General features: G+C 38.6%; 5 protein-coding genes and 1 long non-coding RNA gene across 10 annotated transcripts; 2 read left to right on the top strand and 4 right to left on the bottom strand.

Annotated features, from left to right (window-relative positions):
- Positions 1–19403: 19403 nt before the first annotated feature.
- impg2b (interphotoreceptor matrix proteoglycan 2b) lies at positions 19404–52685 on the bottom strand. The gene is made up of 21 exons (XM_079425742.1): positions 52395–52685; positions 52095–52310; positions 49803–49969; positions 49653–49684; positions 49308–49340; positions 48760–48815; positions 44889–48241; positions 44587–44748; positions 44433–44491; positions 44300–44320; positions 42472–42725; positions 42025–42083; positions 40079–40346; positions 37716–40003; positions 28639–28858; positions 26970–27180; positions 26715–26903; positions 24631–24832; positions 22878–22957; positions 19937–19996; positions 19404–19814 (listed from the first exon to the last, which is right to left on the bottom strand). The coding sequence occupies exons 1-20, from the start codon at positions 52468–52470 to the stop codon at positions 19960–19962; spliced, it is 7983 nt and encodes a 2660-aa protein (XP_079281868.1). The 5' UTR covers positions 52471–52685; the 3' UTR covers positions 19404–19814; positions 19937–19959.
- A 7616-nt stretch (positions 52686–60301) lies between these two features.
- Positions 60302–97064, bottom strand: senp7b (SUMO specific peptidase 7b). Of its 5 annotated transcripts, none has more exons than XM_079424673.1 (22): positions 96894–97064; positions 95263–95367; positions 95049–95149; positions 93762–93986; positions 93566–93657; positions 90013–90194; positions 83404–83704; positions 80538–80635; positions 77252–77392; positions 76228–76261; positions 72507–72716; positions 70417–70649; positions 67223–67314; positions 65775–65891; positions 65574–65693; positions 64923–65015; positions 63374–63510; positions 62572–62642; positions 62380–62423; positions 62169–62237; positions 61926–62076; positions 60302–60765 (listed from the first exon to the last, which is right to left on the bottom strand). In XM_079424673.1, the coding sequence occupies exons 1-22, from the start codon at positions 96933–96935 to the stop codon at positions 60619–60621; spliced, it is 2805 nt and encodes a 934-aa protein (XP_079280799.1). In that variant the 5' UTR covers positions 96936–97064; the 3' UTR covers positions 60302–60618. The 5 variants fall into 5 exon arrangements, with proteins under 5 accessions (XP_079280799.1, XP_079280798.1, XP_079280800.1 ...); XM_079424672.1 differs by having other exon boundaries at positions 60350–60765; positions 67223–67317; XM_079424674.1 differs by having other exon boundaries at positions 60350–60765; positions 67223–67317; positions 96903–97064.
- A 560-nt stretch (positions 97065–97624) lies between these two features.
- On the top strand, positions 97625–101275 carry LOC306874541 (myelin-oligodendrocyte glycoprotein). The gene is made up of 4 exons (XM_079424669.1): positions 97625–97745; positions 98654–98694; positions 98783–99103; positions 100672–101275. Exons 1-4 carry the CDS (start codon positions 97717–97719, stop codon positions 100785–100787), a joined length of 507 nt encoding a protein of 168 aa, XP_079280795.1. The 5' UTR covers positions 97625–97716; the 3' UTR covers positions 100788–101275.
- A 1222-nt stretch (positions 101276–102497) lies between these two features.
- Positions 102498–104927, bottom strand: LOC306874836 (CD276 antigen homolog). Its single transcript, XM_079425114.1, has 5 exons — positions 104851–104927; positions 104394–104648; positions 103359–103414; positions 102935–103252; positions 102498–102809 (listed from the first exon to the last, which is right to left on the bottom strand). The coding sequence occupies exons 2-5, from the start codon at positions 104429–104431 to the stop codon at positions 102718–102720; spliced, it is 504 nt and encodes a 167-aa protein (XP_079281240.1). The 5' UTR covers positions 104432–104648; positions 104851–104927; the 3' UTR covers positions 102498–102717.
- Positions 104928–105265: 338 nt separating this feature from the next.
- On the top strand, positions 105266–107973 carry LOC306874837 (uncharacterized protein). Its single transcript, XM_079425115.1, has 6 exons — positions 105266–105410; positions 106724–106805; positions 106919–107245; positions 107323–107475; positions 107549–107643; positions 107780–107973. The coding sequence occupies exons 2-6, from the start codon at positions 106757–106759 to the stop codon at positions 107876–107878; spliced, it is 723 nt and encodes a 240-aa protein (XP_079281241.1). The 5' UTR covers positions 105266–105410; positions 106724–106756; the 3' UTR covers positions 107879–107973.
- A 19121-nt stretch (positions 107974–127094) lies between these two features.
- Positions 127095–129059, bottom strand: LOC306875417. The gene is made up of 3 exons (XR_013784741.1): positions 127996–129059; positions 127588–127914; positions 127095–127468 (listed from the first exon to the last, which is right to left on the bottom strand). It is a non-coding gene; the product is annotated as an uncharacterized lncRNA (long non-coding RNA).
- Positions 129060–144179: the final 15120 nt, after the last annotated feature.

Genomic DNA, 144179 nt, shown 5'->3' with positions numbered 1-144179 from the left:
TGCTGGTGTGTTTTGGATCATTGTCCTGCTGCATAACCCAAGTTCGCTTCAGCTTGAGGTCACAAACAGATGGCCGGACCTTCAGGATTTTTTGGTAGACAGCTGAATTCATGGTTCCATTTATCACAGCAAGTCTTCCACGTCCTGAGCAGCAAAACAGCCCCAGACCATCACACTACCACCACCATATTTTACTGTTGGTTCTTTTTCTGAAATGCTGTGTTACTTTTACGCCAGATGTAATGGGACACACACCTTCCAAACAGTTCAACTTTTGTCTCGTCAGTCCACAGAGTATTTTCCCAAAAGTCTTGGGGATCATCAAGATGATTTCTGGCAAAACTGAGACGAGCCTTTATGTTCTTTTTGCTCAGCAGCAGTTTTCGTCTTGGAACTCTGCCATGCAGGCCATTTTTGTCCAGTCTCTTTCTTATGGTGGAGTCATGAACACTGACCTTAACTGTGGCAAGTGAGGCCTGCAGTTCTTTAGATGTTGTTGTGGGGTCTTTTGTGACCTCTTGGATGAGTCGTCGCTGCACTCTTGGGGTAATTTTGGTCGGCCGGCCACTCCTGGGAAGGTTCACCACTGTTCCATGTTTTCGCCATTTGTGGATAATGGCTCTCACTGTTGTTCGCTGGAGTCACAAAGCTTTAGAAATGGCTCTATGACCTTTTCCAGACTGATAGATCTCAATTACTTTCTTTTTCATTTGTTCCTGAATTTCTTTGGATCTCAACATGATGTGCAGCTTTTGAGGATCTTTTGGTCTACTTCACTTTGTCAGGCAGGTCCTATTTAAGTGATTTCTTGATTGCGAACAGGTGTGGCAGTAATCAGGCCTGGGTGTGGCTAGAGAAACTGAACTCAAGTGTGATAAACCACAGTTCCCGATCAATCGGTCACTCCGAGTCACGTCGGTGACCGACGAATTGGGATCTCGCTTAGAGAGACCAATCCACTACGAGTGTATCTAAACAAGCCAATGCACATTGGCATGCGATTATTGCATCCATCTGCCGCTGATCACAGCATGAGTATAAGTAGGCAGCAGGTGCAGCGCATATTCAGCTTTTCGCTTTGGAGCCGAGTGATTCATCGTTCTGCTCCTGACAAAGCCTATCGACTACAGTGTCTGACAGTCAAGCACGTTCTCCGGAGGTCTCTCTGTGCTGGTCTCACGGCACTTCAGCAGCGGTGGTTCCTTTCCTGTCGAGTGGGTTGCACACATCGCATTGCACTACCTCTGATTGTGTTGCAAGCGGCCATCTCCCATGTGAGCTTCAGCACATTGAAAGAGCGATTTCTCTAAAAGAGCATTCACGGGTGGAACGTCTTTTTAAAGATGCCCTTCCATCCGTGCGTTTCTGGATGCGGTCGTTACCTGGTGCCGGGTGATGGTCACGATCGCTGCCTCTCGTGTCTGGCTGTTAATCACGCTGAGGCGGCTTTCGTGGACGAGTCATGCTCCCATTGCGGGAAAATGACCGTCGCGGAGTTGCGGACCAGACTCTGTGTCCTGCAAAGGGGCGGGGTGCCCGTGCCTCTGCCTAGATCTAGGGCTCCACCTGGCGGCAGTTATGGACGAGCCAGTCTTGATTCACACTCAAGTCTTGATTCACCCCCTCTCTCGCCAGTGAGCAGCTGTGGGCGGTTCGGGAGTGCGGTCAACCGTACTACTCACGCACCCTCTGCCAGAACGCAGGTTGGTGTTGCACACACGCTGACCCCGCTTCGGACCGGCAAGGAGACGCGCGAGCAGGGTCCCTGCGTTCCCCCTCGCTGCCCCACCGCGGGTACGTCGCTGGTTCCGCTTGTGTGCTTCCCAATCCGTCTCGTTGGCCCAAGTTCAGGGGCATCCACTTCACTTCAGTGAAGGCGGTAGATGCTCCGATCTTGCGTGCAGAGGTCGCAGTCCTCCTGGCGAAGGATGCGATAGAGCCGGTCCCTCCAGCCGATATGAGGACTGGGTTCTACAGCCCCTACTTCATTGTACCCAAGAAAGGCGGTGGGTTGAGACCAATTTTGGATCTGCGCGTCTTGAACCGGGCCCTTCACAGGCTTCCGATCAAGATGCTCACGCAGAAACGCATCTTCGGGTGCATCCGTCCCCGAGATTGCTTTGCAGCGATCGACCTGAAGGACGCATACTTCCATGTGTCAATCCTTCTGCGCCACAGGCCATTCCTGCAGTTTGCGTTCGAAGGATGAGCATATCAGTACAAGGTACTGCCCTTCGGGCTGTCCCTGTAGCCCTGTGTTTTCACGAAAGTGGCGGAAGCTGCCCTTGTTCCCATGAGAGAACAGGGCGTTCGCGTTCTCAACTACCTCGACGACTGGCTCAGTTTCAGGATCAGTTGTGTGAACACAGGGACTTGGTGCTCTCACACCTCAGCCAGTTGGGCCTTCGGGTCAACTGGGAAAAGAGCAAACTCTCCCCGACGCAGAGGATCTCTTTTCTCGGTATGGAGTTGGATTCGGTCAGACAGCACGCCTCACGCAGGAACGTGCTCAGTCAGTGTTGAACTGCTTGAATACGTTCAAAGAACAGGATGGCGGTCCCACTGAAACAATTTCAGAGGCTCCTGGGGCATTTGGCAGCTGTGGCGGCAGTCACGCCGCTGGGGCTGCTTCATATGAGACCGCTTCAACACTGGCTCCATGGCCGAGTCCCGAGGTGGTGTAGCAAATTAGCTCAAAGTGAGATGAACCTAATTTGTCATAACGGGTTGTTATCAATTATATATTCATCTTCAGGAATTAACTGTAGCATTAATAGTACAATAAAATGATTTGTTCGTCCGCAGTACGGACAGTTTCAATCGTCTATTGACTCTAAGGAAAATAATTTCTCTGGTCACGGAAAATAATTTCCTTATTAATACATCGCTCATTAGCATGTAACAAAACCGGAACGTTAAAGTGACCTCGTTTCTGTGAGCTGCAGACACAGACAACCAAGTGTGAATACATATGGATGTTTATTAAACTACACTACAGGGGAACATGTAACATTGAACTAAACACAAACATACACACATTAAACATAGATGCCAACGGAAGGAAGGCATGGAGAGAGAGAGAGAGAGGGAGAGAGCGCTCGCACGCGAGAGAGAGAGAGAGAGAGAGCGCTCACGCGCAAGAGAGCATAATGGCAGGATTTGCACATCAGCTAAACACAACCTGTTAGAACCATCAAAGAATTACATCACCTTAATCAAAAGTGGTCGAAGCCTAGAAGCGCATCTAAATAATTAACAAGCGGTTACTTGCACTGGTTTGTTGATGCTGAGTAAAGTGTCCTGCTGCATGTACAATGCGCAGATTCTTGATGAATTCCTTTAGGAGTTAAAGCTTCATAATTCCAGCCACGGGTTCATTGGTCCAAAGTTAAGTCACCAAAGTTACTGAACTCAAAACTGCCAGAAGCTCGGACTCCCCCTGAAAGGGGAGTCGCGAGGTTTCCACGGTGATGAGTGTCTAGGTAGGTAAAGAGTAAAGGTAAAGAGAAGAACTCACCTTTTGGGTGTGGGAGAAGTTTTATCTGTGATCAGCGGCAGCTGGATGCAATAATGGCATGCCAATGTGCATTGGCTTGTTTAGATACACTCGTGGTGGATTGGTCTCTCTAAGCGAGATCCGAATTGCCGGGGGGGGGGGGGGGGGGGGGGGGGGTGCTTTTTTCACACAGGGCCATGTGGGTTTGGATTTTGTTTTCCATTCATTTAAAAACTGCATGTTGTGCTTACTTGTGTTATCTTTGATTAATATTTACATTTGTTTGATGATCTGAAACATTAAAGTGTGACAAGCATGCAATAAAATAAAAAATCAGGAAGGGGGCCAACACTTTTTCACACCATTGTATATATATATATATATATATGTATATATTATATGCGCGCACACACACACACACACACACACACACATTTATTCACAGTACATATATTAATCATTAAGAATAGTATAATATTAAAAATAGATTATACAAAATAGATTTTATAAATTTATACAGCTACTTCTTTGCAGGATGAGATGAATGTGATTGTCAACATCCAAAACACACATGTATATCAATAAAGTTGTCGACTTGCACATTATAGTTTGAGTATTCTTCAAAAAAACAAACCAACTTGACATTTAAATGTGAGGAATTGAAAGAGATGTCACAAATTAAGAGCCACTGAATGAATCAATTTCTCCTTCCCCTCACAGTTGCTCTTGTTTTTCTTGTGTGTTGTTTTGGTCCATCCATTTACTGGCTTCCCCATCCCATAATTTCCCTCTGCCCCTATGGAGCTAAATCCCAGACTTCACGTTTAATCGGTTTCAAACACATTCACCTGCTTTGGCAGAGTGATGACCAGATTCAGTCCAGAGGTGTGTGCTTTCCCAAGCAGAGCTCTTATACACTCGCAAGCTGATGGTTGCAATTGGAGCCATTCGGTGGTATCATTATGTTACTGAATTTGGCAGCATTAGGCTCCCTCTGAGGGAGATGCTTAAATGCTAAATATTTCTCACAGTAAGAAAAGAGACCCGACATATTAAATGAGACGATGAGATTCAGCCATTCCAAAGCTGGACATCCTGGCATTTCGATTCTAAAAGCTTCCAGAAATAAATCTGGAAAAGTAATTACTGGTAGTTTTTATTAACAACTTCAACAAATGTATTCTTTTGCTTTTGCTCATACTTAAGAGTTGAGGATTTGAACAAGAAACCCTAAGTATTAAAATTTAACTCGTAACTCATCACGCACGTGGCTGCGAACATGAATGAAGCCAAAACATTTTTTTATATATCTTTCAAGGTTGTTTTTACTGTTTCTTTTTGCAAATATTGTGAATTATAAGTTATTTAGGGGAAATTTAGAAAAAAATTGGAGCACTTTTTGCCATTGATATGATTTGGAAAAAATGTTCTAATTATAAGGTTTCATTATTTTGAGGAGGGGAGTCGCGCCACATGACATTTTACAACCTAACAATGCCAAAATGTTTCTGCAGGATGGTTCCACCACATAACATTGTTCTAGGATTTTCTTTTTATTAAAATGTATTATTATATAATAATCATTTAATAATAATAATAATAAAATATTATGCCAAAATAATTTGTTTTTATTACATTTGATTTTATTTATTATTTTTATTCATTGTATTTTTTATCATTTATTTATTTATTGTAATTTATTTTAAAACCCGAAGAACTATATATACTGTTTGTGTGTGTGTGTGTGTGTGTGTGTGTTTGTTTTTGTATATGTATATATATATATATTTGTGACCCAGGACCGCAAAACCAGTCATAAGTGTAAATAAAACTGAATAAATAAGCTTTCCACTAATGTATGGTTTGTTAGGATAGGATAATATTTGACTGAGAGTGCGCAAAAAAAAAAAAAAATATTGAGAAATTTGCCTTGAAAGTTGTCCAAATTAAGTTCTTAGCAATGCATATTACTAATCAAAAATTAAGTTTTGATAATATTTACGGTAGGAAATTTACAAAATATCTTCATGGAACATGATCTACCCGTGCTACTTAAGACTGGTTTTGTGCTCCAAGGTCATATATATATATATATATATATATATATATATATATATACTGCATTTCAATTTAATGTATTTTTAATCAAATAAAAAAAGAAAAGTAAATCATGTCATGACGCACTTGCTTAATTTCAGGCAGTATAACATTTGCACATTTGGTGCTTATCAACTTGGTGCTTAACAACGTGTGCACATCCATCACAATTGATTCCTTCCAAATTGTCTCGACGCAAATCGTTCTGGGATCTAATGAGTACCAGGGTGGAAAAAGAGTTCCCGCTTGGACCCCGGCCGCCACCGTTACCGCAGACTGATCGCTGGTGTGACTTTGTGCGATTTGTCCGTTAAACAACTTCAAGGCCTCTCCGAAGATCTGCTCTCGCTTACTGTAGCTGCGCACACATTATTTTCTCATCAGCCCGGGCTCTGCTGTATGTATGTCAACATTCTACTGTGACTAAACCTATTTTCCGACAATAAAAAAACGGGTAAATCTGTGTCACTTATTTTCATTCAACAATGTTACAAATTATACAGACATTCGATCCTGATGTGTTGTTTTTTAAACTTCTCCGAGGAGGTTCTGCAGGCCTTTCGGAACAATCTGCACTGACAGGAAACGTCCCGACGGGTCTTCAAAACATCCTTCTTTTTGAGCGATGCATACAAACCCCTTCTCGGCTCACCCCGGTACTGTCTTGTGTGGCTGTAACACAAGAAATCCCACTGGGTGTTTTTCGGCTCAGCAATCGTGTAAGTTTTTCCTTGTTGACGAATGTATTCCATCATTTGCTCGCTTCTTGGTAAATTGGTTGTGACGTGGTGTTGGGTCAGGGGCCGATGCGAAGTTGACTGGCGTCAAAACAGCATCTTTCAGCAGGTTTGAGAGACAAAGAAAAATGTTTTTGCAGTCTTTCATCAACACTTCATCATTCACAGCACTCCAATTAAGCGCAACATGCCAACAGCAGGTTTACACGCTCACACAAACAGACCTACATGTGGCGGTGCCGAACAGACAAACACATATTTGCATGAGACCACAAACATGTCGGCACTGAGTGATGGATACGGACACACTGCTGTTCAGTCCCTCCTCAAATCAAAGAGCTTTATATCTCGCACGCACAATACTTGGGCCCGTCCAAGGCCTGAGGAGGGAAGTCTGTATATCATTTGCTTTCTGGATCAGTTCGGCCAATAAACTGGCTCGTAGCTTTGATTCTTCATGGGCACGTGAGAGGGGAACGAGAGAAATAGTCCAGCCACGTGCTGCTGTCTGGCTCTGCGTCTCACTCTCTGCTCCGGCACTGTAACTCTGCTTAATATCACACACTGAAAATATGTACATTTTTTCATGCGTTTCTTGTTTCTTTCTTTTTCTTCCTTTTTTGGCTAGACGTCTCGATGGACGCTCCCTCCATATGGTCATTTTGTCCATCTGTCTTCTAACCTGGCGACAGTATCTTTATAAATGTGTAAATATCAGAAATATTCTGTAATTAGACTGTTTATCTGACAAAAATATTTGACTGTTCATTATAGTAGGAAATTCGCATGACAGCATTAAATTGAAATAAATCGTGTTTCACTGATTCGAAAACAGTGACAAACAGCTGCATTAAAATGGTTTTTAATCATTAATCGGTTAATCGTTTGTTTCATTGGTGAATAGTTCTGTCTATGACCATATGAACAAACCGAATCACTAAAACAAATTGGACTTGCTAATGCTACATTTGAGATAGAAATTATAAAGTGATATAAAATACGCTGTATTTCTGTCTAATTCAGCTCTATCTATCTATCTATCTGTCTGTATATATTCCTCTCTGTTCCTTGCGTGCCAAATTACTAAGCAACTGTACTCAGCGGTAATTGCTTCCATACAATGAAAACACCTGGATGAAGTGAACGCTTCCCAAAACAGCCGAGTGGAGACTCTCAGTAACTGCTCTTAAACACGGATAAACAAACAATCAGGTACCCAGTCATTATCTTACGGGTAAACGTGGACTGAAGTTTTTGTGATTTTGTTGTACTTAAAGCGCGTTGAGTACCCAGCATGTGAAAATTAGTGCACAGCAACTAATTACTCTGTTTGGCTGGATGTGGCTGGATGTCACTCACACACTGAACTGTGTAAATACAGAGCCCTCTAGTGGCAGGAATGGTTTGCATATTACAAATGAATCTGATGGGAATTAACTTCAACTTCAATGAATAGATTTCAATAAGCCATGTACATAAAATATATGAATAATTAATCAAATATATTGCAAACGTATTGACAGTTAGGTAAGCACAATGTAATTGAAAGGTCTGTTCATTAAACACTTTTCCAACCGTTGTTTTATTTTCGTTTATATACTTTGCTTCAGTAAAAACACTTTTGTACAAATCCACCTTTAAAAACCCGGCTCTTTAAGAAAATTCCAGAAAGTTGTGGAAAAAGCTCCGCTCAACTTATGGTTTGCAGTGATGGCTAAATCAACTTAATGGATGGGTTGCAGTCTCAGCAGAGCACGAGAGCAGAGGAAAGCAGGATGGAGAGGATGCAAGAGAAATACATCATTCACCTGTGCATTAAAAATCATCTTTCAGCACCACATCCTGTCACCAATCCAAACAGGCTTTCCCAAACTTTCCAGAGACTCCCACCGAGCTCAATCCGTCACACATCCATCTCCACATACATGAAGAATGCTGAAGCGTGCCTGTCGGGGTTAATCAACGCATGGGATGCACACTGCAAACACATATGTCCATACTTGTGCAAGTGACTTTGGATCAATCACACATGCAGCCAGGTTTTGATTGCTGGCCCAAAAAGCAAGCCTTGCCTCAAGGATTTCACTATATCCTCAGCTGTACAAACTCAGCATTCACGACCTTAACTTCTGCGAGTCAAGATTCAGAGATGTGCACAATGCACATCAATCAACAAACGAGAAGCCAAAACATCTCCAAGTTTTACAAATAAACAGCTGAGGGAATGTGGTTACTAATCCTAGCGCTAAGGGTGTGATGAGTCAGCTTCGCCTTACACCCCACAACATTTTCACGCCATATAAATGAATGATTCACCCGTCCAGTTGCTGTGGTAAATATTCCCCTTTCCCACACACCGATTTGATGTCACTATCCACTTTTAGCGGTGCGTGATTTGAAACGCAGCCACTTCTCAGCCACTCCCGGCTTGTGTTGTGCATGCGTTTCCATGGCTCTGCTGTAATGGTTCACAGGGGGAGTCGGTTCTTGGATGGGGGCTAACTGTAAACGTGTAGTGGTTTTGGAGGTCCAGGCAACATTTCTTGCATTTCATCCACTGGAGGCAATTGTCGGCAGGGCCTGCACTGAGTGAGGGCTCAGATCAGCAGCATAAGGTCTGCCATTTTTCCAGAATCAAGCAACAGCTGAGTTACTCAAGGTTTTCATGACGGATGAGGACAGAGAGTTGGCTCCTAAGATATCCCAAGGAAGCTGCCTCACCATTTCCACATAACAGTGGCTCTCCTTTTGAGAAGCGGGAGATTCCCTCTTTCTCTTTTTCTCCATCTGTAAGGGCTGAGCTCAAGGAGACACACATCACAGGCATTGGACATCCAAAGGTTAGTCACTTGTTCCATGGTGGAGTTACCTTATACACCCAGTACTGGCACAGGGATTTGTCTTATTGATGCCATTTGTTGAGCGTATTCTGGACTACGTTTGAAAAGAGTTGGCAGAGCGAGGAAAGAAGAGAAGGTTAGACAGCACAAAAGAACAGAATTGGGAGATAAAAAGGTGTCTGAGGAAACCTTATCCACTCCTTGACCTTAACTTTCCAATTCATCTCAGGAACGGGAGTAATTGGAGCAACTGAGGGAAGTTCTGAAATTAGTTTTTCCAGTCACGGTCAAACCACTATTGCATAACCTTGGCTTGGTGAGATGACACTGTGAACCAGGTTGTGTTTAGGATGTGTCATCATGCATCACATTGCCCAAAATGTGAGTAATCAAGGGGACCTTCCTGACAGAGGAAATCCGTGTACTTTTGGGGGATTCCATTACCATTGTGCCCTTGAACAAGGCACCCATGTTGCTTCAGTCAAACTGCCCCCGCAATAAGTGTAGTCAAAGTTGCTTTAGATGCGGGTGTCAAACATTGCTCCTGGAGGGCCAATTTCTGTGCCAAATCAATTAAGTTCCAAATCTGTACAAACACCTGAGGGTAGATATTTGTTTGGCATCGGTGAGCCTCTTTGATGCGTCGTTGAGTAGTTCACACATAAAGATTGCAGAGCGCTGATCACCCGCTGATTTGCCCCTATCACAGCCTGACCTGCCAGCAAGCTTGTTAACATGCAAATCAGGCTTAAAATCCTGAAGTGTGAACTTGGCATAAATTGTATTGGAACAGGCTGCAAGTAAACTCAGTGACCCTCCAGGAGGAGTGTTCCTCTGTTTATGATATCTGGGAACATTGTAGGTTTAGGGCCCTATAATACACCCGGCTCAATGTGGCACCAGACACGATGCAAGTGTTTTTTGCTAGTTTCAGCCCAATGCAGTTATCATTTTGACGTCCTGTACCATGTTGTTTAAATAGCAAATGCATTTGCACATATTTGTGCACTCATGGGCGTGCTGGTCTGAAAACGAGGTGTGTTCAGGCGCATTGTTGGTACGTTGTTATTTGGAGGCAACTTAAATTGACTGGTCTAAAGTCAAAGGCGCAGTATTTTTTTTTTTGTTATTTAAAGAGTGTGTTAGTAATATGCGACTATAAGCGGGTCCATAATGCACGTACACTCTGCTTATTACACACAGGGCACAAACATGACAAATATTAAAAATGAAAGGATTACAGTGTAAATGATTATTATTGTGTAGGCTACATAAATATAAAAATGCCTACATGTCATAATGGATAGTCATTGCATGTATCAGAATTAGGCTACCTATTTGCTCGCACACAAGCAGCTCCATTTCCTCTCTGGAGGCGCGTTAAGTCTTTGCTCTTGCAAATTCCACCATGGTGCGAGCGCAACTGGCTTTTAAAGGGAATGGGAGATGAGACTCTGATTGGTTTATTGCAGGTTATGCCCAAAACACACCCATTACTTATTAAGAGAATAGGGACAGCCCTTTCAGACCATGCACCGTGCGCGCCGACCGTTTGTCCTGTTGTTAAACTAGCAAAAGTGGATTTAGACCATGCACTTAGATTATTAAAATAGGGCCCTTAAACTCAGGCAATCCAGGAACTATCGACATTATTTCATAGTACAAACGCACAAATTTTAGGTAGTTTTGCAGAGACAATTTACACAAAGTCTGGTTCACTTGGCAGCGAATTATGGCCAAAAATTGGCCACTACAGACAGTTCAAACATTGGCACCTAGCGTCTTCAGAAAATGGTTAAATTAATGTAAAAATGTCAAAAACAAAGCAGAATAGTATATGGGTTGTGGGTATCTAGTTTCTTGCTTGTAAGTGCCTTAGAAGAAGTCTTTAATACATATATTTGATTCCATTAACCTACAAACTTTGGCAAATCTTCCTCAAAAATGTTTGTAGAATTAACATGTAAGGGCTGACAGTCTGAATAGACCTGCAATTCCAATAGTCCTTTCCAATTTTGTGTTCAGTATGCATCAGACGTCAGTGAAAAGGTTGTAGATGGGTATGCTGTCTGGATCTGAGGGGACTATAGATTTTTTGGATTGGCTAAAAAGATTTGCCTAATTGCAAATTAGTAATTAGTAAACAGCCTAGCGGGAGGTGGTATAGTTAACAGTCAACCACTAGTAGCTTTAAAAAATACAATTTCCTAACCTGTGGAGAGTCTGTGGATATGCCACCTGAGGTTAAGACTGCTTCAGAATAGGACTTTGGATTTATCCCATTGGATAAAAGGATCAGCTAAATGACAAATTAGTTAATAGCCGCCTTCTTCAGCGTGACCAAGTATATATAAGGCAACTTGTCACTGAGTAAGCTTTTGGCAGATAGCGGTAAGAATTTAGCCAAATACGCAAATGTTATCTTGAGTGCCTGAACATAGTACTGAGGTTAATCTGAAAAAGAATCACAGTATCTAAAATAGCTTTTCATAGAAAATGAAAATAAGTGTACAAACAAATTACTTAACAAAAGCTAATTAAAACGTGTAACCTTCACTGCAAATAAAATTAGTTCTAATCCAACTTGTGAGGCAATTTGCGCACAGCTGAAGTTACTTGAATAAGTAATCTCTGGTGTGTACAAAGTTACAACCCGAATTACGGAAATGTTGGGACGTTTTTTTAAATTTGAATAAAATGAAAACAAAAAGAATTTCAAATCACATGGCCCAATATTTTAGTCACAATAGAACACAGATATCATAACAAATGTTTAAAGTGAGAAATTTTTTTATTTTATGCACAAAATTAGCTCATTTCAAATTTTAAGCTTGCTACAGGTCTCAAAATAGTTGGGACGGGGCATGTTTACCATGGTGTAGCATCTCTTCTTTTCAAAACAGTTTGAAGACGTCTGCTGAAGAGTTCGTGGTCGTCTTTGACGTATATTTCATTTAATGATGCACCAAATGTTCTCTATAGGTGAAAGATCTGGACTGCAGGCAGGCCAATTCAGCACCCGGACTCTTCTGCTATGAAGCCATGTTGTTGTAATAGCTGCAGTATGTGGTTTTGCATTGTCCTGCTGAAATTCACAAGGCCTTCCCTGAAATAGACGTCATCTGGAGGGTAGCATATGTTGCTCTAAAACCTTTATATAAAATGATTATTTAGATGCTAAAACCTTTCAACATTCATAGTGCCTTCCAAACCATGCAAGCTGCCTATACTCTATGTAATTATGCAACCCCATACCCTGAGAGATGCTGGCTTTTGAACTGAATGCTGATAACACGCTGGAAGGTCTCCCTCCTCTTTAGCCCGGAGGACACGGCATCAGTGATTTCCAACAAGAATGTCAAATTTGGACTCGTCTGACCATAGAACACTTTTCCACTTTGAAACTGTCCATTTTAAATGAGTCTTGGCCCACAGGACACAATGGCGCTTCTGGACCATGTTCACATATGGCTTTCTTTTTTGCATGATAGAGCTTTAGTTGACATCTGCAGATGGCACAGTGGATGTGTTTACCGACAGTGGTTTCTAGAAGTATGCGTGGGCCCATTTAGTAATGTCAATGACAGAATCATTCCAATGAGTGATGCAGTGTCGTCTGAGGGCCCAAAGACCACGGGCATCCAACAAAGGTCTTCGGCCTTGTCCCTTACGCGCAGAGATTTCCACAGTTTCTCTGACTCTTTTGATGATGTTATGCTCTGCAGATGATGATATTTGCAAAGCCTTTGCAATTTGACGTTGAGCAATGTTCTTAAAGTATTCCACAATATTTTATACGCACTCTTTCACAGATTGGAGAGCCTGTGCCCATCTTTACTTCTGAGAAACTCTGCATCTCTAAGACATCCCTTTTATAGCTAATCATGTTACAGACCTGATGTCAATTAACTTAATTAGTTGCTAGATGTTCTCCCAACTGAATCTTTTCTAAATTTATTGCTTTTTCAGCCCTTTGTTCCTCCCATGCAAACTTTTTTTTAGATTCGTTGCATGCATCGAATTTGAAATGAGCTCATTTAGTGTGGATAAAAGTGTAAAATTTCTCAGTTTAAACATTTATGTTCTCTGTGTTCTATTGAGAATAAAATATTGGCTCATGTGTTTTGAAAGTCTTTTAGTTTTTTTATTAAAAAATTTATTTTTGGATTATTAATTTATTGACAAATTATAAATTGAGCAAGTGAGGCAAGGCAAACGCACACCTTATGAGGTGCAAGTTGAAGGAAAAAATTAGACTCAATTAGAGGAGAACAACTGCACACTCACTTAAGCATATTTATTAACCAACGTTTCGGCTAGTAGCCTTTTTCAAAGTTACCAAGGTATTTCATAACTTGAAAAAGGCTACTAGCTGAAACGTTGGTTAATAAATATGCTTAAGTGAGTGTGCAGTTGTTCTCCTCTAATTCTAAATTAAACAATAAATCAAAACATTGTGCACTATTCTTTATTCGTAAAATAGAACTTGTGCCATGACCACCATGAAAATCATTGTGGAAATCGATAATATTAAAAATATACATAAATAGAACAATCTGTTGTGATATTGGACATTAACATTTAGATTATATAACTTTAATACACTTGTGTGTGTGGCAAGTGTTTTACAAAAGTAGAAAAATGAACAGCAGGATAGTCACTAAACACGAAATAAATTACTAAAAGAAACATTGCAAAGTTAAAATCAGATTTGTATAATGAAAATTCTTAGTCAATAAGCTGTTTTAGCAAAAAAGAAAAAGAAAAAAAAAAAAAGCCATGAGGGCCAAATGTTAAAGTTGCAAATATAAATATGGAACTACTTTTCTCTGTATTCATTAAAATAGTATAACTATTGCAAAACATTCTCTCTTCAGTCAGTCCATTTTAGGACACAAGAACTTATGTTCCCTATCAGTCGGTCACTCCGAGTCACGTCGGTGACCGACGAATTGGGATCTCGCTTAGAGAGACCAATCCCCTACGAGAGTATCTAAACAAGCCAATGGATATTGGCATGCGATTATTGCATCCAGCTGCCGCTAATCACAATGTGAGTATAAGTAGGCAGCGGGTGCAGCGCATATTCAGCTTTTAGCTTCGGAGCCGAGCGTTCTTCGTTCTGCTCCTGACCAACTCTGCATAGGTGTCTGCAAGTCAGTGTGTTGGTGTGACGGCGCGTCAGCGGCGGTGGTCTCCTTCTGTCGAGTGGGTTGCACACATCGGATTGCACTACCCTCTGATCGTGTTGCAAGCGGCCATCTCCCCTGTGCGCTTCAGCACACTAAAAGAGTACTTTTCTCTAAAAGAGCATTCACGGGTGGAACGTCTTTTTAAAGACGCGTCTTTTTCAAGATGCCTTTCCACCCGTGAGTTTCTGGATGCGGTCGTTACCTGGCGCCGGGTGATGGTCACGATCGTTGCCTCTCGTCTGGGCTTTGATCACGCTGAGGCAGCTTTCGTGGACGAGTCATGCTCTCACTGCGGGAGGATGACCGTCGCGGAGTTGCGGACCAGGCTCCGTTTCCTGCAAAGGGGCGGAATGCCCGTGCCCCTGCCTAGATCTAGGGCTCCTCCTGGCGGCAGCCGGGGGACCACTACCTCTGACAGTGGCCGGACTGGTCTGACGGTGACAGTGAGGAATTCCCCTCGGGGGGGGTCCTTCCTGCCACCGGCACTTCGCAGCCTGTGGAGCTGCCAAGGGAGCATGCTGGACCCTCTCATGGAGTACCAGCTGTATCCTTTGGTGCTCCCCGCGCTGGTTCTCAGGGCCCCACCCCGGTACCTTTCTTCCCGGAGGTGCATGATGAGCTCACTAGATCATGGAAGGCACCTTTTACTGCCCGAAACTGGTCTGGTGGTTCGTCCTCCCTCACCACCCTTGATGGTGGGGTAGCGCGGGGGTATACGGGCATCCCGCCGGTGGAGCGGTCAGTTGCGATGCAATTGTGTCCGACTACTGCTACCACTTGGCGTGGGGTTCCGTTGCTCCCCTCCCAGGCCTGTAGGCACTCGTCGGCCCTGACCGGCAGTGCGTATACGGCTTGTGGCGAAGCTGCTTCCGCCTTACACGCTATGGCGTTGTTGCAGGTTCATCAGGCTAAGGCACTGAGAGACCTGCACGAGGGTGGTCACGACCCAGAAGTTCTCAGAGAACTTCGTACCGCCACGGACCTCGCGCTACGGGCGATGTCCACTATGGTGGTCCAGGAGCGCCATCTCTGGCTGTGTCTAGCGGACATGAGGGATGCGGAAAAGAGACAGTTCTTGAACGCCCCTGTGTCCCAGGCCGGCCTTTTCGGCGACACAGTGGAGAACTTTGCCCAGCAGTTCTCCGCTGCACAGAGACAGACTGAGGCCATCAGGCACATCCTGCCCCGGCGTGCAGCTGCTGCCTCCACCCGGCCGCCGGTGGCAGCGCCTCAAACGCAGCAGCCTCCAGCTAAGCAGCGCCGTGGAGCCGGCCGCAGGGCAGCCGCCCCGCCCGTCCAGGCCCCCGCCAATCCTGGTGGCAAGCGTAAGAGCAAGCGGCCCTGAGACGGGCGACCCAGAGATGGGGGGGGATGCTCTTCGGGAGATGGTGAACGCACCACTCCCTCCCCCGGAAGAGGGCCGGGCGGAGAATCTTTTGTTTCTTTTTTCCCCGCCACTGACCTCTCGGTCAGTGGCACCCAAAAACTCGACAAAGGAGCAGTTTCCTCTATCTCTGGGTCCCCCGAGGGGACGGGGAGTTGTGGACGAGTCAGTCTTGATCCACACTACCCCACCTCTCTCGCCAGTGAGCAGCTGTGGGCGGTTCGGGAGTGCGGTCAACCGTACTACCCACGCACCCTCTGCCAAAACGCAGGTTGGTGTTCCACACACGCTGACCCTGCTTCAAAGAGACGCCCGAGCACGGTCCCTGCGTTTCTCCTCGCTGCCCCGCCGCGGGTACGTCAGTGGTTCCGCTGGTGCCAATGGACGGTTTCTGGGGGCCTGGTTAGGGCTTCCCAGTCTGTCTCGTTGGCTCCGCCAGACCATCAGACTCGGCTATGCGATTCAGTTCGCCCGGCGTCCTCCCAAGTTCAGGGGCGTCCACTTCACTTCAGTGGAAGCGTTAGATGCTCCTGTCTTGCGCGCAGAGATCGCAGTCCTACTGGCGAAGGATGCGATAGAGCCGGTCCCTCCAGCCGATATGAGGTCGGGGTTTTACAGCCCCTACTTCATTGTACCCAAGAAAGGCGGTGGGTTGAGACCGATCTTGGATCTGCGTCTCTTGAACCGGGCTCTTCACAAGCTTCCGTTCAAGATGCTCACGCAGAAACGCATCTTCGGGTGCGTCCGTCCCCGAGATTGGTTTGCAGCGATCGACCTGAAGGACGCGTACTTCCATGTGTCGATCCTTCCGCGCCACAGGCCATTCCTGCGGTTTGCGTTCGAAGGACGGGCATACCAGTACAAGGTCCTGCCCTTCGGGCTGTCCCTGTCGCCCCGTGTCTTCACGAAAGTTGCGGAGGCAGCTCTAGTTCCCATGAGAGAACAGGGCATTCGTATTCTCAACTACCTCGACGACTGGCTCATACTGGCTCAGTCTCAGGACCAGTTGTGCGAACACAGGGATTTGGTGCTCTCACACCTCAGCCAGTTGGGCCTTCGGGTCAACTGGGAAAAGAGCAAACTCTCCCCGGCGCAGAGGATCTCTTTTCTCGGCATGGAGTTGGATTCGGTCAGTCAGACATCAACCGACAAGGTGGTCTGCGCTCCCATCGCATGTCGCAACTCGCCCGCCACCTCCTCCTCTGGAGTCAGAAGCATCTGAGGTCGCTTCGTGCCATTCATATTCCGGGCTTGCTCAACCGGGCAGCCGACGAGCTGTCACGAGCTGCGCTCCCCGGAGAGTGGAGACTCCATCCCCAGACGGTCCAGCTGATTTGGAGACGTTTCGGACCCGCTCAGGTAGACCTGTTTGCGTCTCTAGAAACCTCTCATTGCCAGATGTTTTACTCCCTGACCGAGGGAACACTCGGCACGGATGCACTGGCACACAGCTAGCCGCGGGGCCTTCGCAAGTATGCGTTTCCCCCAGTGAGCCTTCTCGCACAAACAATGTGCAAGATCAGGGAGGACGAGGAGCAAGTCCTGCTCGTGGCGCCGTACTGGCCCACTCGGACTTGGTTCTCAGAACTAATGCTCCTCGTGACAGCCCCTCCTTGGCAGATTCTTCTGAGGAAGGATCTACTGACTCAGAGACGGGGCACCTTATGGCACCCGCGTCCAGACCTCTGGAAGCTACATGTCTGGTCCCTGGACGGGACGCGGAGGTTCTAGGTGACCTACCCCAAGGGGTAGTTGACACCATCACTTCGGCTAGAGCGCCGTCCACGAGACAGGCCTACGCCTTGAAATGGAACCTGTTCGTCGAGTGGTGTTCTTCTCACCGAGAAAACCCCCGAAAGTGCCCGATCAGAGTCGTGCTTTCCTTTTTGCAGCAGGGGTTGGAGCGAAGGCTGTCTCCCTCCACCCTTAAAGTCTATGTGGCTGCGATTGCTGCCAACCATGACCCCGTGGAAGGGAAGTCGGTGGGTAAGCATGACTTGGTCATCAGGTTCCTTAGGGGGGCAAGAAGGTTAAATCCTCCACGGCCCCCCTCTATACCCTCTTGGGACCTGTCTCTGGTGCTCAAAGCACTACAGCAGGCCCCATTTGAGCCTTTTCAGTCAGTTGAGCTGCAGTTTCTTTCAACGAAGACTCTGCTCCTGCTTGCATTGGCCTCCATCAAGAGGGTAGGGGACCTGCACGCATTTTCGGTCGACGATTCGTGCCTAGAGTTCGGGCCGGCTGACTCCCAGGTAATCCTGAGGCCCCGGCCTGGCTACGTGCCCAAGGTTCCCACTAATCCCTTCAGGGACCAGGTGGTGAGCCTGCAAGCGCTGCCCTCGGAGGAGGCAGACCCAGCCCTTGCTTTGCTTTGTCCCATCCGAGCGCTAAGATGCTACGTTGACAGGACACAAAACTTCAGGACCTCAGACCAGCTCTTTGTCTGTCACGGAGGTCGGCAGAAGGGGAAGGCCGTCTCCAAGCAGAGGATGGCCCACTGGCTAGTGGACGCCATCACCCTGGCTTATCAGGTACAGGGTGTGCCCTGCCCGTTCAAGTTGAGAGCTCACTCTACTAGAGCTGTTGCATCCTCCTGGGCGTTGGCTCGTGGCACCTCGCTGGCAGATATTTGTAGAGCTGCGGGCTGGGCGACCCCTAACACGTTCGCTAGGTTCTATAGCCTTCGTGTGGAACCGGTTTCCTCCTGTGTTCTCACCTCAAACGGGTAGAAGCACTGAGAGGTTCCGTTTTCGGGTCGGCTTGCTAAAACTGCTCCAGAGAGTCCGTACTGTAGACCCTGTCGAGTTCCTCCGTCCCCTCGGCAGTCAGATGTGGCGGAGCATCTGAAGCCAGGCCCTCACTCGCTGAATCCATGAGAACCGGTAGAGGGCTGGGTTCCATATGAAAGGCCTTTTGGACCCCATATGTGTATAGTCCACGGTATAGCCTGAGAGCCCGTGTTTCCCCGGCAGGTCTTCTGCCAATCTCCATGAGGTACAATTTCCTCTAATTCTCCATATGCGCCTAAGGTTGATCATATGCGTTATTGCTCCGAACCTCCTACGGGAAGGGCGAGCTTCCGTAGCGTCCGGTTCCAATTGGAATGGGTACGTTTTCCCAGTGTTATCCAGTCTTACTGAGTAGGTAGTGCCATGGCAGCAGTAGCTGGTCTTCTGCGGTAGCCCTGACCTGCGCCAAAAAATAGGGGCTCAGGAGGCTTCCACAGGACACAGGAAGGGGCAGTACCCGTGGCCTTTTGGTAGGGATCCCAGTTCGTCGGTCACCGACGTGACTCGGAGTGACCGACTGATAGGGAACGTCTCGGTTATGTATGTAACCCTCGTTCCCTGAAGAAGGGAACGGAGACGTCACGTCCCGTCGCCACGGCTGCTGTACCACCGCTGAGCGGCCGGGTGACCGGCTCGGCTCCTCAGCGAAAACCTGAATATGCGCTGCACCCGCTGCCTACTTATACTCACATTGTGATTAGCGGCAGCTGGATGCAATAATCGCATGCCAATATCCATTGGCTTGTTTAGATACTCTCGTAGGGGATTGGTCTCTCTAAGCGAGATCCCAATTCGTCGGTCACCGACGTGACGTCTCCGTTCCCTTCTTCAGGGAACGAGGGTTACATACGTAACCGAGACGTCCCATGTCGCAAATAAAAAGAAGAGTAACAATCAAAGTGAAGGCACTGACAAACGAAAAACCATTAGAAAGAAACACAGGTTTTCCATTAAAATAGAGAGGAACCAACATGAAGCCCAGACATATAGTTGTGTTATCTTGTGTGGTCAGATGATACAGATATGTGTCAATAATAAGTGTTTATGTATATGGCCTTGACAATGCAGCAATAAATCAGCCCATCAGTAAAAACAATAAACAATCACAAATACATTGTTTTTCTACATTAGACCACAATTTGTCAATCCATCATTGTAATGGTTGCACACTCATCCATAAACGATTAAAATCAAAAGTCCATTTACATCTTCACAAACTATCTCCAAGTCCACCGTGGCAAAAGAGGACCTCTTCTTGCATTCAAAAAAAGGCAAGTGTCTGTTGAGCAAAAGATGACCAGAATTTCATGTAGCATGTCTAGGTAATATATTGGTGCAGACTACATTTATTATATCACAAATGTTTTTATATAAGGCTGTGAAATTTTAAAAAAGAAGTACCTTGGGTTTAATGGTTTGCAACTCTAATGGGAAGAGCTCTCTCGTCTAGCGTCAAGTGCCCTATAATAAAGACATACAACATAACAAGTACACAGATGAACACAAATCAACAAAACTTCACTCATTACAATGACAGCCTTTCCTGCTTGAGGAAAGCGGTCTGTTTTAATGTGACACTGAATCAAATAAGGACGTCAGCTATTTCTGTCTTGACTGACGGCTTGAATTGAACTCTAAACTGAAACTTTTCTGCCAGGCTTGAGTCTAAGAACCAAAGAATGTTCTTGGTTTGTTTTCAGACATGTATTATGTGATCTATTTTACATTTATATGTGTATACTTGTGTTTCCATGTGTTAGTCTCGATCAAGCTCTGTTCCAAAACCTAGTAAGCTGCCTTGCTGTCTACGGCCTAAATAAAAGGCATACTAAGTAAATGGAACTTTCTAAGGGAAAATTTTCTTAAAGTCAGGTTAATATGTTGCTAGGCTAACAAAATTATACTAGCTTAGAAATAGACTAAAATAGTACTTTTTTATTTTATTGAACTATTTTTATTGATGCTTTCTGATAATAAATTTATCTTCCTTCATCTACCATCTTGGATGGATTTTTTTTTTGAGCTTGTTACTGCCATATAATTTGTCAAAAGGACCTCAGCAGATTTAGGTTGCTTACCAACTGGAGTAGCCCTCGCATCAGGAGGTTGCCTACAAAGTCTTAAAATGCCGCCTACGTATAGGCAGCTCACAAGGTTTTGGAACACATCCTGAATGTGTGTGGCCTGGCTTCAAACTCTAGTGAACGATCTGCCCCGTGCTCGCAGCTGGTATGAGAGTTAACCATTACTCAGCCCCAGTGTTCATTTTTCAGTCTGGTACTCTCCACCTGTCTGGAACTCTATACGGCACCTGGCACAGGTAGAACACCCACGAACGGGCCTGCTGTCTGGATTTGTCTTGCCATGCTATTGTAGTGCAGAACATTGAGCTCTTTTGAAGACGTATTAACTACCACTGCACAAAGAGTTCAATTCATATCCAGAAATGGACTGTCTCGAAAAGACATTCTTCATGATACAAAAGAAACAAATCTGTGCTCTTCAACGGCATGAAAATAGATTTTTCAATTTAGTATTAAATATTGCTTTTGGATGTAAGCAGTGGCACCAGTTTTAAGTGTTTAAAACTGCCTTAATACATTTTAACAGTCAGTGATCATTTTTGTCACTTTACAGCGCTTTGTGTCACATTTTGCCAGTGCTGCATTTTAAAATCTTGGCAATCTTTTTGACATGATGTGGCATCTATAAATATTCCTTTAATTACAGTTTCTGAGTTTAGTTTCAAAATGGAAACAAAACAAATGCCTGTAATTTTCAAGCAATCTTTTAGGTGTGTTTGATAAGGGATGGATGGATGGACGGATGGACTTGGATTTTCTAAGCCGATATGCCTAGGAACTACACTCTCGTTCCTGTGTAATAATCAAGGAAATTTGCTGCCGTACCATGGGTGCAACTGGCGCAGTGATATTACGCAGCACCTGAAAGTAGTCCCTGTCTTTATCATAACTAGTTACTTAGCTGGGGACTACTTTCTGGCACTGCATAATATCACTGCGCCTACTGCACCCATGGTACGGCAGCAAATTTATTTGATTATTACGCCAGAACGAGAGTGTAGTTCCTAGGCATATCGGCCTAGAAAATCACAACTTTTCATTTTCTGTCGGTCTTAGTACACAATGTAACTACAGAAGTGTCAAGCTTTAAATAGGAAAATTATCGAAACTCTTTGGTCATTTTTGAGCGAGATGCTAATGATCTAATCAGATTCAATGATCGATGCTAAGCTAAGCTAAAAGTGCTACCACCAGACCCGGAGATCGGCTGAATGGATTCAAAAACGGTAAAACTCAACTGTTTAACTCTAGGGGAGTTGTAAAATGAGTGTTCCTTTAATGTATTTGCACCAAAAAATTATAAGGATTTATGCTGATATCATCCTAAACCACACGCCAGGGGTGTTTCCAAACTTTTGGAGGGCAGTGTAGATAGATAGATAGATAAATAGACAGACAGACAGACAGATAGAAATAAAAAGTGCTTTCATCATACTTGTTTTTGGCCTCCTATAAGCCTCATAACTGAATAAACCAGGCTGAAGTATTACTGCAAGAGGTCTGGCATGCAGAAGCAAATGACCAATTTCTAAAATAAACAATGACACAATAAACGCATATAATATTAATCTTTGTTGCTATTTTTGCTTGCTTGCCAGTGGTTTCCCCTCCAGCACTGGCATGTGTGCCTAAGGTTGCCGACCCCTGTTCTATAGAATTTATCGATTTACGTTTATGTGCAGCTGAGGTCATGCTTTACAGAAGGACAAGGGAAGCAATGCATTTAGTGGTTTTGCAGTCTGTTATTTGGCTCAGGCCTCTTACTGGCTGCCACAGTGCATGTTAAAGAAAAGTCCTGGGTTCAAAATAAGACAAGCTCTGTCCGCAGCATCTGTGATATGCAGTCGATTATCCACATAAAGTAATTCTGACTCTTCTGTCGGTTTTTAATAACAAACAAAAATGGTGTTTATAGAACCGCACTTACAATGAGTCTATGGGGCAAAACATTCCAGAGGGACTTGGGGCTCATATTGTTGTTCAAATTGAAATCTTCCACACAGAAACGAGCTATTGAAAATGTCAATTGTTTATCCTGTGCAAATGTCTTGCCCTATAGACTTCATTGTACGTGTACAACTGAAAATGCATGTTTCGCTTATTTTTTACAACTGAAGGAAGAGCCAAAATTATTTTCCATGGTCATTGACAATTTTCACAGATCCTGTCCATTGAGTGTAGGTTATATGCAAACCAGAACATTCTGATGGTGTGTGTCAGGTCTATTATCATCAGTTTGTGTTAGTACAAACACTTACACTTGGTGTTGTCGAACAAAATCTGCAAACTGGCGGTCCTTGGCATACAGCTCGATAATTCGAATACGGTCCTGGATTTCCTGTCGTGAGAGCAGGAAGGTGAAAGAGGGAGAAGTAGACAGTTATATAACAAGAGAAAGTGACCTCTTTGCCCTAGCCCTCATTCTACTTCTAGACGTCTAGACCAACAGAATCACAGAACCCAGAATCTTCTGAAGGATTTCTTCAATTACAGACAGTTTTTTGTCAGATGAGTTTATTTTTATTTAAAGTAAAATATTTATTCAAACATTTAAAATACTATATTCATAAAATATAATAATTCATAAATAAAATATTGTTGCAATTTACATATTTTTACATAAATATTTTATATTAAATAAATACTATTATTAATTTACTTAGTAGGTAAATATTAGTTCCTCACCTATTAACGTCACACTACATGTTTAATGGATTGAAGAAATAAGTAAATAAAATACACTTCTGTTACATAAGAAATTCAATTTATCTTCCCATCAAGTATTGTTTTCCAAAGAGGACATGCTTGATAATTCTCCATTGTTCAGAGTTGCCAGAATATTCTCCATTGTGAGCATATATCACTCAAGCAGACTATGACAGTTTCATTGCTGCAGGGAACAGTGCTTTAGTTGAAGGACATGGAGTGTATTTAGGAAAGTTTTTTGAGGAATATTCTATGCAAACATGTGGCACAGTGAACGCTATTAAAATACTAAGTAATGCTGCAGACCACTTGCATAAACACACACAGCTCTACAGACAATGTGTACCATGGGCACCTGGTTATTTGTGTAATTATCAGCACACTCATTGCATTTCGTAACTATTTTACGATTTTTATTTTAATTATTATGTTCATTTTATTCATACTTTTTCATAAAATCTACTTATGCCTCATTTGATGGTAAGGTTTAGGGGTGAACATTCATGATTTATTTATTTTTTTTCTAAAAATCATACGTTTGCATATAAATAACACAAATTCATACTAAAGCGCCATTTTGTAAATTATGTTTTCTAATGAATTCTGTTTACAATCAGTTTAGTTTACTCCACTTTTATTGGCTTAGTTTTGGGAAAAAAAGAATCTATCATCTACTTACTCCCCATTTGATGGTTAGGTTTAGGGGTGGACATTTATGCTTGCCTTTTTATAAAAAAATATACATTTTCGCAAACAAATAACACAAAGTGTGAATTCATATGGAATTAAACCTAGTAAAATAGTTATGTTTTCTAATGAATTCAGTTTATAATCAGTTTAGTTTATTGCACTTTTATTGGCATAGTTTTACGCTTTTTTAACGTTAATCTCATTCATACATCTTTGTAAGATCTACTTTTGCCCCAGTTGACGATTAGGTCTAAGGGTGGACCCTGATTTTACTTTTTCAAAAAATTACATTGTAACATTGTATGAATTCATGCAAAATCATCACCTCAAAGTAGTCACAGTTTATTATCAATTCAATTCATAATCAATTTAATTTATGGCGCTTTTAGTAGCTTCGTTTTGACATAACATTTGCCGCATTGCATCGCATGATTTTCAAAAGTTAACTTTTTATATTACAAATATGTATTTTCAATAATTTGTCAACTGAACCATCAACAACCAGGTACAATATACCACATGAAGTTAGTTTACTTCCATCCCACAAAGCTTTCATGTCAAAATAAATATGGTGTATTTTTAGGTCTACTAAAGTGCACACAAACACATCATTACCTCTTTCGTAAGTTCACTGTTCTCATAAATATGTCGTATTTCCTCACTGCTGAAGTCCGTGGAGATCTCAGCGCTCCCAGTGCTAAACGCAGGGGCATCTGGGTAACGGCGGTAGTACTGATTATAACCTGTAGTTGCTTCACTTTCAAACATGGGATTGTACTTGGTTGCTCTTTCTATAGATGGCACGTTCTCTGAATATCTGTAGAAAATGTCCAGAAATAAAAGTCAGATTATGGACAGAAACATCAACACATCAGAAAAAATGAGCCTTGGTGCTTATTTGGGAAACACAGGTTCAAATAAAAGAATATCAAACCAAAAAATGGGTTGTATCTGGGATCAAACATGCCCTTGGCATGAGTTCGTAAAAGTAGCAGCTCATCCCTCCTATTTATATCTGCACAAGGGTCAGATAGTGGAGCCACGGAAAAAGTGAGTGGATTAGCCGAGTAAGAGCGGCTCAATGTTCTCCCATCCTGGCATTCATTCCTCTATAACCTGTTGATCAGGATCACTGATAGATCCCCTGCCGAGACGTTACGTCATCTTACGTCTGCCAGGATTTCCCTGTTTGCCCTGGTGCTAGTGAAGCAAACAGGTTTAAGTCTGCCGTGTTTATGTTTGCAGACCAGACAAAGTTTCGATGCAAAATAAATTAATTCTGTAAGTATTTTTGTATTTATTTAAATTTTGTTTATGCAGGCCCCGTGATCATTTTTAGTGCATGTATGAAGTCTGTGTGTATTTTTAGTGCATGTATGAAGTCTTTGTTTGGACATTGAACTAATTCAGTCACAGTCGTCTAATACATTCGTTCAAGTCCTCCTGGGACATTCGTACGTACGAGTTGACACATTGTAATTATGGTGTCAGGTGCGTTCAAATCACTTTTGTCAGAAGAAAAATGTAAATTTAACTTTTCTACAATAAAACTCAACGATTTTTTTAAACTCTACATCTACAAAATGATGACTAAAGAATGTGCATCATTGTGCTTTTGCTTTTTAGATGATGTAAACTGAATCATTATATACCATATATAATATGGTAATTATACAGTAATATTTTGCATATGTAACTTACATAGTTTTATTGTACATTGCAAAAAAATGTACAATAAATTAATATTCATTTTATTAATTTAAACAAATTTACCGTCAATACAGACACAGCATATCTATAGTCTTTGAGCTGCATTGATTGCATCCGACACGTTTTTTCACTGACACGCCCCCAACTCTGAAACTCGGGTCTTAAAGCAAATATTGTTTCCCACTCATAATAATGACTTTGTGGTGGTGTTCATGTGCGTTTAACCCGTAAATACGATCTATCCTACATGACTTGAATGCACCATAAGTGTCCAAGTACTTCTTGAGGACACTGTATGTTATCCAGAGCTGACGGATATAAAACAAATTGTCATCTGTGCTATCACTATGATCTATCAGATGATGTACTATGATGTGTATAATGTATCAAAAAGTTCAAAATAAAACGTAAGACAGGAACGACTTGTCCAAAAACAATAATTGATCCAACCTGCACATGCCTAAGAGCATTTGTTTCATAACGACCAAAGAGAACATATTGTGTGTTCCGGCTTATTCGTACAAGGTCATAAAAACAAAATACGCACATTTGGGCCGTAAAATGTTGCAGTGTGCTCCATATGTATGTTCCAGAATGCAGTGCTTTCAAACACAATCACAGCTGAGAGTATTTGGTTCCTTTTCAACCAGGTGAGGAAACCAAATGGCATTTAACAAGTTGGAATATGCAACATTATTTTTCTTTTGGGGCCTCCGAGGAAACTCAAATCACATTTCAGAGAACTTGTATTTACAGGATTCATTCAAAACACTTGACAGAATGCTTTAAAAATGTCATTTAGGCTTCACATGGTCATTCAAATTAATTGAACCGATATTAATAATCCACTTTGTAGTCCACTAAGGAGTTCTGCTTGTTCTGAAGTTTAAAGAACGACATAAGCTTCTTAATTTCTTCCAAAAATATGATCTTATGATTTCTTTGGAGCAGGAAGAGTGTGTTTTTTATGCTGTAAGCACAGTTTGTACCGTAAAGGGTCTTCTGAATCATCAGTGTCATACTGGTCTCGCAGTGTTCTGGCGAGGAAAAAGATCACGCCCGAAGCCACGAGGAGGAACCCAGCTACTGAAGCAATGGCGATGCCAACCACCAGTGGTTCTGACACATACTCCTCACAGTGTTCGCCTCGATACCACCAGTTTTCACCGACTCGACACCTAAAAATAAAGATGAGTGAATTTCATTTTTGACTGTTGCTTTTGGAGATTACGTATAATACACACCTGCAAATGGCGCCCTTGCCAGGTATGATGTCACATTTCCCGTCATTCTGGCAGAAGTCTTCCTGTATGTCGCAGATACTCTGACATGGAAGCCCATCCACGCTAAAATAGCCAGCGTTACAAACGCACTCTGCCTCGCTGGACCAGCGGTTGACTAAACACTGGGAGAACTCATTACACGCTTGGAACTTACATGGATCAGCCTGGTCACCTACCAGAAAGAAACATACCTATTATAAATATATATACTCTCACAGCAAACAGAAAATACAAATATAAAAGCTAACAATTTTGATAATAGTATATAAATATTTTAACAAAAGAAAAAAGAAAAATACAATCGTGTGTCAAGTTTTCAGAAACGTACCCTTCTGTTTTTATTATTTTTATTGTATTTATTTATTTGTACAAATATCATGAATTGTTACTTAATAGTGACATTCATTAACTGACATTTTACACCTTAAATGTTTTTCAGATATTAAAAAGCAGTGGAGTATGTCATTGTTATTTTCTTTCTTTCCCCAGATTTTCATTTTAAATGAGACATTTATTTTGTCATTATGATACCAGGAACAACTGTATCACTGTGACAGAGATTAGTATTCAAGTCACTGTTTATGTGAATTGAATTTTATATATTTTTGAAATAATAATCTAAACAAATATCCAAACAAAAACATCATGTCATTGATTTTTCTGATATAAAATTAAGATGGAATACAATGGCGTTATAAGTTTGGATGTTGGTTGATAAATGTGACTATTTTTGCATTTGCTGCAATTGCTATATAAGCATTATTACAATTCATTACAAATGTGGCGTCAAAACAAAGATAATTTTCTGATTGCAAAGGCATCAGCAGTTGGCCATTAGAGATGTGTGTTGACAAAGGAGCTCAGAGAGAATTTACAAAGGGACACAAACAAATATGACTCACTTGTCTGACGTGTTGAGCTCTGCACGTCTCACTTGAATAAATCACCTCTAATCTGTCTGTAGTACAGAATCAATCTCTTATCACTCATCCTAACAAGGCCTAATGTTTTCCAAAGCCAGACTGGAATAAGCCTAACCTTGTCCTCTAGCATAGAAGAAGCCTGCTCAATATTGCTTAAAATGCCAGAGATCTACCATTTTGGAGGTTTGCCAACAAAGTGCGCAAACCTTCTGATATTCTTTTCCCCAAATTATATCTAAGATATTTTCACTCATTTTAATGCCTGTTCAGTTACAATTTTTCAGTAGCCTTTTAGTACTGGTATCAACTGAATCATAGTCTGGCTCCTGTAACATATATGAGTCACAAAGCCTCCCTGGGTAGCACACTAAAAAATGCACTAAACAGCACAACAAAACAAGTGTTACTCCTCCATTTGGGCTTAAATATGACAAATGAAACATAAGTGGTGCACAAACTGTGAAAGTATATAACAAATAGTCCTAAATCCCAGTCCTGACTGGTGCTAGTAATTTTAGGATTTAAAACAACTTTGAATTGGCAGCAAATGCATAATATGGCAGGCATTCTGCCCTTCAAAGAATCAAATAATGTTTAGTGAATATTGTTGGCCATAGGCAGCACCAAAAATTCACTTGTGTCTTCATATTAGCTAACCCCAATTTGTTTTCTGTGTTTTATGTGTATATGTAAGTTCTTTGAGTTACCTGATTCAACATCCAATGAATACTTGTCTATCGCAAGATTCATGGTTTGGTAAGCAGTATTGCAGAAGTCCTCCAGGATGAGGTAAACTGCTGTTGTCACACCATGGGGAACTGGCTTGCCAAACTTCATCCTGCTGTTTACCACAATGCTGCCATTCCTGAAGTTCAAGATCTCTAAATTCTGGAAATTGCTGAGGTTGGACTGTAGATATGGTACAAGCTAGAAAAAAAGAATTAAAGCATATTCCAGTGAGCAGCAATACAGAACCAAACATACCTATTTACGTTAATAGAAGTCAAGAAGGTGACTGAAGATTGTTTGCACATGATGTCATTGCTGTGGCACGAAATGCAGCTGGAGGGCAGGAAGTGATTTTTCTCCATAGGAATCAGTAGCAGAAACTCAAGATGCCTATATGGATGCTCAAATCGGTCAAACCGAGAAAACACAAGGAGATTTTATCGTGTACTAAAGTGTGTTGTTCATAAGGGAGGAAACGTCAAGAAATTGACTGAAAAACACTTTAAAAAGTGGCTTGTAAACCTGTGCCTGCGGTCAGGAGGAGCTGATCGGATAATGCTTGTGTGTGCAAATGGTTAATATAAGATACAATAATATATTATATTAAGATATTAATATAGGTATAAATACATAATCTAGGGCTGCCAACTCTCAAGCATTCAGCGTGAGACAGTCAGAAGTCACTCAATGCTAAATGTCAACAGACACAATGTAAATAAGATATTATTTGCAGTTCAGAGAGCTTCGCTGATTATAACGGAACATTGTGAGATTGTAATAAATTGAGGTGAGTGACAGCTTTTTTGTGATTATACAGAAGCGCTTTTTACTTGCTTTCTATAAACAATTCAGAATTTGAATAAAAGTTTTGTTCCCTATCTGTCGGTCACTACGAGTTATGTCGTGACGACATTAGGGGATTTACTTGAGAGCCCCGACTGCCTCTGATAAGAGAAAACGCCAATGAAATTTGGCTAGTGGATTTTGCATACCTGAGCCACTCCCCGTGCATACGGGTATAAAAGGGCGACAGGTGCATCCACTCATCAGATTTTTGCTTCGGAGCCGAGTGGATGAGAAATCTTCAAAACAGATCAGATCTCCACAAAGCCGTCTGCCTCGAAGTTTGTTCCTGGGTGGCGTTACGGTGCAGACAGCGGTGTCCCTGCAGCAGCGATTCCCCTGGGCACTTCACCTGAAAGAGCAAATTTCTAAAACACTGGGCGGTTCGCGTCTTTTTAAAGATGCCGTTCCGTCCGTGTTCTCTTGGTTGCGGTCGCTTCCTGTCCTCGGATGACGGTCACGAGCGTTGTCTTCAGTGTCTGGGCATCCAGCACGCTGAAGATGCGTTTGTGGATGAGTCATGCGCCTGTTGTGGGCGTATGAACATGGCAACGCTGCGTTCTCGCCTTTCCTTTCTGAAAGGATTGGCACCCTCTGCCGCCACCCGTCCCGGTCTCTCTGGCTCGAGCAGAGGACCGCCGGCTGGCGCTCTGGGAGATCTGAGGGTGACGGTAAGAGCTTCTCCGCCGGGCACGTCCCCGCGGACCTCTTACTCCTCCCGCAGCGCTTGTTCCGTCCGGTTCCCGAGTGATTTCGCTGGTTCGCCTCACGGGGCCGCCAGCATTTCATTCGGTGCGCCGCCCGAGGATCAGATGTCGATCGCGGCATCGGGGGATGGGCTTTCGTCCTCTGAGGATGAACGATCGGCGGGGCTGCCCCCCTCGGGTGTTGTCGCCACTGCCGATCCGGACCCAGAGCTGACGGCCATGCTTGCCCGGGCAGCCGTGAGTATCGGGCTGGAGGTCAACAGACCGCCCAGTCCCGAGCCCTCGCGGCTGGATGATTGGTTCATCGGCGCAAAACGCGACCAGCGGCCGCACTTTGCCCCGGTGCCTTTCTTCCCGGAGGTGCATGAGGAGCTGACGAAGTCGTGGACGGCCCCTTTCTCGGCCAGAAGCCGCTCGTCTCCCTCCTCCGTCCTCACTACCCTCGATGGCGGGGCGGCCAGGGGGTACGTGGATATTCCCCAGGTGGAGAGAGCGGTTGCGGTGCACCTGTGCCCGCAAAACGCCGCCACCTGGAGGAATCGTCCGCGTCTCCCGTCCAAAGCCTGTAAGCTGACGGCCGCACTCGCCGCCAAGGCCTACAGCGCTGCGGGCCAGGCCGCCTCTGCCCTGCATGCCATGGCCATCCTGCAAGTTCACCAGGCCAAGGCACTAAAACAAATGCACGAGGGTAGTCCCGACCCGGGGTTGATGCAGGAGCTGCGCACGGCGACTGACTTCGCTCTCTGGGCGACGAAAGTCACGGCGCGGTCCCTCGGGAAGGCGATGTCCACGTTAGTGGTCCAAGAGCGCCATCTCTGGCTCAATCTGGCCGAGATGAAGGACGTCGACAAAGTACGCTTTCTCGACGCCTCCATCTCCCAGACGGGGCTATTTGGCGACACTGTCGAGGGTTTTGCCCAGCAATTCTCGGCAGTACAAAAGCAGACGGAGGCAATTCAGCACATCCTCCCTAAACGGCGGGATGCTCCAGCTGCCACCGCTGGCCCAAGGGCCAGGCCCCAGTCTGCTGGTCGCCGTGGGCGCCCTCCTGCGTCCTCCAGAGCTGCTCTGCCCCGTGCTGAGTCGTCACCTAGGCCGGTGCGTCGAGCCTCTCGCAGGAGTGCGGCGCCCCCTGCGCCTCAGCCGGCCGCCAAGTCCTCCAGGAAGACGACAAAGCGGCCCTGACGCGCACAACCCGGAGATGGAGGAATTTGCTCTTTCCCAGGAGACGACGAGGCTAGCGTCGCTCCTTCCCCCGGAGGAGGGCCGGGTGGAGAATCCTGTGTTTTCTTTTCTTTCTGTTCCGCCACTGGCTCAAGGGCCAGTGGTACCCACATTGTCAAAGAAAGAGCAATTTCCCTTCCCTCCGGGTTCCCAGGTCTGCGGGCTGACAGTGTGCGACGCAATGCCTCCTCACTCTCACCCGAGACCCATATTGCCAGTGGCCAAGAGAGTGCGGTCTGGGGACGCGATGCCTCCCCGCGCACCTCTAGCCAGTCCCCCCGGGGACTTAGGGAGTTTTGTGGGGATGAGTCAGAACGCACTGCCTTCTGTTCCATCCAACCTTACTCCCCCTCGCTGCACCACTGCGGGCACGTCGATTGGGCCTTTGGTGCCGCTTGCACGGTATCTGGGGGCGTGGCTTGCGCTACTCAGCCCGTCTCGCTGGCTCATTCGCACAGTTCGACTCGGCTATGCGATTCAGTTCGCCAGGCGGCCGCCCAGGTTCAGCGGCATCCTCGAGACTTCGGTGGCAGTCCGAGATGCACCTGTCCTGCGCGAGGAGATTGCTGTCCTTCTGGCAAAGGGTGCAATCGAGCCGGTCCCTCCAGCCGAGATGAGGCAGGGGTTTTACAGCCCCTACTTCATCGTGCCCAAGAAAGGCGGTGGCCTTCGGCCAATCCTGGACCTGCGAGTCTTGAATCGGGCCCTACACAAGCTCCCGTTCAAGATGTTGACGCAGATGAGTTCACTCCGTGGATTGGTTTGCAGCGATCGACCTGAAGGACGCTTACTCTCATGTCTCGATTCGCCCTCGACACAGGCCGTTCCTACGGTTTGCGTTCGAGGGGCGGGCATGGCAGTACAGGGTCCTCCCCTTCGGGCTCTCCCTGTCTCCCCGTGCCTTCACGAAGGTGGCGGAGGGCGCCCTTGCCCCGTTACGGGAAGTGGGCGTCAGGATCCTCAACTATCTCGATGATTGGCTCATCCTGGCCCGATCGCGAGAACAGTTGGGTGGTCACAGGGACCTGGTGCTCCGGCACCTCAGCCAGTTGGGGCTTCGGGTCAACTGGGAAAAGAGCAAGCTCTCCCCCGTGCAGAGAATCTCTTTTCTCGGTGTGGAGTTAGACTCTGTGAGTATGATGGCACGTCTCTCGGACGAGCGTGCCCAATCAGTGCTGAACTGCCTGAGTTCCTTCAGAGGCAGGACAGTGGTTCCGCTGAAACAGTTTCAGCAGCTCCTGGGGCATATGGCATCCGTAGCCGCAGTCACGCCGCTCGGGTTGCTTCATATGAGACCACTTCAGCACTGGTTACACTCACGGGTCCCGAGATGGGCATGGCGCCGCGGGACACGTCGTGTCACCATCACGCTATCGTGTCGCCGCTCTTTCAGCCCCTGGTCGGACCTTGCCTTCCTACGGGCCGGGGTGCCCCTAGGACAAGTGTCCCGGCATGTTGTTGTCACAACAGATGCCTCCAGCATGGGCTGGGGCGCTATATGCAACGGGCAGGCAGCCTCGGGGCTCTGGATGGGGCCTCGACTGCTTTGGCACTTCAACTGCCTAGAGCTGTTGGCAGTGCATCTGGCCTTAAAGCAGTTCCGGCCACTGCTCCTAGGCCAGCACGTGTTGGTCCGCACGGACAACACTGCGGCTGTTTCGTACATCAACCGGCAGGGAGGTCTACGATCACGCCGCATGTCACAGCTCGCCCGCCATCTCCTCCTCTGGAGTCAGTCACAGCTCAAATCGCTGCGCGCCGTCCACATTCCGGGGGAGCTCAATCGTGCAGCCGACGCGCTCTCACGACAGCTCACTTCCCCGGAGAATGGCGACTCCATCCCGAGACGATCCGGCTGATTTGGAGTCGATTCGGGGAAGCTCAGGTAGACCTGTTTGCTTCCCGCAAGTCCTCCCACTGCCAGCTGTATTTCTCCCTGACCGAGGCCCCCCTCGGCACGGACGCACTGGCACACAGCTGGCCTCGGGCTCTGCGCAAGTATGCGTTTCCCCCAGTGAGCCTGATCGCACAGACACTGTGCAAGGTCAGGGAGGACGAGGAGCAGGTCTTGTTGGTTGCGCCATATTGGCCCACCCGGACCTGATTTCCGGAACTCACCCTCCTCGCGACAGCCCCTCCCTGGCGCATCCCTCTGAGGAAGGACCTTCTTTCTCAGGGGCTCGGCACCATACGGCACCCGCGTCCGGCTCTGTGGAACCGCCATGTGCGGCTCCTGGATGGGACGCGGCAGACTTGAGTGGCCTGCCACAGGCTGAAGTGGAGTCTGTTCGCGGACTGGTGTTCTTCTCGGCGGGAGGACCCCCGAAGATGCACGATTGGAGTGGTGCTTTCTTTCCTGCAAGAGAGGTTGGAGCGCGGGCTGTCGCCCTCCACCTTGAAAGTGTACGTGGCTGCTATTGCGGCCCATCACGATGCAGTGGACGGCCGGTCCCTGGGGAAGCACGATCTCATCGTGAGGTTCCTGAGGGGTGCCAGAAGGTTAAATCCTCCTAGGCCACCCCTGATGCCCTCCCGGGATCTCTCTATTGTCCTGGCTGGACTTCAGAGAGGTCCCTTTGAGCCGCTGGACTCAGTCGAGCTGAAATTCCTGTCGGCCAAGACAGCGCTCCTGACCGCGCTCACTTCCATCAAGAGGGTCGGGGACCTTCAAGCATTTTCGGTAAGCGAAGAGTGCCTTGTGTTTGGGCCGGCCTACTCTCACGTTGTCCTGAGACCCCGGCCTGGATACGTGCCTAAGGTTCCCACCACGCCTTTCCGCGATCAGGTGGTGAACCTGCAAGCACTGCCCTCGGAGGAGGCAGACCCAGCCTTGGCGTTGCTGTGTCCCGTAAGAACGCTGCGCATATACGTGGACCGCACCCGGAGCTTCAGAAGCTCTGAGCAGCTCTTTGTCTGCCACGGAGGTCAGCAGAAAGGGAAGGCTGTCTCCAAGCAGAGGTTGGCCCACTGGATAGTGGATGCCATCGCCTTGGCGTACCAATCCCAAGGCGAGCCGTGCCCCCTCGGGGTGAGGGCTCACTCCACACGGAGTGTTGCCTCCTCCTATGCGCTGGCGCACGGCGCCTCTTTGGCAGACATCTGTAGAGCTGCGGGCTGGGCGACACCGAACACCTTCGCGAGATTTTACAGTCTCCGCGTTGAGCCAGTCTCTTCCCGTGTGTTGGGTAACAGGTAAGTGGCGGGAAGAGTTGGCCGGTGTCACGCTTGCTGCGCCATTCCCCCTTACCCGGGGATACGAGCGCCTATTCTCTCCTCCAGTTAGTTCCCCGAACGGCGAACCCTGGCGGAGTTCCTCCAGCACCCCCGGCAGTCAGGCTGGGCGGAGCAGTCTGACGCCAGGCCCAGTACCGGTGTTAGCTTGCCCGGGTCTCCGGTCAGCCCCTGTACTCGGCTAGGTGCCCGTGCGGCCTGATTCCCTTCGGGTGATCCCACATGTGTATTCATCCACGGTACGGTTTCCCTCATGGTAAACCCGTGTCTTCCCTTTGACAGAGCTCTGTCAGGCCCTGCTGGCAGCCTTCCTCCCTTCTCCTAGGTAGGATCTGCCCCAGGGTCCAGGCGTATGTAGCACTGCCCCAGGCTTGGGCCAGTCCATACCAGTGTCTCCACACGTTACCTCCCTTCGGGCAGGGTGTGGCCTCCGTAGCGCCCTTCTCCGGAAGGCTCGCTTCCCCGTCGTTACTGCCGGGCTGTAACAACAAACAGGAAAGACTTGAAGCAATCTTTCATAGAAGGTCGAAATCCCTTCCGATTTCTGGGAAAAGGAACAGCGGCTTGGCTATCTCCAGCAGCAATGTACTCAGTGGTCCCTGCGGGCACCAAGGTTAGCGAATTTGCGCTGGGGCGACGGGAAGGTTGCGACCTTCGCATCGCATTTGTCTGTCACGCGCTAGCTTGTCAACATCTGCATGCCACAAGGTCGTGACGGGGTTCAGGTTGTGGCGCTTTCCATAGACCCCTAATGTCGTCACGACATAACTCGTAGTGACCGACAGATAGGGAACGTCTCAGTTACGTACGTAACCCTCGTTCCCTGATGGAGGGAACGGAGACGTTATGTCCCCATGCCACAATCTTGAACCATCGCTGGTTGCCAGGGACACGTTCTCGGCTCCTCAGCGGAAAACCTGATGAGTGGATGCACCTGTCGCCCTTTTATACCCGTATGCACGGGGAGTGGCTCAGGTATGCAAAATCCACTAGCCAAATTTCATTGGCGTTTTCTCTTATCAGAGGCAGTCGGGGCTCTCAAGTAAATCCCCTAATGTCGTCACGACATAACGTCTCCGTTCCCTCCATCAGGGAACGAGGGTTACGTACGTAACCGAGACGTTTTGTGTGCTGCTAACAGGATCCACGTACACAAACCCTCTATGCAGCTATGTGTCAGGAGTGACTGAAAAAGGAAGGAAAGTCCGTACTGGTTTAGGCGCTATAACAAGGGGGAAGTTGTGGCCTAATGGTTAGAGAGTCGGACTTGTAATCCAAAGGTTGCGGGTTCGAGTCTCCGGCCTGCAGGAATTGTAGGTGGGGGGAGTGAATGTCCAGTGCTCTCTCCACCCTCAATACCATGACTGAGGTGCCCTTGAGCATGGCACCGAACCCCCAACTGCTCCCCGGCTGCTTCATAAAATGGCTGCCCACTGCTCCGGGTGTATGTTCACGGTGTGTGTGTGTTCACTGCTGTGTGTGTGCACGTTGGATGGGTTAAATGCAGAGCACGAATTCCGAGTATGGGTCACCATACTTGGCTGAATGTCACTTCACTTCACAAGAGAAAGTAAACAGAAAAACACGACATATGTTACGTGATCATCTAAAGAGGAGCGATTTTTAAAATAAATTGAAATACTTGCCTGCAGTGTATATGCTAAGCAACTGCAAAGCTATTTTTTAAAGTGAATCTCGTATTTATATGATGGATGTGGGATATACGGTATGCCTCTCTTGAAACTTTGCTGCACGTACAGGGTTTGTGGCCGTGGGTCCTGTTAGCAGCACGAAAACAACTTTTATTTAAAATCTGATTTGATTACAGCTTAGAAAGCGAACAAATAGTGCTTCCATGTAATCACTAAAAAGCTGTCACTCACCGCAATCTCACGGTTCCTTTATAATCAACGAAGATCTCTGAACCGCAAATAATATCTTATTTACATCGTGTCTACGTATGGCTTTTAGCATTGAGTGAATTCTGACTGTGTCACATTTATTTATATCTGTAGTAATATCTTAATATATATTATATTATAATGTATATAAACCATTTGCACACTCAAGCATTTTCCAACTCGTCTCCTCCTGACCACAGACACAGACAGGTTTTCAAGGCACTTTTTACAGCATTTTTCAGTCAGTTTCTTGAATTTTCCTCCCTTATGAACAACACACTTTAGTACACGATAAAAGCTCCTTATGTTTTCTCGGTTTGACCGATTTGAGCATCCATAAATAACGCAAAACACAGGCATCTCAAGTTTCTGCTACTGATTCCTATGGAGAAATAAATACTTCCTGCCCTCCAGCTGCATTTTGCGCGTCATCAGAACCATGTGATTGCAAACAACCTATTCCACCAATTATCTCATTAATTAGTGTTCATAGGGACAGCTATGCTAATGGAATTAACGGATAGTATACAAAGCCCCTAACAAACTCAAACATCAACAAATCTAAACTGACGTCCTGTGTGTGACCTTAGAATGAGCTTTACGGAATTGTTAAAATTCCCAAAAAAAAAAAAAATGTCAGGTAACACTTCATTTTGATAGTCCACTTTAGACATTCAACTAACAGTAAGTAACTTTGCAACTACATGTCAACTAGCAGTCATTCAAGTATTAGTAGATTGTCTGCTTGATATTTTCTAACACTTTACTTTGATGGGCCCACAACATACAACATACTGACTATAAGAATCTTTGCAAGTATGTCACCTTATTCGACTAACCCTAAACCTAACCTAACAGTCTACTCTGAGAGTTAGTAGATATGTAGTTGCACATTAATGAGAATTAGTTGACATGTAGTTAAGTTACTTATAGTTAGTAGAATGTCTAAAGTGGACTATCAAAATAAAGTGTAACCAAATGTCATCATTGGAGACTTCCTCGGAACACAAAAAGATTGAAGTGCAATTATCTCTAACATCCCTTTGGGTTCCTTAATGTCATTACTGCCTAAGGACATGTTAAAAAAAAGCTGTGATTAATAACTCATAGCCTTCTTACTGATGTTTGAAATTGAGATTGAAATCTTACCAGCTCCAGAAACTGCTGCTCAAGAGCCTTGTATTCAGTAGAGCTCTTGTTGAACAGATCTTCAGAAAACATCATGTTGGTGACCCTGAGGCTGAAAAACACTATTAACGCCCTTCCAGGACTGGCTGGCAAGGCAATACTTGCCAAGTCAGTCCCACGAGCAAATCCACTACCGTCGTCTTCATCATGGCTTGGGCCATCAAATGGGAATATGTCAAATGAAACCTTAAATTCTGTTATGTTGGGGTTTACCGGAGCAGGAACTTTCATGGTAGCAGCATCAGAGTTCACTGGTTTGGCAGGTAGAATGGGGCCTGTGATGTCAGATCTTGACCCTACTGTGTGCTCCTGTACTGAATCATCTGAAGTTATTTGTTTGGTAGGTGTTAATGTTGGCTGATAAAAGGATGGTACAGTGGTGGAACTGAGGGTCTCCAAATGTTCTGAAACATCTGGAATGACAGACATTGTGGACTGAAATATTTTAGTTGAGTCTCCATCTTCAGTATTCTCTGATAAAACAGGCTCCTTTGCAACAGTTGCATTATAAGTGTGCATTACATCTGTTGAGGTCTCTGGAGTCGTCTCTTGAAGAACTGAATGAGTAGATGGTTGGGTAGGTAGAGGTTCTGTGGTTGATTCTGACAAAGGTTCAGCCTCATCTATTGATGAATGTGATATCCGAGTGAACGGAGAGTCCTTTTCAGGACTCAGGGAATGATCTACAGTTGGCTCTTCAGTAGCTATTGTTGTTGGAGATGTTGTTGCGACCAAGATTTCATCCTCAACTAAATCCTCCTCTGAGAGTTTAGTTGCTGGGCTTTCTGTAGGCATAAGCTTGATGCCTTCCATCTCCTCATCTAGAACCTTGACTAATGTTGGCTGATAAAAGGATGGTACAGTGGTGAAACTGAGGGTCTCCAAATGTTCTGAAACATCTGGAATGACAGACATTGTGGACTGAAATATTTTAGTTGAGTCTCCATCTTCAGTATTCTCTGATAAAACAGGCTCCTTTGCAACAGTTGCATTATAAGTGTGCATTACATCTGTTGAGGTCTCTGGAGTCGTCTCTTGAAGAACTGAATGAGTAGATGGTTGGGTAGGTAGAGGTTCTGTGGTTGATTCTGACAAAGGTTCAGCCTCATCTATTGATGAAGGTGATATCCGAGTGAACGGAGAGTCCTTTTCAGGACTCAGGGAATGATCTACAGTTGGCTCTTCAGTAGCAATTGTTGTTGGAGATGTTGTTGCGACCAAGATTTCATCCTCAACTAAATCCTCCTCTGAGAGTTTAGTTGCTGGGCTTTCTGTAGGCATAAGCTTGATGCCTTCCATCTCCTCATCTATAACCTTGACTTCTTCATCTGAACCTTCTACCTCTGGCCATAAGAATGCAGGTAACTCTGTGACACTTTTGGTTACAGGATGCTCAACGGCTTCTGAATAAGTAGTAGGACCTTCCACAGAAACCATGTCAATTTCTAGGATTACAGGTATTTGCGTGGTTGAGGGCATTTCATTTGATTTCGTTGTGGAGGTCAGTGTTTCCTGAATCTGCTTGTTTTCTGTTGAAGTAGTATGTTCATCCATAGCTACTGCTATGCTTGGTGTGATCACAGTGGGTGTAACGGGTTGTTCTGAATAGTCCCTATCAGCAGGTGAAATGACTGTATCAGGACTTTGTGATGCATCCACATCTTGGATTTCTGCTGAAGTGTACACATGTAGCAAGGGTCGACTGGTCACACGTGTAACCATAGTGGTAGATTCATCTGGAAAATAGTCATCATATTGTTCAGGGGCTACTTGGGTCTGCATAGAAAGCTCGACAGTCAAAGTCTCCATTGTCCAAAAAACTGGAGCTTGGTCAGTTGTTGTGTAGTGAGGATTAGTACGAATGTCCTGTGTCACAAGAACCCTGTCCAAGAATGGGTCATCGGGTGTCAGATATTGGTGGGGAGGCTCAAGCTGTTCCTGTATAGATTCCTGATCTTCCTGAGATTGGTGTATCTCATCTTCCTTCAAGACTTCTTCTGGTGTTCCTGACTCCCAAGGCCAAATGTCAGGACCTAGATGATCCCCAGAGAAACCTGAGCCTGAACCCAGGTCTATCAAGTCACTCTGAGTAGTCAACTCAACATCAGGAGTTTCCACAGGAGAAACTGAGTTATCTTCCAAATTGAGAGGTGATTCTGAAGGTAAGGCAACTTCAGTTCTCATGCCTGTGGTAGGACTGACTGTAGTTGCAGTCTGTAAGAATCCCTCCTCTTCAAGAATACCATCATCTGAAAAAAGAACACAACATTTTAGAACCATATTACCGCCTTTAGGTGGGAAATAATTAATGAGGTAGGACTCACTCTCTGTAGCAGGAGCAGGTGCACTGCTTGAGGTCTCAAATTTAGAGGTAAGCTCAAAGTCAAAGTTCTTCAAAGATACATCTGTGGGAGACAGAGTTGGACTTTCCTCAAAGATGATTACATCATTTGTGTCCTTTTTCCGATCATCCATCCAGGGATCTATTGTCTGAATGTGGTCAAGGAAGTCATTATTTGTAATGAAGATGTCATTGTTGGATAATTCCTGCCTTGGAACAGCTGGTGGCTTCTCAGAGGCAAGAACATTATCCTAGGATTTAATGATTGAACAGTCATGGTTAGTTACTATCGACTTAGTTACTATCGAGAAATAATGCAAATATATTTGAGGTAGGTCTACATAAAGGTTGCTGACAAAAAGATGAGCCAAAAGACCCTATAACTTTTCATACTGAGGCCTAATGTCCACTGAATGTCCTAATGTTTCAGCTGTTAAAATTAAGTCCATCATTTAACCATCAAAAAATAGAAAAAAAGTGGACAGAGTGGGAAAAAAGTACACTTATGGTGTTAGTGGAAGAAATTTTCCTCAAACTTCTCAGTGAATTAAATTGGAAATACATATTTTTTTCCAGAGAAATGTCCGTGGAAAAATTGCATAGACATACTAAAAAAAGCACACATGCACATGATCTTCACACCATCCTGAGGATCTGGTCCTAGTTGGGTTATTGGCTAATGAATATTTGACCAGAAGACAGTCTTTAACTGTTCAATACACCAGAATTTAACATTTAGCATTCATGCAGATTTGGAACATGTCATGTTGTATATATAACAACTGGTTGTGTATACATTCATGAGCTATTCACACCATTTTATTTTTATGCAAGTAATGAGTGAGGTGCTACTGGAACTAGATCACCATCAGTTGCACACATTGGCCTCATTCATGAAACACGAGCAGCACAAATTTCTGTGTAAATCATTCCTAAAACCATTCTTACACAAACTGTTACTTTTAATTCAGTGTGACAATTTACATAAGAATGGTTTCATGAATAATTTACACAGAAATTTGTTATGCTCGTATTTCTTGAATCAGGTCCACTGACCATTTAATGCAGAACAAATGGCTAGACTGACTTTCCTATAGAACTAGTTTTATGCACCCTACTAGTTAGGTTTAAAATTAGCATAAAAAGCTAGCTGATCATACAAACAAATATCCATCTTGAACAGGACAGATCAGATAAAGCATAAACTTCTAATTAACTTTAAGTAACTAACATGTGTCTTTGGAGGCAAGCATACTATTACCTGAAAGAGAGAACACATTTCCAGATACAGACATGTACATAGCGCACCAGCCAAAACAAGACATTAAATCTACTTAATAAGGGTATTGAAAGATGTGCCAGTTTTGTCAAGTGTAAGAGGAAAAACCGCGAGTAAATTCTAAGATTATTGCCATGTTTGGTATCCAATGTGTCTTTCTAATTAAACTACAGACTATGAAGAAAGCTGCTCGGCCTCTGCAATAAATATATGTCATACTGAGAATAAAAACAGATTCTCTTCAATATTTCATAGTGCCTGAGCTAAACAATTTTAATAAAATAGCATGCTTACTTGTGTCTAGAGAATACTTGAGCTGGAAAATGGACTTGAATAGTTTTACAGACCTGCTGTATTATCCCATAGCTGTGCTATAATCTGTTTTAATGACATGCCATGAAAACCCATTTTATGTGCAAGGTAATCTTTCTTATCATGTAACAACAAAAATCTACATGTGATTGCCATTAGTGTGACTCATTTTTCATTTAACAGCTTTGGAAGGATTTACATTCACACTTGAGAGTAATTGCTCTGCAATGAGGTGAAAAAACCCTGAATCTTAAACTGCAGCTCTGGATAGGGATTCTGGACTGGACAGTCGTGGTTACCCGTTTACTGGGTGGTCCTGCCAATGACCATTGACTCACCATCATGTCACTGGAGTCAAGCGGTCTGCTGGTTGGTTTGGAAGACTCCAGTGTCTCCACTGTGAAGCCAAAACAGAGACAAATCATTTAAAATTATATTTAAAATTGCTCAAGCACAGTTCATACCCATACTGACGTCTCTTCAAGAGATTGGCTCTGAGGGCTGCAAGATTAGTCTGCCAAAACCAGAGATAAGAACCATGAAGGCTCTTGCTTCTGTTAAAATTGCTTACAGCCAAGCAGTGTAAGAGGATATGCCACCATTGTCAACATATGGCATTTCGGGTTCATTCAGCTACAGTTTGCAATTTACCACTGTGACAGAACACAAACTTGTACCTGAATGTTTATAAGAAACATCAGTAAGAAGCACTCAACTCAACACCCTGATGTCTTGGGTTCCCTATAATGGATCCACAATGTGTCTCTACTTAGAGAATGTCTTACCATTTTCCAGCTGCAAAGAATCAGGGTCCACTTCCAGAGTGGTGTTTAAGATGAAATTCTTCTTGTGGAGGGCTTCGGTGATGTAGTTTCGGAAGTCAGTGATGGTGTAGACCACAGTAGGTAGCTCATCAGGATCTGTGAAGGAGTTCTCAACCATGTTGGAATGTAGGTTTATGTAATCCATGGTCTCATTACTTATTCCTGCACCATCACCCTCAAGAACCACAGCGTAGTGTACCACTACAGCCAGGCCTCTGTCGAATCCAAAGAAAACAGTGACTGTTTGAGGTAAAAACAAAAAAAACAAAACAAAACAAAAACAAAACATACTATGCTTCGTCAAAGGCCTCATTGGCTGTAAACTGGCATCAAGACTGGAGCTGTTATATATTAAATAACTCGCCTACAGTACAGCAGGATGTTTCCATGTTGGAGCCTGCTATCTGTTTTTGTCAGATTGTCATATTCTACATCTTTGTTTACATAATTCCTATGCCCAGTGGTACATTAAAGTGAAATAATTTCAGAGAAAAACAGCTTACACCATTGGTCTCAAACTCAATTCTTGGAGGGCCACAGCTCTGCACAGTTTTGCTCCAACCCTAATCAAACACACGTGATCCAGCTAATCAAGGTCTTCAGGATCACTAGAAACTTCAAAGAAGGTGTGAGTTGGAGCTGGTTGGAGCTAAACTCTGCAGAGCTGCGGCCCTCCAGGAATTGAGTTTGAGACCACTGGCTTACACTAAATGGCCTAAGGTGGCTTGGTGGTTTTATATGGATTAAGATCTAGTTGTTCTACTACCACCACCAAGCTGGTCTCCTTGCCTGGTTAAGCTGGTTTAACTCATCAGCCACCTGGTGCCCCAGTCTAACCAGCTGAAAAGTGATGGTTAACTCTCTAAAACTATTGAAACAGACCAGTTTAACCAACATGGACAGGCTAAGAGACACTGATAGCAACCAAATATGTCACAGAATATTCTGCAGCCAGCTGTTGGTTACTAGGGGAAATAAAAAGAAAGCTGACCTAGATTTTTTTCCCACATATTTTTCTACGAGGATTAGAAAACCTAGTGCGTTTATGACCAGATCAATTTTCTCTCCTATGACAGATAACCTCCACGAGGATTTAATTTCTTTGGTACACCAGAAATGCTAATTAGTTTTAAATGGCTTTAAGTGAGAACATCTATATTCTCAGGTGTTTTAAGAGGCCTCATAAAGCTCACAATATGCAGTTATCTATTGTGTGGGTTATCTGAGGCCTCGCTGATAAACCACAGGAAACACTGCCATGCTACATTGAATTGAGAGCAGAGAAAATTAAGCATTCAATCCCATCATGCTTGGCAACTGGGCATGCATTTAGCACAGTGACTTATCACATTTAAGGTGGCGATTGGCCAGACAAAGTAGCCCACTGATACACACACATAAGAAGTCACACCTAAATGACCATCCTTTCAGTCAATTGATTTTGCAAGGCTAATGAGGCAGCAAGCACATGACCTTACCAAGAAAACAGTGTGAAAGTGATTTTAGAGCAACGCTCTATAAAACACTACATATGCTGGGTGGAAAATTCAGGCACATGAATTTCTCATTAGATGTTTTGGAGGAGATATGGGTCACGCAGCTGTGTGATATGGCAGGGTGGGGAGATGGATTTATCAGGCTTGGGAGAAACATTGCAGAAATATTAGTAGCAATAGCCCAAATTACATTAATATCTGTTTTCTTCATTTTGAGGTGAGATTAACTGTGATTTATAAAAGCAATTTATTTAGATTCCGCTTTTGAACTAAATAAGAGTTAGAATACTTACCCTTCAATGTCCTTCTGTGGCCTGGGATATTTTATTAAGAAAAAAGAATGATAGTCAGAAATCAACATGTATTCTTTTTTGCTATTATTTTTATCTGTATGCATAATCATATAAATTGCCATAAAAATCATACCTGAACTCAAGGACAAATATTTTCTTGAAACCTGGGAGCCTTTTAAAAACTTCTTCAATCTTCCAAAAAAAAAAGTACAATATATATATATTTACACATCACTTGTCACTTGTCACCAAATACATAAATGTATAGATGTATAGATGCTGCTTACCTTATCGATGAACAGTTCGGATAGATGTTGATAGTAGTAACTTGATGGATCTCTCAGAGCATCATCATAACTTTCACCTCTTATCTTAATACTTAGCTCCACAATATGGTCACCGACCGGACGTACTGGTCGAACCATAATGTCATCAATTTCATTTCCAATCTATATATGTATACATGAAAAAAAAATAATTAAGAGGAACTCACAATTACTGAGATAAAATATACAGTATACACAAGTGTACTTTTAAATTGAACTAAAATGTCTTAAATAATTGTCTATTATAAATTGAATGTGCTCACCATGCTGTTTTCATCTAAAATATCATTAGAAATGTTCTGTGGCAAGTTTTGTAATGTGGTAGAAAAAGTCTTTTGAATAGTAGTTGTCAAGTCATTTAGTACAACCGTCATATTCTCGACTTTCAAGATAGGAGTTGGGACATCGTCTTCTGTAGGTACCGGTTGGACCACACGTATGTCAGGTGTTTTAGGTACTGTCTCAGGCACCTCTGAAAGTTCAGATACTGGCAAAGGTGTCTGAGATATGACCTCGGGTGTCTTTGAGATAGATCCACTTGTCTCCACTTCAGGTGCTATACTTTTGGGTGGTTGACGTATGACATGAGTTGTTTCTGTCATGACATCAGCTTCTGTAATGGCCTTAGGTGTCTCCATTGCAACTCCAGGTGTCTCAGATAGGGAGTCTCCTCTGGTCTTATGCATATCTGTGAATTCATGTGTGATTTTTTTTGATGGCTCTGTAACTGCACGTATGTCCTCACTTAAGGTAGTTGTCAGTATATCTTTTCCCAACTTCGTAATAGTAAGATCTGGCATTGTGCCTTCAAAAACTTTGAAAAGTGTTTCCTCACCACCTTCATTCTTTTTAGTTGTGTCTTCTACCTTATCTTCCATGCCTTCAGTTACAAACTCCACAATGTCAGTTTCAGGGGTACCAATGTCAAAAGAAGTATCAGGTGTGGCCTTGGATGTGATTCCAGTTGTGGTCTGACTTGTGGTCTTAGTAGAAATTTCTGTTCTCTTAGTAGAAGTTTCTGTAGTACTTTTCTCAGATGATTCTTCTAAGATGACAGCTTCCGTTACATCACCCAATTCAGCAGTAGCTTCACTTGTTCCTCCAACAAAATCTTCAAGCATGTTTTCAAGAAGATCATCTGTGGTAATGTCAAATTCAACCTCAGCAACTTCTGTTGGCTCTGTTGTCATCTCACCAGGTTTTGCAATGGCAGTTATGTCCTTATCAACATGCTTGTCTTTCTCAGTAAACACAGTAGCTTCTGTAGTTTCTGGTGTCAATCTAGGTGTCTCACCAGCTGTCATCTCAACAACTTCTGGGGTCTCAGTTATAATGTCCTCTTCCTTACCTAAATGATCCTCTTCAGCATCAGATGAGTCATCTACATGCTCATCTGTTTCCTTTGACAATTCATGAGTACTGTCTGTCATGGTAGCTGGTAGTTCTTCATCTGTTGTCATCTGTGGTGTAGGTTTAGTGTAGGGTGCCTCTTCCTCCTCATCTTTGTCAAATAATGTAACAATTGCAATGTCTTCAGGTCCACCTTCTGATGATACTACCTCAGGTGATATATTTACAGGTGTAGTAGGTGACAGAATTTCTGGCACTATGGTCACATGTGTGGATTTAACAACACCCTCATCTGTCAGAGCTTTTGGCAACACTTCGGTGGGGGGATTAGGCGAAACCTCTTTCAGTTCTGTAGGAGTTGTCTCCTCTGGTTTCTCTGGTAAGACACTCTGACCAGGAGGTATTTCTGTACGAGAGTCTACAGCAAGTCTATCAGTAGTCATCATTGTAGCTTCTGAAACATTTACATGCTGAATGGTAACAAGTGCTGATTTAACAGGAGTTTCAGTAACACCCCATCCATCTTCAGCCTCAGTTTCAGAAATAAAATTTTCAATGGATTCTCTAGTGACTACCACAGGGGTATTAGTACTTGTTCCTGGCAAGTCCCCAAGGGTTGTGGGAAGATCTGTCTCATACTTTCTCGAGGTGGAACCTACTGGAGTTCTATCAGTGGGCACTGGCGTAGCCTCTGACACAACATCAGCTTCTACATATTGAATTGTAGCATCAGCTGATTTAAGAGGACCTTCAGTAACACCCTTCCCGATATACAGTTTAGTTATAGAAATAATCTCTTCAATAGATTCACTGGTGATTTCTTTAGGATCATTGGTAGTTATCCCTACTGAGTCCTCAAAACTTGTGGGAATGCCATAATCATATTTTCCTGAAGTAGAATCTTCTGGATTTCTAGCACTTGTCATCAATGTTTCACTTGTGAGTTCAGTAGGTGAACTAGTGATTATCCCCAGAGAGTCTTCAAAGGATGTGGGAAGAATGTACTCATAGTTTTCTAAAGTAGTATCTTCTGGATTTCTATCAGTGGTCATTAATGTAGACTCTGAGACAATGTCAAACTCTTCATGTAGAATGGTAACATCTTCTGTCTTAACAGAACCTTCAGTAGCATCCAATTTCACTGTAGCCTTCACAGTGCCCTCATTTGTGAGTTCAGTAGGTGAACTAGTGATTATCTCTAGTGAGTCCTCAAAGGATGTGGGAATAACATACTCATATTTTCCTGAAGTAGAATCTTCTAGAGTACTATCAGTGGTCATTAATGTAGACTCAAAGACAATGTCAGCCTTTTCATTTGGAATGGTAACATATAATGTCTTAAAAGGACCCTCAGTAACATCCAGTTTCACAGTGGCCTCATTTGTGAGTACAGTATGTGAACTAGTGATTATCACTATTGAGTCCTCAAAGGATGTGGGAATAACATACTCATATTTTCCTGAAGTGGAATCTTCTGGAGTTCTATCAGTGGTCATTAATGTAGACTCGGAGACAATGTCCACCTCTTCATGTTGAATGGTAACACCTGCTGTCTTAACCAGACCCTGAGTAGCATCCTCTCCCATCTTTGGTTCCGATTCTGAATGAAGCTTTTCTGTGATTTGACTGATGATTACCGTAGGAGTATTAGTGCTTATCCTTGGTGAGTCCTCCAAGGTTGTGGGAATATCATGCTCGTGTTTTTTTGAAGTATAATCTTCTGGAATTCTATCAGTGGTCGATAATGTAGACTTTGAGACAACGTCAGTTTCATGTTGAATGGTAACACCTGGACCATCAGTAACATCTTGCCCTAACTCTGTTTCTAAATAAAGCTCTTCAGTAAAATCAGTGGTGACTATTGTAGGAGAAGTGCTTATTCCTAGCAAGTCCTCAAAAGTTGTGGAAATCTCATAATCATAGGCTCTTGAAGTAAACTTCTCTGGAGTTCTATCAGACTCTGAGACCTTTTCAATCTCTTCATGTTGAACGGTATTATTTAATGTTTTGACAGGACTCTCAGTAGCATCCAGTTCAACCTCCAGTTCAGTTTCTGAAATAGGTTTCCCGGTGGCCACACTTGTGTTTTCTATAGGTGAACCGTTGCTTCTCTCCGTTGAGGCCTCAAAAGCTGTGTCAGGCTCTGGAGAGATTCCAAGTGTCATCTGAAGCTCTGCAGCCATAGTGGTAATTAACATTTGGTCTGCAGTGGTCTGTGGTGTGATGTCATGTGAATCTGTTACTGCCTCAGGAACCAGAACACTGACTGGGTGAGAAAAAAAAGAAAGAAAGAAATTAAGTGAGGAAGTGACAGAAATAAAAGAAAATAAGATGTAATAAGATGAAGTTACATCCATTAATTGCATGCTCGTATTTGTCTTCAGTACAACAGGGCCAAACATGTAGCCTATCTTTGAGGCTAAGTCCATGCACAAATAATTACTTACATATTACTAAATGGAAGAACTGTCTAAGGATCTTGACACCTCTACTGCATTACAAGCTAATGTGTACCTAAAAAGGATTAAAGTCTATGCTGAGAGCAGTGCATATCCTGTGCCAGAGAGCACTAGGTCTCCATTAATATGACTGCAGGGTCTCATACAGACATTAACAATAAAGATTAATTAGAGCATAACTTAAGTCAACTGACTGCAAAATACAGTAAATAGATATAAGGCTTTCCAGACTTATTTTGAAGTATTTATAAACACAGGGAATAGGAACACAGATCCATTGTTTAAGTGGGATATTTTTTTAAGCAATGTAGTAAACTAGACTGACCTTCTTGGGTTGTGGCCACGCTTGCTTGTGTTGGCGCAGTAGTCGTTGTCTGATGTCTGCGAAAAAGAAGACAATTAAAAATGCTTTTGAAGGCCAGGAACATATCCAAAATCTCCAAAATCTAAACTTCTTATTGGCATCCAAGTTTAGTTTCTCCCATTCAGGATATGAATTAAACCATAAGTAGAGCTATGTCTCTAAAGCTAGTGGAAAGTGAACTAGCTTTAGCAGGGACTAAAGGTATGACTGAAATTTTTGCAGTCTGAAGCCAGGGGTCTGTATCCAGCTTTTACTGTTAATGGGTGGTTTCGTCTGCAAAGCATCAGTGTGTGCTCTGAATTAGCTGCCTTAGCTGCCTTAGCTGCCTTGCTAAGGAACTGCTGTTTCAGATTATTCATTTAGTGTTAGTGTTATGTTACATATATTATAATCTGAGCTCCACACTGGACATTTGCAGATTTATTTATATTTAGGCTGCTGAGCAATACTACTGTGTGCAAATTATGTTCTTTTATGCCCATGAGTAACCTGGGATCTTGAAGTCCTACCTGCATTCAGGTTGCCATGGACTGGTGGGCGCACTATCATAAGACAAATATAGGAATTATTTGATTACACTGTTATTTTAGAAACAGCAGAATGTGATGCGGGTTATTGTTTTTGTCTATATAGCACATTATTATGTGAAATATGGATAAATGTGCTGTGTCGACCAAGTTTGGTGACAACTTGTGTGAGATGCAACACAGTGTAAAACTTTAAAGTTTAAAAGTATTTCCCTTCGCAATATTATTATATTCATGTACCATTATATTAACATAGTACTCCAAGGTGCTTCAAAGAATACCATTATGATGGTATTATGATGGTAGATGCTTATAAGCAGTTCTCACCTCGTTGATGTCATTGAAGCCGCTCCTACCCTCTGCAAAATACCGTAAAAAGTTTACTGTTTTTAATTTGTATGAATTTTCAGTATCTTCAATAAAGTGCTGATTTGAGAGTTATTTGTTCTGTATCATGACATAAGCAAGGATACTTACACTTGAAATCAGAGCAAGGTGCTCAGCTGACTGGCTAAAGCTCCGGCCAATGTCAAACACGCTAACGCTACTATTTTGACATTTCCTCATCCAGATCTGGTACTCTTCTTTCTCAGGTAAGCGATCCCAGAAGACTTTGAAAGCCTCCCAAACTGTTTCCTGGCATACTGAGGCACACAAACAAATGCAGAAGATCTACAGATGCCCATAAGCATGCCAACCCATACAATGTAAACACACACAAGTTCTCAAATATAGGGAAAAAAAACAGGAACAGAAAAACAGCTAAAACATTGAGGAAAAGTTACCTATTTCATACTGAATATATTCTGACAAAGTATTAGTTTTTGTTTATTAGTGCATCACTGCATTAGCTTTAGCATCATGCTAACCTCAAACTTAGAGCACTTTGTCATTTGAACTATGCACTTTGTAGAGTTGCTGTCTATGAGTGCACTTCAGATCAGTCACTTAAGAGGTTCCGTTTAATTTATGATGATGCTGCCAGTAAAGACATCAGACAGTAATGCAGCTCTCTAGGTTTTGGAAAATAACTAGTGAACTATAAACAGCGTAGAAGACGAAATCTGCCAAAACACCAGCTATGAACTCTGCTGTAGTGGAAATTGACATCACTTTAAATGGATATCCCTTTCATTTAGAAGACAGAAATACAGAAATAACTGAATTATTTCTTTATTTCTAAATTGAATAAAGAAAAAGTAATAACTAACATAATGGAAACATATCTTATCCTTATCCCACGTCAATTGTTCCAGACAAACATAGTTTCTATTATTTCTCAATTTGTGAACCAAAATTACAATTTTGGTACGTGTCACATACTTTCTCAACGTACCCTGCAAGTGGAAAATTAAATGCACAGATGGGGGATGTTAACCCTTGCTAAACATGTGTATGACGACTACCAGAACACAAGTGTGTAGGAGGGCAAAGGTCACAAGTTTTCCTGGCAGAGCGAAGGATCTGATCACCGTCTACACTGATTGAGTAGCAGTGAGGAGTGAGGAGCAATGAGGGAGAAACAGGGAATCCTGGCCTTTCCTACTGGGACAATACATATTCACAGCATTTGACTTCAAATGCTTTATCAAACATCTCAGTAACAGCCACATCTTCATTATCAGCCTTAAAGGGACAGATTACCCAAAAATAAAAATTACGTCATTATTTACTCAACCTCATGTTGTTTGGATCCCATACGATTTCTATTTTTCCATGAAACTCAAGAGAAGTTATTGAGTTGAATGTCTAGGCTACTGTTTTGCATACAACCAACGTGAAAACATTTCACAAAGCATCATAATAGTAGTTCAAATGATTTGCACACCTATATACACTCTTAAAAAATAAAGGTTCTTTACCTGCATTTATGGTTCCATGAAGAACTTTTAACAATCCATTGAACCTTTCCATTGCGCAAAAAGTTCTTTAGATTTTTGAAATATTCACTAAAGTTTTTTTTTTTTTTGAGGAATATTTCTTCTATGGCATTACTGCAAAAACCCCTTTTTGGAACTTTATTTTAAAGAGTGTACAGTAATATTTTGCTTTCATTTTTGGATGAATTAATTTCTTTGGCATATGAAGTGGGGGAGCACTAAATACTTAAATCAGTGTATTTGTAAAATTGTATTTGTATTCAATTATAAAAATGCGCCGTCTTTATAAAATGTCGTCTCTGACTTTTGGACCCTGCTGTTAATGTAATAAAGCACCAGAGTACCCTATAATAAGTTTCTGTGGCTAAATGTAATCAACTTTCCACTGACACACTGCGAGAATAACCTTTATGTAAAGCAGAAACACTTGGTTCTCGAGTTTTCGTAATTAGATTCAATAGGGTCATCTGGGTCCTATTAATGCAACAGCGAGAAACATTATTCTCAGCGGTGGTCTCCAATAGAGTTTAATACTATCATTGCATCTAACTTCACAGGCTAACATGTGAACTTTAGAAAGAGCATGATGTGAAAAAGTGTGTTGAGTGCGTCTGCATATTTGTGCATGATTATAAGTAAGACTGAGACCGTGTGTTGCTGAAGTTTCGAAACTGTGGTTCAAATATGGGGTTACTTGGACGTTAATGGAATTGGTCAGGTTGGCTTAGTTTATTATTATTGATGAAAAGCTAATTTTTCTCAAATAATGATCTCAAAGAGCATCCATTTACACTGTAGAAGTCATCTGCGACGTACTGCACCTTACAATTACCATTCTTGGCGACTATCCCAGATTCTCTCAGAAACAACCGAAATGTCTGGTTCTTACCTCGCAGGTGAAAGTAGTTGAGATGATTCTGTATTGCCTGTTGCACCGTCTCATGTGAGCAAAGTTTAACTCCACTGGGAAACAGAAGGTCTCTTTTCCGTCTTGAAAGCGCCTCACCGGACCAGGTTTTATCTTTTAATGGCACCAACGAATGATTCAAAACTTCATTGGTGTCCAAAAAAGTTGTAAATCCATTTGGTAAATGAGCCTCAGAATCTGATGAAGAACAAAGAACACATGGTCACAAGACTGCATGCATCACAAAACTCCTCATGGCCTTCATGTAGAGTAGATACATACCTGCATCTATGGAAAAATGTCCGGTCAACAACAATACCAAAACCCAGCAAATGCATTTAAAAGATAGATCAGGCATAATGATTCCTTATTCCGGCACACTTTAAAGAAAAAGTCATAAATTTTTAGTTTACTGATGGATGTAATTTGGGCATCCCTCCTTACAGTCCCAAAAACTTGTACATAGTTGAATTAATTAGTCTGCATTGTCACTAGATACTTTCCTTGTCATGGAGGGATGCGATCGCGTAGCTTTGAGCTGACGTCTCCACATGCAGCTTAGCAGATGGCTCTTTGGAAGATTTTTCTTGCCCGCTAATCCCATTAGTTAATTCTTCTGAGGAAGCTTGTCGAGAAGTCAGTGATACTCCTTTATTGCCCACCTGTGGGATTCGTCTGGATTGCCGAGATGTCCAATTTCAGTCCTGCAATTTGTGGTCTGATCCGTTGAGGAGTTCAATTATGAGTGGCTTCCTTGCTGCCATTGTCTGCAATGGGATTTCAAGTTGCAATGATATCATTGCATGATTAATTGCACAATCTACCATGAAAAATCTCTTGCTAAGTGTTTAACTACATGTGACATCCTGTAGGGTTAGCCCTTTGTCTACAAGTTTGCCACGTGCTGTGACAATACAGCTTACCGGAACTTCATCTTTATTGGGTTTTGGGTGTGTTCCATCATGGCAGGGATCGCACGAACAGATGGCACAAGCTTGGGCCAAACAATTCCAGGTTTTGTAAGGTATCAATGGTTCGGTGGAGGATATTAAAACCACAGCTGTTCATTCAACACATATTGAGTTGAATTAACTCTAATTGAATACTCTAATGCATTTTTACAGTGTTGCACGTTATAACCAATCACACACGATTCCGTTGACTTTAAGAATGCAATGCCAATCAGAGGCGTTCAGTGAGTCATAGCTGAAACATCGCTGTTGTTCAGTGCGTATGCTCACTGAACTCCGTTCACTTGCGCATTTTCTCATCATAAATAACAAAGTGTAGATGTGTATGCGATGTATGAGAGATAGCTTCACTGATTATAACGGGAGTGTTTTTTTAAATGCGCAAACTCGCGCTAGAAGTCAGTGATGATGTTCTTTGATAATGTAAATGTTCTTTAGCTGCTGTTTGAATAACTGAGGAACTGTAAGCATTATAATTATTAATATATATTTTTTTAAATTGAATTATCACGTTAAATACAAATTCATGAATAAAAGATTCACTTGTCTAAAAAGATACGTGTAGTCAATTACCCTGAAGTTGGTTCACTCTTCGACTATAAAAATAAGTAATTAATTCAATAAATTAGTAAAATATTATCAGTGATTTCACAGTCTGATGGTAGGACAATACGACTATGGAGCATATCACCCAAAAACTATTGTAAAGATAATTTCTGAATGCTGGCTTGTCTGAAAGGTTATGAAGATGGGCAGTTTGCAGTTTAGCATATTTATATAGTATAACATAGTTGGTAAGGTGTTGCTCAACAGCTCTGTATGTTCTGCAAAGATGTTCCACGTTGCTAGGGTGTTCTGAGAGACAGATAGGCAAACAAGATTTCTCTTTGGAAGTGTGAATGTTAAGAGCGCCAGATGGTTCAGATACTGAGCTGACGGACTCTGGTGTAAATCCGTTGAGTTTGATGGTAAAGGGTGTTTGACGGGAAGCAGGCGGTGGGTGTGACAGATCAAATGCTGTGTGACATCTGCAGCTTTGTGTTCTCTCTCTTTTTTATTACTTCTTCCACCTTTCATTCCTTCACTCGGCCTATTAACAATGCCCAAAATGCATTCCTAAATTCTTCACCAATATGAAGACTTTTCCAAGCTTTTCTTAGCTTAAGTTTTAGCAATTTTGACTTAATATTTTTTTTTAATTTCAGCTGTACTCTTTTACTGAAAACACTTTTTGATAGTTTTAGTGATACGATAAAATGGGTAAAACAATATTATATGATGAATTTTTAAATGCATGATAAAAAAAAAAAAAAAAAAAACTGTTTCTATAATGGTTTCATGATTTTTAACAAAGATTTTCAAATGATGATGATGATTAAGCTGAACAGTAATTCTGGTAATAAACATCATGACAATAGTCACGGGTCCACTTATCACAACTCCTCACTTCAGCAGGAAGTTGTGTAAGCGTTTAGGTAACTTTGGCTTCGCCTATGTATCGGTTGGTGTCCTGAATTAAAATAGCTTAGAGAAAGACAAAGGAAGGGTTGGAGCAGGTCATCATGGCAGCACTCCAACACCTTGACCAATCAGACAGACCTATTTATAAAACAAACCTTGTGCTTTCTTTGTCTGCAACACTATGTCGAGTACAAAGGACAAAGTTAGCGCCAGACAGTGACGGTGACACTTCAAGAAGGTTTAATGGTTAGACATTAGTTATTGGATAAAATGATAAGTCGTTGGACGCTCGCCCGGCAGAGATCTAGGCGACTATCCAGACAGTAAGATAAGCATTTAATCTTCAGTCACTTCCATTCACATTACTGTAGTTAGTTGATATGATTTAGCAGAAAGCCACTTAAAGTTCATATGCACTTCTTAAAGAAATAGTTCACCCACAATATGTTGAACGGAGATGTTTTGCAGAATGTTCTGGCAGCTCTATTTCACACAATGAAAGTGAACGGGGATGAGCTTGAAAAATAACCCAAAAAACAAACAAACAAACAACAAGAACTACATGAAAATGGCATTATTCTGTGGAACAAAAAGGAGGTGCTTATGTATTTAATAATCATGTATATTAAATATATTGCATTCTAGTATTATGTAAATAAATACATAATGTGATGTTAGTAAAATAATAACACAAATAGAAATTATTACTAACAAATTATTATTATTATTACAAAAACAATAATGAGATTCCAGACACTATATCATTTTGATGACATATTACTAAAAACTAATAAATAGATGAATTAATTAATAATTATTATTTTTACGACGACTACTACTACTAAAACAAGGACTGATTGCTAAAACTATTTTTAACTATTTCCTATTTTATTTTTTCCTATTTTAATTATTTGAATATTATTATTAATAATAATACTAATCTGAACGCTGAAGCTATTTAAAAATAATTCTGCTGCTGCTGATAATAATAATAATAATGATCATTTTTATGATGCTGATAATACTAATGATCATAATAATCAAATTTATTAATACATTATTATAATTATCATTATTAGTAGTAATCATCCTCATATACTTTTCAATTATGTCCTGTTTTTAATTACTATTAATAATAATAATACTAATACCAAAACAAGTATCTAATTGCTGAACCTATTCAAAAATATTTTTGATGATGATGATGATGATGATAATGATAATAATAATAATAATACCAACACAAGAATCTGATTGCTGAAGCTCTTTTAAAATATTTGTGATAATAATAATAAATTACAAATATATTTTTTTTGTTAATTTGTTTTGTTTATATAGTTTCGTCAATCAGTTCCTTGCTTCAGCTCCCAGGACAGAACCAGAAACCAGTAGCCTTGTTGTGAGAGTAGATTATGGGATATAAAGCAGGGTTGAGGGGGGTGTTTCAGAGGCTAATTCAGATCTAATCACTGAGTCTAGTCCAGATGAACTAATCTAGGGCCGTATAGTGTAAAGTTGGAGCAGTGGGCCTGACATCGGCTCAATCAGGCCCATTGTCAGACGTGATTAGAGGAAAACCCAACACTGATCCTAAATCCCACCGCAGCACCCCAGTCAGGCCAACTCTAATATGGGAGGCTCAGTACTTCTATTAATAAACACAAATCATATACTGGATACAGCGGGTGTCCAAAAGTCTTCCATTTTACGTTTCTAATTTAATTTTTATTTTTTGAAATTGAGAAATTTCATCATCAGCAAACCAATTTCAATGAAAAGTGCATTAAAAAAATTAAATATTCGCTCTATGATTAAAAAAATTAAATATAAAAAAAACTAAACTAAACTAAAATAACAATGGAAAAACAGGAAACAATGGAAAGGTCTAGTGAATTTTAAGGGACATTTTAAGATGAGCAAAAAAAATAAAATAATAAAAAATATAAAAGATATGGCAAATGGCCATTCTTATACAGCTACAGCAATAATCTCTTAATTTTTCTTGAGGAATCCTTCACTATCCTCAGGAATAATCTTCCAGCCAACAACACTTGAATTAGTGAGAGAAAGAGTGGACACAACCAGCAGTGGCTGCTTTAAATCCCATTCCCATCCAAACAACACCCATCTGCCACGGGGCGACACATGCCTGCTCTCCTCCAAATCCCAGTCCGTTCATGAACAACTCTACTCCTCAATGAACAACCAGCTTCATATATCGCAATGATATTTTTTAGTAAAAATTACTCTATGATAAATATATGAAATACATGATAAAATTTCACCTTAAAATCAACATGAAAAAACATGATATTCTAAAAAGACATATTTTGAAGAAAATATTGACAATTAGGCACATTTTCGGGCCAAATATGCTTATATATATGCTATATGTATTTATATGAAACGTAAGAGTAAAAATTATTTTGTTTTGTTTTCAGAGGGGCTTTAGTCCTCTGTAAGATCCACAAATTGCACAGTTAGAAAAACATTTCCATTTACCACTAAATACTTAATTCTTCACTGTCATGCATCCAATTAATACACGTCTAGATGTATAATTATTTTCCTTGGAAGAAAAATGCGCATGAAAAACCAATCAGCACTGGCCATCAAACCTTTTTGTCCGACAAAACGCTTAAAGTAGCCCAGCGGGGGCTGATAATGCCTGTACAGTCAAAGTGAACTTTAATTTTCTTAAAAAACACTTTCATTTCTTTTCATCCCTCTCCATTTTTTAAGTTTTCCATTAATGAAAAGCATTTTAAATATATGCCAGGTACTGGTTAAATAAAGTTTATGATGTTTATTATTATTTTAGCAGGCAGTGAGGGGTCCAGCTGAGCTCCGGCCAACTCATACAAACACAAGTGAAAGCGTGTTGATGCTTTGTTTCAGTTTCACCACAAACGCTTGTGTTTTCGTGTGCCTCTGGAAAAAGGGCTGCTTTTATGTTCTTTTTTTTCTTTAATGGAGCAAATAAGTGCATTATGGGGATTCCAGTACTGCTTGAACTTTCAGAAACACAATGCTTGTTTGTAGTGATGGCACTGGTGCTTCCAGCTGTGGCTGTCAGTGATATATTTACATGAATAATATTCAGTCACTCACTCCCAATAAGATCATTAAAATGTGCTGTTAAAAACGTAATTGGTTCATATATTTTGTTTTATATAGGAAATCAAAATAATTTACTACCATTGTGTGAATAAAATGTAATCATGTAATCTGTAAAAAAGTAACTAAAGTAACTGTAATCTGAACATTCTAAAAAATTATAATTACAAGTACTTCATTTTTGGAATTTGATTATGTAATCTAGATCACATCTAATCATTTACTACCCAGAAGCTTGTTTCCACCACAGGACAAAAAAAAAAAAAAAGGTCATTACGATCTCACAATTTGGAATTTACCCCCCATAGTTGTGAGATAAAAATATATATATATCTGAATTGTGAAATAATAGTGCAAGAGACATTCAATTCCCAATTCCAAGAAGAAAATTCCGACTTCTGCAATTGTGTGAAAAAAGTCTGAATTGTGAGAAAAAAAAACAACTCGCAATTGTGAGAAAAGGCAGATTTGTGAGATATAAACTCAGTATTTAAGATATAGAAATTCTCAATTCTGAGAAGAAATGTCCGAATTATGAGATAAAAACTGAAAATTGCAAAATAAAGTCTGAACTGTGCAATAAAAACTTTTTCAGATATAAACGCAATATTACTCAAAGTCTGAGCTCGCAATTGTGTGATAAAAAGCCTGAATTGTGAGATAAAAACTCGCAAATGTGAGAGAAACTGCAGATTTGTGAGATATAAACTCAGTAAAGTGACATACAAATTCCCAATTTTATAAAAAGCCTGAATTGTCATAAAAACTTGCAACTGCGAGAAAAAAAAACAGTCACAGAGTTGTGAGATATAAACTCAGTATTTCAATATACAGGTCCTTCTCAAAAAATTAGCATATTGTGATAAAGTTCATTATTTTCTGTAATGTACTGATAAACATTAGACTTTCATATATTTTAGATTCATTACAACTGAAGTAGTTCAAGCCTTTTATTGTTTTAATATTGATGATTTTGGCATACAGCTCATGAAAACCCAAAATTCCTATCTCAAAAAATTTGCATATTTCATCCGACCAATAAAAGAAAAGTGTTTTTAATACAAAAAAAGTCAACCTTCAAATAATTATGTTCAGTTATGCACTCAATACTTGGTCGGGAATCCTTTTGCAGAAATGACTGCTTCAATGCGGCGTGGCATGGAGGCAATCAGCCTGTGGCACTGCTGAGGTGTTATGGAGGCCCAGGATGCTTCGATAGCGGCCTTAAGCTCATCCAGAGTGTTGGGTCTTGCGTCTCTCAACTTTCTCTTCACAATATCCCACAGATTCTCTATGGGGTTCAGGTCAGGAGAGTTGGCAGGCCAATTGAGCACAGTAATACCATGGTCAGTAAACCATTTACCAGTGGTTTTGGCACTGTGAGCAGGTGCCAGGTCGTGCTGAAAAATGAAATCTTCATCTCCATAAAGCTTTTCAGCAGATGGAAGCATGAAGTGCTCCAAAATCTCCTGATAGCTAGCTGCATTGACCCTGCCCTTGATAAAACACAGTGGACCAACACCAGCATCACTGACTGTGGGTACTTGACACTGGACTTCAGGCATTTTGGCATTTCCCTCTCCCCAGTCTTCCTCCAGACTCTGGCACCTTGATTTCCGAATGACATGCAAAATTTGCTTTCATCCGAAAAAAGTACTTTGGACCACTGAGCAACAGTCCAGTGCTGCTTCTCTGTAGCCCAGGTCAGGCGCTTCTGCCGCTGTTTCTGGTTCAAAAGTGGCTTGACCTGGGGAATGCGGCACCTGTAGCCCATTTCCTGCACACGCCTGTACACGGTGGCTCTGGATGTTTCTACTCCAGACTCAGTCCACTGCTTCCGCAGGTCCCCCAAGGTCTGGAATCGGTCCTTCTCCACAATCTTCCTCAGGGTCCGGTCACCTCTTCTCGTTGTGCTGCGTTTTCTGCCACACTTTTTCCTTCCCACAGACTTCCCACTGAGGTGCCTTGATACAGCACTCTGGGAACAGCCTATTCGTTCAGAAATTTCTTTCTGTGTCTTACCCTCTTGCTTGAGGGTGTCAATGATGGCCTTCTGGACAGCAGTCAGGTCGGCAGTCTTACCCATGATTGCGGTTTTGAGTAATGAACCAGGCTGGGAGTTTTTAAAAGCCTCAGGAATCTTTTGCAGGTGTTTAGAGTTAATTAGTTGATTCAGATGATTAGGTTAATAGCTCGTTTAGAGAACCTTTTCATGATATGCTAATTTTTTGAGATAGGAATTTTGGGTTTTCATGAGCTGTATGCCAAAATCATCAATATTAAAACAATAAAAGGCTTGAACTACTTCAGTTGTGTTGTAATGAATCTAAAATATATGAAAGTCTAATGTTTATCAGTACATTACAGAAAATAATGAACTTTATCACAATATGCTAATTTTTTGAGAAGGACCTGTACATAAATGCCCAATTGTAAAAGAAATGTCTGAATTATGAGATAAAAACTCGCAATTTACGAGATAAAAAGTATGATTTGCGAGATAAAAACTTGCAATTGTGAGGAAAAAAAGGTTATATAAATTCAGAAAAGTGAGATATACAAATTTCCAATTCTATAAAAAGTCTGAATTGAGATAAAGCCTTAAACACAGCGCAAACCTTAATTATGAGATAAAAACTTGCAATTGCGAAACAAAAAGCCTGAATATCAAAATTCCAAGTCAATTTAAAATATTCAGCTTTTTTTTATTATTTAAATAACCTACATGTTTGTGTGGAAATTAATAAAACGGATGAAAATTGAAGTCACATTTAAAAGCCATTTTAATACAAATAAATACAAAGTTAAATTATAAATATATCCTTTATCTGTTAATCAGTAGAAAAAAAACAAAGCAAAAAAATTAAACAGGACAAGCAAACAAACAAAACAAAAGGCTAGTTTAGTTTAGTGACAGGACATTATTAGTTTAGTGACAGGACATATTCCGGCTGTTTTTATTTGGCGCTCTGCTCAGCCCCGCCCCCCTGTCTCCGGTACAGCAGCAGCACCAGCTCCCGTAGCTCCTCCCTCTTCCTGCGCACCTGATTCCTTGGAAACCAATGCTCCAATCGCAGCGGAAGATCAAAGTGCACCACTGGATTCTGAGAAGAAAAACCACAAAGAAGTGCTGAGTGGAAGTTTAACGAATCAAGGACAAATCTACAACTACTGTTTAGACTGCAGACACCAACACTAATAACCTCAACTGTTTCTCAAATTCTTTAATCTTCAAATTAGCTACAATTTGTAATGTCTACTTGATACTTTCTCATTTAACACAAAAATAGCTTTAACTAGCTTTGTTGTTGGTATTTTCAGTCAAATTGATTTTGCGATTAATTAGATTAAAAATCTTAATCGACTGACGGCTCTAATATATAAAACCTATTTAATGAATATGCTATCAAATATATTAAACATAATTGTAATATATATTTCATAAAATACACACATAAGGAGAGAGAGAGATTAAACAAAATATATTTGTTTAAATTAATTTGCATATATACATTAAAGAAATAAATGAATATAATGAAAATTATTTACATTTTTAAATAATATATTTTAATATATAGGATTGGTTTTCTCTGGCCTGTTATCAAAAATATTTTCTTTTTTTGGTTACTTTTTCGTTAATATTGTATAAAATATTATATTATTATATATACTATTGTTAATATATTCCAACATTCTATATATTCGTATAATTATATATATATATATATATATATATATATATATATATATATATATATATATATATATATATATATATATGTATGTGTGTGTGTGTGTGTGTGTGTGTGTGTAAAATATTTAATTCAATATAATGTATTTTACATATACACAAACATATATTTGAATATTTATTTACTATATTTAAAAAAATACAAATAAAATAAATAGAAAATAATTACAATTATATTTTTTTGTTTGTCCCAAAACCTCCATACCAGCTGACTTCAGTATGTAGCTGATCATTTCTATTTGAGTATGTGCTTTAATAAAAAAAACAGGATTCAACTCAAGGCTGCAAAACAAACAGCTGTAACTTGAGTTCCTGAGATCCCAATCTATTGCTGAAATTACTGAAAATCCCACTGAACGGCAGACCGCGAAATGTCAGGTCACTTGGATGACTAACGTTTCTGAAATTTACCATTGAGGAAACCAAAAAGCTCTGACCTGGAACAAAATGTACCATAGTACAAGAGATACCAGGACAAAGCCAGACTTCTGCTCTAAAGCCAGTCTGTAGTACCTGGAGGAAGCTCTCGACATACTGCAGCAGGTACAGGCCACAGTCACTGCTATTGTCCTGCAGTGGGACCTTGCACAGACTCCCATTTATGTTTTCAGTGGTAAAAGCCCGAGTGCTTCCTTTCCGAACCTCCCATTCCACCTGCAGATACCTGCGGCATGCCAAGAATGTCCTCTTAGAGTTCAGTATGATCGAACACAATAAAGCATCAATCCAAATAACAGGATCACGTGAATGACTCACTCGCGCAACAGCATGTAGATCCGCTGGTGGCTCGACAGCTTTAGAGAGTCCATGACCAGAATACAGGGCCTGAGGGTCAACCAGGGAAAGAGACAGATAACTGGATCAGAAACCAATCTCACATATACAGAGCCGTGAAAAAGTATGACATTCTCTATGGAGGTTGCACATTTGTAATACTGATGAAGATGAAGAGATTGAATATTGGTACCTCCTGCAGATGGTCTCTCTTGTGCAGCTGTGTACTGTGCAATCCTAAAAACACACAAGAGCCATCAGACTCCTTCATGACATATTACTGTACATAAAAACTCAAAACATGCATAGAAGTTTAAAATGAACACTAACGATACCTGATAATAATCACTGACATTAGTATTTAAACTGTGTTTAGGGAGATTACCGGTAGGTTGTGGGGTCTCGGCTCACTGGGTTTCAATCTGTTTCCTTTTGATTGCTGTGAACTGTCTAGAACTACAGAAAAGAAACATTCTCAAATAACCTTTTTTTTTCTGTTCTTTGGAGAGACAACTATTAGATATGTTTAAAAAATTATTATCTAACAAAATAAACTTGGCAAAAAAAATAATATAATAATTTCCAATAATAATTAATCAGAAAAAAATGGTGTGTAATTTTTATAGACTTCCATGTAAGAGGAATGTGTTTCTATGTGTTTCTAACACATTCTCCATATTTTACATGGAACCCCTGAATGATTTCATGATTTCCCTTAAAATTGTGACCTAAACATATATAAAAAAAAAAAGAAGTGTAAAATGTGTGTATACACACGTACACACACACACACACATACATGTATTAATCAATTATTAAAAATAAAAACACTTTATAAATAAAATAAATATTTGTGTATTTATATGCAGTGTTATTTTAGAATCACTGATATACTATTATAGTTTTTGTAAATATATTTTATTTTCCGTTTACACTTTAATTTTAAAGTTTTAGTAATCTTTACCCCATTTATTGTTTCAATATCTCTAATATTTAGCTTTTATTATTACGTATTAGTTTTCGTTATTTTAGTATTTCAAATTAAACTAAACAAAAATCAGAAATTTCACTTTGACAACTAGCTGAAATGTTTATATATACTTAACTATAGTTAATGTTTGTTTCATTTCAAGTAACAAAATGTTTTTAGTTCACTATAATAACTGTGTTGATGTGTGTGGTACTACCTCTTTGACAATCCCCTGCAGAGCTCGCTTTAGCTGTCTGACTCTTATCCTGGAACACAGGGCCTTTGTTTCTCCACGGTACACACTCAGGCCTTTCCAGACCAGGAAAACAGATCACCACAAGGTACCAGTGAGCCCTGGACCGAGAGCAAACAGAGCGGGAAACAAAGCAGGAGAGGAAGTGGAAGTCAGTGATCTGTGATAAAGCCTTGTATCCATTGCAGAAAACACCCTGTAGCAGGATGATACTGCTAAATAATAACTTTCTGAACATAATATTTATGCTTTTTCTCCGAAAAGGCTAAAGAGTGATATTTATTTCGATCTAATTTATTACAAAGATTAAATAAGGATGTTTTTTTTCAGACTCTTCCACAAACCTTTCTGAGTGATGATGCAAAATACCCAAATGAATTCATTAGAATGTAACTGATTCATGGAAACTTACCAACTTAACTAAAGACTGCGGATCTAATTTAATAATACACTTGCACTGGCCAAATAAAAGTGCATTAATACAAATGTTGTTTAAAATCATAATCACCAGCAACACCATTGTAAAAATACTTTATCACCAAGTCCTAGCACAAGACCTGCTAATCCCTGAACTGGGACGATGGACATTCCCAAGTTTGTGACTCATCTGTGCTATGTCATACTGTGCGAGAGTGTGCATGTCCAAGTACAGTGTGTGTCCTGCGTGGCAATTTGCTTTTATGGGAACATGAAGTACCACACCGGAATTGCCTGTTCTCTCGCAGTTTGGCAATACAGACTTGTTGCTGTGATTTATCTTCTTGTTCATGAAGCTCAAGTCCACATGCTGTGTTGTCCTCAGATATCAACCATCTACACAGGCCTTCAAAATGCATCCTGGCTATTTAACAAAAGAACATCCTGTTTGAGATGTTGTAACAATTTGCGAGGCTTTGCGAAGCCCTCTGACGTTGAAAGTGCACATTTGGTCTCATTTTCATTGTTGAAAGCTTGATCTGTTCCAAAGACAGAATGGTGATGCTCCTGAAATACTGATTAAATAAACAAACTAGAATTCAAAAGATTTTCTGAAAGAAATTAATACTTTGATTCAGCAAGGATGCATTAAATTGATCAATGTTACAAACTATTTGTTCCATATAAATGCGGTTTAATGCTTTGAATTTATAAAGGAATCCTAAATGTCTCAACAAAACTATTAAGCAGAATAACAAATCAGCATATTAGAATGATTTCTGAAGATCATGTGACATTGAAGACTGAAGTACTGATGCTGAAAATTCACAGAAATAAATTACATTTTAATTATATATTCAGATAGAAAACAGTTATTTTAAATTGTAATATTATATCACAATATTACTGTTTTTACTGTATTTTTAATTCAATAAATGCAGCCTTGGTGAGACAAAAAAAAAAACGTACTACGTGTTTACTACTACTAATGTACTAATTAAAAGTCAATAAGAATTAAAACATAATATTTTGTCCAATCTTTAGTGTCTATCTGAATTATGCATGAGTGTGTTTTAAATTTAAATTCCCCACTTACTCGTGATTTACGGGTATAAAAAGGTAGTCTTTGCTAAAGATGTCCACGTGACGGGTCCATGTTCTCACTCTATGATGACGTCTGTACGGGGCTCTGTGGAAAAACACCACACAGTCATTTACATCAGCAAGAAACATCCAAATGAGCAAAACACTTCCTTAAAAGTTACATTAAAGGAATAGTTCACCCAAAAATGAAAATTACTCATAATTTACAATATGCCTTCGTCATCCACTCCACTCTCTCGTGAACACGCTTATGACAGTTAACGTAAGCTAGAAATTGCAGTTTATAAAGTAATAAATATGGATATTTTTCTTAAATGCATCATTTCACTTCAGGAGGCCTTTATTAACCCCCCAGAGCTGTGTGAGGCACTTTTTATGATCGATGGATGCATATTTTTGGGCTTTTTATAATGAACCCCCATTCACTGCCATTATAAAGCTCGTAAGAGCCAGGATATGTTTTAATTTAACTCTGATTGTATTTGTCTGAAAGAAGAAAGTGATATAAATCTAGGATAGCTTGAGGGCGAGTAAATTATGGCGAATCTTTCAGTTTTGGGTGAACTATCACTTTAACTTGCATTTTTGGGTGTACTGTCTCTTTAAATACTGTATAAACACACTATAAAAGGTGATTTCTTACGTGCTGCCAGTGTCTTCAGGGCAGCTAGTGTTTTTCCGAGTTAGTTGCTTGTAGAAGAAGCTGCTGAAGATGTGAGATCTTTCGGCCACATCTTTGTCGGCTCTTTCCAACAGAAGGTACCTGAAGGGAGTATTTAACATTAAGGAAAATATCAGATCTAATTTTGCAAACTGAAACCCTCATAAGTACCGTCAGACTCACTTGAGGTAGAAGTCGATGATGACATCATTGAGAAACTCGCCATCCTTGAGGCACTCCAGGTCCTCGGTTGTCACGGTAATGCCTCCCTTGGAGGGGGGAGGTGGGTACTGGATCAGCCTAGTGGAAAAAGTTCAAACAAGCTCCTCATAGAAAATGTAACTTCAGCTTCCAAAAATACAATCCTCTGTGCTAATCATGACATATCAATATTGACTTACGAATTAAATCTAAATTCCACTGCCTGTATGGAAATTTTAACAACTTGATGGAAAGTTAGTGGTATGGAAACCTCTTAGAAAGGCCAGGCAACGTCAGTGTTTGGGTTCCAACTACTGAGCTTATGGCTTAATCATTGCCTTCAAAGATGAAATTCAAGGTGAAGTGTGTCACTTCTGCACCTCCAGTGGCACCAAACTGAATTGCAAAAATAATGGCAAGTATAGAAACAAGTTTCCTGTCTTCTATTGTGCAAAAGACAATGTATATATGTATAAAAATTGTCTTTGAAACACAAATAAGTTATTTAAACTGTTTTATGTTATTTGACTGATTTAAAATCCTTACATTTATTATATAAGGGACATCAAGTGGTCCACAAACATGTCAGAAAAATAATATTATTCAAGGCCCAGAAAGATGGTAAGGACATTGATAAAATAGTCCATGTGACATCAGTGGTTCAACAGTAATGTTATGAAGCTATAAGAAAAATAACGACTATTCAACAATTTCTTCTCTTCCATGTCAGTCTTCGACGCGCATTCTTGCGAGTACACAACACGTGTGTTATTTATTTATTTTTCACACAAAAAGTATTCTCGTAGCTTCATAAAATTACGGTTGAACCACTGATGTTACATGGACTATTTTAATGATGTCCTTACTATCTTTCTGGGCCTTGGACGTATCAGTTGTGTTGCTGTCTATTGAGGGTCAGAAAGTGCTCAGATTTCATCAAAAATATCTTAATTTGTGTTCTGAAGATGAACGAAGGTCTTATGGGTTTGGAATGACATGAGGGTGCGTAATTAATGACAATTTTCATTTTTGGGTGAACTAAACCTTGAACAGGTCATGCTGAAGTCATTTACTCACTAGTATTTAAGCTTCAAAAATTCATAAAAGTGGTGTTATTTTGTTATTTAAGATTATCATGATGAACACAACATGTAAGAATCATAAACTTTTGTTAGTCACACAAATTATTTTCTGCAATAATACAAAAGCCAATGGAAAAATCCAATTGGGTTTTTTGTTGAAGGAACCAGTGTGATGTGAACTACTAGGTTGGCCTACAAAAATAAGTCATCATTGCAGCGCTCTATATCACATTTTATAATTTTTAAACATTTTCAATTAACTTGTATGCATGAAAATATATAGCTCCCTTCATATTTTAGGTGTCGTCATATTTGGGGTCTCTTGGCATGAAACATCAAATTCAGTACCTGCGTGGTGAGCTCTGTTGTCGGCTATGGCTCCGGAGGGGTCTTCTGACTGTTGGCTCTCTTAGCCAGCTGCTGGTCCCACTTGTGTTCTCCTGCTGGGGAAATGTGAACCAGGTCATATCGGAATCGAAACAGCTGGAGATACTCCAACTGCCTGTGGTTGGAGTATTTGAACCTACTGACCTTCTCATTGGCTGGGAGCAGGTCAACAGGTTTGGATACCCGGATGGTTTCCATTCAAGCATGCAAATTACATTTGATTTTGTTCAAAAGAGGACTGTAAATACAGGTTGGGAAAATGTAGAGAGCAAACATGATGGACTCAAAATGGCAGTAGACTTGAGGGCGATATGGGTTCAGAAGAAGGAAAATGAAAAGTGAGAAGAGGGACGCCATGTGCTGCCTGTTTAGGGCGACTAACCGGGCTCCATCTCTGTTGAGCGCTGAGCCAGCTCGTAAAACGCAAGAAAAGAAAGAAAGGAGAACGCGTCTGAGGTGGCCTATTTCCATTGCTGCCAGCTGGCACCACTGAAGCCGAAAAAGAAAGAAACGTGTCACGCCCCAAGAGTCCTGTCGCCCACACGCAGATGTTGCCCCAAGAAAGACCCACGTACGTACTAAAGTTGTAGGACCCCCCAAAAGCAGCAACTATGAGTCCCCACCCACGTCATAAAGCCTCTGGAGAGAGTGACACAACGGCCACTTCCACAGAACCTGAGAGAGCAGGAACCGCTCGGCTACTATCCGTAAAGGTAGCCAAGTTTCCTTCTCTGTCCCATATCTACACACCAGCACAGCCTCCATGGACCATGGCTAACCTCACTCCTGCTCTTATATTGGGCCGTATAATTCCACTGGTGCCTCTATCATGCCTGCACTCAAATTTCTGCCAATATCTGGCCAACCCATTGATCACTGTAAGAGGAAGCAATGGAGAGGGGTAAATGAATGGCTGGAAGTATAAAAGGACAAATGAATGTCCAGATAGACAAAGGAATGACGGATGGACAGATGAATGGACAGAAAGATAAAGGAATGAAGGAAAGATGGATGTGGATGGATGATAGACAGACAAAAGAATAAAGGATGGATGGATGGATGGATGGATGGATGGATGGATGGATGGATGGATGGATGGATGGATGGATGGATGGATGGATGGATGGATGGATGGATGGATGGATGGATGGATGGATGGATGGATGGATGGATGGATGGATGGATGGATGGATGGATGGATGGATGGACTGACAAAAGAATAAAGGATTGATGATGGATGGACGGACGGACGGACGGATAAAGGAATGATGGATGGTAATGGGTGGATGGACAAATGAATAGAAAGATAACAAAATTAAGGATGGATGGAATAATTGATGGATGGATGCACAATGGAATGAACAATGTATGGATGAATTACTGAACGAATGATTTAATGGACAAAATGGATTAAAGATTTAAGAAACTAAAAAAAAAAAAGATAAGGATGAAAGAATGTGATGGATGTAATGAAAAAAGGAACAGATGGGTGGACTGATATATAAACAAAAATGGATAGACAAATTGGATGGAAGGATGAATTAAAGAATGAATGGACAGACAAAGGAATTAAGGATGGATGAATGACGGATAGATGGACAAATGAATGAATGATGTATGGATGGATGACTGAATCAATGGACAAAAAATGGATTAAAAATGAAAAAGTAAAAAAAAATAGATCCAAGGGTGAAAGAAACTGAAGGATGGACAGAAAATAAAATTAAAAGATGGATGGCATGATGGATAAACAAAACAATGGATGAATGATAAGAGAAATTGAAGGGATAATGAATGAAAGGATGACAATAATGAGGGATGTACTGAAGGACAGATAAATGGACAGACAAAGGAATGGATGGAAGGACTGACATATGGACAAAAGAATAGGTGGATGGATGGACAAAATAATGAATGGATGGACAGACAGAGATGGAAAGATGGAATGATGGACAAAGGAAAAGGTAGATGGACAATGAAATCAATGTACAGATGGAAAAGGAAACTGGATGGATGGATGGACAAAGGAATGATCAATGTATGGATGAATGACTGAATGGATCAATGGACAAAAGAATGCATTAAAGATTAAAGAAACTAAAAAAAATAGATGGAGGTTAAAAAAACTGAAGGATGGACATAAAAGGAGTTAGTGGATGGACTGATGGATAAAACAGATTGATAGATGAATTAATTAATGAAAGAATAATAGAATGGATGGACAAAATGGATGAATGATAAGAGAAACTGAAGAATAGATGAAAGAACGAAAGGAACAAAGGATGTACTGAAGGACAGATGAATGGACAGACAAAGAATGGATGGAAGGACAAACAGATTAGGTGGACAAAAGAATGAATGGATGGACAGACAAATACATGGAATAAAATAAATTGATGGAAATGGATGGAAAGATGGAAGGACGGACAAAGGAACAGGTAGATGGGCAATGGACAGAGAGATAAAGAATTGATGGATGGAATGAATGAATGAATGAATTAATGAATTCCTGGATGGATGGACAAACGAACAGATGATGGAGAAAAGAATGAAAGAAGATGAAAGAAACAATGTTGTGTTCACACCAAATGCAAAGCAAATATGCACATCACTCAGTGAATTTCACCGTCATTCTCCAGGAACTGCGCTTGCATGACAGCCGCCTCCAGCGAGATCATGTGAATTTTCAACTTGAAATGTGAAAATTGAAAGTTTAAAATTTGTCAACTTGCGCGGAAGACGCGATTGAGGCGAATATAGCGTGTTGGGGGCAAACGCGACGTGCAGTTTGCGTCGTCCAGCTTTGCATTGACGCATGTAATTTACTCAGGTGAATAATTAAATTTGTGTTTGGTGTGAACACACCATAAGAAAAGATGAAAGAACCTGAAGGATGGATGGACAGTAAAATAAACAGATGGAAGGACAGGAAGAGAGACAAAAAATGGATGGATGGATGGACAGACAAAAGGATGGAAAGATGAATGGATGCAAAAAGGAATAGATGAATGGACAAACAACAAACTCAAATGAATGGATGGCTGGACAAAGGACAGGCAATTAAATCAACAAGTAGATGGAATAGATTAGAGAGATGGATGACCAACAAAGGGATGCATGAATGAACAGATGGATAGAGAGGCAGATAAACTGACCTTTAACGTGTCCTGTCCAGCGTCCTTCACGTTTTGTCCCAGTAGGGCCAGGAGATGTTCGCCCCGTGCGTGGCAATGAAGACGATTCAGTCCGTCCGACCAGGACAGAGAGTTACTCAAATCGCTCTGACCGTGTCGCAGGCCAATCACGTCCATGAGAGACGCCAACAGAGCTGCCTGAAGATCCTCCAACTGGCCAGTCAACACCAGCAGTACGAACGGACAGGCCTGTCCTGGAAACAGAATAGAAAAATAGAAACCACATTTTTCATTTCTTTTTATTAATTTAGTTCGTTTTATTTGTTTATCTGCAGTATTTATCTTGGCTCTGATGCTTGAAGATCCATCCAGAACTTCTCAAAATTAATAAAAAAGAATATTTAAAAAAAATAGCTTTCCTCCTTGCTAGAATGTTAAGCACATGAGCATCAGACTGAATGAATTAATCTTTTAATGGCGGCCGCTTCAATCACACACACCTGTTTGCGGTTCACACACACTGCAGGGAAAGCCATAATACTCGATGGTTGACGGCTCATCACATGAGCTCCAACTGCTGCGGTAACCGCATGGTGCCATTAAGACTGGTTCACCCTGCCAGCAGCATTCTCATTACAAAGATCAAGTGTGTGTGTGTGTGTGTGTGTGTGTGTATGTATATATATATATATATATATGTGTGTGTGTGTGTACTAAGCAGAGCTTGATAAAGTTGTCTGTACCCACTGAATGTGAGGTGATAATCACAGCCAAAGAACAAATACGGTTAAATGTTTACTATAAAGTTATGAGAAGCAGGATTCAATATTATTTATTGACATTGTTATTGATAATAAGCCACAATAAACTTTTTTTTCTACAGAGTATTACAACACTAATCAAGCTGTTTACAGTAAGGTTGTATCATTTGCGGGGGGGGATGCATTTTTTTCTTATAAATATTGTGATTTTGATTTGCAATTTCAAAAATTTTGAATAATAAAATAATATTTGATTACTATTGTTATTATTAATAAATCAAATTAAATAAATTAAATAAAAATATTAAACAATCATGTGTTTCTTGTTTTATTTTAAAATATTAATATTTACATTTTTAAAAATAAAATAATATAACATAAAATGATTATTATTAGTAATATTATTGCACTTTTAAATAATAATAATAATAATAATAATAATAATAATACATTTATTATTATTACTAACAATAATATTAATTTGGGGAAAATCTCATATTTTTTTGATAAAATTGCAATTCAAAATGCATTGCAATGTTAATAATAATAATAATTTTTATTGTTACTTTTACAATAAAGAAAAAAAATGCAATTTTGGAATATTTCACAATAATAAAAAAAAAGGATTTAATAAAAAAAAAATAAAATAAAATAAAGTTTCCAAGTATTGTCGCAACTTAGCACATTCATATAAAATATATATTATTTTTATATTTTGAAATATTCAACTGATGTGTGTTAATAGGTGTGTGCGCGTTTTTTGTGACAAATGAGGACATAGATTTGTATAATGACACAGGTATGACACAGGTATTACAAGGTGAAGGTGACTTTTCAGGACATTGACCCACTTTTCAAAACGCTTATAAATCATACAGAGTGAGGTTTTTTTTGGGAAAGTAGAAATGCACAGTCTCCTGTGAGGGCTAAGTTTAGGTGTAGGGCAATAGCACATACAGTTTGTACAGTATAAAAACCATTACGCCTATGGGATGTCCCCACTTTTCACAAAAACAAACGTGTGTGTGTGTGTGTTTAAAATTATTTTTTTTAAATGTTCAAAAATTACAGATATTTTATTTGTTTGTATTTACTGTCTAGATATGCTTCATCCAGTCTGAATTTAGAGCATGTTCTGCTTTATAATTTATAACAGTGCCTTGTGCTCTACAAAAGTGCAATAACTACAGCTAGATTTTTGTTGGTCTGTATTATGGTCTGTATTAATTGTCGTTTGTGAAATGTGTTTCATTACACAAGATGACAAAAATAACTTTGATTTCCATCCAGAAAAGCATAACTTTCAGCTCAAATGGATCCCTACCCAGAATGCTCCAGTGCAGGCCTCACCTGAAGTGTGTACGGAGTGCAGCACAGACAGCTCTTTCTGGAACAGCCTGGCTTGAGCATCTGACACCATGAGGAAGAGGAGAGAAGGTGCGGGCTCCTCCGTGCTCGATAACAAACTGCCGTCACGGGCCAGTCCGCCGTCCCATACACCGTACAAGAGCAGCTCAGAGCAAGACACACTAACAGCTACCTCACCCTCCCCATCAGCACCTACAAATACAAGAAACAAGCAGGATTATTCGACTTTGGTCACAGATATTATATATAAATATAGCATGATGAAGCTTTGGCGAAGTATAAACTTAATGTGCTTCTTTCCAAAGTGTTGTTCAAACAAACAAACCAAACTGACATCCCTAGTAAAAACAAAACTGATGAGTACATGATTCAATGATTTGCTCAAAACAGGCAAAAAAAAATTTCAAAACTACTGGCATAGCCAAAGAGTCGCTGGTGAACAGACTCAAAAAGATTTAAATTACTGAGATGAATCAACATCAACAACGTTACTTGTCTAGTGACAAACAGAGAATGACATTTTCATTTTAGACAGCATTGTGTTGGACAAATCTGTCAACTCGTCAATATTTGTGGTCTGTTTTCTTGTTGATTTGAAATATGTAGCTAAAAGTTGACATAAAATCAAAACCGGCCAATATACTTAAAAATGCTGTCATCGTCATGTGACTTGGACATTCACAACTCCTCTCCTAAGGCTTCCTAGCATAGTAAAGTGTCCATCAGTTGCACACTTCGAAATTATCAGAAACAGTAGGTCATTCGAGAACTTTTCGTCTACGATATTATGAATACTACACATTTGGATATTCTACACTTTTCACATATTGTTTTTCACTTACTATATAAGCAGAAATTTTCAGATGCAGGGTTACGTTAAATTTAATGATGGCTATATTATCATTAAATTTAACCAATGGACAAATTGTAATTAGAATCGCAAGCTGCAGTTTTGTCATCTGCTGCTTCAAATTCTTTAAAGCCAATGATTGACAGCCAATGTTTTTATTTTTATTTATCAGAAAAAAAAGGGAAATGGGGAAAAAAAACAACAACAACAAAAAAACAAGTTCTGAAAGCAATTCCGATGATATCTTTCCTGTCTCGTTATCATTATAGTTGTGGTATGGACTTCCTTATTCTTACTGAATTAGACCAATTTAAAAAACTTTATCTTTATAGTTATACTATAGTTATTGTCCTAGGTCTTTAGAATGTGCATGCTATTGGTTAATGCTAACCAATATCCAAGTAACTACTGGATTTAAACTGAAAAGCCAGTTTTAAACTAGCCATGGCACATTCTGAACTCCTCAAAGGCTTGATAAAACACTATCTTTGGCTCTTGAAACAGAATGGTCTCATTCAAATGATTAACAACTAGCACTGGTACATTTAGTGCCCATTTGTCACAATGTAATGTCCCACCAAATAATTTTTGTTCCTCAGAAATATGCCACATTCTGCAAGTAAAATGGGCTCCAAACAACAACTGACGTTGAATTTTCTTTTAGGCACACACTAGCATATGTACGTCAATGGTAACAGCCACTAGAAAATTCCAACCGCATTTTTTGTCTTGCCAAATATCCTCTTTCCCTCAGAAAAAAAATGTCACATTATTCATATAAAATGGGTTTCAAACAGCAACTGACATTAGCTTGATTAACTTTTAGGTGCGCACTAGCATAAGTATGTCAATGCTAATAGCTAACAGCCACAAGAAAAGTCCAACCCCATTTTTTTCTTCTCAAACGTCCTCTTTCCCACATAAAAATGTCACATTATTCATATAAAATTGGTTTCAAACAGCAACTGACGTTAGCTTGACTAACTTTTAGGTACGCACTAGCCTAAGTATGTCAATGCTAGTAGCTAACAGCCACAAACTTATCAAAGGCTTGATAAAATGCTCTCTTTGGCTCTTGAAACAGGATGGTCTCATTCAAATTATTACTAACATGAACTAGCATTAGTACATTCTGATATTTAGTGCCCATTTGTCATGATATAGCCTAATGTCCAGCCAAAACATTTTTTCTCGTCAAATATCCTCTTTCCCTCAGGAAAAAAAGCCACATTATTCATATAAAATGGGTTTCAAACAACAACAACTGATGTTGACTTGTCCTTTAGGCATACACAAGCATGTACATCAATGCTAATAGCTAACAGCCACTAGAAAAGTCCAACCACATTTTTTTCTTGCCAAATATCCTCTTTCTCTCAGAAAAAAAGCCACATTATTCATATAAAATGGGTTTCAAACAGCAACTGACATTAGCTTGACTAACTTTTAGGTGCACACTTGCGTGCGTACGTACGTCAATGCTAGAAGCTAACTGTGTCACAAACTTGGTAAAATGCTCTCTGTGGCTCGTGAAACAGGATATGCTCCTGTTAAATGAATACAATGTGAACTAGCATTGGTACGTTCTGATATTCAACCCTCATTTGTCACGATCCCATCACACAATGTCCCACCACATTTTTCTTCTTGACAAATATCGTCTTTCCCTCAGAAATTCAAAGGGATTTCAAACAGAAACTGACACTGATTAACTTTTAGGCACAAACTAGCATTTACGTCAACACTAGAAGCTAACTGCCACAAATTCATCACAAAGGCTTGATAAAATGATCTCTTTGGCTTCCGAAACAGGATGGCCTTGTTAAAATGATTTGTTTTAATGTCTCTCGAGTGGGTAGCTTACGCACAAAGACCCTAGGAAGCTAAGAATAGAGACGCACTTGTCTGAAACCCTCATAAGCATCTTATAATCACACAGGTGCTCTATTGAATGCATTCAGTAATACGGGGATGACTGAAGTCACACAAACAAGTTCTCTGCTCTTCCTCTGTCTCACACACATAAATAGAGTCTTAATCTGAGCCGTCTTAGCGGTGAAACTAAGAGCGAGGAGGGAGAGACAGAGGGTCACAGACAGTTGAGGAGAGACAAAACAGGGTGAAGGGTCAAAGAACTCTGCTGGACGCCCATCCAGTGAGCCGATCGGTGTAATTACACTTCTTCACCACAGCACAACATTGATGTTTTTATACATAAACCTTGTATTAGCAAACAGATTTGCTCACTGGGTGTCCGGATTTTATATTAGTATCACAATAAATTACTCTACTTGTTGCTAATGCACATACAATATAACACAAAACACCTGTTTAAACGAGTCTAGTTTTTCACTGCTCTTCCCAGCATGATCACCAGACTAAATAAATGAATACTTTAATGGTCTCACACACACACACACACACGCACTAGAGCTAATTCCTGTACGATACTATATAAATTTCATACATACAATTATTTTCATGTAAATATATACACACAATTATTTTAGATTTCCATTTGCATTATTTGGACTATTTTCTTTATTTTTTCATTTATTACATTTATTGGTTAACATTAACTTTTTAAAATAATGTGTGCATATAATTACATGTAAATATGTTTTAAAATAATTATTAAATAAAATTAACTATGAAACTAGTTCTTATTGTTGAGTCCTGATATAACAGAACAACTCAGATGATGATTAAAAAAAAAAAAAAAAAAAAAAAAAAAAAGACGTATGGTCCACTTTAATTGTTAGGTGTCTTTCTAGGTTCTTTCTCTCTCATTTCTTAATCCCCAATATTTATTGTCTTAAAAAAAAGAAAAAAACAGATGCTAGTTGTAAATACCTTTCAGTGGTACAGAGATGCCTTCATCTGTGATCTATAAAAGAAAGAGAGAAGGAAAACGTTGCATTAAGACAAAAGCCAAACATGGACAGGATAACAAAGGGTTGGTGGTCTCTTAAACTGCTGACAACAAAGTCTGTCCACCACCAGATATTTAACAGATTGAAGATATAAATGAGTCTTTCTGCCACAGATGGAAAAGCAGAAAAGAAAGTCTCACATAAAAACATTGGTCAATGAACCCAAACCAGAACAGAGGACGTTCCGATAAAGACAACAAACGCTTGACACTTCCTCTCTGTTCCAAAAATCAGCGTTCTTGCTGCCTACATTGGCAGTTTTTTCAAAGGCAGCATACTTATAAGAGAACAGTATATATACATATACTGTATATACATGTTACACACGTGTCCCCCCCAGCTACGCTCATTTAACACATCCTAAACAAGCGGCCCCCTCCAGAAGAGCAGAACTCTTGCTTAATGGTTCGTAAAAAGAGAACAGAAAAGCCTGTGTTATGTGCTTTTGAAGCATTGCTGGACAAACAGTGATAAGCTGCGGTGTACTCCGTGTCAGGTCCAGTTTAGGTTACAGCCGTTGTTGTTGTTCTAATAAACACGGCTTTCAGCTGCTCCGCAGTTTTTCAGCTTTAACTTTCGGAATTTTCTGGCAAACAAACTTTCGTTGGTCTCTTAATCACATCTGCAGCCCGTTGTCGGCTAGCTGTTGCTTTGTAGCAGGAACAGCCAATTAAAATACTGGAATAACAGATGTCCTTCATTATACAAACAACAACAAAAATCAAACTGCGTGATTGGCTGAATGAAAGAGCTGGAAGCATGTGTTGGAAACTCATCCGGCCAGATCTAGAAGATGGAACCGAGAGGCCTAATTCAATGTCATCAGATAAGAGAATTAAGATCTTCAGACTGATGTAAAATCTAGTGGGTTTGAGGCCACTGCTGAACCACTTTTATAATTGAATACAACTATAAATCATATTTGCAGCATAAGTTTCTCTCACCACAATGGTCCCGTTGGCCTGCACCTCGATTGTGTCGTAATGGAGTCTCCTGAAGTCCAGTTCTATGATGGAAGGCACTTCTACTGTGGTCACTGATCTTTCACCTCCTGTGTTTGTCTTTGGGCTCTTTTGGTTCCCTGACTAAAGCGCGAAGAGAGAGAATGGAAAAAAAAAGGGGGGGGGGGGGGCAACATTATTAATTTATATATTAGTGCTGTCAATCGATAAAAAAGTAACTTATTAAATCGCAAATTTTTTTCTGAAATTAATCGTGATTAATCCCACCTAACATCAACGTTGTTAAATATACTTTTTAATACTTTTATATTCAATCTTCGAATTAATGTAGAAACAACATAAGACAGTATATTTTTAATATATGTTTAAGAACATCTTTGTTTATGACTGAAGGCCAATCTTGAAAGAATGAATTAGCATTTTAATTTAGACCAACGCGAAAAGACCAACAAGTGGGCGGGCAATATGCTAAAGTTTCATGTTGACATGAAACGCCTTGGGATTCGTTTTAAAAACGACTCGTTTCAATGATTCATGATTCTTTTGAGAGACAATAACTTTATACACGGTGCACTTTCAGATTTAAAACTTCGCAGGATGTTTTCATTCACTTAGAGCTGTGTTGCACACTGCATGAAAGGTCATTTAAAAAAATCCATAATAGGGGCGCTTTAAGTGAACTTAAAACAATCTTCATATAAACCCATTATAATAAATGTCATATTTACCTGTGCCCTTCAGCAAGTAGTAAATACACAGACACTGAATCAAGTTATCAAATACTACATTTTAAATTAAATATAGATGAATCCTTAAAGCTACAAAAGTTAGCGATTTCCTCTTTTTTACTTTTGTTCTTTGATGAACAGACATCACAGCAGCTGATAATTAGGTTATTTGGCTGATATTACTTTAAGAGCTGCCGCTGCTGAACATGACGTGGATCTGACACACATGCTAGTAGTTTCACTTGCGCTTTAATATGAAACGATACAGGCTACAGTACACCGCTGTATTTGTGCATGCAATTGAAGAGCATGTGCTACGAGCACATTATAACGGCTGCACTGTAAAAAAAATAAAAAAAAATAAAACAAGGAAAAGTTGAGCCAACTTAAAATTTTAAGGCAACCAGCTTCAGCAGATTTTTGAGTTCTCAACTTGTTATTTTAAGTTTATAAAACAAAAAGTTGAGAATCTCCTACAAAAATAAGTTGAGAGCTGAAGCTGGTTGCCTTAAAATTTTAAGGGCAGGATTCGTTTTTTCCGACATGGCCTGACAACATCGCATCTGACTGCTGTTCACTGTTGTTCTACTGAAGCTATTCATCTCTTGTACCGTTTCCGCGCTCGTTTGACTTGCGCCTGGTGCTGAAGTGGAGTGCGCATCTCAAAAGTTTCCCATTTGATGTGGTCGTAAAGACGTTCTGAATCGAAATGAGTGCAATTCAGTTGTGAGAGGCTTCTAGCTTTGGTATTCTGAAGTAGAAACGTCTTTGAGAGAAGCGTAATGAAAACCAATAAAATCCGCTTTTTATAAACATGTTTCTCATTTCATTTGCATGCCAGGCTGAAGGTGAACACACCAACTGATATTGAGAAACACCTGAGTCACTTTGCTATTATCATCCTCAAACATCCCTTTCCCATCCCACGCTTCTTTCAAAGACGTTTCTACTTCAGAATAAAGCGCAAATCCAAAATGCTGCATACCAATGCTAGAAGCATCCATATTGAATTTGTTCTACCGTCACAAAAAACTGCATGAAGATTAGTTGAAATGAATCAACATTTGTTCAGCATAGTTCTTCGGCAAAGTTTCAAAGCTTCAAACAGTCAATTCTCGAGGACACAAAAGCTTTATCCAAATGGTGTGGGCTCAATTTAATAATGATAGGGATATCTGAAGATCAGTCGAAGATGGAACAGTTCTCCATTCCACATTGATTAGGAGAAAAAGTATTTATACACTATCTTTCAAAAATTTGGGGTCAATAAGAAGTTAATTAGTTTATTCTGCAAGGATGCATTAAATGAATAAACGGTGACAGTAAAGACATTTAGAATGTTAAAAAAATTTCTGTTTCAAATAAATGCTGTTCTTTTGAACTTTCTATTTGAATCTTAAAAGTATCATGGTCCCCACCAAAAATTAAGATTTATAATAATAATTAAGCATTTCTAATAATAATAAAAGTTTCTTGAACAGTAAATCAGCATATTAGAATTTCTGAAGGATCATGTGACATGGAAACTGGAGTAATGATGCTTTGCATCACAGGAATAAATTACATTTCAAAATATTTTAAAATATAAAGCAGTTATTTTAAATTGTTTAAATCTGTTGAGTTAATTTAGTTTCAGTTCATTTTTGCATTCAAATTCAATCTGTATTTCTCAATCCAGATTCCACTTCATCCACTGGTGAAAGTTTATTATTTTATTTAGGCATGCACAGTATACAACAGGTATTGGAAGGCTTCTTTTTATTTTTTACCTGTAAATTCGGATTTAGTCTCTTTTTATGCTCACACTCAATTTAAATCTAGATTCCATTATTATGCAATATTAATGTGTTAAGGCATAAGAATGTAAAAACATCTGCATGTAAATGCCACACTTTTATTTTAATAATTAAAAAATAAAGACACAAAAACATACAATACTTATTTTATCCAGGGACTATGAATAATAATAATAATAAATAGCCTTTGGCTAATTCTGGTATGTTTACATAAATGTTTTATTAATCTCTCTTAACTAAAACAAACAAATAATAATAATAATAATACAAATCATATCTTGGGCTGTTAAATGATTAAAATATTATAATAATCATGGTTTATGTTATATTTTTTTACATTCTTAATGTTAATGGATTCAGTTCCTTTAAAAAAAAAAATGTGTCAAATTATTGAGAACAAAGTATATATTCTACATTAACATCAAAGTGCACGAAAAGTAAAAATATGATAATTAAAAAAAATATAAATAAATAAATACTTTGTGGACTTCATTTCACACATTTCTGCCACTGGCCAAATTTAATAATAAATAAATGTCACCATATGTGATTTTAGTTTAGCATCCCATCTGAGTTTTATTCAGTGACTTCTGTGAGCGTATAACCACAAACAGCATTAAACATTTATCATTCGTAATTTGCGTTGGATAAAAGCGAGTGCTAAATGAAATAAATGTAAATGTTTATGACATGCAGTCAGTAGGGGCATATATTCTAAATCTACACCCATTCGTTATCCGTTACCTGAGCGTCCCTGATCCCCTCAGAGATCCGCTGCTCTTGCAAACTCCCAGACACGTCATTCATCTCATCAGCTCCTTCATCATCGCTGGACAGCACGACTGAAGGAGAGAGACAGATGTGTATTAACCAATCAGAAATGCCTTTGTGCAAAAGGTCAGATGTGTTTGCTTCCATGGATGTTCTTTGGGGCAAAAACCATCAGGTTGTGCATTATAATATAACTTGCGACGCATTTTTTTATATTAAATTAGGAACAAATGAAGAATAGAAGCCTTTTCACCAGTGGTTTTAAACTTCTGGACCACACCACACGTGTCTAAACATTCTGCAGGAAAAACAAACTTGAGGGCTCCTAGATAAACTTCTGATGCTATATTTTCCAATGAGGTAAATGCGAGTCTTGACAGATGTTTGCTTCAGTAAACAGTTTGTGTGTGTATTTGAAAAGTTCACATAATTAACACCATCGAGGGTCAGATGGTCATTCCGATATTGTGTTCTTACAGTTCAATATTATGTTTCTAATAAAGCTATCAACCGATTTTTCTTGCATTTGGTGACTGATGAGTGTTCATTTCTGACCGCGTATTTATCTTTTTCCCTTCTTCTCTGCAGCAGAGGCTTCTCTTTGGCTGGGTCCCATAATGGGCTTTGAGAGAGAAACAGGGACATGGGTAATCCTCTCTCTCTTTTTTTCAGATTGGACAGATTTGCACACTAAGCATACGTTTGTTCGAATCAATCTGTTAAAATCTTCTTTTTTAGATTGTCACTAAAGCAAAAAATCATAACAAAAGGGAACTGAAGCTTTTAAAGACTGAAAAAAATTGAAAAACACCATAAGGTCATTATTTTTGAGTCAGTCGATGAATCATTGATCTGATTCACAAAACCAGCCTGAATGAACTCACTGACCTAATGATCCAGACTGGGACAGAAGATAATCAGTGATGAACAAAGACTACTATCATATGACTACTGAAGACGAGAATGTGCGTAATCAATTTTTGGGTGACCAATGACCAACTATTCCTTTAACGGTAACCATAATGGGAGATAAGGTGTTTAGGATGAACTAGTCCCAGCTGATCATGAGGAGGAGGATGGTACATCTACGTTCCTCTCTAGCAGACAAAAGTGTAATGGGCTTTACCCAGACCTTGAGGTCAGGATTGCAGTAATCTAGATTGTGAGAGTGAATGCTGCTATTCTGCACACCACACACTTAAAGACATTAATCTTTATGAGGACATCCTTCATCCAATGACAGCTCAGAACAAACGCCGCCTCTATAACAATAGGACCGTCATGTAGTCACGGAAAAGGCTGCTTTTTGTTAGATGAGTTCATTTGGTTTGATTCTCTTTTTACGTTCACACTCCGTTTGCATTTCTCAATCCAGATTCCACTTCGTCCACTAGTGAAAGTTTACTATTTTATTTAGGGATGCACAACATATCTGTACCATAAGAGTTATTGTAAAAGGTTTCTTTTTTTTTAACCTGTTAGGTTAATTAGGTTTCACTCTCTTTGTGCGTTCACATTCAGTTTACACTGCTAAATCCAGATTCTAATTTGTCCATTGGTTGAAGTTTACTGTTTAATTTAGTGATGCACAATTTCTCTGCATTACATAAGTTATGAGAAAAGTTTTTTTTTTTTATCTGTTGAGTTAATTTAGTTTCAGTTCCTTTATGCATTCAAATTCAATCTGTATTTCTCAATCCAGATTCCACTTCATCCACTGGTGAATTTAGGCATGCACAGTATTTAACAGTTATTGGAAAAGGCTTCGTTTTATTTTTTTACCTGTTAATTTGGATTCAGTCTCTTTTTATGCTTACACTCAATTTAAATCTAGATTCCACTTTGTCCACTGGTGGAAGTAACTATTTTATTTAGGGATCAGTACGATATCAGTTATCTGAAAAAGGTTTCCTTTTTTAAACCTGCATGGTTAATTCCGTTTTAAGCTCTTTTTAAATTCATATTCAATCTGCATCTAGATTGAGATTCTCTAGATTCTTTGTTCATTGATGAAGGTTTACTATTTCTTTTAGGGATGCACAATGTATCTGTACCATAGCAGTTATCAGAAGAAAAAAAGAATCGAAAACAATCCAGACGTTTTTTTCTCCATTTAGCAGTATTCATGATTGAACATGTATTTGTAAATGCTCATCTTCCCTATTTGTACATTTTAATTACCTTAATTACCTAATCTTTTTGTATTCGAACTATTTGTTTTCTTTTTATTTATTATACAATTAAAAACAGCAAAAAAGGCCTCGAATACTAGTCTGCTAACTGAGACTTGTTAAAGCACTTGCATATCATTGCTCTTTTGTTGATTTTGATTGCTTCCATTGTCCTCATTTGTAAGTCGCTTTGGATAAAAGCGTCTGCTAAATCACTAAATGTAAATGCAATGAATATCCATTTTTCATAATGTACATTTATGTTTGTTATAATGCTGCGATGCATAAATTCACTTTTAGAATTTTAAATATTTTATTTTTATCAGCCAAAACAACAACAAATATAATTATCAACTTATTGTATTGTAATATCGACGCATCTTTACTTATTTATTTTTAAAAAAACTACAAAATAGGTTGGAGTTATCTTGACCTTCTGACCATTCAGTGTTTTTAAGAAATACGTCTTCCATTAAAGACAAAGGCAGCACGTTCACTTTTTTCCAAGGATTTATGGGGTAAGCTGGCATACACGGCATGCGAAAGCTGTTAAATGCACTACCCACCTCCCTGAAGGGTAAGAAAGTTTAAATATGGCAAGTTTGCACTTAAACCAATGTTTGAAAATTGATGGAAAGAATAATATGAAAAAAGACAGTCACACGAACTTGGCTCTGTGGAACTAGGCTTGGATCTCTTGTAGGTCTTGCAGAAAACCTGGGGCTTCCTCCTCAATCTGTTGCTGTAAAACGACCCAAAAGGCTCTTTGCTCTTAGCTTCTGGAAGGGAAGTCAGCGGGTCTTTTCTAACAGGCACAGAAGTGGCAGCTCTTTCTCCAGAGGTCCTCAGATACCTAGCTGGAGCCTCCTGAAGTGAGCGGCCTGAGCAGAGGCTGGGTTCATGATTGGACGGTTTGGAAACAGATTCTTTATTCAACACAGTTCCATTCTTGTTTTTGCTTACTGTGCTCTGGAGTCAGAAGGGACAAGAACAAAGAGGTTACAGTTAACCCTAGCTGAGTGAGACAACAGCCTGTCCAAAACTGGCAAAGGTTCAGCTCTTTAATATTAATTAGGTAACAATACCGAAAATTTAGCTACAAAGCAACCTTAGCATGAAGTACTTAATATTCATGACCTAACACTTCGACATATTTGAAATATTACATTTTCTAACTAATTACCAACATCAGTTTGACTAAATTAATAGGAAGTACTCATATTATGGTGACTATGGATGCTCTAGGCAGAATAGCAACACTTTACCATATTACGATTTGTAATATAACCACTAGTGTACCGATGACAATATGATCTAATTAATATTTATCAGTCCTACTACGGTGAAGCCAAGACTACAAGTTGTCTATGGTGAATCTTTGCTTCATCAATATTAATTAGGTGGCATGACTGGTTGGTCAGCGTGACTTCATTTATATTTATGAGCCTAGACATCATTCAAGGTGGTATGATCCAACATAACCATAAATACATAATAGTTATGACCTACACATTTGCCATGTAGGAAGGAATTTAACTTCACTACCGCTGTACCAACATCAGTGTGGCAAAATTAATGAGTATGAATCCTGGTGAAACATCTGCTTGAGAATATGAATTAGAATCAGAATCAGAATCAGAATGAGCTTTATTGGCCAAGTATGTTTACACATACACGGACTTTGTTGTAGTGACAGAAGCTCCACAGTGCAACAGAAAGACAGCAACAGGACAGGACACAGATAATAAAAGAATATATACAAATCCAAATAGGCAATGTACGAAGCAGCAAAAACACAACATATATAGACAACTATGTATGTACAGGTCAAGTATGTGCAAATTAGAAATGAGAAAATAAAATAAGTGAGTGTGGTGAATGGATAATGTATTATAGTTGTGTTCCACGTTTATGGTTGAGTTTTCATGAGATGGATTGCCTGAGGGAAGAAACTGTTCCTGTGTCTGGTCGTTCTGGTGCTCAGAGCTCTGTAGCGTCAACCAGACGGTAACAGTTCAAAGAGGGAGTGTGCTGGATGTGAGGGGTCCAGAGTAGTGATTGACCGATATTGATTTTTTATAACCGATAGCGATAGCAATTATTTGCATGTTTATGTGTCCGATAACCGATATGCAGAACCGATATTCATTTACTGTTATAAAGTAAATAAATGACTGCGTGAAGTAAGTCCATACTTCACTTTGTTTTTTCCTCCTTTCAGTCATCTTAACAAAAACATTTTCATTCTCATTCTTCCCACTGATCTCACTTTTGCGACTAACTTTCTGGTCGCACGAGCACATAATTTGGTTGCAGTTTGTTTTTTTGTTTTTGCTACAACATTTGATTAATCAATGCATGCTGATGAACTTTTATCATAGTTTATAGTTATATGGTAACGAAAGTGTTCAACATTCAACTTGTTCTTTTTCATCAGTATTATTTGTGATTTAAATTTTGTGAACAGGAATTCCTTTTATCGTGCGCTTTCACTTTCAAATTTGCGATCTTGGTGTCACATTTTACAAGAAAATGTAATTGTCTGTTTTGCTTATACCTATACACCCTTCACTTTTTAAGACTAAAACAAAAGATGGATTCATGGTTATTCTTAATTAAAAAGCACAACAACAATAAAACAGTACGTTGACAATGACAGACTAGCTTACATAACATTTATTAACAAAAATGAATAAGACGAGGCATGGCATAGGACACATCACATGCTTTACTATATACCGAGTATATTACAGAATGTTTAGCAAACTCTGAGGAATCAAATAAAAATATATATTTTTTTAAATTAAGGAAAGCCTCCACAGCGTAACATGAGGTAAACAGCAAAGATAACAAGCTTCTCAAAACGAAAACAAAAAGAAAAGTAAAACTAAACTGGCTGTAGCTGACAGGACTTGCATGTTTTTTCTACAAGAACACCAGCATGTTCACCTTCTCTGGTTTAAGAAGCGGTCTTTTACTTTAGTTTGAAAACAAAATCCTCCGTTGCGCTCCTTCCTTCGTGCTCGTGCTGACGCGCCGAGTATAAACCAGGCTCTACCCACGAAGAGCTCGCGCTGAAAGCACCTCTCTTCACGTGATCAGTGAAATCTGACTCCTGCTATAATGTGCTGCGGCTGGCAGCGCGCGCTGTATGAAGCAGAGGCTTTGGAGCAGCGCAGACCAGGCACTCGTACAAATGTGACCACGTCAAATTTTAACTCGCAAAAAATTACCATTTTGGTCGCAGTCTAGAGCCCTGTCATGGTAAATTTAATCTTCCTATTACAACAATAAAAAACATTTTATTTATAAAAAGCTTTAGCAGCAACACTAATATTAGCAGTAAGCAAAATAAACGTAGAATGTCTAATGTTTTCAAATGGAGAAAATAAAGGACAGGAGTCATATCAACTTCATTTTTAACTACAGTTTTAGTAGGTTTATAAGCTGTTTAATAGGCTAAAGAGTGAAGAATAATTCACTGGATAATGTTAATTCACGGAATAATATTCTCTGGAATATTGGACCATAACAAGCATTGTATTTTATTGCATTTCTCAACTGGCATGCTCTATTTGTTGTGGTACTAAATTATGCTGCTGACAGCACGGTTTATCTATGCATTTACACAGAACTATAGGCTACTCAAACTGTGATCGATTGCAGAGAATTTCCATAGAGTTGTATTAATTTAGATGTTTATAAACAGAATAATGGTTATATATAGTGAGTGTTAATACAATTTAGGGTGCTTCAAAAAACGTGAATCTCGTTAAAAGTTACATGCATGTATTATACATGTATTATTTAATTAATGCAAAGTTACGTCTTTATTGGGAGAGGACTTGACGGATTATCTACGTGACTCCGACTTCACGAGACTAATAGACCACAGAGAGAGAATTCAATTCAGCACTTTTATTTCCAACATGCGCTAATTCATGGCTGTGTTATTTCAGGCAAAGTTATATCTTTATAGGGACAGGGATCTTATTTATCACATTTCTTATGCTTTAAGTTGCATAAACTACATATCAGGCATTTATGTAATACATCTAATTTGTGCATTAATGACTGTAATATTAAATAGTTTACTAACTACAGCAAATCAAGTACCTGCACGCCGTTGTTGTTGTCTCGTCTCCCCTCAGATGCGCTGCAATTGCGATCCTGCGCGCAATTCTCAAAACGGTGAATCCGATATTACAAAACCGATATCCGATTATGGAAAAAATGCTTAAATATCGGGAACAATATCGGTAAATTGATATATCGGTCAATCTCTAGTCCAGAGTGATACAGTTCTTGGAGAGTAGGGAGGGTTGAACGAATGATTCGCTCAGCAGTCCGGACTACCCTCCATAGTCTTCTGAGGTCAGATTTGGTAGCTGAGCTGAACCAGACAGTTATTGAAGTGCAGAGGATGGATTCAATGATGGCGGAGTAGAACTGTTTCAGCAGCTCCTGTGGCAGATTGAACTTCCTCAGCTGGCGAAGAAAGTACAACCACTGCTGGGCCTTTCTGACAATGGAGTCTATGTGAATATCCCACTTCAGGTCCTGGGAGATGGTGATGCCCAGGAATCTGAATGACTCCACTGCAGTCATAGTGCTGTTCATGATGGTGAGTGGGGGGAGAGCAGGGGGGTTTCTCCTGAAGTCCACTATCATCTCCACAGTTTTGAGCGTGTTAAGCTCCAGGTTGTTAAGACTGCACCAGACAGCCAGCTCCTTAACCTCCTGTCTGTAAGCAGACTCGTCACCATCCTGAATGAGGCCGATCAGTGTGGTGTCGTCTGCAAACTTCAGGAGCTTGACAGAGGGGTCTTTAGAGGTGCAGTCGTTGGTGTAGAGGGAGAAGAGCAGTGGGGAGAGAACACAGCCTTGAGGAGCTCCAGTGTTGATGGTACAAGTGCCGGATGTGAATTTACCAAGCTTTACTAGCTGCTGTCTGTCTGTCAGGAAGCTGTTGATCCACTGACAGACAGAGCTGGGGACGGAGAGCAGCTCCTGTGGCAGATTGAACTTCCTCAGCTGGCGAAGAAAGTACAACCTCTGCTGGGCCTTTCTGACAATGGAGTCTATGTGAATATCCCACTTCAGGTCCTGGGAGATGGTGATGCCCAGGAATCTGAATGACTCCACTGCAGTCATAGTGCTGTTCATGATGGTGAGTGGGGGGAGAGCAGGGGGGTTTCTCCTGAAGTCCACTATCATCTCCACAGTTTTGAGCGTGTTAAGCTCCAGGTTGTTAAGACTGCACCAGACAGCCAGCTCCTTAACCTCCTGTCTGTAAGCAGACTCGTCACCATCCTGAATGAGGCCGATCAGTGTGGTGTCGTCTGCAAACTTCAGGAGCTTGACAGAGGGGTCTTTAGAGGTGCAGTCGTTGGTGTAGAGGGAGAAGAGCAGTGGGGAGAGAACACAGCCTTGAGGAGCTCCAGTGTTGATGGTACGAGTGCCGGATGTGAATTTACCAAGCTTTACTAGCTGCTGTCTGTCTGTCAGGAAGCTGTTGATCCACTGACAGACAGAGGTGGGGACGGAGAGCTGGGTTAGTTTATTCTGAAGGGTTTCCGTGATGATGGTGTTAAAAGTGGAGCTGAAGTCCACAAACAGGATCCTCACATAAGTCCCTGGTCTGTCCAGATACTGCAGGATGAAGTGCAGTCCCATGTTGACTGCATCATCATTGACTGCACAGACCTGTTTGCTCTGTAGGCAAACTGCAGGGGGTCCAGTAGGGACCAGTGATGTCCTTCAGATAAGCCAAAATCAGTCTTTCAAATGATTTCATGGCTACAGACGTTAGAGCCACAGGTCTGTAGTCATTAAGTCCAGTAATTTTGGGTTTGTTTGGGACGGGGATGATGGTGGAGCGTTTGAAGCATGAGGGGACATCACACAGGTCCAGTGATCTGTTGAAGATCTGTGTGAAGATGGGGGCCAGCTGATCAGCACAGATTTTTAGGCAGGCTGGTGACACACCGTCTGGGCCTGGTGCTTTCCTTCTTTTGTTCTTCCTGAAAACCTGGCACACATCTTCTTCGCTGATTTGAATTGTAGGTGTGGGGGAGAGGAGGGTTGCTGGAGGTGTTAATGGTTGTGTGGAGAGGTGTTCAAGACGGGTGTGGGGTGTTTTCTCAAAACGACAATAAAACTCGTTCAAGTCGTCTGCCAGGTGTTGATTCTCCACAGTGCTGGGGGATGGTGACTTGTAACTGGTGGAGAATCACTGGAAGATAATTTTTTTCCTTAGCTTGTCAGAATAATTCCTCTTTGCCACTCTGATCTCCTTTTCCAGTGTGTATTTGGCCTGTTTATACAAGACTTTATCCCCCTTTCTGTAAGCATCTTCTTTGGCCTGACGGAGCTGTCTGAGTTTTGCAGTGAACCATGGTTTGTCATTAGAGGGACACTCCAGAGTGGTAATAAAGCAAATTCAGACTTAATAAGCATTTATGATCCAACACTTTGCCATAGTAAGATTTGTAATATCACCACTAGTGTACCAATGATGTTGTGCCCTAATGAATATTTACAATACCTACTATGAGAAAGGTTTGCCTCATGCATATTAATTAGGTAACATGACCAGTTGGCAAGTGTGACCTTATTTATATTGATGAGCCAAGACATTATTTGAGTCACTCTAGGTTTCATAAAAACTTGCTTTGGCATTATGATCAGATAAATGTTTATGAGCCCTACTATGAAGGCTCAGATCATGAATATTACTGAACATGACTGGATGCTTGTAAAAGGTTATGAGCCAACATCAGATTAACCTAATTTATATTTATGAGCCAAGACTTTGGAACAGCATTGCTATGAACAAATTATTATTTATCAGTCCTACTATGGTGAAGGTTTGATTAATGAATAATTAGATAACACAACTGCATTGTTTGCAAAGGTTATGAAGCAACATAAGTGTGATCATTTCTATTTATGACATTGTCGATACAAGGCGATATGACATAATAAGAAAGCCCTAATTAATATTCATGAGCTAAGACTTCGCCATATTTCGACATTGTGCCAAGCTTTGACATAAACATAAATTAGGTCAAAGTGACATTGCATCATATCGTTCCTTGATACAAGCCCTACTATGGTGAATTCATGAACTTAGACTTTCCAAATAACATTGCCAGAATGTAATTAATATTCATGAGCTAGAGCATTACAGTAGAAAGATTCATAATTTTGAAAAACTGAGTGGGCACTACAGATTCTTGAATGTCTTTTAATGACAGACCTGAACACCATCTCACCTTAGAGATGTCACCAACAGAACCTGTGGACTTTAATTTGCGGTCTTCCTGCAAAACGTGTGCCGTGTCCTCTGAAGTGGACGACCTCTGTGTCTCTTTCACCTGAGAGTGGCCTTGTGTCCCTTCAGTTTCTTCTTCCTCATGGAAAAGCCCACATGCCTCCAGTTTCCCCGGATCCAGGCCTAACAAGATGGAATGATGGAGAACTTGGTGAAATAAAATAAAAAAAGAGAAGAAAACTGCAGGATTTTACGAGCAGTACATAACCTTCTCCTAACAACTGTTTTTCTCTTTATGCAGTCCCCAGTACATATAAAACAGCCTTATTGACCAAATATCATTCCTCCACCTTGGTGGAGGTCACATCAGCCATGAAACGCGGCTAAATCGCCCAATTCCCCAGAGACGTGGAACTAGACAGCGTATAAGAGAGAAAGCCAGCGAGAAGGAGAGCAGCAGGACCATTTTAACAGATCCATAAAGTTAAGCATTTGTTTATTTATCAGCGATCTGAAGCCAGGAAAACTCTGATGCCGTCCAATATTATGTAGAGCAGGGAGTGAAGGAGGGTCAAAGGAAAGGAGACAGCTGTGAGATGTTAAACATACTGCCTGAAGCACAATGGAGGGAAAGAGTAGAGAGACGAAGCTGATCATTAAGGTACTTAGAGATGCAAAGACTTAGTAAAGCCCAAAAATGGGGCATTTTCCCTCATTAGCTTCTTGATAGTCTACAGCAGGTATCTCAGCCAAAGTTTACAGTTTGCTCTAACTGCTTATTTTGTTTAATGATCCAACTCATTAGGGAAAAAGCAAGTCACTTTCTGAATTATGCCGGAATAGTCATGCTATACTGGGTTTGCGTTTTTGGCAAGAATCAGTATGAAGTCAATTTTATTTAAAATTTATGGTTGATTTTAGTCTATAGTTTTATGTTTTCTGAAGAAAATGTGAGTGGTGTGTGCATATGCAATATTCAGCACCACAGTTCTAACTTGGTTGCCAAGTAAAAAAAATACAAATTGTAACAGAATATTTTTAAAAATGAATAAATTATATATGAGGTGCCAAACAAGAAATAATTATACAAAAAAATGTCAATATATAAATGTGAACTGTGAATATGTAGAAGAAAATCTGAATATACATATGTAAATATTAATTTATAAATGTAAATTGTGAACATACAGTCCCCTCCATAAGTATTGGAACAGTAAAGACAAAATTGCTCTGTCGGATGTGGAGTCAAGACATTTGCAATATGACTAAAAGATGAATATGAGACAAAACAAAACTACAGAATGTCACATTTTATTATTAGCTGTTTCAACACATACATGTTTTACCAGATAAGAATATCAGCACTTTTAGAGTTTCATCCCTCTATCTGATGTGAGCATAAGTACTGGACCATTTGCCTCATAGGTCTTTCTAAGTGATCAGCTGTGTCCTGATGCATTAATTCTTCAGATATTAAAAACAGGGAATGTGTCGTATCAGTTATATCCATTACTTATGTATTCTGAATCTTGCATTCGATGATGACACACACAAACCAGGATGAAGATGAGGGAGCTGACTTTGAGAGAAAAGCAAGCAATTTGGATGCTAAAAGAAAAGAGGAAGTCAATTAGAGCTGTAGCAAAAACAAAGGGCATGGAGAAATCAAGAGTTTGGAAACCAACAACGACCTGATCGGCTGAGAAAACAACAGTAGTTGATGACAGACAAATCATAAAAGCTGTGAAAATTAACCCTAAAAGACGTGTCTGTAAAATCACCAACAACGTCCAGAAGGCTGGGGTGATGCTCTGACAATCTACTGTCCTCAGGAGACTTTGACACAGAATTACAGATGCTACACAGCAAGATACAAACCTCTGACCAGCACCAAAAATAGAAAGGCAAGATTAGAGTTTGCAAAAAAGCACAAAGGTGAGCCAGAAGAGTTTTGGAACTGAGTTTATGGACCGATGAGACAAAGATGAACCTTTATCTAAGTGATGGGAAAGCAAAAATGTGGAGAAAAAAAGGGAACTGCAAATGATCCCAAGCATACAGCCTCATCTGTAAAGCATGGTGGAGGTGGTGTCATGGCATGGGCATGCATGGCTGCCTCTGGAACAGGCCCTCTTAACTTTACTGATGACTTAATGTATGATGACAGTAGCAGAATGAATTTGGAAGGGTACAAAACCATCTTGCCTACCAATATTCAAGAAAATGCCACCAGATTCATTGGGAAGTGCTTCATATTGCATCAGGACAATGACCCAAAACACCCTGCCAGTTCAGTCAAGGAATTTATAAGGGCACAGAAATGGAAAGTCTTAGATTGCCCAAGTCAATCTCCAGATTTAAATCGGATTGAACATGAATTTCACCAGCTGAAGAGGAGAGTAAAGGCAGAAACTTCCCAAAACAAGCAACAATTGGAATTGGCTGCATTAAAGGCTGGGAAAAGCATTTCAAAGGATGAGACCAAGAGTCTGGTGATGTCTATGGGTCACAGACTCACTGCTGTGATTGTGCGCAAGGGATCTGCAACTAAATAATAGCTTTTAATCTTTTATATCTGCCTTATGTTCAACTGTCCACATGAAACATGTATTTGTTGAAACGGCTAATAATAAAATGTGACATTCTGTAGTTTTGTCTCATATTCATCTTTTAATCATATTTATAAATGTCTGGACTCCACAGTACTTATAACATATATGTACTTATAACAATACTTATGGAGGGGACTGTATAACTATGTCTGAATATATATAAGTAAATCTAAATATTTAGTTACATATCTGAATATATAGAAGTAAATCTGAATATATAGATATATATCTGAATATATAATTTACATTTATATATTCAAACTTTACAAATATATTTTTGGATTTGATTCTATTTATTCAGACTTGTAACTATATAGTCAGATTTACTTCTATACATTCACAATTTACATTTATACATTCAGATTTTATATAATTATTTCCTGTTTGGCATCACACACACACAAGAGAAGAGTGAAAATGAATTAACCTGACAGGTGTTAACTAAAACTATTAAAAACCTTTACGCTAACGGAAATAAATGTTAACAAACAAAATAAAACTAAATATTAAAATAAAAGTTTTGGTTATACTGTCAGTAAACACTTCCGAAGCTACATTTCTACCTTTTAGTTTAAGTTCTAAAATTACTAAAACTGAAAATAAATAAATAAATAAATAAATAATAATTACTATAAAAAGTAAATAAATATTTTAAAAATATTAACTGAAATAAAATTTTAAATAAAAGATTCTGAAACGTTTCTGAAGCTACATTTCTAACTTTAAATTACTAAAATCACTAAAACTAATAAATAAATAAATCTTAAAAAAAAAACTGAAACTAATAAAACTGATAAAACACAATTACTAAACTAAAATTTAAATGGAATTGGATATATATATATATATATATATATAAAATAAGGCTAGTTAAATATGATTACGTTTCTTTATAAAATACTACATTAATGACACTTATATATAAATAAGACAGGGATATACCTCGACGAATCTTGAACGAAGAGCTTTCAGACGCCCCCGTATGGTTCTCATCATGGCAGAGAAGAGTATCTGATGCTCTTTTGGGTCTCCATCTGAAACAAATAAACATATATGTTATAAAACCCACTAGATCATACTGAAATCTCCCGCTCTGAACCACGTGCACTAACCGCCATACCATGGTTCAGCTTCTCACCTGTTATTTCCTGTGAAGTCTCTCCCTGTGGTTAGAGTTTGACACTGGGCTCTGAAACCGGGCGTCTCGGACACCTTATTGGGTGTCCCATTCACCTGAACAGGGCTGATTTTTATGGGTTGTTTGTTCATTTTAAAACTGAATACTCCACGTGTGGCGCGGCCTGGTGTGCGTGAGTCCAGTGAAAGATCCCGTCGGTCACCGCTGAGAGACGGCCTGACGAGTCTGCAATAGAAAATGTGCTGTTATGCAATTGTTAATGATGGTTTACTCTCTAAATGTGGCTGTGATACTTGTTACAATGTAAATACATAGATTTTAGATGTAAAAGATGTAAGTTTTTAGGAAAAGATGCAAGTCTGACTGCTCAAAATTTGCACACTGTAATACTCAGGGTTAGGAATTTGTTTGGAATAATTAAGATTTGTTAATGTTTTAGAAAGAAGTCTCTTTTGCTCATCAAGGCTGCATTTATTTTTTGTATTTTTTGTTTTGCATTTATAATTTTGTAGCATTCTTATGCATGTCTTCTCGGTTACTATTGATCAATTTCATGCATGCATTTTGAATAAAAATATTAACTTCTTCCAAAATATTAATAACTTCAAAAATCTAAAAAAAAAAATACAGACCCATTGTAAAAATACACAAAAATAGCATGTATTAATATGCAATATATTAATATACCATATTGCATTTTCTTCTTATTATTAATTCATTATTTTATTTATTTATTTTTGTGAAAACAAAGAGAGGGAAAAATGCAAGGACATTAAATTCATTAAAAGTGAAAGTAAAGATATTTACACAAAATATTTTTATTTCAAATAAATGTCGTTCTTTTGAATTTTCTATTCATTATAGAATCTTGAAAAAAAATTATAGTTTAAAAAAAAAAAAATCAAGCAACAAAAACCATTATTAATAATTAAATGTCAATATTAATTGAGCCAGCATATTAAAATCATTCCTGAAGGATCATGTGACACTGAAGACTGAAGTAATGATGCTTTGCATCACAGAAACACATTACATTTTAAAATGTATTCAAATAGAAAACAGTTATTTTAAATTCTAATATTATTTCTCAATATTACAGTTTTTAGTGTATTTCAAGTCAAATAAATGCAGCCTTGGAGAGCATCATAATTACTCCTAACTTTTGAGCAGTAGTGTAACGGTGAAGCTGGTTTAAACACACACCACTTAGAAAGTGAATAAACAGCTCCATCTGGTGATGTTTCCAAACTTTCAAAACATCCAAAGCATGGTATTCTGAAGCCTTACCTCACCGATTCACTCCTCTGACCTTCTTTTGACAGCATATTTCCATTAAAACTGCTTTTATGAGGCGTTCTTCCATTAAGAGCGACTGAACCCCACTGCCTCTGTGGAACAAGAAACAGTTGAACAAAAACAGTTGCTTTACATAAAAAGACTGAAATGAGACGGATAACACATTTTTATGTGTGTGTATTAGTGTAGATGAAGGCATTATTACTTTGTGTGAGTTGCTGTCCTGCAGTCGAGACAGCGGGGATTGCATATCAAGAATGCATGAATCTGACGACTGCTTCTTTTTGGGGATTTTGAACGGGACTGCCATCTACAACACACATGATAACTGTTGGGATACTCAACGTATTTGTTAATCATTTCACTTTTACAACATGATAAATCAGCTTAATACACTATAGCAAACAGTGTGTATGTTTTTTTGTTTTTGTTTGGAAATCTAAAGACTTTAGACAGGGTTTCTTCAGGTTTTATGATGATAAGTTTAAGAATTGATAAGACCAAGTAAAGAACAATTAAGGAATAAATGGAAGGATTTAAGGAAAACCAAACATTAATACATCACTTTGTTCTCAAAATGTAAATGTCTAGGGTTGTATTTCCGACAGATCTAAATGACTTTTTTAAAATTAATTTATAGATAGAATATTCCACTAAAATATGGAAATAATAACTTTTACTGTACCTGCAAAACATACATTTACTTGAAATGCAAAATAAAGATACGAAGTGTCTTGTTTTCGGAGGAATTTATCAAAATGAAGCAAGTTTATGCTTAAAACAACAAATATCTGTCAGAAAAAAAATTAAAATTCACCATTAAGAGATATTTGTTCTTGCTTTAAGCAGAAACTCACTTCATTTTGTTCAATTTCTCAGAAAACAAGACTTCTTATCTTCATTCTCAAGAAAATGTATCTTGATTTAAGAAAGTTTAGATACAAAAACACTGAAGATATTATTTTTTGAAGTGCATGGTGCAACATTTAGTGCCAAAATGTAAAACCTTTTTAATGCCTTAATTTGTGCAAATTATGAATTTTTCCCTTTTTTTACTCCTTGATAAAAACTACTTTTTTTTCACAGAACTCAAATTATACTTGATATTGTTTCATATCAAGCAAACCATTGTGATTAATGATTAATGAATCACCTTCAAAATAAAACAGACTTGCGTTTTAAAGTTTTAAAATACAATTAAGTTTACAGTTTTCATAAATAAATAAATAGAAATATTTACACATGCTTCTTTGCGGTTTGATCTTTATTAAGACGCAGTGTGTTCTAATTACAAAACAATAATACTAATAAAAAGATGCTTCATTGTGATACTGACAGCCCTGATAGTTTAAATTCATAATTTATTTGTATAAACCAATTTCATATGCAGAATTGAATTATTTCCAAGCAACTCAGCTTGGGAATCTGTCTTCCACAATTACTACTCTTGCCAATTTAAGTTAGAAACTAGACCCATTTGATTGATTGTAAGTGAAAAGCAGTGACCAAAAGCTGTGAAATACTTGAGAATAATCCAGTAACCTCAAATACTTCATTCACATAAGGTTGTTATTTTGTAAGACTATTTAAAAATGCCCATCTGACTATCAAAACTGACACCAATCAAACACACAGATTTCCATACAAAGCACCATGCACGAGCTAAAATCTTATGCATTAGAAATAATAATCACAATATAAGTGTCTAAGAAGCTCTAGAGCTGATGAATGTGATTCATGTTAATCAGTTTAAACATGTAGCATTGGCTGCTGCACTCCAGGGCCAGTAATATTAGACATCTGAGCTGATATTAGCTTCATAAACGGCATACTTACAGCACACACCTGTCTCAGACTCGCTCTATAAATATCAGGCATGGGCTATGAACGGGTGAAGGCACTGCTAAATCATTCTGGTCAGCAGAATAGCAATAAGCGCACTAAGAAGTGGGCATCTCTCTTTCTGTTTATGTGCGATGTTGTTCCCAATTCTTCTTCTTCTTCTGCGCTCAGCGGGTAAATAATCGGACTCGTTACAGCGCCATCTGTCTGGTGTAGAGCTGGAATTATAGCTTCTGACCGGGTCACGCAAAAAACAAAAACAAAGAGCAGCATTGACTGATATGTTATCTATCACTCATAATGTATATCACCCATAATGCATAACACAATTAAGTAGCACCAAAACAAAATTAAATAGTGGAAATAGGTTATTGGCGTTTTTTTTTATTATTTGTATTCGTGTGGTTCTTGTTATTCTATATATATATATATATATATATATATATATATATATATATATATATATATATATATATATATATATATATATATATAGATAAATGTATGCCATTTTATTATTATTTTAGATGAAGGTATAGCTTATTCGGAAATGAAACATGATTAACATCACAAACACGCCAATGGTTAAATACAAAACAAAAGTTTTATTTATTTTTATTCATATCATTTGTATTATTTATTTTACACGAGGATAAATATGTGTATTTATATATAAAATCATTTAAAATGAACAAAATAACAACAAAGACCTGTGTGTGAGGCAACTGCGCATGACATCCATTATGAGGGGCATCTTAACTATTATATATTAGCTGAGATCTCAGCTTCATTTTCCCAATAACTACCCGCGTACATTATGATAAATTTGTACATCATGGTTAAAAGGTAGGTTGTGTTGAAATTGTCGTCGAATAGCAGTAGACATGTTTTATCCTCGGGCCTCGAGGACAAAGACGCGTCTGCAGTTTACGACTAGCTAGAGGCTTTGTGCTAGCTATATCTATAAATACCGATATATTTACAATGATAACGTGTCCTAAATATTACCAGGAACAGAGAAATGTCATTTCTAATGCATCCGTTAAAAATTGTCCGTCTGGTTGCGCAGTTAGGTCCCGTTTTGCGTCTAATAACTAGCTTGTCAGGCTAGTTCAACGTAAACAAAACTCGAATTCATGGAAAATAAAATAAAGTAAATCAAGTGTTATTGCGATTATTTATGCCTATATATTATAACCTGAATTATATGACGAACTGATGTAGTTTATGTGTTTGTATAATTATTATCTGCCACCTGTTGCAGTTAATTTTACATTAAACCATCATGTATGTATGTATGTATGTATATATATATATATATATATATATATATATATATATATATATATATATATATATATATATATATATATATATATATATATATCTCAATGCAAGAATTTGGTTTAAAGGACATTTTTAATAATCCAAATACACCATTGTTCATAACCATTGGTGTAGATGTAAAGCGACCCAGAATTGAACAAGACGTCTTCTGTATCTTCACACTTCTACAAAGGCCTCTTGTCAATATATATATACTTCACTACTGTAGGTTTCATCACCCACTTTTGTCATCATAAGTGATGTTTTGTTGCCCTCTGTGTCGCTGCAGTACCTGTTGTTGAAGTCTGTCAGTCCCCTCAGGAAAAGCTATTTTAAACCGTAGCTCCTGAGGCATATCCTCTTTAATATCAGGTTTATCACAGTTTATTATGTCTGTGTGACAATTTTTTTTGTTTGTTTTTTTGCAGTGTGTTGTTCATCTGTTTCTTTATACTACTTTTGAATGAAGGTAAGCACTTAAAATTATTTGAATTGAATGTTAAGTCAGGATCGACTGTCTTTCACATGTCCCTGGTCTGTCTTTGCTTTTGTTTCAGCATCTGCGCAGGAAGTAGTTAAGGGTTTTATTGGAGGTTCTGCAGTTTTGCCGTGCCATCCTGGGAACAGGCAACTTACAGACAACACTGCACACTGGAGATATGAGGACAGGAAGAATGTTTACGACATACTAAATGGCCGAGGAGCGACTAAGGAGCAGGATCCAGACTACAGTGGCAGAACCGAGACATTTCCTGCAGAGTTATCGAAAGGAAACTTCACCATTAGGCTTACGAATCTTCAGAAAAGTGATGAAGGGCCGTACTGCTGCTTCATCACTGAGTTTGGTCTCGAAAATTGCATAAATCTTCAAGTCAAAGGTGTGATGAAATGGTTGCTATAATTTGCTCCTAAAAATCTATGAATAGTATGAAGTGTGGTGAAGTAAGGTGTTTTTTTTTTTTTTTTTTTTTTTTTTCAAATGTTAAAATATTATCTCTTATCTCAGTTTAATGTTCAAAGGCAACTGCACAGTAAGCTTTTAATAGGTTGATGTACTGAATGTAAACACTGGTGCTCTGTGACACTTTCAGTTTTAGTCCTGCATATCATTTTTGTCTCGACCAATGGCGTGGATTGGGGACGGATACCTGTAACAAGCCGTTTAGTGAAGAAGTGTACTGTGATGGAGAAATTCAAAACAGCAAGTGTTGAACTAGACCCAAAAATAAAAATCCTAAAACTAAATTAAGCTCAAAAACACAACAAACCTCTATAATAAACATATTGTAGGGAAAAAAAAAACTAATTTGACAAATAAAATAGGAAATTCTGAAACAAAACAAAAAATCTAAAAAAAAAAAAAAACTTTCTAATAATACTGATTAAAAAAAAGTCTGATAAACCAAATGGCACATCTGGCAACATTTTAAAACAAAATAACCAGCCTGACAAACAAAATAACTAGTGCTGTCAAACGATTAATCACATCCAAAATAAAAGTTTTTATTTACATAATATATGTGTGTGTACTGTGTATATTTGTTATATAAATACACACACATACAGTATATATTTTGAAAATATTTACATATATACAGTATGTATATTCATATAATTTATATATATATAATATATAAACATAACATTTTAGCATGGCTGTGTATTTCTATATAAACAATAAATATACACAGTTCACACACATATACAGTACTATGTAAACAAAATCTTTTATTTTGGATGTGATTAATCGTTTTTCAGCACTAAAAATAACAAATTTGAACATATCAAATTCTAATAAAACAAAAATAAATATTAATGCAAAATAACCAGAGATGCGTTTCCCAAAAGCGTTGTTAGCTATGTGGCCGTTAGTTTGATTAAACTCTGTTGGTAACGACAGAACTTGCGATCATACTGTATTTGCTTTTGGGAAACACACCAGTTTGACAAACAGTATCAATTCTAAAACAAAACAAGCAGTCCGACAAATGAAATAGCAGATTATAAAACAAACAACAGGATACATTTTAAAACAAAATGGCAATTCTATCTAAATACATTTTTAAAAAATAACAGATCTGAAAAACTAAATAACAGATTATGAAGAAACATAAATCTGGCAAACAAAGTAAAATGTTTCACAAACAAAATAATTCCCATAACAGTAACCAATCAAAACTAAATCTGCAATCCAAATGTGAAATCAGTAAGTAACAACTCAAAATACAGTTGTCTAGGTGGAAGACAGAAGGAGTGGAGCAGTTTAAGTGTTTGGGAAACCTGTTTGGAAACAAATAATTATTCTTGCACTTCCATTTAATATCATTTGTGGCACTCTTCACCTGTAGGGTTTGAGTGCAGTGTTCCCCGTTGTAAAGTGCAGTGAGTGTGTACTAGCCTCAATGCTTCTCGTGTTCATTCTTCTTTCATTGTTTTTATGTTGTAGAGAAACCAAGAGAAATCCAAATGCCAGGCTCAAGCAGTGGAGGTGAAACCACAGCAGGGAGGATTGCATCTCTGTTAATCCCACTCTTCTCTGTAACTCTTCAGCTCTGTGTGTGACTGCATATAGTTCAGCAGTGTGTGCTTTAATTGCAGTGAGCTTTGACTTTGCAATATTATTATTTTCTACTCCATACTTGCTGAACCACAATAGAATTACACTGCATTGTGTCTAGCATCTAGATATAATTTATGACAAACATTTGGACACACACATACATTACATATCAGGCCTGTTATAATCAGGGTAGATGCCATGAGTACAGTCTGTTCACTGGACTCTAGATTCAGTCATTCAGCTTGCAAAACATTGCAAATGCGTCTTTCCAGATCATTTCCAATGGACAAAAACTGTAAATGTAAAATGACATTAAGACACAACCTCTTTTAAATTTACATTAAACACATAAAATACAATGTTGCGTATACCCTGACATGTTCTATAACTTGTGTTGTTTTCAGTAATCTTGAAAGTTTGTTGAGATGAGATTGAAGTGGATTGTTTACTAATCTATTTACTAGTTATAAATACCTCAACTGTCCAGCATCAGGCAAATCAGCTTCACTAAAATGTGTGCATTAGCTTTATTTATTTATTTATTTGTATTTATTTTAAATAAATGTGCATTAGCTTTATTTATTTATTTATTTTTATTTATTTTAAATAAATGTGCATTAGCTTTATTTATTTATTTATTTTTATTTATTTAAAATAATTGTATTTGTTTTTAATTTAATGTCCTATTTGAGTTACAAAAAAATATATAATATTTATATTTTATTTTATGTGTTGAATTGATTTAAGGTTGTTGTGTAACAGTGCTGTGCTGCCTGGAATACTGCAAATAAAGTTGTTCTTGGAAACATATGCTTGATGTTTTGATTAAATGAGATGCGTAAAGGTAAATTTTACACTAAGATGTAAAAAAAAAAAAAACCATCAATAAAAAAAAGCAGTGGAATTTTGAGTGATATTTTGGCTAAATACCAACTACTTATTCAAGAAGAGGCTGTCTGAATGGTAATTGAATGGTGCCACAGTAATAGTCCCATGTCTAGATGGAAAATCCATATTTGCATACATTTTTAAATAAAGTCTTTCATGTCTTGTGTTAAGAGTAGACCTTGCTCCTCCTTTCATTTTATCTTTCTAACTTGGTATTATGCAGATGTTTTTATCCATCAATCTGTTCCACAACTGAAACTGTCCAATCATAGGGGTTTACTGAGATAAAAATAAGCTAATCTGGTCATGTGATCTCAAAATGGCAGCCTCCGTTGGGCAACCTCTCTTGTAGTAAAGCAGTTTTTCTAAGCCACTTACATCTTATAATAGCGTACATCATTTGATGTTTTAAAATATTTGTCAAAACTACTCTTTTCTTGGTGCACCTTCTCTATATGGGTTAACATATATCAGTATTTGATGCAGTGCTATGTGGCATTTTTTTTTACAAATATTCAGTGTCATTTAAGTATCACTGGTATACTATTATTAATTAATTGTATTAATATTTTTAATATATTTTTAGTTTTTTAATTTTCATAATTTTAGTATGTGTTTGTCATTGATTATGGTTTTAATGTTTTCATATATGTACAAGTTCAAATTAAAATGAGAAATGTTGCTCTGGCAACTAGCTGTAATAAAACAGTTTTTATATTTTATTTCAGGTAACGTTTATTTTATTTGTAATGCAAATGGTTCATAACTTACATTTCGTAACTTACATGCAACACCAGTAAAATGAGGCTTAGATACATAAAAATATTTTATTTTTCAGTTTATTTCCAGGATTGATGTTACACTGTTTTAATTGCACACATGACTTTGACAGAAATGACAATGACTGAAATTGTTATATCTATAAACACTGATGAATACAAGGTGTGTCAAGTTGTGCAATGACTGAAATGAATAAGATGAATAGAATGGAATAATGTATGAAATGTAAACTTACAACACTTCAAGAACTGAACAAATAATTGTTCAGATAAACGGCAGAATGCAGGTGAAAAGAAAACTGATTGGCAACACAATCAATGGTAGTTCTCCGTGGTTTCCTTTTCCTTCTGGTTTATCTGTGGGACAAAACGACAATGGCAAAGTTTGTAACATTAGTTTGATCAGTCACTAACAACTGCAGACTAACATTCAGAATGTTAAACCACTATCACGCTTTTTCATCTAATCAGATTATACACACCTTTGACATGAAGCTCTGTGATGGTGTGATTCTGAGATGGTCCTGTGATGTGACAGATGTACTTCCTTGCATCAGTTTTTTGAAGGTGGTTGAGTTTGATGGAGAAGTTGCCCTTCTCATACTCCTCAGGGAACGTTTCGACTCTGTCCTTGTACACTGGAGCTTGATCTTGACATGTTCTGTTGCTGCCAGTGATATCACACACAATCATTCTATCATCGTCTCTCCAGTGTACGCTGAATTCTTCTATGTTGTCTTGAATCTTACTCTCAGAGATCGAACAAGACAAAACAGCCGAGTCTCCAACAAAACCCTCAACTATGACCCTCACAGGAGTGGAGAAAGAACCTAAAAAAGGAGCAAGCACACCATTTATTATTCTGCATGTGACATGAAGTTTCATTTAAAATGTTTAAATTCACACCTCTGATATCCAGCAGAAACACAGAGATGATGATGATGATGATGATGATGCACCAACTGTAGAAAGAGAAGATAAAATATCAACAGTTTGCTTTAACCTATAACCTATTTTTATAAAACATGGACCAGCAGGGGACCCAAAATGAGCTTTTTACTCAAAATGTCCAGAACTAATCAAAAATGAATTATTTTATTCATTATTATTAATAATAACAGTATACACTTGGAATAACAACAAAAAGTAACAATTAATTTGATCCACACACCTTACGCCGTTCTGCCTTTGACCTGCCTAACCAGCTGTAAAGCTTAACCGAACTACATTCAAGCTTTCTAACCAATCGGTTTTCTAAGAACCGGTGTACCAATTAATGACAATGGATATATTTATCTGTAATGAATGTAATTCATGCTACCTAATAGACAATAAATGATATTTTAACAAACAATGTAGCTGTTAGCTTTCATGCTACCCTAACGATAGTGCTTGGCGTTGACGATCTCAATTGTTTTTCTAAATTCTTAGAAACATACCTTTGTTCCATGGTATTTAGTTTTTGTTTTGTTTTTTTTTCAGACAAAGCAAGCAAATGTAAATGAGGCACTTGAACAATTTAAAAAATGCAAACAATTTCTTAATGGAAAGTAATACGTTTACAAAAATGGTTGCCGAGTCAAAATGGCATCGGCACGAATGACGTCGGATGCTCATGCGCATGCGTATGGATGTGACGTTTTACAGGTGGCTAAAGAGGGAAGTATCAGCTACTTTAATCTGATTTACCATTAACAGCCTATTGTGTGTGTGTATATATATATATATATATATACTGTATATATATATCCGCACAATGCTTCCCAAAAGGCATTTGAGAGGACACTTACAGAAACTGTCTATTGTTGTTTTTTATACTACTCAAAAAAAATTTTATGATATTTTATTTTATTACTATACAATAGTAATAGAATCCACCCACCAGTTTTAACACTGAATAAATGTAAAACAGTACAACTAACACTTTGCCGATGTTTACACATGGATAAATGTGCTCGACTGGTGAAGATGGAACACATCCTTCTTGATTCTTCAGTTGATTTTGAATGGGAAGTATTGTTTGTTTTATGGTAAGTTTAGGTTTAATTTGTAATCAGGTTCACATAGTCCTTTTCCTCAGGCAAAATCTTGCCTTACAACATTTTTTTGTTTTTGAAGAAAGCATCATTGGAATTCCATTTTTAAGATTCCATTATGGGAGTGTTCGGTCTTGTTCTTTAAGTTCCTCATAGTGATCTGCAAATAATGAAGAGAAAAATAAAATAAAATAAAGACTTAGGATACTGTTTATTTATTTATTTTATTATTCAAACTGTTTATTTCCAGCATAAACACAGATAACAGCAACAGAAATGCAAAAAGAATATGCTAAATGACTTGCTGCTCTCTTCTAAACAAAATAACAACTCTGATAACAACTGGGAGATCTATAGTTTACCTTGAGGGAATTCGCTTTTTTAGCGTCCTGCCTCTTTCTCTCTCGTGTGTTCCTGTCAGAGGTTTGACAGACTGTACAGCTGATGAGAAAAACACAAGGAATTTATCTTGTTGTTGGGAGGAGCAGAATCACAAAAACACAATAGACACCATCACAAATTGTGTAATGGTTTTAGTGGTTATAATGGGACTTGTATTGGTTTTAATGGAAATGGACCCTGCGGGTCTCTACTGGTAATTGCCACCTTCTATTGGTGTCTTGTTAAAACCAATAAATCTTAATGCAATATGTCCTAAAACCCACTACAGAACTACAGAAAAACTTTTTGTAATGGTTTTAATGGTTAATGGCTATGAATAGCAGTTACCCGCTTTGGCCAGCAGATGTTCTCAGCGTGCGGAGCGTTCAAAAGAGTGAATCTTTCAATTTGGTGAAATGAGTGGGTCATTTGATTCATTTTTCTTCCCTTCTCATCACTACAGCGAGGTACTACCCACCATGTCTGCTTCTAGGAGATTTTTTACTTGTCAGGACGTGAAACTCAGCCCGGGGAACTGCAGGTGGATAAATATCCGATGTATAAGTCTGTCTGTATCGTGTAGCTGTTTATTTGAATAGTTCAGTTAAAATAAACAGGTCTCGTTCACAATGAACGATTCCCGGTTGCTTTGTCACAGTAAATCGCTGTCATTGATTGTTTACCCTGTCTGGCAGTCAGTTGTTTACAATACGAAACTCGTCCTTCGTGGAATAAGTGTCAATCCAAATCCTAAAAGCGGTGTTTTACGGGCTTCTGCTACTTTGTTGAAAGGCAAGTTTCACCAAAACTAGATTTTAATGAAGAGAAACAGAGAGAGAGAAGTGTGTAAGGCTTAGTTCCTGTACAGCACATACTACCTTCAGTACCACTTAATATCTAGATTTTTCTACATCAGTCTATTCAGTGGTGTATAATATATTTACAACTATGGGTTTATTGTGATTCTTATTTATTTATTGTAATTTTCAAGATAAATGTTATCTTGACTGATCAGAATCACAATCTCTCAATTTTATTTGCCTAATTTTATTTGGTTATTTGGGTAGGTGGCTTAAAAAATAACTTCCCTAAAGCAATGACACCAACATCACACACTGTATAATAATGATGAACTTACTATGAGCTGTTAAAGGAATAGATCACCCCCCCAAAAAATTAAATTTACTCCACCTCAGGCCATCCAAAATGTAGATGAGTTTGTTTCTGCATGGTAACAGATTTGGAGAAATTCAGCATTACATCACTTGCTCACCAATGGATCCTCTGCAGTGAATGGGTGCCGTCAGAATCAGAGTCCAAACAGCTGATTAAAGCATCGTAATCCACAAGTAATTTACACCACTCCAGTCCATCAATTAATGTCTTGTGAATCAAAAAGCAGGAAACAATTCATAGACAACTTCAAACCATTGCTTCCGACCAAAATATGAGTTCTCTATTCATGATTTTGGCCAGAAGTGGTGTTTTAAAGTTAAAATGTCCTAATGATGAATTTGTTTATTACAAACACATAGTTTTTCACTTCAGAAGATGAAAATAGGTCTACTGGATTATTGTGATGTTTTTATCAGCTGTTTGGACTCTGATTCTGACGGCACCCATTCACTGCAGAGGATCCATTGTGAGCAAGTGAGTTAATGATATTTGTTTCCAAATCTGTTCCCATGAAGAAACAAACTCATCTACATCTTGAATGGCTATTTTAATTTCCGGGTGAACTGTTCCTTTAAAAACTGTCAGGTATAATTTGTGAGTGTGACTTCCTTTCAGTGGTTAGTAGAGAATCGCCCTCTTCTTGGTTTCAAAGCTCTGAATTACATTTCCATCTTACAGCCTTTTTGAAAGTAACCAGAATTAATCACCTCAATGAATTTTAATGGCGGCAATGACACAAAGATCATCCAGCATCTTATCTGTAAGTATTTTATTGAGTAACCTGATTAATTTATTGTTGAACAAGTATCCTATGTTTCTTAAGAATCCTATTTTTTTGTACTATGTGTATTATTTTATTTTTTTATCTTGCAGGTCTACTAGTGTGGTGTCAAGCTGTAGAGACTTTAACAGAACTAACAAATTTGGGACAAAATGTGTCAATTAACTGTGATCTTGACGAAAAAGAGATTTATTGGATGCTACTAAAACTACCAAATCGTCCAGTTATGATACTGCGGTTATTTTCAACTTCACCAACTCCTTTTTACTACAATATAAGATTCAGACTCAAATATTCAGTGCAACCTAAACATCATCTATTCATAAAAAATGTCACTACTGATGAGTTAGGTGTTTATTACTGCATGACCACAGAGGCACCTCCAAAATTCAGCAACGGCACCAGACTACACATCACTGGTGAGTGAGCATTCAGTAATCAGGCCATATGGATGTTCAGTGCTTTGGCTATTTGAATGTAAAGCTATTTTTTACAGAACCAACTAAATTACCTGAGTGCCAGAATCACACTGTGGTGAAGTATATTGAGCAGAATCATACCGTGGTGAATTATACTGACCAGAGACAATGGGTGATTGTTATCATCGTATCTGGTCTGATGCATGGTCTTCTGGTCTTTGTGGTGATTGGTGAGTTCTGTTCATTAATGCAATCTCATTTAATCTATTTGTAAAATATGACAATGATTCTCTTCTCTTGCAGGTTATGTGTGTTGCTACTCTAGAGAAAATTGCAAACACCAAGAAGCAGATTTAGAGCAAACTCTTCGCAAACAATTTAAAAAACCAAAGACCATGGTAAATTATGCAAAACCATTTTTTTTTTCCTGATTTACATTTATTTAATTATTTATTATTTTTAAGATTATTAAATTCTTTATCACTTTACATACATTTCTAAATGCTAATACTGGCTGCCTTATTGCTCTTTCAGTATACTGAGGTGGTCTTTTCCCAGATGCATGAAGACTTTGAACAAAACCGGTGCTTTTTACCTGCAGCCCAAATTGTAAACAGGAAAGCTTGTTCTTGACCTTGTATCAGTGGGTTGCTTATACCATTGTTGTAAATATAAATTTTCACAAATTATGCTAAATGAATAAAAAATAACTAAGAAATAGACATCATAAATGAACTTCTCTCTCGTTTTTAAATAAACAATGGAATCATCCACCTACTAGATGATGACCAGCCAAACGCTTCTTTGCAGATCAAATGTAGGCATTGTGGTTGGCCTTGGCCAGACAAGCTCAGTAAAATTTTCCATGCTTGGTCACCTGATCACCAGTGAACTGCAACACCAGGTGGTTTAACCTTTAGCAGTATGAAGCTTTTTTGTTTTCTATGTATATATATGTGTGTGTGTGTGTGTGTGTGTGTTTATATATATGTAGAAATGTAAACAGTCATGTAGAAATAACAAAAATCATTCTTTCAAACTTCTAAAACCTTGCTGACTGCATTGCCATTTTCCATTTGAGGTTAAGAAAATCATGTGATGGCGATATGTCTAAAGCAGATGGGAACTCTGTTCAAGGGTAAACCACCTTTTTAGACAAAGAAGAGGCCTTACGAGTCATTTTTTTTTTGTCAGGTGACCAACTCAGTGGAACTGATGGTTTAAGTATTGAGCCTAGTTTAACACTTTACTTGAGCAAAACCAAGCTGCAAACACATCCGCTAAGGAGAGTTTGCATGCACAGATTTAATGTTGATTATATTTTAGGAGATGCAATACGCGTCTGCTTCATGTGAACACAAACAATCAAACACTCTGAAATGTCCAACACAATTTTGCACAACATAGAATGTGAAGATATTTATTATTTTTTTTCTACAAAGCATATGAGATGACGTACAAAGTTTCTGAAATGAAGCTACATCATTGTCATGTTGCTGTCCTTCACACATCAAAACCACACCACTTACAGGAAGTCAGACTGAACTCTAACCGCATTTTGGACATTTTGAATGCCAAGAGCCAGCTAAAATTTTGCAGTAGTACACTCTAAATAATTTTGAACACATATATTTTGGCCAATTTATTTAACTTCTTTCAATATATATACACAAATACATATAAACTACATATAAACAAACAATACTTTCAAAAGATATCTCCCCAGATAAATATTATAGGTAAAAAAATATATCTCATATATCTAACTCTCCTTAAATGATCCCCCACCCACCACACACACACACACACTCACCCCACCCCCAGCTAAGACTTTTGTGGTTGACCTGATCACACTGCTTGAGGACACAGGAGCTACAGACTGAAATATTTGTAAGCTTGCACAGTTTTGAGAAGAATCCACTTCGATATCTAGCACAAACCAGGTGAGTCTGATTTATATTGTGTAAAACTAATATATTTAATGTCAAAACTATATTTATACTGTCATGCTTCTCAGATAGTGTTTCCTCTTTTCCACAGTATCCTACACACAAGACTGGGTCAACTCATCTTCAGAGATCATAAATGGTAATGTAATTTCAGAAGGTTGTTGCGATGTCTTATCATCCATATTTGTATTGTTATACCTATCCAATGAAATATTTATTTTACTAAACATATTTTATGTCTTTTAGGTACCCTGCGAGATTTATGAAGAGGAAGAAGTTTTCATAGTTTCATTTCATAGTTTCAGAGTTCCCAGCTGAAAAACTCAATCAGCCAAAGAGAGACAACAGTAAGATTAGAAATTGGTATGATGCAACTTCTTAAATAGGCTATTAGCCTGTTAAGATTATTGTCAACAAGATTCAAGATTCAAGATTTTTTATTTGTCACATTTATACAGGGTATAACCAGCAGTGTAGGTCAGTTCTGCTCCAAGGACAGTGCAATTATATAGAATACAAATATTAAGAAAAAGAAAAGTAGAAAAAATAAGAGGAATAAAATAAAATAAGAGATAAAAAAAATATAAATATATATGTCAAGGTCAGTACAGGTCAGTATGTTGTTGACTTAAATAGTACTAAGAGGAATGTGCAAAAAGAATGTGCAAAAAGTTGTCCAGGGTATTTAAATAGCAGCAATGAGGTAGAGAAAAATTATGAATAGCTTATTGATATAGTGATATTTACATGGAGTCAAGTGATGTTATGACACAGAGTTAGAGTTTAGGAGCCTGATGGCCTGGGGGAAGAAGCTCCTCCTAAGTCTCTCAGTTTTTGCCATCAGGCTACGGAAGCGCTTACCAGATGGAAGCAAAGTGAAGAGACGGTTACCAGGGTGATTAGAGTCCTTGATGATTTTAACCTGTTAACCTTCAGCAGGGGACTGCATTGTGGGCCTCATAGGTGAAAATAACCTACCTAAATTAAAATGGTAACAGTTCGTGAAGTATGCTACAAACACAAATGGGGTATCTTTGGAAAGAAGACACTCTAGGCTTTACTATCCATCATCCAGAGTTGATAATGCTCAAAAAGATAAAAAGTTATACACACTGACGTGCCTTGAAAAATATTTTTCCACACTGAATGTTTTTTTATTTCATATACAAAAACATGAAATAAGTCCTGGAGCAATCCAGAAAAGTAATGGGTTGAAAGCATCATGTGTCTCATGAGTTTATATTTCAAATTTGAAGAAGATACCATGAAAAATTAGATTCCTGCAATATTTTTTCTGAAACTATTTATAGTCCCCCCACCCCCCTGTTTGAGGAAAAATAACCACCAAATGGATTGCAGAATTATACAAGCTATTTTAGTCATTATACATGTTCCTGTGTAGTTTTCAATTATAAAATAATAGACAGATTTATTTGAGCACTAAAAAATACAAAAATAATTATTTGAGTAATAAAAAAGGGAAAAAAATTGAAAAAGAATGCTTTGTATATAGTATGTATACTGAAGTATTCTGATTGCCAGACATGAAGTGATATTGCCAGACATGGTCATAGAGTCAGTAATCACATGCTGATGTGCTTCCATTCAGATGATAATCATACAGATGGGCCATATAATCAATAATAGCTGATCATTGAATCACAATGATAGCCGTCTTAGAGTCGGTAATAAACACGCTGATGTCCGTCCATACATATTATAATCATGCAGATACGGCCACATTCCCCACACAATACACACACACACACATATAAAAAATGTTGAAGAAAAAAAAAAGTTTTTTATGGATAAAGCAGATCGCTAAGTTACGCCCGCTCAGATGACAGCGTCATAGCCCGCGTCATGGCTGACTGGAGGGAGCGCCAAATTCAAATAAACTATATTCCGCTTTTCTGAGACTTTTTTTTCCGTGGACGGTCTCATTCTGTTTGTAAAACTGTATGCTACAGCACCGTGTTGTTTTTTTACTACCAAGACGCTGTTTTTGAGTGTAATTTACTCCATAACAGACGCGAACAATAACTCTCCCGAAGAAATGAAACGTAAACAAAGGAATATTCATCCTTATTACAACGTTACTGTTTCGCTGGACTAAAAGTGCTCGCTGGGATGTTGTTCTGTGGACCCTTACCTCTCTAACTAAACTGGGATTTCAGCAGTGGACGCGTTTGTGGCTCGTTATTACAATGATAAAGGTACGTACTGCTTTTTTACTCTGCGTGTTTGGATGTGTACTGCTTACACACATGTAGCAAATACATTCCTTATAAGCTTTCCATCGAAAAACAGCGATCTGTCGTCGATGCTTGAGGCTTAGCCCTTCAGAATGATATATAGTTTGTCAAGATTAACTTTGTCCCGTTTCATTTATTCTATTAGAAAACAATGACACATGCAAACAAAGAGCGTTCAGTGCGACGTCGCTCTGGTGAACGTTAACAGGTTAACAGCTCTATTTTTGCAGCGTTTGAGGTTGATGTCCTGCAGAGAGGGGAGAGCAGACCCTGAGATGCGCTCAGCTAAGCGCACAACTCTCTGTAGTGCTTTGCAGTCCTGATTGGAGCTGTTTCCATACCACACTGAGATGCACTGAGTACACTTTCTATGGTCCCTGAATAAAAAGTTTTCAGGATTGCTGGTGAGACCCTGAATTTCCTCAGCTGTCGCAGATGGTACAGTCTTTGCCTGGCTTTCTTAACCTGTGTTTGGATGTGTGAAGTCCAAGTCAGGTTCTCGGAGATGTTTACACCGAGGTACTTGAAGCTGCTCACCCTCTCCACAGGGGTCCCACTGATCATAAGAGGAGTGTAGGGCTGCTGCTGTCTCTTCCTAAAGTCCATGATCAGCTCTTTAGTTTTGCTCACATTCAGAGAGAGACAGTTGTCCTGGCACCATGATGTGAGTCTCTCTACCTCGTCCAAGTATGCGGTCTCATCGCTGTTGGAGATGAGGCCCAGAACCACAGTATCATCAGCGAATTTGACAATAGATGTGGAGCTGTGAGAGGACAAGTATGCGAGACAAGTACTTAGAGAGAGTACAGCAGGGGACTCAGGACACAGCCCTGTGGGGCTCCTACGTTCAGGGTGATGGAGTTTGAGGTGAACTGGCCAACTTTCACCACTTGAGGTTTGCCGGTGAGGAAGTCTTGAATCCAGTCACAGAGTGAGGAGTTTAGGCCGAGGTTTGTGAGTTTAGAAGCCAGCTTGATGGGGACTATAGTGTTGAAAGCTGAGCTATAATCAATGAATAGCAGCCTTACATAATTCCCATTGTTGCTGTCCAAGTGTGTGAGGGAAGAGTGGAGGACGTGAGAGATGGCATCGTCCGTAGATCTGTTTCGGCGATAGGCAAACTGAAGAGGGTCCAAAGTATCAGGGATGGAGGAGCAGATGTGGCTCTTAACAAGTCTCTCAAAAACCTTCATGACTATAGATGTGAGGGCAACAAGGCGATAGTCATTCAGGCAAGAGGGTTTATTGTTCTTGGCACAGGGATAATGATGGATTTTTTAAATGCGGTGGGAACCACAGCGGTAGCAAGGGACTCATTAAAGATGGAAGTGAACAAACCAGCGAGCTGATCGGCGCAGGACCTCAGAACACGGCCGGTTATCCCATCAGGTCCGGCTGCTTTCCTGACGTTCACTTTCTTTAGTGCCCTCCGAACCTCCTCCACCGACACGGTGATTACAGGATCGTCGCTGCTCTGCCTGATGCTTCCTGACGCGCTGGGCGGCAGAGACGCGCCGCCGCCGTTGCCATCGAAGCGGCCGAAGAAGGTGTTTAACTCGTCGGCCAGCAACGGATCTGCTCTCACCTCCGCGGAGGATTTGTTTCCAAAGGGACAGATGGTCCTCAGTCCCTGCCACATCCGTCGAGAGTCATTGAGCTGGAAATGAGACTCAATTCTCTCTCTGTATCTGTGTTTAGCGGCTCTTACTGCGCGTCGGAGAGCATAGCACGATGCTTTGTACTCGCTCATATTCCCGCTCAGAAGAGCCTCATTGTAAGCGGCAGTTCGTGTGTTAACCGCAGCACGGATTGATCTGTCCACCAACGGTTTCTGGTTGGAGAATGTCCTTATCGTTATTGTTTCTGTAGCTTGCTTGGTTAGCGTGTTTACAAAGCTCAATGCTACATCCGTGAACTCGCCCGGAACATGTCCCAGTCGACGTCATCAAGAGCCGCCTGCAGCATAGCCTCTGAGTGGGAGGACCAGCGCGTCACTACTCTCTGCACCGGAGGTTCCTGAACGAGCCTTTGTTTGTATCCCGGTGTTAGAAAAATGGCGGCATGGTCCGATTTGCCAAAAGCCGGTAGTGAGCGGGCTTTGTAGGCATCCTTGAACTGAGTGTAGCAATGATCCAGTGTGTTTGGTCCTCTAGTTGGACAGGATACATGTTGATGAAAGTTCGGCATGACCTGCTTGAGGTTAGCTTTGTTAAAGTCCCCCGCGATGATAAAGGCAGCGTCAGGATGTTTGCTGATATAGCCGCTGAGCACATCGTGAAGTTTAGACAAAGCCAAGCCGGTGTCCGCCTGTGGTGGAATGTACACAGCAGTGACAATGATCGATTAAAACTCCCGGGGCAGATAAAATGGGCGGCAAGTAATGAAAAGATGTTCCAGATGAGGCAAGCAGGAACGCGACAGAATGGAGATATTCCTGGGATCACACCATTTCTTGTTAATCATGAAACACACTCCTCCACCCCTGGATTTACTGGCCTCTGCTGTTCTGTCCGTCCGAAAAACAGAGAAGTTCTCACTGGGCGTTACAGCAGTGTCCGGGATCAAGGACGAAAGCCACGTTTCTGACAAACAAAGGATGTTGCAGTCCCTTATGTCCCGTTGGAAACTAATCCTGGCTCTAAGCTCGTCCATCTTATTCTCCAAGGATTGGACATTTGCGAGTAGAATGCTCGGGAGAGGAGGACAGTGAGCCCTTTTCCTGAGTCTCTCTCGAAATCCAGCGCGTTTCCCGCAGTGTTTCTTGATCCGTCACCTCGGGGGGTTATTGTTCGTCTCCGCGTTCCAAAGAATCTCCAGAGGCCATGAAGGATTCCTGGATAAAGTGTCCTGAAACAGGTTGGTGTAGCGGTTTCCAATGTCCAAAAGCGTTTCTATGTTGTAGGTGATCAGTGCCGATGTAAAATGAGTAAAAAGAGAAAGCAAAAGTAAGTAAAAAAGTAAGTTAAAGCAAAATCTCAGAGGAGCGGCCCGAACGGCGTCCGAACACAGCGGCGCCATTTTGTAATGTTTAATGTGCAATGTGCAATGTGCTTGTAATGTGCAACATTACTGTTGTTTTGCAGTTGCTGGAGACAAGGTCTTCCGAGACAAACACAGAAAGAGCATAAATGGTTGAGCTCAATGTAAGATGAGGAAGATGTTGTTGATGTGGATGCACACATGAGGAATGAAGTCTGCTGGGACACATCTTTTCATGTGTTATTTACTGCATTTGCTTGAAATCTTTAATTCAAAGAAGATGTATTTTACATGTTGTTTTCTGTTGAAATAGTCTTCTGGCTATTTTTATGTTTTGGATATATTACTATGTTCCTCTAATAAAGATAAACAGTCAATCTGTCCACCTGGTCAGCAACCACACTGCAAAACATGCCTTTCTTACTTAGATTTTTTTGTCTTGTCTTGTTTCCAGCCAAAATATCTAAAAATTGTTGAATCAAGAAAGATTTTCTAGACAATTAAAAATGATTTTCCTGAAAACAATACAATCATTTTTAATTGTCTAGAAAATATAAGAAAAACATTTTTTTGCAGTGCAATCACATCATTCATCTGTAAGGTTTTTGGGAGGGATGTATTCTAAATGTAACCAATAAAGTCACTTTCTGTAAGGTTTTTGGGTGGGATAAATAAGTTTGCCAATGAAATGACTTTTGAGGAAAGTCTGTGTGCTCAGTGGTCCAATTTCTGTCTGGTTTAGGGGTGGGTTTAGTTTCAAATCAACCAATCCAATGTAACATGAATGACCAAAAGGGGAGGGCACAGTGGCACAACTGTGTGAATGTCCCCTGCAATAAATGTTTTGAGGGGATTACTTTCCATGGCAATGAATGGCTGTTGCACAGAAGAATATCTCAGTAACATACATCCGAATTGGTACATACTTGGCAGTATACGGACCCATGGTATTTCCGTGTCTGGTCAGTAATACTCCCGGATTTAACCGAAAATCTGTGTTGAGTTTACTGGTCCATATACAGCTCTTTTCATGCACTGAGCTAGCTCTCCTCAACATGTTTGATATTTATGATTTAAGTTTGGGGGTGCTCTGTCTCTGTCGGATTGAATAAAATCAGCCTTAAAATCTTCAACTGTGTAGCCAGTCTAAAGCCATAAATTAATTCTACCTGTGGCTTGATACTCAGAAGGAAAGAGCCATGACAACTTTTCCAGGCAGTATGTTCAGTTGACCTTTACTGCCTTCATTTTTTTTATTTCCTTTTTTGAAACAATCAAGAGAAAACCAATTCAGAACACAGTGTTGAGTAAATAACATAATTTTAAGGTTTGCATGAACCTTTCCTTTAACGTGCCAATTTATGAATTTTGGTTGTATATGTCTCTTTCATGAATTTGAGAAAGGCATCTATGAATAAAAGGAGGAGATGTTACTTGTCTAGTTTATGCAATGATTATTTTGTAAGTGGATCAGTGCTTGTGTGATGTGAGTTGGTTGTTCTCGTAACACATGATTTCCTCAAGAGTGTACTTTGTACCTGTATTAATAAACGTGTACACGCACTGTAATTCTAAAGTAGCTCTTGAACTGGAATGCCCTGAAGCTCTGCCGTTCTTGTTATGTACAGTTGTCCTTTGAAATGAATGAATGCCACATGGTACATTACAACCAGCACTCTGAAGCTAAGCAGGGTTGAGCCAGGACAGTACCTAGGTGGGAGATCTACCTGGCAAAATCAATGCTTCTGGTGTAGTTTATAGTAAGGTACTCATGTTTATAGTGGCATGGTTCATATGATCCCAGTATGCTCCTGTCCTAATGGTGAATTTGTGGTGGTCTGTATGTTTGTGTGAATTCCACTAGACAAGTAGCAATGCTACTACTAGTTATATTTTAGTAGTGCTGCAGTGTGTCAAAATGCTATAACACTATTTTAAGTAGCATTTTTACAACTGAATTGCACATGTAGCCTCACAACTGAGCTTTCTGATGCAATGGTCCTATTTCAGCTTCTGTGTTTCCGAGCCGAAGTTGTCATAGAAGAGTAAACACTATGGTAAACTTCACTACTATGCATTTTCCAGTTCTAAAGACAAAAATCAATATTAATTACACAATGATGCTTCTTGATGCCGTATGGGCTGATCATAAGCAGTTACGTGTGTATCCTGCGCAGAATTCGCAAGACACGGTTTCGTCGGCACATCCGAAGTGAGAAACCCCTTTCCACATGATGAATATGGTGGAGGTGTGTGTGCACAACCTGATTGAAACAGAAGATAATGGGAGAAAAAACTAATGGGAGATCACAAAATTTACAGTATCTTTTCCAGCTGATAACTGATTTTTTTTCATGACAACATTTTATACATATGTATAATCTTATTTTACAAAGTATACCTTAAAATGGGATCATTATATTTGAGAACATGTTTGATTATGACTTTCCTGCACAGATTGCTGGGACTTTTCTCCCAGAGGATTCCCATGCAAAAGCCAGGTGAACTAAGCTGAACACACACTGAGAAATATTATTCTGAATTATTTTATTGTGTATAAAGGATCTAAAAAGTTAAGCAACTAATTGAGTTCAAGTTCAAGTTCAATTTATTTGTATAGCACCAATACAACAGCCACCAGGCTGACCAAAGGGCTTTACAGATTATACCACATACACAGAAAACAGACCAGACAAAATTTAATATAACCCGATTAAAAATAAAAAATGGCCATATCACAGTAGTCAATACAGTAAGGAAAACAAATACGTTTTTAGCAGGGACTTAAAAACAGACAGTGAAGGGGCCATTCTAATCTCTAGAGGCAGGGCATTCCAAAGTCGAGACCTTGCCACTGCAAATGCACGCTCAAGCTCTACGCTTAAGCCTAACGTGAGGGACTACCAACAAAGCCTGGTCACAGGATCGTAGGCCTCTGGACGGAGTGTAGAGATGAGAAGTTCAGAGAGGTAGACAGGGGCTAGGTTGTGTAGGGATTTACAGTATATACAAAGAGGAGAATTTTAAAGTCTATTCTCTGACAAACTGGCAACCAGTGTAAGGATTTAATAACTGGGGTGATGTGTTCATGTTTACGACACTTTAAAAGAAGTCTGGCCGCAGCATTCTGAACAAGCTGAAGATGTGCAATTTGACACTTAGATATACCGCAGTATAAAGAATTGCAGTCATCTAGACGAGACGTAACAAAAGCGTGAACAGCCATTTCTAGAGTTTTAGGAGTGAGAAAATATTTAATTTTAGACAGTAAGCGAAGCTGATAAAAACTGGATCCGATAACAGAAGAGATATGTTTATCAAATTTTAAATGCTGGTCAACAAGAACTCCTAGGTTCCGAACCCGTGAGGACCTAAAAACGGATAAACTTTCTAACTCAGGGCTTATACACTGAGAGTTCTCATTGGGGCCCGAAAACAATTACCTCGGTCTTGTCTTCATTTAGGAAGAGGAAATTTTGGGCTAGCCATAATTTAACCTCTTCTAGACATTGCAGAAGAGAAGTAATCGCAATGGATTTTTTTCTTTTGATTGGTAAATAGATCTGAGTATCATCTGCGTAGAAATGAAAAGACACGCCATGTTTACGCAGAATAGAGCCCAGAGGAAGCATGTAGAGAGAAAATCTTTAGAGAGAAGGCCACAGGTCAGAGGTGCAGGGGAAGAGGTAAAATTACCCAGCTTCACTAAAAACTTTCTGTCAGACAGGTATGACTGAAATCATTTCAGGACGTTAGCTTTTAGACCTACCCAAGACTCCAATCTAGATAATAGTGAGAAGTGGTCTACGGTATCAAAAGCGGCCGACAGCTCTAGAAGAATAAGAACCACAGAGTCTCCGGAATCAGTGGAGAGGTAAATATCATTTAGCACTCTCAACAGGGCAGACTCAGTGCTGTGAGCAGACTTAAAACCAGATTGAAAAACCTCATAAATACAGTTACTTGACAGAAAACATTGAAGTTTATTCAGCATAATTTTCTCCAAAACTTTTGAAATGAAAGGTAAGACAGAAATTGGCCAAAAAATGTTTAGGTCAGAGGAAACCAGTGAAGGCTTCTTGAGCAGAGGAGTGACCGTAGCGACTTTAAGACTGGCAGGAACAGAGCCAGTTTGGAGACAATTATTAATAAGAGACACCAATCCTGGCCCGATCGAATTTAAAATTTATTTAAAAAATCTCGGGTGAATGATATCGCTAGAACAGAATGAAGGTTTAAGCTTGCCAATCACCTCCTTCAATTCCTGGAGATTGATAGGTTCAAAAGCATTGAAAACGGCAGAGGCAGATGACATGATTGGAGAGACAGTTAAAGTTAAAGTGGGGCAGACGCTAAGTCTTAAGTTAGTAATTTTGTCACTGAAATATCTCAAGAAGCTTTCACAGAGAGCAACAGAGGCAACAGGCAAAGTGTTAACGGAAGGATTAGTAACAGATTGAATAATTGAAAACAATACCTTAGGTTTAGAGTGATTAGTTTAAATTAAATTAGAAAAATATGCAGCTTTCGCAGACTTAGCTGCAGTCTGGTAAGATGTCAGAGAGTCTCTGAACATTTGAAGAGAGATATCCAGCCTTTATTTTTTCCATTTTCATTCTGCCTTTCTACAATTTTGTCTTAGGAGACGGGTGTCAGAGTTAAGCCACGGTTCAGATTTTGGTTTGTGCTTGTGAGGTTTAAGGGGAGCAGTTGCATTTGCTACCTTAAGCCAAGCAGAATTCATGAGGCTAAGATGTTGATCAGCATCCAAGTCAGATAATGATTGATCCAAGTGCAACTGTGAGCAGCATTCAGCGAAGCACAAGTTGAAATTTGTGCTAAACTGGGGAGAGTAGAACCGAGACAGAATTACAGGTGTAGTAGAAAAATGAGAGAGATCTGGAAGAGTCAGTGAAAATAGTATGGGCTTATGGTCCGAGATCATAAAATCTGAGAGCACAATATCAGTCACATCAAGCCCATATGACAGTACAAGATCCAACGTATGGCCCTGAATATGAGTAGAGTCACTGATCCACTGAAATAGATTAAAAGCGTCAATAAGATTAAGAAAGTCATGTGATAGGGGGTTTGACGGACAGCAAACATGGATATTAAAATTGCCCACCAATAGAAAGCGATAGTAATTAGTGGCAATATTGCCAACCAGTTCAGTGAAATGCTGTATAAAATCCTTAGAAGAGTGCGGTGGGCGGTAGATCACCCCTAAACATACAGGACCATTCCAGTCTAACTGAAGAAACTGAGCTTCAAAACTGGAAAAAGCCATTACAGGGACCAATCGACAGCGTGCAGAGAGAGAGTTCTTTAAAATTGTTACTATCCCGCCCCTGCGTCCACTCAGACGAGGAGAGTTAAAAAATGTACAGTCAGAGGGGATCAGATCAGCAAAAGGAGTTAGATCACCAACCTTTATCCAGGATTCCGTGATGAACATAAAATCCAAGTTGTGAGATGAGAAAAAGTCGTTTAATAAAAAGGTCTTATTCACCAAGGAGCGGGCATTTAATAATGCCATCTTCGGTGGAGAAATAATAACAGGAGATGAGGGAGCGCTCTTTTCAGTGAGCGCAGATTTCCGTGAGTTACTCACCGTCTTCGAGAGCCGAGGTCGATTAGGTGGAGACCGGCACGAGAAACAGGACTCTGGTGCAGGGGGAGAACAGGACGAAGCCACCGGTAGATCAAGTCCAGCGGGCGCCAGGTAGCAGAGCCGCCGTGAAACGATTCATAGGTAGGATCTGAGAGAAAGCCAGCCCGCAGATGAGCTTTCAGCTTCACGAGGTATCCTCCGCGGTTGCCTCATTTCCTCCTATAGGCTTTCTCCACGGGATGTTGAGGGGCCACCGGCGAATACAGTCTGGGATAACCATTTGGAACGACTCATTCGAATTGTCACAGGAGCAGTCCACATCCGAAGTATAAGAGTTTATGAGTGTGTTCGCAACAGAGTCGCGGATGTCCAAGAGTGTTCGGCGGTCGTAGATTAAAAGACAGTTTAGAGACAGAGCAGACAACCAGACAAACAAACAGGAGAGCAGCCGGCATGCCAAATACACAGGCGCCATCTTGGATTCCAGTCAGATCCCTAATAGTTAAGCAACTAATTGATCCTCTTCCTCACAGACTACAGAAAATGTGGTTATCATTCTGAGGCTTCAGCTCCATTATCACCTTCATCAGCAGCTGCATAAACCCTGTTCTTTACACATTTGCTGGAAAGTCATACATTAAACATGAAGGCCTGGCCTTCATGGCACAACTTTTTGAGGGCTCAAGGATGGAGTACATGCGAAAGAACCGGCAGAATCAGAAAAATCAGGATCCAGAGAAGAAAGAAGTGGTTGATCATCTAAGAGACGGAGTCTGATTTCACCACAAGTTCTAATACTTGAGCATCAAAGTAGAGACATAGGAAGGGTCCGCAGTCTGGTTGGGCTTGTTTTTGGGTCATTTTTCTTTATGCATCTGTATAGGTTAGACTGAATGATGCTGTTACTGGGGGAAAAAGGACAAGTTTACTTAAGTAGAAGTACAGAACCTCTTTCTTAAAGTCATTTGGAATAAAAAAAAAAAAAAAAAAAAAAAAAATGTGGTGTCCAAGTGTCCAAATGCTTTTTTGGAATCACTGTAAAAGATTTGGTTCAGGTCTTTATCTAGTAGAGGGCGCCACACAACAGAGAGACAAACGCACACCTTACTGTAATAGTTCAGTAGTAGAAGGGAGGTTTGATATTTGTTATCACAGTAAATAAAAAAAATCTGTGTATTTTTTTGTATTCATTTTTTTTTCAGCATAAACCACTTTATGTATTGTTTGTGCTTAAGAACAATTTGATTTGCTGATGACTTAACTCAGTTGTGGCCTAATGGATAGAGAGATGGACTTATAACCTGAAGATTGTGAGTTTGAGTCTCAGGTCTGGAAGGAATTGTCAGACATTTCAGCAAATGCCACTGTCAATACCATGACTGAGACCCTTGAGTAAGACACTGAACACCCAACTGCTTGCTGGGTGCTGCAGCAAAAATGACTGGCCACTGCTCTCTCTCTCTCTGTGTGTGTTAAATGCAGAGCACAAATTCTGAGTATGGGTCACCATACTTGGCCTCACTTAATTCTCTGAAATCAAGGCTTAATATCTTAAACAGTTTTTCTTCTCAATTGAATATATATTGGTTTAGGAATGTTTAGACAATTTAACTCGAATATATGGCAAAAAAAAAAAAAACCTGTATGTTTCACAAGTTGGCAAAGAAGCACATCCGCCACTTTCCCTGAGCAATGTGTCCAAAGAAGTGAACGTTTTTTTACTGAGTAGGACATGTTTCCTGGATTAACATCCTTGTTGGTCCTGGAAAAAACATCCCTCCCTATCAACCAATCAGATTTCAGGGTTAGGCTTGGGTTAATGTTAGGGCATGTGCACCATTCTTATCAACCAATAACTGTCCTCTAATCTTAGTGCTCGGTTATTATTAAGACTATTTTTATTTGACTGAAATGTTGTTCCAGGATAAAAACAAAACTGTTGATCTAGAAACATATCTTACAAGAGCAGTTTTGTTTGTTTTACTAAAATGTGGGAGAAAATGTGCAGCACATTGGTTCCCTCAGGAACTACCTGTAGGATTTTATGATTTGTGAATAATAAAAAGGTCTGTGGTTATGAAACCTTTATGTTTTACAACATGAGTCTGCAGAGCTGACAACCCTGAGCACCATGTTTTATCTGTATACAAAGAAAAAAAAAAAGATTGATGTCTAATGAATATGATTTGGTCAATCATGAGCAGTTTTAACATAAACATGAAATAACACAAAGAAAACCAAATACATTTATTGTTATTTGTTCTTAAATCCTGACAGGAGAGCATAAGGCAGCTAGAAATCTGATGAATCAGGCATAAACACTATAAATAATACAGGTACTACAATGTAAACATAGTGCGATGACGTCCACACACTAACTGCTCCAGCATATTCTCCTTTCTCATTTTCTTTTTCTGCAATAAAACAGTAAACAACAAACAACATTATACACTGTGGTAAATGCAACATATCCATCTATAATTTCTATACAGCAACATTCAGACTGAAACATTATAGTTGGTCAAACACTTATAGTATTAAGATTTTATAAAACTTTTTAAATTAAAATAATCATACATTAATCAGCCAGTTTTACAGACCCTTGATGATCAGCTCTACAGTCTCCTGTTCATCTGAAGGTGTGATGTAGCAGGTGTATTTTCCTGCATCAGCGTGAGTGAGAACAGCGAGTTTGATGGAGAAGTTTCTTCTCAGATACTCTTCAGGAAAAGTTTCAGCTCTGTTCTTGTACTCTGGGTCTTGTCCAGCTACTGAATGTTCACCCTTAATTATACTATACACCATTTTGTTACATTTGTCTCTCCAGTGCACATCAATGTCTTGAAGTTTAAGATCATGTTGAGTTGAAGAACACGGCAGGACAACAGAACCCCCGATAGCACCCTCTACTGTGACCTGCAGACACACTGAAATGATACAAACTTTAACTGTAAACGCAGAACCTTGCATTTATACATAAAACATGAATTTATTTCTCAAATTAATTTTTCAGATGCTCACCTTTGTTTATTAGCATTGCAAATACACAGATGAAACAGCAACTGCAGAAACAGAAGAAAAAAAAAATACTTTTAAGACACTATTTAATTCCAAAGTCAAAGTTTGATTCCCACACAGATGAGATAAGATGTGCTTGTGGTTAAATGATCTCATGTTTTGTCATAGTGATCTGTCAGTTATGTTGGATATTACAGTTTTATGTTTATTTGTTGAGGATAAAACCATTTTTGAAGCAACCATTCTAACACACACACACACACACACGCACACAGAGAGAGAGAGACAGACAATGAATAATTCAATCTGAAATCATTCACTATTTGACAATCCTATTCAACTAAATGCATACACATCCATTTATTGCCTATAATAATATATTGTAAGCTGCATCATCACCATCATCCTGTACACTAAACTCATCTATAAATGTTACAATTTGACAGTAAATATTTTTGAAGGGAAGCATCTTCACCCAACTGGAGAAATTTTAAATGCACCATTAGACTAGAAAAATCTAATTACTATCAAATAAAACAAACTTCACCTGAGACAAAAATGATGGTAATACAAATGGCTAAAGCTAATTGCTAATGTCATAAATGAAAATAAAAGTTACATCAGATACAACCGTGAAGATAAATCTGATAATCATTCATTAACCAATTCATGTTAAATGTATTAATGATGCTTGAAGTTCTCATTTTTCTAGTTTAAGTAAAGCATTTGACAACACAAACACGAGCAATAATCTACATCAGACCTTCGTCAGGAAGTAAAACGAGTTTGTCCGAATAGTGTTTCAACTCCAAATTCATCAAACGTACCTGATAATCATGTTGGTTCAATAATATCACTATGCTTTGTTTGAATATATTGCAAAGAAATACTTCTGAAATTAGGGTGAAATACAACTTTTTCAAATGAAACCTCAGTATGCCATGTTCTACGTAACGTACGTCAGACGGAAGTGACTTCAACAGCTACCAGGTCAACATAATCAGACATGTGCACCAGATATTCGTTAAAACATTCTGAAATTTACTTCAGTATATTCAAGACACCTAAGAGACCAGTTGACTTTCACATGTTTTCATATGATCTTCTCTGATCTACTCTGATCTTCTACTGAATTTGAACCATTAGTATTATCAAATGTATGTTTCTGATCTTAGCCATTGTATCTCCATGATCTGGACTTTAGTTAATCAATAAAAGACATGATGAAAGCTTAGTTTAATTTCTCTTCTTCACTGGTTAGACTACAACATATTGTGCTACTTAAAAAAAAAAGAAAAATAAATAATTTTGGTATATAATAATAATAAAAATAAGCTGGTAGCTGTAAGTGTCCTAATGTCTGAAGTTAAATGAACAAAAGTTAATGAAAAGCATTACCTTACATGAGTTGTATGAAAGTGGAGGTTCCTTTCGTGACTTCTCAGACCCTGATCCTCAAGTGAAACATTTCTCTGAATGATGTTGCATATATTCCTGACACTATCAGATTTTGTCATCTTCTTTATCTTTATCCTAGTTTTGTTTTGTTTTTTTATCAAGAATGCAGAATCTACTGAGACACGCATTTTGACGTGGGGTGGTGATGGCGCAGTGGATAAGACACATGCCTTTGGTGTGAGAGACCCGGGTTCGAATCCACTGTGAGACACCAATGTGTCCCTGAGCAAGACACTTAACCCCTAGTTGCTCCAGAGGCGTGCAACCTCTGATATATATAGCAATTGTAAGTCGCTTTGGATAAAAGCGTCAGATAAATGTAAATTTAAATGTTGACGTCGGGTGGTGGGGAATGAAAACAACATGGCAATACAACCTGGATTTTCTAAATGGATTAAAATATAATGATAATATAATAAATATATTTTTCGAAAACAAGAATTACCTGGTTTCTTTTCATATCTGGGCTCAAACCAGAAAGATCTTCCTCATAGTTGTTTTTTGACACACTATTCAAATACTCTATAGAGACTCAAGGATAATGATATCTGATGAAAGAAGTAAATCAGAGGAACTTGTCAGAAAAACCAGACAAACAGGTGACTGGGCAAGTACGTTGTGTATCATCTAACCACATCACATGGTCATTCAGACTTCTGATCATTATGCTGATTGGTGAGCTATTCAAGAAAATGTAAATGAGCAAATCACGTGTATATACACTATTGGTGCTTTCTGTGAAAGCTTTTGACTACTATTTTGGCACAGTGTTACAGTTGAAAAATATTCAATCTGGAATTTCTATTTCATTCTTCGTTTTTGCTGTTGAAAAACATGTTTTTGCTGATCTTTTATGCTTTTATTTCTCAGGTTTAAAGGTCTGGGGCATTTCTTTCCAGTTTGCTCCTTTCCTACCCAACAAGTTTTCTGGGTGGCTTTTTGTGGTGCTCAGGCTAACGTGTTCTTTAACATGGCTGTGAGGGAGACGAGGCAGAAGGAATTATGCTCTGTTTTTGGATGAATGTTTTTTCCTCGTTTGCCAGGTTTTTACAGCTTTTTATAGTGCACGGCATGTCAGTCTCACTTGTACCTTTTTCTGTCATTATACATTTTCTACAATGGCTCTGTGCTACTCATCTAAGGAACTTCATCATTTGAACCTGCCATCATAACATAAAAGATGGCAAAGAGAACTTCTGTGACTTTTCCTTAGGAATGTCTCCATAGAGGTGAATGTGATTTTCCAAGTAAAACTTGTTTCCTGGATCAACATCCCTATCAACCAATCAGATTTCAGGATTAGGTTTGATGTTGATTAAGGATCTCATTTTACAAGAGATCCTGAATCACGAAGCCGGTTTAGCTGGCCAGGCAAGTTTCAGTTTAGTCTGCACCAACTGTGGGTTTTAGGTACCATGAAAGTGGTTTTGCTTTTAGCAGTGTTCATCGCCATCTCCAGGGTAGATTATGGTCTGGTTAAGAGATCTCAAATGAAATTTGACCAATGAGTTTCAAGCAAAGTGACACGTCTCTGACGCAATAAAGCCACTCCTTTTTTCTTTCTCCAAATTAAAGGACGCTACATAGTAAAATATTTTTAAAGATAGCATCATCTGATTTTTAGAGATGATTCATTTTTTTATAATTATTTTATATTATTTATATAATTATTACACCCTTAATCCATTACACAAGCCAGCTTAGTTTAATAGTAATTATTAAGCTTTTATTTAAAATCAATGTAAACATATAGATAATATAGATATGCAATATAAATAAGTTTTAGAATCAATAGCTTTAAACATGACTACATATGAGCTTAGATAATAAATATAAATATTATCAACTCTATAAACTAACTTTACAACTTACTTGCACTTATATGGCAAGATGTTTTCTTTAAGTATTCCTCATTCATGGATAGATCGTTTAATGATTGTGCTGTGTAAATGTGTTTAAATTCTTCATATTGTTCGTTTAATCTTTGGTTGTTAATCGCACTGACTCTCTCACAAGAAGTGAATCGTAGTTTTAAGGCATGTGATTGGCTGCTCATTACTGATGTCACACTTTCATGTGCACGCGCTCCATTAACTCAGGATCAAGCCTGAGTTGACAGAGAAAGTTGATGATCAGCGAGTATCATGGTACCAACAAAGCCAGATTGGAGTGGTTTGGTTTTGTTAACTCAAAACTAATCCTGTAACCCTGAGTTTGTTCAGCCATGCATGGTACAGGCCCCAGGTCTGTTTGTTTTCCTAAAACCTGTGGGGAAATGTGCTGCACATGGGATTTTATGATTTGTGAATGATATAAGATCTATGTGAAGAAACTTTCAAGTTTTGTTCTATATCATTACACACTACCATACCTGGAAATTTAAAAACAGTTTACAATCTTTTATACGGAGTTGAGCAGATGATGCACATTTGTTAAAGTTTAAGAATAAATACACCATATAGTCATTTTATGGAGTGTGTTTAGAGGTATAATAACTTGTCAACCATGAGCACCATGTTTTATCTGTATATGCACTGAAAACAAATAAATAAATTGATGTGTAAAGAATCAGATTTGGTAAATGATGTGCAGCTTTAATTTTAACATAAACATGAAATAACACTTAAAGACAATCAAATAGATTTGATTCTAGCAAACACAACATGGTACACTTGTGGTACAGAACTGTTGAGGCAGCAACATACTGATGTTCAAGATCTCATTCTATTGTGCTTCTGCACCAGACAAAAACAATGAGCTGATAGTCAGAAAGGTGAGAGAAAGTTTGTCATTGCTATCATTGTTATTGGTTCTTCAGTCATGAGCTTGATTTTAATTTTATTTCTCCAGCAGATATATATGGTGAAACAGGCTATTACTATTAACAGTAAAGCAATGTAAACCCAGAGCAATGACGACCGCTCATTGCTAGTTTTTTCTCTCTCGTTTTCTGCAACAAAACAGTACATAACAAACAACGTTACAACATTGTGATTAAACACTTACTGTATTTGGACTGGACAAAACTTGAATTAAGATCATCATACATTATTCACCAGTTTTACATACCTTTGATGATCAGCTGTACAGTCTGAAGTTCAGATGAGTTTGTGATGTGGCAGATGTATTTTCCTGCATCAGCACGAGTGAGACTGGTGATTTTGAGAGAGAAGTTTCCTCCCTCATACACTTTAGGGAAAGTTTCAGTTCTGTTCTTGTACCGTTGATTCTGTTCTGCAATTGAATCTTTACCTTTAACTATATCATACACAATTTTGCTGCCATTTTGTCTCCAGTGCACATTAATGTCTTGAAGTTTAAGATCATGTTGAGTTGAAGAACACGGCAGAACAACAGAATCACCAATAACAGCCTCTACTGTGACCTGCAGACGCACTGAAATCACACAAACTTTAACTGTTATTTATTTATTTATGTGGCATGAAATTAACTCTCAAATGTATTTTTTTTTCTCACCTTTGCTTATCAGCGCTGCAAAAACACAAATGAAGCAGCGACTGCAGAAACAGAATAAAACAGATAATTGTAAGGCACCATTATCCACGTTTCATTCCCACGCAGATGGGAAAAGATGTGATTGTGGTTAAATTATCTTACATTTTGTCAGTTTATAAGAGTAATCCGTCACTTATTGGATATTAGAGTTTTCGGTAACACTTTAGAATACTGTTTCTTACTTACAGCATAACTAATAAGGAATTATCGAAGAACTAACAGGTAATTATTCATTAACACAACTCACTACTGTTAACTAATAAGGAAGATGTGTTAAATAATCAGTATGTAATATAATTGTATTATTGTGTTAAGTAACAGTTAGCTAATCAATAACTAATGTATTCTGTCACACCTCCTGAAGAACTACTATTAACTATCTACTAGTTAAGGTTCAAGAAAAATAATTATGAAATCATTACTACTGAACAGTTATACGCAAATAGTCACTATAATAATCAGGCTGTGGCCCACAAATCAAGTACTTGAGTAAAAGTACAGATACACAAATAAAATATTAATTCAGTAAAATTATAAGTAGGCCTATTCATTTTCAAAATTACTTGAGTAAAAAGACAAGTACAAAGTACTACTACAGTAGCAACTTTGTTACAGTCCACTACTACTATTATTAGCCTATAATGGGTTATATTTGTTTTTTAGTCTTGGGTAGTTGTGTTAACGCCTCCATAAAAGGTATTGCAGTTATTAATATTGCATTTTCACTACTACTATACTGTTAATAACATTTATATGAAAGGGTCACAACTCAATGTAATTGAAGTGACTACTAATGAACAGTCATACACATAGTTATTTTTCTTGAACCTTAACTAGTAGATAATTAGTAGTTCTTCAGGAGGCATGACAGAATACATTAGTTATTGATTAGCTAACTGTTACTTAACACTTGCACACTTAAACAATTGTATTACACACTGATTAGTTAACACATCTTCCTTAGTAGTTAGCAGTAGTGAATTAAGAGTTAATGAATAATTACCTGTTAATTCTTCAATAATTCCTTATTAGCTATGCAGTAAGTAAGAAACAGTATTCTAAAGTGTTACCGAGTTTTCATGTTTATTTTCATGTCATCGTTTACTTACCCTCAAGTAGATCCAAACCTGTATGAATGTCTTTGTTCTGCTGAACACAAAGGAAGATATTCTGAAGAATGTGGGAAACCGAGCAGTTCTGGGGCAACATTGACTTCCATAGTATTTTTATTTTTTTTTCTACTATGGATGTTAATGGTGCCCCAAAACAGCCTGATTACAAACTTTCTTCAAAATAGCATCCTTTGTGTTCGGCAGAACAAAGAAATTCATACAGGTTTAGAACTACTTGAGGGTGAGTAAATGACAGAATTTTCATTTTTGGGTGAACTATCCCTTTAATAAGGGATGCATCATTATTATCTACCTGTTAAACTCAACTCTAAATATGTTGCAATTTGACACTAAATGTTCTTAAAGGGGAGCGTCTCCAATATCTTACCTTAAATACATCATTAGACTAGGAAAATCAAATTAGCCTACGCTCCAGTAAAGCTAGCTGCACATGGGACACACATGATCGCAAAATAAATAGCTAATGCTAACTGCTAATGACTAAATTAAAATAGGTTATAGCAGGTCAACCATGCAGATAAACCTGATAATCATTGGTTAATGTATCTATGATGCTTATTTTTTTCCCCTTTTCTAGTTTAAGTAAAGCATTTGACAACCAAGCAGACCAAAACAAATACGAGCAACAAACAACATCAGCTCTTCATTAAGGAAGCAAATCGAGTTTCATTCTGAATTCATCAAACATACCTGTCCATCATGTTGGCTCAATGTTATCGCTATGTTTTGTTTTGTTTGAATATATTGCATAGAAATACTTCTGAAATTTGGGCGAAATACTACTTTTTCAACAAAGTATTGTAGCTCTTCCGCTTCGATATGTCATGTGCTCTGCGTACTACGTCAGACGTAAGTAATTTCAACAGTAACCAGGTCAATATAATCAGACATCTGCACCAGATATTCGTTAAACGTTCTGAATAAATTTAGTATGTTCAAGACTCCTGAGAGACAAGTTGACTTTCACATTTTCATACGATCTTCTGATCTTCTCTGATCTACTACTGAATTTTCACTAAATAAATAACAACAACAACAATTTTGGTATATATATATATATATATATATATATATATATATATATATATATATATATAAAAGCTGGTAGCTATAAGTGTGCTAATGTCTGAAGTGAAATGAACAAAAGTTAATGAAAAACATCAACTTACATGACTATGAGAGTGGAGGTTCCTTTCGTGACTTCTCAGATCCTGATCCTCAAGTAAAAGATTTCTCTAAATGTTGTCACATATGTTCCTGATGCCATCAGATTTTATTATCTTCAACTTCTTTATCTTTTTTTTTGTTTGTTTAATCAAGACTGCATAATCTATAGTGACACCCGCATTCTGACATACAGAAAAAAAAATAAAAAATATGAAAACAACATGGCAATACAACCTGGCCTTTTCAGATGGTTTTCAAAAATTTAACTACATCTTTTAAAAACAAGAAATTACCTTTGTTTATTTTCATACCCGGACTCAAACCAGAAAGATCTTCCTCCCCAGGTGAAAAACAAGTGCACTTCCATAATGTACTTAAAGTGCTCTATTTTCGCGCTCTAATTTTGTACTTAATACACTAAAAATTATCCTTTAGTACTCCTCAAGATAAACTTAAGATCATCTAAGTGTACTCAACTTTGCTATTTTGAGACACCATGAATATGAACTAAAATGCACTTTTAACATACTATCTTTGTATTTAAAAAATGTATTTAGCTACCACTTGTAGTACACTTGAACCCATCTTTCATACACTAGTACACTCAAGTGTACTACAAGTGGTAGCTAAATACATTTTTTAAATACAAAGATAGTATGTTAAAAGTGCATTTTAGTTCATATTCATGGTGTCTCAAAATAGCAAAGTTGAGTACACTTAGATGATCTTAAGTTTATCTTGAGGAGTACTAAAGGATCATTTTTAGTTTATTAAGTACAAAATTAGAGCGCGAAAATAGAACACTTTAAGTACATTATGGAAGTGCACTTGTTTTTCACCTGGGTCATAATTCCCCTCTTTTTAATTTTTTCATCTTGACATACAGTACTATTCAAATGCTCTACAGAAGCTCAAGGATAATGATATCTGATGGAAGAAACTCAGGCGGACTTGTCTGATTCAGACAGATTGTTTCCAGACAAACGGGTGACTGGGTGAGTATGTTGTGTTTATCATCTAATCATGTCACATACTCACGTTGTATGTTTGTATTCAGTCATACAAACATATTGCTTTGGTTGCTTGTTTTACGTCAGTAGAAGTTTTGGAATTCATTGACACACTATACATTTATTTCAGTTCTACATAAATCATTATCATTGCTCTAGCAAAAGACTGACAGTAACAGACAGAGTAAACTTGAATTACAGAAACTCATAATTCACAATCACAGAGACACACAGCAGTGGAGTTTATTCATCACAATCAAACACAATGGCAGATTATAATAATCATATCAGGTCTGACGAATGGACTTCTGATCATTATGCTGATCGGTGAGTTATTCATCTTCAAGAAAATGTTATTTAGAAAATTAAGCATATACTAGTGGTGCTTTCTCTGAAGAATGTTTTCTCTTTTGTCTACTGTTTTACCATGTATATGTTGCAGTTGAAAAATACTGAATAATTTTTTGTTGGAAAAATATGTTTATAATGCTGATCTGCAGACATATCAGCCTCAAGATGCAAAACTATAACAAAAACACAATGGGGAACAATTCAAAAACGTATTATTTAAATCCTGTAATTCTCATTCATTTTACTTAATCTATGAAGATAATTAAACAGTTTGTCACATAAAAATGTACACTGTTTTGGTATTTGTATTCAACACAAAGTAGAGGCTAGACAAACTTAACTTCAGTTCTTTGTCCGTTCTTCTCAAAGTGTCAAGTTGGTTTGCTTACTCGTCTTGTCCGCTCTTGTGGTTTCCCGCATTTTTTCGTTTAGTGATGGGAGAAACTAACTTTTTCCAAACTTTGAATTAATTGAACCAACACTTTGCAGAAAGCATTACAAACTCCGCACACTAACACCTGCTGGTCAAAAGTGTGTAAATGCAACAACATTTAATGTTGAACATGCAAAACCCATTACAAATGTTTTTCAGCTGAAATGGACAATCATATCAAAGTAGGAGGGATTTACTGTTCACAGAAGCAGAGAGCGAATTCCAGCATGAAGTGCCAGTTTAAAACTGAAAGATAGAGAGGTAAGATGGAAGTTGCAAATCATTTAAAGGCAGGGTAAGTGATTTGGTTCAAAAATATTTTTTGTTATGCTGGTTGAAAGTCTCTTCACAGAGTGAAAGGCACTATTATCATAATATTATGCATTTTGTACAGTAATGTTACTTGTTCTTCATTACATATTGAATGTTACTTAATTACTGTAATTACATATCAGCTTCAAGACGCAAAACTATTACAAGTATAATAAGGTAAATATGTGAAACCATTTAAAATCTTGTAATTGTTACTAAAATTCATTACTCTTTTTTTATATAAAAAGGGTTTTTACTTCTATAAGTACAACAAACTATAGTAGACCTTTGTTCAGATTAATTTTAGGTTAAGTGCAGTTGAAAAGCTAATTGTTTTCTTCATTGCTCTTTCAGTACGCCGAGGTGGAGAACTATTCAACTGAATATTGAATATTTGAATGAAATTTAATATTTCCACCATTGCTGGTCAGTGAAAAAGAGACAGTTTAGGAGTTAGTTATGTATTAAGCTTTTGATCTGGTTCATTTGCATTTAGCCATTAAAATGTTTTGCATCCAACAATAAATTAACTGAAAAGAAGTCAAAGGCTAGACCTTATTATAGTAAATGGTAAGAATAGTGGCTAATTATTACTATTGTATTATATTTTGAATCATGCTGTTTGTTAAAAGGGAATATATATATATATATATATATATATATATATATATATATATATATATATATATATATACACAGAGCTGGGTAGTAACTGATTACATGTAATCTGGATTACATAATCAGATTCCAAAAATTAAGTACTTAAAAATCAGAGTAAATTACATTTTAAAATACTCGTAATCAGACTACAGTTACTTTTTTTATGGATTACATGATTACATATTATTCACACAATAGCAATGAAATCATTGATTCCCCCCAATTTCTCTTTTTCATCTTTTAAATTTTCCTTTCTAAAATAGTTTACCGAATATATACTTATTATATATGTATAAATAGTCCAGTCTTGTGGACATTCACACAGAGATCAGTCATTAGTCTGGTGGCGACAGCATTTGAGCACTGGATTTACAAAAATAATTTCAGGTTTAAGAAGGGTTTCAACATTGCATCAACTACTGAACACATTCATTTGTATTTGAATTATTACTCTGTAGGTTTTTTTAACCATGTATTATTAATTATAACTAATTAAAATGCACATATTCACGTTATTTCTTAGATACATGTAATGCAGGCATTCCAAAACCTTATTCACCAAATATATTTGTACCCCTGAGATTTTAAAATAAATATTTCAATAATTAAGTATCACATTTGCATGTTCACGGTTTCTTTGATGTTGATTAATGATCACATGGCATGCATGTGAAAAAAAAAAAAGTGAAGTGACATTCAGCCAAGTATGGTGACCCATACTCGGAATTCGTGCTCTGCATTTAACCCATCCAACGTGCACACACACACAGTGAACACACACACACCGTGAACACACACCCGGAGCAGTGGGCAGCCATTTATGCTGTGGTGCCCGGGGAGCAGTTGGAGGTTCGGTGCCTTGCTCACCTCAGTTGTGGTATTGAGGGTGGAGAGAGCACTGGACATTCACTCCCCCCACCTACAATTCCTGCCGGCCGGGGACTCGAACCCGTAACCTTCGGATTACAAGTCTGAATCTCTAACCATTAGGCCACGACTTTCCCGCAGGTAAAAAAAAATATTTAATCTTTTTTAGTAAGTGTTTTATTTAAAACAAAGACTATAGAAACACAAAGACTGTTCACTCCTATACTTATGAATGGGAGAAACTGCAACATGCAATATGGAGGAATAGTCCCTCCTTCGAAATGAAAGAGTCAAATTTCCCATAGAAACCTGACTAGACTAACCAATGCATATGCACAGTATAAGCAGGTTATGATTCAGCATGCACATTGCCTGGTCTAGCCTGAAAAATAAGCTTTTCAAACACTATTTGAGTATAAGAAACAACATTCATGGGGCAATTAATTTCAGATTTTTGTTGCTGATTTGACATAATGTGAGTTCAGCGAGCAGTTTTTGAGATTTCAGGATTCCCCTGTTCATTAAGATTGTCTTGTATGAGCTGACTGGAGGCGTTGCAAATATGGCCGCCAAGTGAAGAGACTTTCCTCAAAAGGGAGTTCAAATAAATAAAAAAAGTTTGTTTTAAAATGATTTATTTTAATTTTATTTTTTTATGTTTTAATTAATTGTCAGCTTTTCATTAAACTCACAACCCACCTGCAGTTTCTTTACAAACTCTAGTTTGGGAAACTGTAATATAATGTTTAATGCACTTGAAATTACAATGAATGGAACAAGTTTTCTTACTCTTTGCATTTTTTACATCATTATGGTACAAGATAATGCTATTTAAATCAATGTGATAAACAAGTTAAATCAAAAGTAATCTCAAAGTAATCTGATTATATTACCTAAAATGTGTAATGTAACAGATTACGTTACTGACTACAATTTTTGTCATGTAATCTGGAATCAGTAACGGATTACAATTTGTAAGTAATCTACCCAGCTCTGTATATATATATATATATATATATATATATATATATATATATATATATATATATATATATATATATATATTTACATTTATATTTATATATATATTATGAGGCAATTTATCTTTTTGTAACCAAGAAAGTTCTCATGCATGACAAGTTACCAAAGAATTTCTCCTTAATTTGTTAACTATTTCAGAAATGAAAACATTTTTGTTGTATTTAATTTTGTATTCAGCAAAAATTTTATTGTATTCAGCCCTTGCACAAAAAAAGTTATTGTTTTCATTGTTTTTGCACATCGCATCATTTATTCTAATAAACAGATGCCAATTAAATTTTGCAGTTCTAAATTCCAATTTTGATACCACAGCAAAAATGCCTAGCCTAACAAATATGGTAACACTTTATTTTGATACTTCACTTTATACATTCTACTAACAGTAGGTAACTTTGTGTCACGAATCCTGGCCATGCTCTTCCGTTAACTCGCCACCAGATGTCACTCACTCACCACATTGACTCTTACACTACACAGCACACTGGACTACAGTTCCCACAATCCATTGCACAGATCACAGCTGTCACCATTCACACATCACACACACCTGATTATCATTTCACAATCACTCACTCACTATTTAAGTCTGGGACTTGCTCTTGCTCAAGGCTGAGTATTGTTGCATTTATCACTCACCTAGTGATAGCACTTTACAAAGCGTTTCTTTAGTAGTCTTGTCTTATCTTGTTTATCTTGGCGTGTCTGACCCTGCCCGTGTTTTTGGATTATTCTCTCTGCCTTGCCCTGTCTGGATTTGGTACGCCGATCGTCGACCCACGCTTGCTCCACGGATTGCTCTGTCTTGCCTCTGCCATACCTGTTTGCTGTCTTTCGACCCTGCCTGTATGACCACGTCTTTTAATAAAGCTTCGCAAATGGATCCGCACGTCTCACGTCTCGTCACTCCCGTAACACTTTGCAACTACATGTCAACTAGCAGTCATTAAAAGTATTAGTAGACTGTCTGCTTCATATCTTCCAACACTTTATTTTGGTGGGCAGACAAAAACCAACATACAAACTATGAGAAACTTTGCAAGTATATGTAAACTTATTCTACCAACCCTAAACCTAACCTAACAGTCTACTCTGAGAGTTAGTAGATATGTAGTTGCAAATGAATGAGAATAAGTTGACACGTAGTTACAAAGTTACTAATAGTTAGTAGGATGTCAAAAGTGTACTATCAAAATAAAGTGTAACCATAAATATAAAGTTCAAACATTATTAAAGACAAGTGAAGAGTCAGTAAAAAAAAAAAAAAAAAAAAAAAAATATATATATATATATATATTACAAATTACAAGCAATAGCACAAACTAAGCATATAGACCAAAGATACAAATTAAACTATGGTTTAATTTTTCACCTTCGGAGGTGTTTAGATGCTGAAACTGAATAATCAATATTTAATATCAATAAAATCATCAAATCTTTTATAATATCTGTATAATATCATATAAACTATTTTCTATGATTACATAATAAAAAGAACAGTTATTATGAACATACAACTAACCCTTCGTTCATATTACTTCACTTTGTTAACTGTTTTGGAATTAAAAAAGAAAAAAAAAAATGTCGGTGTATATATTTTTGTATTCAGCAAAAAAAAAAAAAAAAAAAAAAAAAAATCAGGTTACAGATGAACTGAAACCATAGATATGTTCCACTGGTTTGCTCACTTTGTTCACAAACAGTGTCTGTCACCTTTGTCTAGAGTTGAGGTTTTCTACATGTTATGTTACTCCGTCCTCATAGCTCAAATGGAAACAGCATTGCAGTATAAACACTGCCGTACTTCATGGCATGATGCTTTTGTTTGTGTATCTAGATATATACGTATGTCAGGCCATTAGACAATATGTAAAGCAACTTCAAACTTGATACTAAAATATTTCAATATTTCTGTGAAAGTGCAACAGTTTAAATCACTTTTGCATGTTCTGTATTACATTTTCTTTCATTTATAATTCTGGAAAAATTTTAGTCTAAAGGTAAGAAACAAGGAAAGATCTAAATAATGTTAAATGCAAAACATTCAGCGTCTGAATATTCCTGCCAGCTGTTTTCTGTTGCAGTGGCTTTCTGTTACATATTCAGAGATGATCTTTATTGAGTTCAAGTTTTTGAATAAAACTCCGTGCCTCTCTGTCTTGGGTCTGGTACAGTATCTTGTCTCTGTTCAGTGAAAAATCAAAAGTGATTTTATGGGAATTATTTAATTATATGGTTTATTTAGATCTAAAGTGCTGCTCAGAAATAATTCAGTCCACCAGCTAAACCAACACTATATACCTGCATGAGCACTAAAAAGGATGGGCCAACTTGTAAGTCTTTGCAGTTTTTTTTTTTTTTTATGGTTGTACCTCTAGACATCTATTCTTTCAAATAATGATAATGTTAATATTTCACATATTATTCACCCAAGAAATGCCTTTTGTGCACAAGCTGAACCTTTAGTATTGTATGTATTATAGCTTCTAATAGGCTACGTGTCTTCAGGCTGGTTCTTAACCACACAGATTCAGTTTGCAGAGGTGTAACCTGATGACATTATATGTTGTTTGTATTAACTATAAGGAGTGTTGATGTGGTGAAACTCATCTCCAGGATGCTGAAGGTGGAAGAGAGCGCTTTTCATTCATTCCACCAACTTACATTTGATACTGAGAATCGAACACACACTAATTTAAAAGTGTGAAAGCACCACACTGCCTCGTGTGAATATAACAGGGAAATACACAAATTTGCTTTTCAAATGGTTTTCAGAAATTACTTAACAAACAGCTGACATTTTTCTACAATATGAAATTACCTTCTTTAAACAGTATTGTTGTTTTCACCCTTTTGTCAAGGGAGGACCTCAGAAACTTGATTTTTTTTTTTTTTGTCATATATTCTTATGTATCGTAGGCTGTTATAGCATTTTGTACAGTGTTCTTGCAGCATGGACAAAACACTTTCAATGCTTATTCTCATAATAGTGTTTCTGAAATGTACTGTAATTTGTGACTCGATGCTGTAATATTCAAGCTGTTTGAAAATAGATTTATCATGAGTGTTAAATATGTTATGCAGTTCTTGCATAAAGGCTCTAGGAGGCAGTGGGTGATAAAGTAAGTCAAGTTGATATGTGAATACAAAATTGTGGTAAAAAGAAGTGTTGTTCACAGTCAAGCAGATACGACTTGGCCGTCTTTCATCAGAAATAATACAGATGCCATTATCTGATGTGTTTCATTTACTAGTATTGAGTGATGATTGATAGGAAAACTCTCAACAGCAGGATGTGAGAAGAGCCCAGTCTCATGTTTTCATGATAATCAGGTGCCAAAAAGGCCATTAAAGAGGTTGTTTATGATGAGGGGACATTTATTTGGAGTTCAAACATTGATTATTTTTAATAACTCTATTCCAAATGTGCACATCACTTATATAATGTTTACAGGTCATCGCTACTGTGACCTGCAGAGACACTGAAATTAGTCTAAATACACACCCTACATTTGTATTGCATGTATTATATCATTGTTATATTATGTTTTTGTATTTTTGGACACAATGCTATTGAAGCCTAGTCAGATTGGTTCATGAATATATAGATTCAGTTTTGTCTCTTTTAGCATGGAGAGGTGTATCACCTGATACCATTGTTTGATGTTTTATATTTACCAGCAGAATAGTGTTGCTGTGGCACCAGGATGCTGGAGATAAACACTGCCACAAGTAATAAGAGCCCAGTCCCATTTCTCTACAGATTTCTGCTGCTGAGATACAGTTGGTTCCCCATGAGTCATCAAGAGCCTCATTTGGGTCCTCAAGGAGCCCAGTGCATGTTAAGAGCCCATTACTATGTCTGTAGGACATTCTGATCATTTTTTAAAGTTCTATTCTATTATTTTCCACTTTTAATTAAGTGGCAGTCACAGTGTTACAAGTTACAAATCAAAATTCAGCAGTTTTCAGCACACAAGGATGTAGCAGCAGTCTGGGTTGAGTGCATTGTCAGCAACAGCTCTGACTGCGGGAGATACTTACTACTAGAACACTTTTTTTTTTTTTGCAGAGGTTAAGGAAGGGTTCAGGATACTGCATAGAAGAGCACATATTGTGACTTTACTGGCAATAGAGCTGTTCAGGTTGTTTTCATAAAACCTAGAAGAGAATTTGCATTTGTTTCCACTGATCACATAAAATGTAAATTACTTTAAATTCTTATTCTCATAATACTGTTTCTGAAATCTATATTTAAGCTTCTTTTTTATTGTTTTGTGACTTGGTGCTGTAATATTCAAGCTGAGTGTCATATGTTATGCAGTTACTGAGTATAGGCTCTAGGGGGCAGTCAAATCCAAAATAATACAGATGCCATTATCTGATGTGTTTCATTTACTAGTATTGAGTGCACTGTAAAAAAAAAAAAAAACAAACAACAACAAAAATATTTTACCTAGTTGAGCCAACTTAAAATTTTAAGCCAACCAGCTTCAGTAGATCTGTTTGAGTTTTCTCAACTTGTAGTTTTAAGTTTATACAACAAAAAGTTGAGAATCTCCTACAAAAATAAGTTGAGAGAACTCAAAAATCTGCTGAAGCTGGTTGCCTTAAAATTTTAAGTTGGCTCAACTTTTTTTTCTCTCTCTCTCTTTTCTTTACAGTTGGTGATGGTGATTTATAGGAAAACTTTCAACAGCAGGATGTGAGAAAAGCCCAGCCTCATGTTTTCATGATAATCAGGTGTCACAAAGGCCATTTAAGAGGTTGGTTATGATGAGGGGACATTTATTTGGAGTTCAAACATTGATTATTTTTAATAACTCTGTTCCAAATGTGCACATCACTTATATAATGTTTACAGGTCATCGCTACTGTGAACTGCAGAGACACTGAAATTAGTCTAAATACACACCCTAAATTTGTATTGCATGTATTATATCATTGTTATATTATGTTTTTGTATTTTTGGACACAATGCTATTGAAGCCTAGTCAGACTGGTTCATGAATATGTAGATTCAGTTTTGTCTCTTTTAGTTTGCAGAGGTGTATCAGATGATGCCATTGTTTGATGTTTTATATTTACCAGCAGAATAGTGTTGCTGTGGCACCAGGATGCTGGAGATAAACACTGCCACAAGTAATAAGAGCCCAGTCCCATTTCTCTACAGATTTCTGCTGATGAGATACAGTTGGTTCCCTGTGAGTCATCAAGAGGCTCATTTGGGTCCTCAAAGAGCCCAGTGCATGTAAAGAGCCCATTACTATGTCTGTAGGACCATTTTTCCTTTTTAAAGTTCTATTCTATTATTTTCCACTTTTAATTAAGTGGCAGTCACTGTGTGACAAGTTACAAATCAAAATTCAGCAGTTTTCAGCAGCAGTCTGGGTTGAGTGCATTGTTAGCAACAACTCTGACTGCGGGAGATACTGACTACTAGAACATAAAAATACTTTTTTGCAGAGGTTAAGGAAGACTTCAGGACGCTGCATAGAAGAGCACATATTGTGACTTTACTGGCAATAGAGCTGTTCAGGTTGTTTTCATAAAACCTAGAAGAGAATTTGCATTTGTTTCCACTGATCACATAAAATGTATATTAAGTTGTGTAGATGATGCAAATGTGTTAAAGGTTAAAGATAAGGACAGCATTAGAGTGTTTAGCGGGTCATAATAGAGCTGAACTCACACAGCACTTTAATTCTTGTATTAAATGAACATACAAATACAATTGGAACAATTATGCTGCTCATTTTTATTACACGTAGATGGGTCTGTGATGTGATATTTTAGACACTTTTTGGTAAAAATATTTTCTGTGTGTTTTTATCATCTTGTGGAACCTGAAAACATACCTGAAGGCATTCCCTCTGATCTTTAACTTATGAAGACTACACAATCATAAGATTATTAAATAAGTAGTAATATATACAAATTGATGAATAATAAATGAATAATTTAATTCAGTTCTCAAAACTAAACTCACACAGGTTTAAAACAGATAAGATCCTTAGCGGGTCTTTTGAGTTTCATGTCACAAACACACAGAAAACAGTGGAACATATCTTGCATCTTTATTCCTGGTTCTTTTGTATTTTTGTTTATTTGTTTTATTAAACACCTATCTTGAATGAAAAAATAAAAATGCAGGCTAGAATAATCATCAAACTGATGGGACATTTATGGCACTAAACACTTCATCAAGACATCTACATGTAACAGTTATACCAGTGAACAATGAACACAAATATAATCTTTACAGTCATATTTATTCAGTTCTCTGTCTTATTCAGTTCATGTAAATATACAGTATTGTGCATATGAGTATTCTCACAAAAATGACCAAAAATATGACAAAAGCGGTTTAAAAAGGGTAAAAGGGTAATCAATATTGATTTGATTTAGTAAGCAGAGGTTAAATAAATCTGTTATGGCATTGTTTTTTATTTCTCAGCATTTTTTTCACAAGTCTCTAAAACTTTTCATAATTTCTGCATGCATCTTGCCACAGTTCTTATAGTCACATATTTAACATTTTCTGAACCCTCACACATTCCTGCTGTCATTGACTCTCAATACATTTTATCATCACTGTCAAGTATGTCAAGAATGCAGATCTTCCAGTGACGTCATTCTGACCTGAAAGAGAGAAACAAAAGTCAAACATCCAGCCTTTTCATAAATTTTCCATTCAAATTTTATTCATGTACAGAGTTGGTTTTGTGTGTTTCTTTTATGTTTATATTAATCAAATTGAACTCTTTGGCACACACTTGTTTTATATCCTTTATTTTCAATGTTAACATATTTAACTTCACATCTACATATTATTCATCCAACAAATAACATGGAAAACATGCAAAAGAAAAAGAGCAAAAAAGATGCAAAAGAGCATTTTGTATTGCATGTAATGTATTGTTACCGCATATTGTGTTTCTGTATTGTATGAACATAATGACGTTGAAGTTTGTATTCATAGTGATCAGACTGGTTCTCAAATACATAGATACGTGTCATTTAGTTTGCGTGTCTTCTGATGTTTGATGTTTTACATTCACTAGGCGTGGAGTTACTTTGGTGACACTCAGCTCCAGAATGCTGGTTATATAAACATTGTTAAGCCAAAGTCAAAAGATCCCACAGCCATTTCTCTACCAAATTCTGCTGCTGATCGAATGATGCGTTATAGGGAATCAATGAAGAATTAATTAGATTTGGTGAAGGATGTAGAGTTTTAATTCTAACAAAAATAAAATAAATAAACTAAATACATTTAAACACAACAGGCAACGTGCACTAGAGGATACATATTCTTGTAGGAGGCACGGGGAAGATTTTTCATCCAATACTGTTTTCATTATCATAGTTGAGGTTGTGTGGGGTCACATGACTTGGTTCAAATTTGACCTAAAGCCAACATGTGCACCCATGGGGCTGGACATCCCGAAAATGTAGAAAGTAGGCATATATGAATCTTACTTTTTTCAGCAAAACAAAAATGCAATACAACTGTTAGAATTAATTGTGAACATTGTCTTGAGATGTTGAAAAATAAAATTAAGTCATATGTTGTTCGTGTTGTTTTTTTATCGCATTTTGAAATATGAGTATCCCCTGAGATACGTTGCCAGATTCTGGTACAACAAATTATTATCCTCAATATTGACAGTGAATGGTGTCACAAGGTAAGTTGTGGCCCCTGTTCTGGTTATTTCATTATTGTGAAAATCTGCGGTGGTATGGGGTGGTGAGTGTGTGAGGGGTGGGGTGGGGTGTTTTGAGGGGGTTTGGCATTGCCCCTTGGTATTTAAGGGGAGTGAGGGGGATGTAGAAATCACATAAAATGCACAGTAATCACATAAAATATAAGAGGGAGGCCCTTGATAAAAAAAATCTCTCTGAAGGGTGGGGTGGGGGGTGGATGGGTATTATAAGTCACATCAAGGAGAGGAGATCCACCTCATTAGAAATTGCATTCCAGGGCCAGGGGCCCTTAGCAAAGAGCCGTATAGGCCCCCTGTACACAGTCCTCTTTCTATTTATTTTGAGTTTAAAAATTGTGTAAATGTTAATATATGTATGTATAACTGATAACCATAAGCATAAACCATAAAATTGTGTTTCTTATTAGTAAATTTACACTTATGAATGTGAAATTTGTTCGGCAGTATAAGTAAAGTAATTAAGAAAAAATACCGTTCCTTTTCAGAATAGTCAGTAAAGCCAAAGAGTGCATTTTCCATAGGCGTGAAAAAGGTCTTAAACACTAAATATTTTAGTTGATACATTTTTTTACTTTACACCATAGTGTAACTGAATATGTACAGTGCCAAAATAAGTGAAAGTGCAGGTGCAGTTTCCTCATATACATTGCTGAAAAATACAATTTACATTTGTTTGTTTTTTAATTTTTGTAAATGATTTGCTGGATAAAATCTATGAATGAGCTTATAAGAAACTTCTTTAATCTTATAATAATAATATTTCTGCGGTAACAACCACACTTTTCTCCAGCAAATCAATTTTCCATTTAATAAAGAGGTCCAGTGAGACAAAACATAAGGTACAGCAACAATTTATCTTTGGAAAAGAGTACGAATAGCTCTATTATTACTCTTGGGATTTAATAAAAAACAAATTTTACCAATATAAGATTTAGTAACATCAAGAGAAGCTGAATCAGGAGAATGGTCTGTATTAATACCTCTATGTAACACGTGAGTACCTGAAGAGATTGAACCAATAACTATAGAGTAATTGGTATTTTACAATAAAAAAGGAATTCATCATAAGAAAAGAGTATTCCTTCTTTGTTGTATAACTGACTAACTGGTTTAATATTGTTGTGAAACCAGTTCTTAAAAAAATTCATTTGTGTTTGTGTTTTGTTAACTGCTTGACAATTTGCATTTTCACAATTGGCATGAGCAATTTGCATTGTAGAGCAAAAGTATTGTCGAGTTATGTTTATCACAGACCATATTTTATTCATTATTTGTAAAACTCATTATAAAAACCTATAGGAAAATCTTGAGGGAACCAGTGGAGAATTACAACTAAAAAACTATATTCTCAAGGAAAGCAAGAACTGAAATCTATTCTAAACCTATTATACATCTATTATTATATCACTTATATGTTATTGTACTCACTATTTTATTATCACTTTAC

This window comes from Barbus barbus (genome assembly GCF_936440315.1).
Source record: "Barbus barbus genome assembly, chromosome: 9".
In the NCBI taxonomy this organism is placed as follows: domain Eukaryota; kingdom Metazoa; phylum Chordata; class Actinopteri; order Cypriniformes; family Cyprinidae; genus Barbus; species Barbus barbus.
Note: the sequence above shows the minus strand (reverse complement) of the source record. Positions and strands in the feature narration are given on the sequence as shown.

Excerpts from the sequence above, each read along its gene's own strand:
- impg2b (XM_079425742.1), bottom strand. The coding sequence starts at position 52,470 with ATGCCTGATCTATCTTTTAAATGCATTTGCTGGGTTTTGGTATTGTTG. Across the intron at positions 49,341-49,652 it reads GCTTCAATGACATCAACGAG|TGCGCCCACCAGTCCATGGC; the intron begins GTGAGAACTGCT and ends GTCTTATGATAG. Across the intron at positions 19,997-22,877 it reads TTTGTTCGACAACACCAAGT|GGCACTTGACGCTAGACGAG; the intron begins GTAAGTGTTTGT and ends TCTTTATTATAG.
- senp7b (XM_079424672.1), bottom strand. The coding sequence starts at position 96,935 with ATGCCTGATATTTATAGAGCGAGTCTGAGACAGGTGTGTGCT. Across the intron at positions 80,636-83,403 it reads GCCTAGTTCCACAGAGCCAA|TCGTGCTGTCCAGCGATGAT; the intron begins GTTCGTGTGACT and ends TCTCTCCTTCAG. Across the intron at positions 76,262-77,251 it reads AGGCCAACGGGACCATTGTG|ATCACAGATGAAGGCATCTC; the intron begins GTGAGAGAAACT and ends TTTCTTTTATAG.
- LOC306874541 (XM_079424669.1), top strand. The coding sequence starts at position 97,717 with ATGATAAATTTGTACATCATGGTTAAAAG. Across the intron at positions 97,746-98,653 it reads TTGTACATCATGGTTAAAAG|TGTGTTGTTCATCTGTTTCT; the intron begins GTAGGTTGTGTT and ends GTTTTTTTGCAG. Across the intron at positions 99,104-100,671 it reads CATAAATCTTCAAGTCAAAG|AGAAACCAAGAGAAATCCAA; the intron begins GTGTGATGAAAT and ends TTTATGTTGTAG.
- LOC306874836 (XM_079425114.1), bottom strand. The coding sequence starts at position 104,431 with ATGTGTTCCATCTTCACCAGTCGAGCACATTTATCCAT. Across the intron at positions 103,253-103,358 it reads GTTTCTGCTGGATATCAGAG|TTGAGGGTTTTGTTGGAGAC; the intron begins GTGTGAATTTAA and ends TGAGGGTCATAG. Across the intron at positions 102,810-102,934 it reads CACAGAGCTTCATGTCAAAG|ATAAACCAGAAGGAAAAGGA; the intron begins GTGTGTATAATC and ends TTTGTCCCACAG.
- LOC306874837 (XM_079425115.1), top strand. The coding sequence starts at position 106,757 with ATGAATTTTAATGGCGGCAATGACACAAAGATCATCCAGCATCTTATC. Across the intron at positions 107,246-107,322 it reads CACCAGACTACACATCACTG|AACCAACTAAATTACCTGAG; the intron begins GTGAGTGAGCAT and ends TATTTTTTACAG. Across the intron at positions 107,644-107,779 it reads TTAAAAAACCAAAGACCATG|TATACTGAGGTGGTCTTTTC; the intron begins GTAAATTATGCA and ends TTGCTCTTTCAG.